Here is a 144,179-nt window from a genome sequence, read left to right as displayed (position 1 = left end):
TCACTCTCGGCCTCCAAAGCTGTACGGAAAGCTTGCAGGGAACAAAAGCTCCTGAGAGCAAACCCGAGCACATTACTTAGCCCGGACCGGGCAAGGGCGGGGCAATTCCGACTCCGGCAAAGACATTTGGGAACCACGGCAACAGGCCCCTCCCCCAGAAGATCAGCGAGAACAGCCAGCCAAGACCAGGTTTACCGATCAATGAGAACGGCAGAACTCCAGCGCTGGGGGAATACTGCACATAGAATTCATGGCTTTTTTCCCCCTGATTCTTTAGTCTTTCAAAGTTAATTTTTTAATTTTAATTTTTTTCTTTTTCTATTTTTTTAGTTGAATTTTTCTTCTTTCCTTTTTCAACCAACATCTTATCAATTCCTTTTTTAATCTTTTTTAATTTTCATTTTTACAGTCATATTCTAGCTCTTCATTTTATTTAACTTTCTTTTTTGTATATATATGTTTTTGTTTCTTTAAAATTTTGGGATACAGTTTCTTCTAACAGACCAAAATATACCCTAAATCTAGTGTATGATGTTGTCCTAGTATCCCGCCTGATCACATTCTCTGAGTTTTTTTTTTAATTTTTTTTCATTCTTTTTTCAACCAAATTCTTATCTTACCAATTCCTTTTTTAAAATCTTTTTAAATTTTCATCTTTACAGTCATATTCCATCCTTTCATTGTATTTACCCTTATTTTTGTATATATATGTTTTTCTTTCTCTTTTTTTTAAAGATTTTATTTATTTATTTGACACAGAGAGAGAGAGAGAGAAACACAAGTAGGGGGAGTGTGAGAGGGAGAAGCAGGCTTCCCGCGGAGCAGGGTGCCGGATGTGGGGCTTGATCCCTGGACCCTGGGATCATGACCTGAGCTGAAGGCAGACGCTTAACAACTGAACCACCCAGGCGCCCCAAGTTTTTCTTTCATTAAGATTTGGGTGGCAATTTCTTCTAACAGACCAAAATACACCCAAAATCTAGTGTGTGGCTCTGTTCTATTCACCAGCCTGATCATATTCTTTTTATTTACCCTTTCTTTCCCCCCCAGTTTTGGGTCTCTTCTGATTTGTTTAGTGTATTTTTTCTGGGGTCGTTGTTACCCTTTCAGCATTTTGTTCTCTCATTCATCTATTCTCCTATGGACAAAATGATGATGGAAAAACTCACCTCAAAAAAAAGAACAAGAGGCAGTACTGACTGCCAGGGACCTAATCAATACAGACATTAGTAAGATGTCAGAACTAGAGTTAAGAATGACGATTATAAAGATACTAGCTGGGCTTGAAAAAAGCATAGAAGATACTAGAGAATCCCTTTCTAGAGAAATAAAAGAACTAAAATCTAACCAAGTTGAAATAAAAAAGGCTATGAATGAGGTGCAATAAAAAATGGAGGCTGTAACTGCTCGGATAAATGAGGCAAAAGAGAGATTTAGTGATAGAGAAGACGAAATGATGGAGAATAAAGAAGATGAGAAAAAGAGAGATAAACAACTACTGGATCACGAGGGGAGAATTCGAGAGATAAGTGATACCATAAGATGAAACAATATTAGAATAATTGGGATCCCAGAAGAAGAAGAAAGAGAGAGAGGGGCAGAGGTATATTGGAGCAAATTATAGTGGAGAATTTCCCTAATTTGGGAAAAGAAACAGGCATCAAAATCCAGGAGGCACAGAGAACCCCTCTCAAAATCAATAAAAATAGGGTCAACACCTCGACATCTAATAGTAAAACTTAGGAGTCTCAGAGACAAAGAGAAAATCCTGAAAGCAGCTCGGGAGAAGAGATATGTAAGCTGCAATGGTAGAAACATTAGATTGGCAACAGACCTATCCACAGAGACCTGGCAGGCCAGAAAGGACTGGCATGATATATTCAGAGCACTAAACAAGAAAAATATGCAGCCAAGAATACTATATCCAGCTAGGCTGTCATTGAAAATAGAAGGAGAGATTAAAAGCTTCCAGGACAAACAAAAACTAAAAGAATTTGCGAACACTAAATCAGCCCTGCAAGAAATATTGAAAGGGGTCCTCTAAGCAAAGAAAGAGCCTAAAAGTAACACAGACCAGAAAGGAACACAGACAATATACAGTAACAGTTACCTTACAGGCAGTACAATGGCACTAAATTCATATCTTTCAATAGTTACCCTGAATGTAAATGGGCTAAATTCCCCAATCAAAAGACACAGGCCATCGGATTGGATAAAAAAGCAAGACCCATTTATACTCATTTTAGACCCAAAAACACCTCCAGATTGAACGTGAGGGGGTGGAAAACCATTTACCATGCTAATGGACATCAAAAGAAAGCTGGGGTGGCAACCCTTATATCAGACAAATTAGATTTTAAACCAAAGACTATAATAAGAGATGAGGAAGGCCACTACATCATAGTTAAAGGGTCTATCCAACAAGAAGATCTAACAATTTTAAATATCTATGCTCCTAACATGGGAGCAGCCAATTATATAAGCCAATTAATAACAAAATCAAAGAAACACATTGACATTCATACAATAATAGTAGGGGACTTTAACACCCCCCTCACTGAAATGGACAGATCATCTAAGCAAAAGTCAACAAGGAAATAAAGGCTTTAAATGACACAGTGGACCAGATGGGCTTCACAGATATATTCGGAACATTCCACCCCAAAGCAACAGAATACACATTCTTCTCTAGTGCACATGGAACATTCTCCAGAATAGATCACATCCTGGGTCACAAATCAGGTCTCAACTGGTACCAAAAGATTGGGATCAGTCCCTACATATTTTCGGACCACAATGCTTTGAAACTAGAACTCAACCACAAGAGGAAAGTTGGAAAGAACTCAAATACATGCAGGCTAAAGAGCATCCTACTAAAGAATGAATGGGCCAACCAGGAAATTAAAGAAGAATTAAAAAAATTCATGGAAACCAATGAAAATGAAAACACAACTGTTCAAAATTTTGGGATGCAACAAAGGTGGTCCTAAGAGGAAAGTATATAGCAATAGAAGCCTTTCTCAAGAAACAAGAAAGGTCTCAAATACACAACCTAACCCTACACCTAAAGGAGCTGGAGAAAGAACAGCAAATAAAGCCTAAACCCAGCAGGAGAAGAGAAATAAAAGATCAGAGCAGAAATCAATGAAATAGAAACCAAAAGAACAGTAGAACAGACCAACGAAACTAGGAGCCAACTAATTCTTTCTTTGAAAGAATTAATATGATTGATAAACACCTGGCCAGACTTATCAAAAAGAAAAAAGAACCCAAATAAATAAAATGATGAATGAAAGAGGAGAGATCACAACCAACACCAAAGAAATACAAACAATTATAAGAACATATTATGAGCAACTCTATGCCAGCAAATCAGATAATCTGGAAGAAATGGATGCATTCCTAGAGACGTATAAACTACCAAAACTGAACCAGGAAGAAATAGAAAACCTGAACAGACCCATAACCACTAAGGAAATTCAGGCAGTAATCAAAAATCTCCCAACAAACAAGAGCCCAGGGCCAGATGGCTTCCCAGGGGAATTCTACCAAACATTTAAAGAAGAATTAATACCTATTCTTCTGAAACTGTTCCAAAAAATAGAAATGGAAGGAAAATTTCCAAACTCATTTTAAGAGGCCAGCATTACCTTGATACCAAAACCAGACAAAGACCCCATCAAAAAGGAGAACTACAGGCCAATATCCCTGATGAACATGGATGCAAAAATTCTCACCAAAATACTAGCCAATAGGATCCAACAGTACATTAAAAGGATTATTCACCATGACCAAGTGGGATTTATTCCTGGGCTGCAAGGTGGGTTCAACATCTGCAAATCAATGTGATACAGTACATTAATAAAAGAAAGAACAAGAACCATATGAGCCTCTCAATAGATGCAGAAAAAGCATTTGACAAAGTACAGCATCCTTTCTTGATTAAAACTCTTCACAGTGTAGGGCTAGAGGGTACAAACCTCAATATAATAAAAGCCATCTATGAAAAACCCACAGCGAATATCATACTCAATGGGGAAAAACTGAGAGCTTTCCCCCTAAGGTCAGGAACATGGCAGGGTTGTCCACTATCACCACTGCTATTCAACATAGTACTAGAAGTCCTAGCCTCAGCAATCAGACAATGAAAAGAAATAAAAGTCATCCGAATTGGCAAAGAAGAAATGAAACTCTCACTCTTTGCAGATGATATGATACGTTATGTGGAAAACCCAAAAGACTCCACCCCAAAACTGCTAGAACTCATACAAGAATTCAGTAAAGTGGCAGGATATAAAATCAATGCAGAGAAATCAGTTGGATTTCTATACATCAACAACAAGACAGAAGAAAGAGAAATTGAGGAGTCGATCCCATTTACAATTGCACCCAAAACCATAAGATACCTAGGAATAAATCTAACCAAAGAGGCAAAGGATCTGTTTTCAGAAAACTATAGAATACTCATGAAAGAAATTGAGGAAGACACAAGAAATGGAAAAACGTTCCATGCTCATGGATTGGAAGAAAAAGTATTGTGAAAATGTCTATGCTACCTAGAGCAATCTACACATTTAATGCAATCCCTATCAAAATACCATCAACTTTCTTCAAAGAAATGGAAAAAATAATCCTAAAATTTGTATGGAACCAGAAAAAACCCCGAATAGCCAGAGGAATGTTGAAAAAGAAAAGCAAAGCTGGTGGCATCACAATTCTGGACTTCAAGCTCTATTACAAAGCTGTAATCATCAAGACAGTATTATACTGGCACAAAAACAGACACATAGATCAATGGAACAGAATAGAGAGCCCAGAAATGGACCCTCAACTCTATGGTCAACTAATCTTCGACAAAGCAGGAAAGAATGTCCAATGGAAAAAAGACAGTCTCTTCAACAAATCGTGTTGGGAAAATTGGACAACCACATGCAGAAGAATGAAACTGGACCATTTCCTTATACCACACACAAAAATAGACTCAAAATGGATGAAAGACCTAAATGTGAGACAGGAATCCATCAAAATCGTTGAAGAGAACACAGGCAGCAACCTCTTCGACCTCAGCCGCAGCAACTTCTTCCCAGAAACATCGCCAAAGGCAAGGGAAGCAAGGGCAAAAATGAATTATTGGGACTTCATCAAGATAAAAAGCTTTTGCACAGCAAAAGAAACAGTCAACAAAACCAAAAGACAACTGAAAAAATGGGAGAAGATATTTGCAAAGGACATATCAGATAAAGGGTTAGTATCCAAAATCTATAAAGAATTTATCAAACTGAACACCCAAGGAACGAATAATCCAATCAAGAAGTGTGCAGAAGACATGAACAGACATTTCTGCAAAGAAGACATCCAAATGGCCAACAGGCACATGAAAAAGTGCTCAACATCACTTGGCATCAGGGAAATACAAATCAAAACCTCAATGAGATACCACCTCACACCAGTCAGAATGGCTAAAATTGACAAGTCAGGAAACGACAGATGTTGGCGAGGATGCAGAGAAAGGGGAATCCTCCTACACTGTTGGTGGGAATGCAAGCTGGTGCAACCACTCTGGAAAACAGTATGGAGGTTCCTCAAAAAGTTGAAAATAGAGCTACCTTACGACCCAGCAATTGCACTACTGGGTATTTACCCCAAAGATACAAATGTAGTGATCCGAAGGGGCACGTGCACCCCAATGTTTATAGCAGCAATGTCCACAATAGCCAAACTATGGAAAGAGCGTACATGTCCATCAACAGATGAATGGATAAAGAAGATGTGAGATACACACACACACACACACACACACACACACAATGGCACATTATGCAGCCATCAAAAAAACCCAAAAACGAAATCTTGCCATTTGCAACGATGTGGATGGAACTAGAGGGTATTATGCTAAGCGAAATAAGTCAATCAGAGAAAGACAAGTGTCATATGATCTCACTGATATGAGGAATTTGAGAAACAAGACAGAAGATCATAGGGGAAGGGAGGGAAAAATGAAACAAGACGAAACCAGAGAGGGAGGCAAACCATAACAGACTCTTAATCTCAGGAAACAAACTGAGGGTTGCTGGAGTGGAGGGGGTGGGAGGGACGAGGTGGCTGGGTGATGGGCATTGGGGAAGGTATGTACTATGGTGAGCGCTGTGAATTGTGTAAGACTGATGAATCACAGACCTGTATCCCTGAAACAAATAATACATTATATGTTAACTTAAAAAAATTTAAAAAAGAGAAAAAAAAAGCCATTGCGAGAACATGCTCTGCTATCTTCCAGGTCAACGTTTTTGCCATGTAGTAATAGCAAGAAATAGGACAGGCAAGCCACAAAGATTGATGGAAAATGGCTCATCTACGCTATTAGAGACCATACCAGTGGATAAACAATAGGCAGATATCACGTCTGAGCTGGTTTAGAGCTAAAAAGCTCAATGAATTCTATTCTATTCACACTCAAATCTTTCAGGGTATAATTTAAATCACTGTCCTTTGTATAAATTATTTCCATTTCTACCTACACCTTCCCTCCTGTAGTTTTTTTCCCCCCAGTTTTTTTTTTATTGTGGTAAATATGCATAACATGAAATCTACCATCTTATCCATTTTTAAGTGTACCATTCAGTGGTGGTAAATGTGCAACCATCTCCACCATCCACGTCCGGCACTCTTTCACCTTGTAAAACTGAAACTCTATTAATCCAATTAACCAATAACTCTCCATTTCCCCCTCCCCCAGCCCTGGCAACCACCATTCTCCTTTCTGTCTTGATGATTTGGACTACTCTAAACACCCCATATAAGTGGAATCATACAGTGTTTGTCTTTTTGTGATTGGCTTAATCCACTCAACATAATGTCCTCAAGGTCTCCATTGATGGACACTTACGGTTTCTTCCACATTTTAGCTATTGTGAATAATGCTGCTATGAGCGTGGGTGCATAAATATCTCTTCAAGATCCTGCTTTCAGTTTTGGAGGGTATATATCCAGAAGTAGAATTGTGGGATCATATGGTAATTCTATTTTTAATTTTTTGAGGAACTGCCATACTGCTTTCCATAGTGGTATACCAGTTTACATTTCTACTAATAGTGCACAAAGCAATCTACATCCTCACCAACACTTGTTATTTTCTGCCTTTTGTAAATATGTATATATCTGTGTGTGTGTGTGTGTGTGCGTGTGTGTGTGTGTGTACCCAGTAGCCATCCTAATGGGTATGAGGTGGTATCTCATTGTAGTTTCAATTTGTTTTCCCCAAATGATTAGTGATATTGAACATCTTTTCATGTGGTTATAGGCCATTTGTATATCTTTTTTTTTAAATTTTATTAATTTATTTGACAGAGAGAGAGACAGTGAAAGAGGGAACACAGGCAGGGGGAGTGGGAGAGGGAGAAGCAGGCTTCCTGCGGGGCAGGGAGCCTGATGTGGGGCTTGATCCCAGGACCCCGGGATCATGACCTGAGCCAAAGGCAGACACTTAATGACTGAGCCACCCAGGCATCCCAGGCCATTTGTATATCTTTGGGAAAATGTCTATTCAAGTCCTATCCCCATTTTTTGAGTCAGATTGTTTTCTTTCTTTGTTGTTGGATTTTAGGAGTTCTCTATATATTTTGGATATTAATCCCTTATCAGACATATGATTTACAAATATTTTCTCCTACTCAGTGGGTTGTGTTTTTGCTCTGTCAATAGTGTCTTTGATGCGGGGCGCCTGGGTGGCTCAGTCATTAAAGCGTCTGCCTTTGGCTCAGGTCATGATCCCAGGGTCCTGGGATAGAGCCCTGCATCGGGCTCCCTGCTCGGCGGGAAGCCTGCTTCTCCCTCTCCCACTCCCCCTGCTTGTGTTCCTGCTCTCGCTATCTCTCTCTCTGTCAAATAAATAAATATTTAAAAAAAAATTTTTTTTAAAGTGTCTGATGCATACAAGTTTTTAATTTTTATGAAGTCCAATTTGTCTATTTTTTCTTTTATTGCCTGTGCTTTTGATGTCATATGTAAGAAATCATCACCAGATCCAATGTCATGAAGCTTTTGCCTTATGTTTTCTTCTAAGAGTTTTATAATTTTAGGTTTTACATTTAGGTCTTTGATCTATTTTGAATTAATTTTTGCATATGGTGTCAGGTAAGAGTCCAACTTCATTCTTTTGCATGTGGATATCGAGTTTTCCCAGCATCATATGTTGAAAAGATTGTCCTTTCCCCAGTGAATGGTCTTGGCATCCTCGCCATTTGACTGTATATACAAGGGTTCATTTCTGGGCTCTCCATTCCATTCCATTGGTCTATATGTCTGTCTTTATGCTGGTACCAGACTGTTTTGATCACTATAGCTTTGTAGTAAGTTTTCAAATTAGGAAATGTGCATCCTCCAGCTTGTTCTTGTTTTTCAGGATTGTTTTGGTTATTTAGGGTTCCTTAAAAGTCCATGTGAATTTTAGGATGGGCTTAATTTATTTCTGTGAAAAACATCATTGGGATATTCATAAGGAATGAATTGAGTCGGGGTGCCTGGGTGGCTCAGTCAGTTAAGTGTCTGCCTTTGGCTCAGGTCATGATCTCAGGGTCCTGAGATAGAGCCCCATATCAGGCTCCCTGCTCAGCGGGGAGCCTGCTTCTCCCTCTCCTCCCTGCTCTTGCTCTCTCTTGCTATCTCTGTCTCTCTCTTTCTCAAATAAATAAATCTTTTTTTTTTTTTTTTAAAGGATTCAATTGAATCAGTAGGTTGCTTTGGGTATTATTGATATCTTTTTTTTTTTTTTTAGATTTTAAAAATATATTTGGCAGACAGAGAGAGAAAGTGTGCACACAAGCAGGGGGGAGCAGCAGGCAGAGGGAGAGGGAGAAGTAGACTCCCTGATGAGCAGAGAGCCTGATATGGACTCGATCCCAGGACCCTGGGATCATGACCTGAGCCGAAGGCAGACGTCCAACCGACTGAGCCACTCAGGCCCCTGGGTATTATTGATATCTTAACAATATTAAGTCTTCCAATCCATGAACATGGGGTATTTCCATTTATTTATGTCTTCTTTAATTCCTTTCATCGGTGTTTTGTAGCTGTCATTGTACAAGACTTTTACCTACTTGGATAATTCCTAAGGATTTTCATCTTTTTGATGCTATTGTAAATGAAATCGTTTTCATAATTTCTTTTTCAGATTGTCCATTATGAGTGTATAGAAAATCTACCTACTTTAGTGTGCTGACTTTGTATCCTGCTATTTTGTGAAATTTATTAGTTCTAACAGGTTCTTTTGTGGGGAATCTTTGGGGGTTTCTACATATAAATCATATCACCTGCAAACAGATAATTTTAATTCTTCCTTTCTAATTTGGATGTCTTACTTCTTTTTCATGCTTAATTGCTCTGGCTAGAATTGCTGATCCTATGTTGAATAGAAGTGGTAACAGTGGGCACCCTTGCCTTGTTCCTGATCTTGGAGGAAAAGCTTTCAGTCTTTTACCATTGAATATGATGTTTGCTTTGGATTTTTCTTTTCTTTTTTTTTCAGATTTTATTTATTTATTTGTCAGAGAAAGAGTGAGCACAAGCAGGGATGCGGCAGACAGAGGGAGAAGCAGGCTCCCTGCTGAGCAAAGAGCCCAATGCGGGACTTGATCCCAGGGTCCTGAGATCATAACCTGAGCCAAAGGCAGACGATTAACCGACTGAGCCACCCAGGCATCCCAATGCTGTGTATTTTTCATATGGCTTTTATTATGTTGTGGCAGTTTCCTTCTATTCCTAGTTTGTTGCATGTTTTTATTTTGAATTTTGCCAAATGGAAATAATCATGTTTTTTTTTCATGCTCTTTCATTCTGTTAATGTGGTATATATTGATCTAGTTTTGTGTGTTGAACCATCTAGCATTCTAGGAATAAATCCCACTTGTTCATGATGTATAATTCTTTTAATATGCTGCTAAATTTGGTTTGCTAGCTACTTTTGAGGATTTTTTTAAATCACTGTTCATCAATGTTCATAAGTTTTCTTTTCTTGTAGTGTTTTTGTCTGGCTTTGGTATCAGGGTAATGCTGGCCTCATAGAATGAGTTGGGAGGAGTTTCTTCCTCTTCAATATTTTGGAAAAGTTTGAAAAGGATTGATTTAGTTCTTCTTTAAATGCCTGGTAGAATTCACCTATGAAGCCATCACATTCAGGGCTTTTCTTTATGAGGATATTTTTGATTACTGATTTAATCTCCTTACTAGTTATAGGTCTATTCGGATTTTGTTTCTTCATGATTTAGTCTTGGTAGATTTTGTGCTTCTGGGAATTTTACATTTCATCTACATTATCAAATTTGTTGGCACATAGTTGTTCATACTACTCTGTTACAGTCCTCTTTATTTCCGTAGAATTGGTAGTGATATCCTCATTTTAATTTCTGATATGATCTTCTCCCTTTTTGTCTTAGTACATCTAGCTAAAGGTTTGTCAGTTTTGTTGATCTTTTTAATGAACCAACTTTTGGTTTCATTGATTTCCTCTATTGTTTTTCTATTCTCTATTTCATATATCTCTGCTCTAATCTTTATTTCCTTCCTTCTGCTAGCTTTGGATTTAGTTTGTTCCTCTTTTTCTACTTCCTTAAGTTGTCAAGTTGGGTTGTTGATTTGAGATCTTTCTTTTTTTTTTATATATAAGTGTTTTTGGTTCTAGATTTCCCCCATGGCACTGCTTTTTCTGTGTACCATATGTTGTGGTGTTCTGTTTTTGTTTTCGTTTATCCCTATGTATTTTCTAATTTCTCTTGTGACATCTCCTTTGGTCCATTTGTTTAAGAGTGTGTTAATTTCCACAGATTTGTGAGTTTTTATGTTTTTCTTTTGTTATTGATTTCTTTTTTTTAAAAAAAGACTTTATTTATTCATTTGAGAGAGAGAGAGAGATAGAGAGAGCTACAGAGCACAAGCAGGGGGAGTGGCAGAGGGAGAAGCACACTCTCTGCTGAGCTGGGAGCCCGATGTGGAACTCAGTCCCAGGATGCTGGGATCATGACCTGAGCTGTAGGCAGAAGCTTAATCATCTGAGCTACCCAGGCGCCCCTTGTTATTGATTTCTAACTTCATCTCATTGTGGTCAGAGAAGATACTTAAAAAAATACCTATCTTTTAAAATCTTTTGAGACTTAATTCATCACCTAACACATGGTCTATCCTAGACCATGTGCACTTGAGAAGAATGTGTATGTTATGGTTGTTGAGTAAAGTGTTCTGTATATGTGTGTTAGATCTAGTTGGTCTATCATAATGGTTACGTCCTCTGTCTCCTTACTTACCTTTTGTCTGGTCGTTCTATCCATTACAAGAGTGTGGTACTAAAGTCACCAACTGTTATGGTAGAACTCTCTATTTCTCAATTCAATTCTGTCCTTTTTTGCTTCATGTATTTTAATGGTTTGTCATTAGGTGTGTAAATGCTCATAATTGTTTTATCTTCTTGCTGTATTGGACCTTTTATAATATACAATGTCCTTCTTTGTCTCTTGTAAAATTTTTAAATTTAAGATCTATTTTGTCTATTATTGGAATACCCACTCCTTTCTTTTGGTTACTATTTCCAAGGAATATCTTTTCCCATTCTTTCACTTTTAATCTATTTGTGTCTTTGGATCTAAAGTGTGTCTCTTACAGAGAGCATATAGTTAGATCATGTGTTTTATCCAGTCTGCCAATCTCCATCTTTTGATTGGAGAGTTGAATCCATTTACATTTAAGGTAATTACTGATCAGGTGGGATTTACTTTTGTCATTTTGCTCTTTGTGTTCTATAAGCCTTATAGTTTTATATGTCCTTCATTTCCCATTACTATCTTCTTTTGTGTTCAGTTGATTTTTTTGTAGTGAAATGTTTAAATTCCTTTCTGATTTCCTTTTGTGTATATTCTATAACTATTTTCTTTGTGGTTACCATGGGTATTGCATTTAACATCCTCAAGTTGTAACACTAGTTTGAGTTTATACCATCTTAACTTCAATAACATACAAAATCTCTGCCCCTTTACAGCTCTATCCGCACCCCTTTTGGTTACTGATGTCACAAAATTACACCCTTATACACTGTGTACCTGAAAACAAAAACTAGTAATTCTTTTTTTTTTAAGATTTATTTATTTATTTGAGAGACAGAGAGTGCAAGAAAGAGAGCACGAGCAGGGGAGGAGCAGAGGGAGAGGTATAGCAAGGCTCTCTGCTGAGCAGGGAGCCCGTTGCAGGGCTCAATATCAGAACCCTAGGATCATGACCTGAGCTGAAGGCAGATGCTTAACTGACTGAGCCACCCAGGTACCCCAAAACTAGTAATTCTTTTAAATTCATTGGTCTCTTAAAATTATGTAAAAAATAAAATGTGGAATTACAAACCATTGTTAACAATACTAGCTTTTATAATTTCCCATTATTTACCTTTATTGAGATCTTTATTTCTTTATACAGCTTTAAGCTACTGTCTAGTGTCCTTTCATTTCACCCTGCAAAACTCCCTTGTCCAGTGGTAATAAACTCCCTCATCTTTTGTTTATCTGGGAATGCTTTAATTTCTTCTGCACAAAATTTTGAAGGAATATTTTGCTGGACATAGGATTCTTGGCTGACAGGTTTTTTTGTTTGTTTTTTTGTTTTGTTTTGTTTATTTTAGCACTTTGAATATGTTGGCCCACTGCATTCTGGCCTCCAAAGTTTCTGATGAGAAATCTGTTCATTACTTTATCAATAAGCCCTTGTGTATGATGAGTCACCTCTCTTTTTGCTTTCAAGATTCTCTTTGTCTTTTGAAGTTTGGTTATGTATCTAGATATGGGTCTCTTGGAGTTTCTCTTACTAGGAATTTGTTGGACTTAGACGTTTACATTCATGTCTTTCATCAAATTTGGGACGTTTTCAGCCATTTTTTCTTCAAATATTGTTCCCATCTCTTTCTTTCTCTCTTCTCCTTCTGAGACTCCCATGAAGTGTATGTTGCTCTGCTTGATGGTTTCCCATAGGTCCTTACAACTCTGTTCATTTTTCTCTAATCTTTTTTCCTTCTATTCCTCAGACTCAATAATTTCCATTATCTTATCTTCAAGTTCACCAATTCTTTCTTCTGACTGCTCAGATCTGATTTTGAATCCCTCTAGTGAATTTTCCTTTCAGTTACTGTACTTCTTAGCCCCATAACTTCTTTTTAGTTTTTTTTTAAGTTTTCTCTTTATTGATATTTCCATTTTGTTCATACATTGTTTTCTTGACTTTCTCCACATTTTCCTTTAGTTCTTTAAGTATTTTTAAGACAAGTGCTTTCAAGTCTTAGTCTAATAGATCTGCCATCAGGTCTTTTTCAGGACAATTGCTGTTGTCGTTTCTTTTTTCTTTTGAATGAGCCATTCTTTCTGTTCCTTTATCTGCCTTCAGATTTTTGTTGAACACTGTATATTTGAATCTAATAATGTGGTAACTCTGGAAATCAGATTCTCCCCATTCCCAGGGTTTGCTGTTTTTTGTAATTGTTCTGTTGTTGTTGTAGGCTGTTTTTATGCCAAGGATAAGCTTGATGTATAAACTTAAGGTTTTCTCAGGGCTTTTCTAAGCCTGTACCTTTCACGGGAATGTGTGGTTACTTTCTAATTTTTCCTGTACATGCAGTTATTTATTTAATGTCTTAATCTTTTTTTTTAAGATTTTATTTATTTATTTATTTATTTATTTATTTATTTATTTATTTGACACAGAGAGACAGCTAGAGAGGGAACACAAGCAGGAGGAGCGGGAGAGGGAGAAGCAGGCTCCTGGCTGAGCAGGGAGCCCGATGCGGGGCTCAATCCCAGGACCCTGGTATCATGACTTGAGCTGAAAGCAGACGCTTAACAACTGAGCCACCCAGGTGCCCCTAATGTCCTAATCTTTAATGTATGACTTCCAAAAGGGGGAGAAAGAAAAATGAAGAAAAAAGGGGTACTAGCCCTTTAAATCCTTGGAAGTCACTTTTGCCAGAGGGGGAGGGACTTGCAACAATGGGACTGAGGTGCAACAACAATGGCTGTTCACCTTTTTGTCTGCACCTCTGTGATCAGAACCAGCAATCAGCAATCAGAGCAAAGGTCCCCAGTATTTGGAGGACAGGGTCTTCTTTGCTTGCTCCTTCAAGCTGCCTGCAAGTTGCTCCAGGTGATCCACTGCCTGCCCTAAGGCTGGGTATGGGGGATGGTAGCTGCCACTGTGCTAAGAGCTGAAATTTACTGAAATTAATTGCAATTTATCATCCACACCTTCCCCTGGAAGTTACAAGCCTTCAATAGGCCACAGAGTTCCAAAATAGTTATATCAGACAGATTCTGCCAGTGCAATTTTTGTCTAGGTGGGGAGAGAGATTCCTGGTGCTTCCTATTCCACCATCTCCCCAAATCCTCCCTAAACTCTTGCTGTTTTGAGGTCACCAGAATGTTGAGACTTGTCCATCTTGTTGGTAGTCATGGTCGTCTAATTCTATTAAGTCAATACATACAGTTTCTACTAAGATCACATCATATAAAACATTGCCAATCTCATATAACCATGACTAGAACTTCTTCCCAGGTATATCTCCCCCATATTGTTAAGTAGGGAACTCTCCTTAAGACAACAAACTTTCTTCTTTGTCAGTATTACTATCAGATTGCTGATCAGAGAATTAAAGATTATCCTGATTCTTGTAGGAATGGATGCTTGTCTGTTTGTGTATGGGTTTAAGAATTTCACTGTGTTGTCCAGAGTATCCAAGTCAGCTTCTGTGTGGTCAATTTTAGGCTGACTTCTTAGGAGTCAGAGACTGTGTTTTTGGTTCCCTTCATATGCATGCATCATTGAATACCAATCATAAATATTTGTTAATTTATTTTTAAAGTGGAAAATTTCCAAATATTTACAAAAGAAGAAAGGATGGTATAGTGAGCTCGTGTGTACCCATCACTCACTTTCAACACTTAACAATTTATAATCAGTCTTATTTCATTTGTACTCCTACCCACTGCCTATTCCAAGATTATTTTGAAGCAAATACCAGGCATTATATAGTTTTTATTGTAAACATTTTAGTGTACCTATCTAAAAGATATAACCAAAAGATTATTACCAATTTATCAATATTATCAAATATACAATTAATGTTCAAACTTTCCCAAATGTCTCATAAATATATTTTACAGTTTGTTCAAATTAGAATCCAAATAAGACCCATATGTTACAATTGGTTGTTATGTCTCTTAAATCTCTTTTAAGTTGTAGGTTTCTGCTCAATATTTTTGTTTTTTTTCCCTATAACAAAATCTGTTGTTGTTGTTGTTGTTGTTGTTGTTGTTGTTAAAGAAACCTGGACATTGGTCCTTTTCCCAAAAGATTTTGCTGATTGCATCCCTACATTATCATTTAACATATTCCTCTCTTGTATTTCTTATAAATTGGTAGTTAGCCCTTCAGGTTTGGTTGATACGGGATAGGTTTCTGGGCAAAAATAGTTCATAGGTGGTGGTGTATACTTCTGTCAGGAGGCACACAATGTCTAATTGTCTTTTTTAAAAACTATAATTAGAGGCGCCTGGGTGGCTCAGTTGGTGAAGCATCTGCCTTCTGCTTAGGTCAAAATCTCAGGGTCCTGGGATCAAGCCCTGCATTGGGCTCTGCACTCTGTGGGAAGTCTGCTTGGGGTTCTTTCCCTCTGTCCCTCCCCCTGCTCATACTCATATTCTCTCTCTAGAATAAATAAACAAATCTTTAAAAAAAATATTGTTCTATTTCTGTGAAAAATACCATTGGAATTTTGATAGAATTGCATTGAATTTGTAGATTGCTTTGGATAGTATGAACTTTTTTTTTTTAAAGATTTTATTTATGTATTTGACAGAGAGAGAAACAGTGAGAGAGGGAACACAAGCGGGGGAGTGGGAGAGGGAGAAGCAGGCTCCTCGCTGAGCAGGGAACCTGATGCGGGGCTCGATCCCAGGACCCTAGGATCATGACTGAGCCGAAGACAGATGCTTAACGACTGAGCCATCCAGGTGCCCCTAGTACGAACATTTTAACAATATTAGTTCTTCCAATACATGAGGATGGAATATTTTTCCATTTATTTGTGTCTTTTTCAATTTCTTTCAACAATGTCTTATAGTTTTCAGTGTACATGTCTTTCACCTCCTTAGTTAAATCTATTCTTATGTATTTTATTCTTTTTCATGCAATTGTAAATGGGATTGTTTTCTTAATTTCTTTTCTGATAGTTTGTTATTGTGTCTTTTTGTGATGTTAACAGATGATATACTAGTATCCCTTAATGGTGATATCCTAATTCTATAATTCCTCCTCCCTTAAATGGCTGTAATACTTCTATAAAATGAAATGTCTTGTATCAAGGATTTGGATATCCCAAAGAGCAGTTGGGTATAGGAAAGACATGATAAATACTTAATTTGTTCTTTTTATTTAACAATTTTCAAAATAACAAGTTGTTATTTTGTAGATGCTGTAGGAACAAATGCTGTAGAAACAGATGCTATAGAAACAGCATTTTGGGAGGGTGAAAAAATGAGTTTGCTCTTTTTTTTTTTTTTTTTTAAGATTTTACTCATTTATCTGAGAGAGAGAGAGAAAGAACAAGCAGTGGGGAGGGGCAGAGGGAGAGAGAGAGAGAAGCAGACCCCTCACTGAGCAGGAAGCCCAAGGCGGGACTCAATCCCAGGACTCCAGGATCATGACCTGAACTGAAGGCAGATGCCCAACTGACTGAGCCACCTTTTAGAATTTTTAATTCACCGATTTAAACATATTTTATGTGTTTGGCCAGTAAAAGCCTCAAAGCAATATATAGATTCAATGCAATTCCTATCAAAATTTCAATGACCCTTTTGCAGAAATGGAAAAGCTGATTCTAAAATTTATATGGAATCACAAAGGCCCCTGAATAGCCAAACACAATCCTAAAAAATAAGAATAAAGTTGGAGGGCTCAGGGTTCTCCATTTTAAAACTTACTGCAAAGCTATAGTAATTAAGATTGGTACACAGATCAGTAGAATAGAATTGAGGGTTCAGAAAGAAACGCAAACATTTATGGTCAATTGATTTTCACCAAGAGTGCCAAGACCACTCAATAGGGAAAGAACAGTCTCATTACCAAATAGTATGGAGACAATATGGACATATTCACATGCAAAAGAATGAAGTCAGAGCCCTATCTTACAACATATACAACAATGAACTCGAAATGGATTAAAGGCCTAAATGTAAGACCTGAAACTATAAGATTCTTAGAAGAAAACATTGGGGTAAATCTTCATGACCTTGGATTAGGCAATAGTTTCTTAAATGTAATACCAAAAGCTCAAATAACAAAGGAAAAAATAAAGTGTACTTCATCAAAATTAAAAATCTTTGTGCTTTCAAGGATCTGTTGAGAAAGTGAAAAGACAACCTACAGTATAGGAGAAAATACTTGCAAATTGTGTATCTGAGAAGGGTCTAGTATCCTAAATTCCTACAACTCAACAACAAAAAGACAAATAACCCAATTAAAAATAGTCTAAGGACTTGAATAGGTATTTCTCTGAAAAGATATAAAAATGACCAGTAAGCACACGAAAAGATGCTCAACATCATTAGCCCTTAGAGAAATGCACATCAAAGCTAGAATGATGTACCACCTCATATTTACTAAGAGGGTAATAACAACAACAATAATAAAACATAACAAATGTTGGTGAGCATAGGAAGGAATTGGAACTTTGTGCATTACTGGTGGGAATATAAAATGGTGCCACTGCTATAGAAAATAGTTTGGCAGCTCCTTCACAAATTCAACATAGAATTACCATCGACCCAACAAATCTACTCCTAGGTATAAACTCAAAAGGAACGAAAACAGGTACTCAAAAGAAAAACCTGCACATGAATGTTCATAGTAGCACTATTCATAATAACCAAAAGCTGGAAATAACTGAAATGTCTATCAACTGATGAATGGATTAACAAAGGTGGTATATCCATATAATGGAATATTATTCAGCCATAAGCAGGAATGATCCATGGTACAATATGGATGAATCTTGAAAACATTATGCTAAGTGAAAGAAGCTAGAGTCAAAAGACCACACATTTTATGATTCCATTGCAGAATAGGCAAATCCCTAGAGGTAGAAAGTAGATTAAGGGGCGCCTGGCTGGCTCAGTCAGAACACATGACTCTCTTGATCTTGGGGTTGTGGGTTCAAGTCCCATGTATGGTATGGAGTTTACTTAAACTAAAAAATTAAAATTAAAATAAAAGAAAGTAGATTAAGTGGTAGCCAAGGGCTGTGGAGGGGGACACATGGGACAGGGCTTCTTTTTGGGGGGTGAGATAAAATATTTTAAAATTAGATAGCAATGATGGTTGTACAACTTTGAGAATATAGTAAAAAATTGAAGTGTACACTTTAAAATGGTGAATTTTATGATATATGAATTATAAATTCATAAAGCTGTTATTAAAACAAGATAGTAAGAGCATATTATAAATAATTTTTGCCAATATATTTGACAATTTAGATTAAATGGGCAAATTCTTTGAGTCACCAAAATTGAGTACTAAAAAAAATAAAATAAAATAAATTGAGTACTCTCAAGAAGAAATAAATAACCTGAATTACAGAGAATGTTTATGTAATTTAATAGTAGTTGTACTTAATAAATAGCCTATTAAAAATTGAATTTGTAGTTAAGAACCTTCCCACAATGAAAACTTCAGGCCTAAATATCTTCACTGATGAATTCTACCATGAAGAAATAAATAATGCCAATTCTATAGAAACTCTTCCAAAAATTAAAGACAAGAGAATACATCCCAAATCCTTTTATAATGTCTACAATACTCTGATACTAAAGCCAGACACAGATATTATAAGAAAAGAAACTCTCAGGCCAATATCCTTCATATACATAAATGCAAAAATTCTTAACATCATTTTAGCAAATCAATATATAGAATGATAATAATACATCATTACCAAGTGAGGTTTATCCGAGGATGCAATTAATGTTGATTTAACATTCAAAAATCAATCATGATATTAACAGACTAAAAAAGGAAAAGAAATCTTCATGATTTGGGGGGCAGTATTGTTTTCCCATAGATCCATAGAATAATCCTTCAAACTGAATTTGGAAGCACACATACGCTTTGGTTTCTATATCTCTAGGTTTATTTTCTAAGTAAAAAAAAAAAAAATCATTGAAATGTTTTAGATGAAGTTTGCTATTTGAAATGTTTATTCTTCTAATTATTTTTATCATTTCATCAAGACACAGATATAGGAGTCAATAACTGACTTCCAAATCTTGTGTAAAACCCAAATTCAGTAAAATGAACAATGTGTTAAATACACTTGGGAAAATTATTTTAAAATATATTTTGTGATTTATTTATATTTAATCCCTCATCTAATTAAATGTTATTAGCTTATGCATTTTCAGTTTTATTTTCCTTAGAGTAGGAAGCACCCCTTTTAACAACTCAAAGTACTATCTCCTCCTGTCTTCCTATTTCTCATCATTATTATGTACAGGAATCTAAATTCCTATTTTTGACTATCTTTTTCTTCACCATCGAACTATGTCTGTTTTAGTTCTCTATTTAAAATATACTTATAACTTGCAAGCACCTAGGTGTTTTCCAGGTAATGAGCTAGATAGAAATATAACAATGCTCAAAGGCAGATATTTAACCTTTTGTTAAATTTTCCCTTTTTGTACTTTTAAGAAATTAGAGAAAAATGTGGCTATCCCAAAGAGGTATACAGTAAATGGAATTTATTGCCCAAATCTATGTTAGTAAGCCTTAAATATTTAGTATGCTAACACAAACTACTGTTTTTCCTTTCTGCTGTTTTCTAACATTTAATTCTTTTGTTAGCAGTTTAGGTTACCAGGAGAATGGACACAGAAAGAACTAATTTAAATTGTTCAATTTTTCTAATCTTTAGCAACCTTGGATAAACATATAATAAAAAGGGAAGTTCAAAGCAATACCTAAAAAAAAAAAAGCAATATCTAAAATTAGAAATTTGAAATGCTTACCTGTCTATCTATACCCTGAATCTTGCAATGAAATAAGCAAAAGTTGACCATATGGTTTTTAAGTCATCAATAGAGTGATTACAATCATAGATTTTGGAATTAAATAGAAATGGGTTCAAAAATAGCTCTGCCCCTGACCAACTGTGTGATAGTGGATAAGTAATTTAAATTGGTAAACCTTAGTTTCTTCAGCCATAAAAAGGAGTATTACTGTGAGGTGCAAATGAAATAAAATAATTACCATCAATGTCATTGTTGTTCTTGTTATTTTTTTCTGAGAGCAGAGTCAGTCTCATTTACCATTGCATTCCCGGGCACCTAGGTGGTCTGCTCACATTTTTTTTTTAATTGAACAGAATTGCAAATGATTTAGTCATCATCGGATTTCATGGAGAACCGGTAGGACATGAGACTAATCCAATCTGCTTTCATTGAAGTAGCCTATGTCGTGTTCTCCCAGAATTTGCCAGTATCACTGACTCTTTGCAGTATTCCCCACTGAACAGCATAAGGAAATAAGGCTCTTCAAAAGCCTGCCTGTGAGTCAAGAAAGTGCAATGTATTGCCTTTCTTAGCTAAAGTGATTCATCTGATCAAGGTTACAGGAACTAAAATTTCCTAAGAGAAGAGCAAGAGTGACCCATAGTCACTGGTAGGAATTATAATGTAAATTCATTCCAAGTCCTTAAGAACTCCGTATGGCAGACTATTTGAAGACAGCTTTCTACTCAGAGCAATGAAATAATGCTTCTCAAGGACACCGATTCAGTCGAAGTGGGTGAAGACAGAGGAACACTCCTGAGCACTGAGCTCTAGGAGAGAGGCCAGGAAAACAGAGGCCTCTCTTGTTCCATCCTTGAGAGCTAGATAGGTACGGAGGTTGAGAAGGCCTGTGATGTACTGCGAAAAAACTGCGTGAATGTCTCTGGTACCCAGTGCATCCAACCGTTTACTCGTGTAAGGGGAATTGGCTCAATTATGGAAAGAGAGTATGAGGCTGCCCAGAGAAACAAAGGGTTGTCCTAGCCCATCTTCTTTCATGAACCTCTGTATTCTAAAATGAATTTGAGCCCATAACCCAAATTTGTCTGTGGCCAGGCTGCTAGTAGAGAATACCAATCAGGCTGTGTGGTCAGAGGCTAAGCAAAGGTAACAGAAAGGGAAAAGTAATCCTGAAAAGTGGAGTTACTGACCTATAAGGAATCATATCAATGAGCGTCCTGCTGGTTTCTGTGGCCATGCTGATCTTGTTTGCAAATGCAGTGAAGCCAAGAATCTGTAGGGGTTAAAAAAAATGCATGTGATCATCTAAAAATTATGAACTGCTTCCAGGAGCAGAGGTGCTTATAGCCTTGGCAAGACAGGGAATGAAATATGTGGCAGTCTCTACGCATGAAAGTGGGAGAGAGAGGCAGGGCCAGTTCAGTGGAGTAAGAAAGGCGGAAATTTTCTCTGACTCTTGGCTCCCTAAGCTCTTTTTATTTTCAAGATTTATTTATTTATTTGAAAGGGAGAGAGAGCACGTCAGGGGAAGGGGCAGAGGGAGAGAGAGATTCTCAAGCAGATTCCCCACTGAGTGTGGAGCCTGACTGGGGGCTCGATCCCAGGAGATGGTGACCTGAGCAGAAACCAAGAGTAGGAAGCTTAACTGACTGAACCACCCAGATGCCCCTCCCTAAGCTCTTTTTAGCATTGTAGCCAGAATGAAAAGCAATTTCAGCCTTGGTCTCTGATATAACAACGGGAACAAATTGATGTCTTCACCAACTTGGAACATCTAGACCAAATATAAACATGTTGTAAAAGTTTTTAGATCTAGGGACACTGTACCAATATAAATAAGGCTTTGGGGGATTGTTGAGATATACTGAGAATCATATATATTTTAAAGATTTTATTCATTTATTTGTCAGAGAGAGAGAACAAGCAGCAGGCAGAGGGAGAAGCAGGCTCCCCGCTGAGCAGGGAGCCTGACGCAGGACTCGATCCCAGGACCCTGAGCCGAAGGCAGATGCTCAACAGACTGAGCCACCCAGGCATCCCATGACTTGCTTTTTTTATCTCCCTTTATTTACTCCTAAAATAGCAAGTCTCCTTTCCATTTCAACTAGTGGCAAAGTAGACAACCTAACAGCCTTTACACCTTATAGAGACCTCACATCAAAGCAAATTAAGCCAGAGACAAAAGAACTCGATACCCAGGTCATAGATAGCTGCTTTACCCCATTCTCCCTACTAGCACATAAATCTTTTCCCAGCCTCTGCTGAGAGTTCAGACACTGAGCAGAATAGCAATTTGTTTACCTATGATGCTGTGATCTGATGAAGACCCCTGGGAACCTTACAGGTCAGAAGGGAAAGGAAAATCTGGATCATAGCTTGAGTCAGAGAAAAGTTTTATTCTTTATATAGTTAAGGGACAAGAAGTGTGGAAACTGGCCAAGGATCTCTTTTTATTTCCAATATAAAGGTGATGCTTGCTAATAAAGGAACATGGAGAAAATACGAAAAATTAAAAAGCAGAAGCAAATCACCCAAAGACAACTATTTTGATGCTTGTTTGATGTTTGCTATACAACTTAAATAAACCCATACACAAATACACACTCATATATATATATATAAATTATGAACATATAATATGTATACTTTCTTAGAGCCATAGGATTCTTGAATTGTCAGTATATTCTATCTGGATCCCAGATATTGCCTTGAAACTTTCCCTTACTATTTGACACTAGTGTGTTAAGGACAGATTGGTGGGTGTGTGCAGTTTTCTCCAGCACGTCTAAACAGTAAATGTCTTGGTGGGTGCAGTGAGAAGCTTTTTACACCCTAGGGCATAGCAGCTTTCATCCTCCCTCTCCCATTTGCCTCACTGCCAGGGAAAACATGCAGGTCTTTTCCCAGTTCTAGACGACATCTCTAATCCTTGCTACTTGGCGGACAGTGATCCTGATCACCTGACTTGCTTGACATGTGTATAAGTAATGTATTGCAGGCTTTGATAACCTTTGAGTATAAAGTAGTTCACAAAAAAGTGTAATGCCTAAACTGCAACAATTCTAAGTCTTCACTGACTTTTATTGCTGGATCTCAGTTTCCTCCCCCACTTCACTCCATGGTGCATCCTAATTATTTATAGCACTCCCCAAAAGGAATGTCTTAACTATGGCTCCCAAACCAATCTGTCAGCCATAGTCAACTCAGAGAATCCTCTATAATCTTACTTCTCGCCTTTCCCCATCACTCTGGTTAATGTTCATTGCATTTGAGGTTGCTTGAGGGAATATCACTATGATCCCTGCTGCTGATGTCTCTTAAAAGAGGGCTGATTTGGGTCGCCTGGGTGGCTCAGTCATTAAGCGACTGCCTTCGGCTCAGGTCATGGTCCCAGGGTCCTGGGATCGAGCCCCGCATCGGGCTCCCTGCTCTGTGGGAAGCCTGCTTCTCCCTCTCTCACTCCCCCTGCTGTGTTCCCTCTCTCACTGTGTCTCTCTTGGTCAAATAAATAAATAAAATCTTAAAAAAAAAAAAAAAGAGGGCTGATTTGCCACAACGTGGATGGACCTGGAGGGCAATATGCTAAGTGACAAAGCCAGACAGAGAAAGACAAATACTATATGGTATCACTTACATATAGAATCTAAAAGCAAAAACAAAACAGTCAGACTCACAGAAACAGAGAGTAGAAAAGGGTTGCCAGGAGCTAGGGGCTGGGGGAAATGGGGAAAGGTTGATAAAAATGTACAAACATTCACATTTAAGATGAATAAGGTCTGAAGATCTAATGTAATGCATGGTGACTATAGCAGATAACATTGCATTGTATAATTGAAATTTGCTAAGAATAGAACTTAAATGTTCTCTCTCTTTCTCTATCTCTCTCTCTCTCTCTCACACACACACACACACACAAGATAAATATGTGAGGTGATGGAAGTGTTAATTAACTAGATGGGCAAATCCTTTCACAATGTATATGCATGTGAAATCACCATGATGTACACTTTATATCAATTACACCTCAATAAAGCTGAAATTAAAAGAGAGAACACCAATATCTGCATCACATATGCCATCTGCTGGTGACTCCAAAGCCTCAGCTTCTTAAGGTGTCAAAGCTGAGCTGGGTTCCGTGAAAAGGAGAGGTTGGCCCTGATTCCACTCCCCAAACTCCATCTGCACGTTGTCCCTTGGGCTCTAGGGCACCATTATTTATGTACAGGATTTGGGAAGTCTTTGATAAAACTAGTCTTTTCAGTTTCTGGCCTTTATGAATTAATAGCTTTTCAACTACTCCAAGGAAGAAAGAATACACACCTCCACGAGAAGTAGACAACAGTTGTAAGATAGAGCTTGTTCTCAATTTCCAAAGCAATTCCCATACTCTTTTAATCATGCAGAGTATAGCCCTGGATTATTTAGTATAGAATAGATTATGCTGTGGCAACATACAAATCATGAGACCTTAGTGTTATTTTTTTGCCCACACATAGTCTATTGTGGGTCAGTGTCTCTCTGGGGCAACTTCTTTGCAAACAGTGCCTCGGAGATCCAGGCTAATTCCACCTGGGGACCCTATTATTTCAACATGCAGCCCTATGATTACCACAGCAGGGAGAGAAAGAACGTGGGGACTCACACGCTTTCTATAAGAGAAAGCTTTGGCCCCAAAATCACTGGCCCTGACTAACTACAGGGCAGCTGGGAAATATAGGGCAACATGTGGACATTTGGTGAACTTTAAGCATCTCTGCAACAGAACACTTCTTAAGGGGAAATTCATTCTTGTGGACACCCAAGGGTTCACCAATCCTAATATGAGAAATGCTGACTTTAAAAGCCTGAGCTTTATTTATGAAAATATCTTTATCATTGTAAAAATGTTAATCATAACTGCAAAAGATAAGTTTTATTAGTAGATTTTTCTTAAAGAAAGAAGAAATGTTATCATTAGATAGTGGTGAGCCACAGCTCTGCCGCTTACTAATGACATGGATTAGGCAATCCATTTAAGATCTCATCTCCCTCAATTTCTCTACTGTAGCATAGTGAGAATGAAAGGAGGCTGAATAACAGTATGATGGCAACACTATTAAAGTAGAAACAGGGGCACCAGCCTGGCTTACTCGGTAGAGCATGCGACTTTTGATCTCAGGGTTGTGAGTTCAAACCCCACATTAAGGGTAGAGATTACTTAAAAATAAAATCTTAAAAAAAAAATAAAATAGGAACAACATTCTACATAGAAGAAGACGGAAATTCACCGAGCATAGGCCTGTCAATATATATTTGAAGGAAGAAAACAGTGAATAACTGAAAACCCAAAATTATCAATTGTAATTGACTTTGGGAGGTGTAGAAATTTCTTTTCTTCCATTTTTTTTCTTATGTTTTTCAAAGTTGCTAGAATGAGGGGTCCCTGGGTGGCTCAGTCGGTTAAGTGTCTGCCTTCAGTACAGGTCATGATCCCAGGGTCCTAGGATCGAGCCCCGCATTGGGCTCCCTGATCATCAGGGAGTCTGCTTCTCCCTCTTCCTCTGCCCCTACCTCTGCCTGTTCTCTCTCTCTCTCAAAAAAAAAAAAAAAAAAAAAAAAGCTAGAATGAACCTGGGTTATTTCCATAAGAGAAAAAAACCCTATTTCTGAAATAGTATGAAAGAGGCAATAGAGAAATTTACTTTAAAAATAAGCATGTTTTACAAATATAGGCTAGTATTTAAAATTAAATGTATTCCACTTTGTCACAATTCAACATGTTTTTTAAAAATCATTATTTTTATAGTCTCCTCTAATCCTTTCCCTTTCTAGTTTGCTTGCTTTTTAATTTTTTTTTTTTTATAAAGTAGGTCTTTTAAATGATCTAAACCATGAATTTGGAGCATCAAAATACCTACCAGAAAAATTTCCATGGGAAACTCGATCGGGTACCGATTGAAAGAAATTCTGATACATTTGTTGATTCTCAGCACAACAACAGCAGTTAGAAATAGTAGGATGCTGGTAGAATTAGCTTTTGGGAGAGTTACACAGTAGTTAACTATGTTCTGAAAGAAAACAAAATTACAAAGGCTTAGAAGGGGGTATGATAATTGCCTTTATCTAGAAAATGACACTCTCTCTAGATTAGTTCAAAAAGAAATCCCTAGGCAGTGTCTCTGGGCACAAATGTCTTTATGAGCATTACTAGCACAGTGAGGGCAAATGGGAGGATATATATATTTTTTTAAGTTGAAAAAGAGATATTAAAAGATAATAATGCCTGATAAGGAGAGAATTCACTTTACATGTTTCAGTGTAATGGAAAGGACCCAGGAGTTTTGTTTATCAGCCTATTCTTTACTAATTTTTCTAGACCATTGATGATCTTTAGCATGGCTCCTATGCCATTCTTGCATTAAGGGACTACGTGGCATTTTATATTCTTTAGATGTTTTAGGATACAGGTCTGCTATGAGGCATGTAATAGGAAGAATTATGATATGTTACAGTATTTTAAAAACCTAATTTTAATGAAAATCATGTTTGTTTAAAGGACTGGGCAAAATGGTTAGTGCAACTGAGAACGTGATCCCACCGGCATCTGCAATTAATTAAGACTGTGAATCTAGAAGAGATGAAATTATTTCTAAGACCTTGTTGACCCAGCCGCCTATGCAGGCGTCTCTCCACTCGGGTCCACTTCCTTTTGGAGGCAAGGGGAGGGGCACCTGTATCTCGGGGTGAGGGTAGAAATTACTCACATAGAAGAAGGAGATGGGACCAGCGTGGAAACTAATCATAATCCCGAAGATGCAAGTCAGTTGGGACAGAATAATGTGTAAAGCCGCGGCAGCCAGGTAGGCGCTGATTGCAGCCTCCGGAAGGTACGTGGCCACGAAGCCAAAACCTAACAAGCCCATTGATAGCTGCAGGAGGTTCAGATGGAAAAGAAAACCAGAGTGAGACACAATGTCACCAAACCAACAAAGGCATCAATTAGGCGCTCTCCGGGAGGTTTCCAACAAAAAAGTTCAGTTAAGCCCCTTGGGTACCTCTTCCGTCTCTCTTTTTCTCAGCGACTGAAATTGACGAGCTACGTCCCGGGTGTTAACTCCGGAGCTCTCCGCACCGGCGCTAGACCACACTTCCTTCTGGCTTCAGGAGCACTTAAGCTTAAGTTCTTGCCCTAGAATCTATTGACCTTATTAATGTGAGGTTAACAGTGACCAAGTGGTGATCAGAACAAGCTTTTGCCTTTTTAAGGGCCCTTTTGTTAAAAGCTTTGATAGCCCTTTTCAGGAGATGTTAATATCCCTGCGAGGAATGCGGCTTTTCACAAAGGAAAAGACAAGTTAAAAAAACCGCCGGGTTCCAGCTCAAACTCCTCGGCCTTTGACTTTTATCTTTACTAAGAATGGTTAAACTGAATTTATGTCTTCAGGATTATATATATAATAGATAATATGTATATATTATATAACATATATAAGACGTAAATTCAGTTTCTATAAATCCAGTATACATAATAAACATAATTTATATATTATATATGCATAGTACATGTAAAATACTATATTACATTTAATACATAATTTATATATTTATGTTACATAAATAAATGTAATTATATATGTTATATAATTATAATTTATATAATTTATCTGATTATATATTCATATATAATTACATATAATAATTCTATATTTATATATAATTACATATACCACAAATTATACATTAAATATAAGGTTACAATATAGTATTTTATATGTACACATGCATATATAATATTTAAGTTATATATGTATATTATATATATGTATTTTTAAATATACAAAGGATCTAAAAGGGTAGACCCCAAACTATTAATAGAAGATACTTTTGGGGAATGGGATTAAAGTTGGGGCAATATTGGGGTGCCTGGGTGGCTCAGTCAGTTAAACATCTGCCTTCAGCTCAGGTCCTGATCCCAGGATTCTGGGATCAAGCCCAACAGGAGGCTTCCTGCTCAGCGGGGAGTCTACCTCTCCCTCTCCATCTGCCTCTCCCTCTCCATCTGCCTTTCCCCCCAGCTCATGCTCTCTTTCGCTCTCAAATAAATAAATAAATAAAATGTTTTAAAAAGGTTGGGGCAATATTTTAAGATTTATGCACTTTTTTTTATTAGAGACTCTTGCAATATACATATCCATCTATTCGCCCCTCCCCCCCCAAGTAGGCTCTATCTCCAATGTGGGGATTGAACTCAAGACCCTGAGGTCAAGAGTCACATGCTCTACTGACTGAGCCAGCCAGGTGCCCTCCATCTTTTATAATAAAAAGCAATTAGAAAATTATGGATAGAGGGTGAACCCCATTCCCCTTAAGAAAGTAGGTTAAGAAAACTTGCACAGCCTAATGAAGAAGATGGGGAAAGATAAGTCTTGAAGCCTACTATTGTTAGCTGCACCTTCCACTGCACTAGAAGCTCTCAGAAAACAAACTTGGAAGAGTAAATCTTTGAGGTTTAAAAGCTTTTGTTTCCAAGCTTTCAGTCAGTTGAGCCCTGTCTCTCTACAATCTCTGGTCATTACTGTCCATAATGTTCTGTTACTCTAATCGCGCCAGTCAGCTTCCTGTCTTTTGTGTGACTGGCTGATTTCTATTTCTGTGCTTATGCATGAATCCCTCTTTTTTTTGCTATTTCTGCCAATCCATGTCCATCATCTCTTTCAAGAGCTCAATAAAATTCCTCTTCAGGAGATGTGCTGAAAAGAGCATGATTCCTAGGGATGAAGAACTTGGCTTCAATCCTGGTTCTGCCACTCACTGGCTGTGTGAGCTTGAACAAGTTAACTCAACTCTCTGAGACTGTTTCCTCATCTATAAAAAGTGAATAATACTCAACATGCAGTGTTTTGTATGGATTACATTGTATAATACATGTAAAACACTTAAATCTGAGAATAGTGACAGATGCACATACATTATCACTCATTCTTCATGCCATCTCTTTCCTTCCACCTTGTAAGGGCAAATATCTATAACCATAAAACTCTTTCTTGCTCAATTGTAATGTGGCATCAGAATCTGTGTTAATCTAATTTTCTAGGCAGCCAATGTCAATCCATCAGAGTTGGCCTATGACATGAAACCTATTGGCCATTCTTATAGAAAGCAAGTACTAAATGTTCAGTGAATGAAGAAAAGTCTCAATACACGGTTGTTTCCTTCACAGACAACTCCAACCAACTAAAGGTTATTCCTGTACTTCACATTGTTTTGACACTGAACACTTCACTTTTATTAATATTAATTTGCACTTTAAAATTATCTAAAGCGCAGATTCTGGAGGTAGACAACCCTGAGCCTAATTCCCAGTTTGGGATCTTACTGGCTGTGTCACCTCGGGCAATTCACTTAACCTCTCTATACCTTTTTTCCCTTAAAATATGGATCATAGTAATACCTACCCTCATACAAGGAGTTGCAAGGATCAAACGAGATGGATACATGTAAAGTGTTTTTGAACAGTGACTAACACATAGCAATAAATGTTATCTATTATTTTCTAGTACAGACTTTTTAAAATCTAAACTTTTTATTTTAGATAACTGTAAATTGATACGCAGTTGTGAGAAACAATACAGAGAAATCCGGTGTACTCTACTCAGTTCCCCCCAATGGTAACATCTTACAAAACTATAGTTGACCCTTGAATACCACAGGGGTTAGGGGCACCCCCCCCACAGTTGAAAATCCATGTATAACTTTTTTTTTTTAAGATTTTATTTATCTGAGAGAGGGAAAGTACGAGCAGGGGGAGGGGCAGAGGGAGAGGGAGAAGCAGACTGCTGGGCTGAGCAGGGAGTCTGATGCAGGGCTTGATCCCAGGACCCTGGCATCATACTTGAGCCAAAGGCAGACGCTTAACTGACTGAGCCCCCCAGGTGCCCTCCCCCCATGTATAACTTTTGATTCCCCCAAAACTTAACTCCTATTAGCCTACTGTTGACTGGAAGCCTTACCAATAAGATAAAGAGATGATTAACATATATTTGGTATATGTGTTACATACTATATTATTACAGTAACATAGGATAGAGAAAAGAAAATGTTATCAAGAAAATCATAAGGAAGAGAAAATACATTTACAATACTGTACTGTATTTATTTTTAAAAATCTGCATATAAGTGGGCCTGTGAAGTTCAAACTCATGTTGTTCAGGGGTCCATGGTAATTGTTTTAAATATTTCTTCTACATACATTTTGAACCACATCACAGTGTTATAATTTCATTTCAACCATCAAACATAATTTAGAAGGCACAAGAGGACAAGGAAAATCTATTATATTTATCCATATTTGTACTCTTTCCTTTGTTCTTTCTTCCTTCCTGATGTTCCAAGATTCTTTCTTTTATCATTTCCTATTCAGAGAACTTCCATTCACCATTCTTTTAGGGTAGGTCTGCTGGTAGCAAATTCTTTTAGTTTTCGTTCATTTGAGAATGTCTTGATTAACCTTTGATTCTTGAAGGATATTTTCACTGGGTATATGATTTTGGATTGACAGTTCTTTGCTTTTAGCAAACAGAAAATATTGTGCAACTTCCTTCTGGATTCTATGGTTTCTGATAAGAAATCTGTTGTCAGGGGCGCCTGGGTGGCTCAGTTGTTAAGCGTCTGCCTTCGGCTCAGGTCATGATCCCAGGGTCCTGGGATCGAGCCCTGCATTGGGCTCCCCACTCTGCGGGAAGCCTGCTTCTCCCTCTCCCACTCCCCCTGCTTGTGTTCCCTCTCTTGCTGTGTGTCTCTCTGTCAAATAAATAAATAAAATCTTAAAAAAAAAAGAAATCTGCTGTCATTTGAGTCGCTCACCTCCCTCACCTCATAGGTAAAGTGTTTCTCTTACTGCTTTCAAGATTTTTTTCATTGTCTTTAGTTTCCAGAAGATTGGCTCTGATTTGTCTTAGGGTGGATTTCTATGGATTTATCTTGTTTGAAATTTTCTCAGCCTCTCGAATCCATAGGATTATATCTTTTGCCAATTTGGGGAGTTTTCAGCTGTTATTTCTTCAAGTAATTCAGCCCCATCTTTTTTCTCCTCTCTTTCTGGGGACTCTTATGATATGAATATTAGATATTGTGTTATCACCCTACTTGTCCCTGAGGCTCTGTTCATTATTTTTTCGTCTGTTTTCTCTCTGTTGTTCTGATTGGGCAATTTCCATTGTTCTTTCTTTGAGTTCATTCATTCTTTCCTGCCTCCTCTATTCTGCTATTGAGCCCATCCTTTGAATTTTTAATTTTGGTTATTGTACTCTTCAGTTTGAAAATTTCCATTTGCTTCTTCATATTTTCTGTTTACTTGCTGAGACTTTCTATTTTCTCACTTGTTTCAAGCATGTTCATTGTTGCTTGCTGAAGCATGTTTAGGATGGCTGCTTTAAAATCTTTGCCAGATAATTCTAACATCTCTGTCATCTCAGTGTTGGCATCTTTTTATTGTCTTTTTTCATTCAAGTTGAGATTTTTCTGGTTCTTGATAAGACAAGGAATTTTAAGTTCAATGGTAGACAGTTTGGGCACTATGCTACAAGACACTGGATCTTATTTAAACCTTCTGTTGTAGCTCACTTATTTTGACAAAGTGATGGCAGGGGAGGGGGCAGGTGCCATCTCGTTACTGCCTGTAGATGCACAAGTCCAGCTTCTCCCCTAAGTTTCTGCCGACAGCTGTGGCAGTAAGGACTCTTCATTATTGCTGGGCAGAGGTGGGAGTTCTGGCTACCCACTAGCCCTCTGCTGATATTATCCTGGCTGGAAGAGACAGGAATGCCTTACTTCTTCCCACTTGGCCTCCACTGACACTACAACAGAGGGGGTTGTCTTCTTCACTAGGCCATCTCTGACACCACCCCAGCGAGGAGTAGGAAGGGGGTCTCATTACTGCACAGTGGGAATGAAAGTCTTGACTCCCTACTTGGCCTTCTCTGACAACATCCCAGTTGGAGGGTGGGTGGGCACTTCATTACAGGTGGGTAAGGGTGAAAGTCTAGGGTCTTCAGTTGGCTTTTGTTGGCATGAGCGCATTGATACCACAGTTTTGTTTTGTTTTTCCTTGGTGTTTGTCTGGAGTATAGTAGTTATTATGTAAAAGTTTTCAACCTTGCTAGCCTTTTTTGGTGCTGTGGCTATAAAGAACAGACTTCTGTTAGGGCTGTGTGTGTGTGTGCACGCACAGGTATTAGCATTTTGGGTTTCTGGCTTCTTCAGCACCAAGTTTGAAATATAAGAGGAAAAAGAAAACCCTGGAAACTCACCACTACGTTGTTCCTTGGATTCGGAGGTTCTGAGCCAGTTTGCCTTCTTCTTTCCACTTTTCAGAGTCTCTTATGTTTGTGTTATATATAGCGTTCCAAGGTTTTTAGTTGTACTTAACAGGAGGAATAGGGAAAAGTACATCTATTTAATCTTCCTGGAAATGGAATGTCTCCTCCTTTATTAGATGAAAAATAAACTGAGGCTCAAAGGAAGGGAGAGAACATGCCCAGGGTTATGTAGATAATTCATAGGTTGCTGACTTATTGCTTCTTATTTTGTCTTTTCCTACAAGATTGAATTTTAAACCACAGGAATATCATCTTTTTTTATTTTTGGTCTCTATCAAAGTACCAAATTCATATTTCTGTATCCAGTTGTTATAACATATTGATGCTTACTATGTGACAGGCTCTGCGCTGAGGGCTTTACATGTATTTTCTCACTTAGTCCTCATAAGTACCCTGCAAAATAAATGTTATTATTCCCATTTTGTACACAAGGAAACTGAGGCCCATAAAGGTAAGGTGATTTAAGTAAGTCATATAACTGGTATCAGGGCTGGACTTTGTAGGCTTTCAGTAAAACCTTACCTTATAAAAGACGGTCCCAGGAGAGATCAGCAAAAATTAGCTAGAGAGTAGATTGGTTGCAAAAAAAGAGAAATAAAGCTAGCACATGTGACTTTAGTTCAATGGGTGAAGCTTTAGATGGTAGACTCTGAGAGAAAATCAAAGACACACCAAAAGTAAGTTTTGATATTTTAATATGTCATTGATACTATTGTCCTTCGGCCGTGCTCCTGGAATTTTAGGAAAAGGATTCCAGGTCTGACTCTAATGCTTACTTAACCCAAAATATAGTATGTGAGCCTATGAGTGCTAATCTTGTTGAAAGAATATAGAGAGGTTTTTTTTTTTTTAAACATGAGATCATGAATAGAACTCTAGATCATAGTCCCTAGGACCCTTCTTTAGTTTTAGAGAAGGGACTGATGAGAATGTTCAGTGTCTCATCCTAAATCAATGGTGAATGATTTCTGAGGAGGGGAGAAGTTTTGTCACTAAGGAGAGCCTATCCACACAACCTGTAAGTTTTCCAAAAATAAACCACAAAAGTTCCAGATATATAACAACAGATAACAGGAGCAACAAAAGGAAGGGGTTCATTTGTAGCTCCTTTATTTATTTATTTCTTCTTCAGGGGTTCAGAGACTCAGATCCTACCTGAATAATCCCAGTCAGAAAAGTTGTGGATGCCACCACACTCAAGGATCTGTTATAGTCCGCAAGGAAGGAGGGCTTAGAAAAGTCATCCCTGATGAAAGTTCCCAGAATCAGGTGGCCATTGTTGAATGGGTACAACCTCAGGACATTGATCATCAGAGCACTCATAAGGAAGAAGGAACCTATGAAAGAAAGTGTTGAGGCAGAAAGTGCAGTTTTAAATCCAGGTAACCTGACATATTTGACAAAAGCAAGGCATGGTCTGGTGTTGTTTTGTCTTTGATCTGAAGAACTTTTCTTTTTTGAAGGTGGCCATTGGAGAAGTAAGAAAGAGCAAAGAAAAGAACTCTGGCTCCACATGCCATGACCAACTCCCAGAATTTAGATCTTGGTGGTCCAGGTATTAACCTCTTTACAATATGGGCATATGGAGTGGGATTCAAAGAGAAATTGGCTGGAAATGCCTATCAGGCTCAGCCACTGTACCTGCTCTTAGAGATGGTAAATGAGATTGTGGGGAGTGGATCAGAAAATAAAGCTAATCAATAATAATAAGAAAAATAACAACTATCACTTATGAAGTATTTACTAGGTACAAAATGACACTGAGCTAAACCTATTTCAAACATGATTTCATTCAGTCCTCCAGTCCACATAGTCACATATAGGAGCAAAGGCGAATCTTACCTTTAAATTGCCTAACAGAAACAAAACTCTAGTAGCCTTATTATCAGTATTTGGAAATGATTGCAATATGCCCCAGGAACTTGGAAATATGGGAATAAAATTGTTTGCTCAGTCTCCAAATGTAAAATCAACACATAATGGATTTTAGTAAAGACATGTGATATTGTCCTTAAAAAAAAGGCAGGATTAGCACTCCGCATCTAGAATAATGGGATGGTAACCAGACTGAATATACAAACCTATCTGGAGAAAAAGTGTGTCCGTCAAAATGATCAATGTTGGTTGGGTGGTCAGTTGTTCAGTGGGGAAGCCAAGAAAAAGGCACTTTACTAAGTAGATGTTGGCAATGTCCTTCCAAGATTATTGCGCATTTTGTGGTTTGATTTCTATGCTGGTTTACTTAAGTGAAGAAAATGTGCTGCTTATATGACCTTCAACTAGTTTGGTCCCTGTAACAGTTATTTCTAATTATAAATTAGTAGATGGACTTTGACTCAGGGAAGGAAGGTGCTTATCCTATGGATTTGAGTGCTTTGATTACTGTGACAGCATTTTCTCATTGTAAATTAATAAGCTAACATGGTTGTTATAAAGTAGGCCCATGGACTTGGGTTATTACAGGTCCAGCTGAAAGATAGATCCACTCTAGGAATATTGGCAAACTTGCCTCTGGATCTTCTGGGTTGAGGGCAGTCAGATTTCAGTGTGTGGAAATTTCACCAAGGGTAGTACCTCTGCTGTCTAATTGCTTTGGGAAACAGCTGGCTGGCCAACTTGTCTGGCAGTGACATTAATAATGGCTCAATCTCGAAACTCTTAGCGCTCACCCTATGGATAGAATGTCCATCTTTTGCCTCCTTTTTTTCTACCTTAAACATAGCTTTAATTGGGGTTCTTAGCCAATAAGGGAATGATTGAGGCAGAAAGTCCATCCACCACCTGTGGTTCCAGTGCCGAACTCACCAATGGACATTTGATGACATGATCCAAAAATGACATAAATTACTGAAGAACAGAAAGCTGCATAACAGACATTGAGAGGAGGAATCAGTTGCCTTGCCAGCAAACTAAACGTTAGGGCTGAAAAACAAGATAGTTTAAGTAAGGAAAGGTAGGCTGGCTTTTCATCTTTAATAAAAACTGTAAAGAATATTTACAATAAAAATGATCCACGTGTCTCACTGACTGAGTGTGGTAACAACATCTCTTGACATATAGCCCTTCACTAGTCCCTTTTATTACCTCCTTTGATACCTAGCTTCTCCTCCCACTTTACCATGTGCTTTTACACCTCAGTTCTAAATCACAGGCTCAAATACCTCTCACTTCAAGGTCTTCATGCTAATCGTGGAAAACAGATGCCACGACAATAAGACCTCTGCTTCCAACAGCTCAGAAGCAGCCCCATTTCACCCCTAGTCTAGTAGCAGAAGGCCCTGGGGAATCCTCTAGGACTGGAAATAAAGCTGGAGAGCAAGGCAAGAACCATGCTTAATTGGCTTGATTCCACGTTGGCATGTGTTTCCTCTCTTCCATATGCCAATTATTTAGGTCTCTTTCTTCAACAACTCCTTCAATACTTACTTTCTTTTCCAAGAACACCATGAGAATTTGGAAATTTTGAAGCAAATGGATTAACATGCATGGTGTCATCCTTTGATGTCTCAAGCTCACAGCTCCTGCCCTGAGGGCCTATCTTTTTTTTTTTTTTTTTTAAGAGAGAGAGCGAGAGAGCACACATGCACATGTGCAGGGGTGGGGGAGGGTTGGCGGTGGGGCAGAGGGAGAGGGAGAGAGAGACTCTTGAGGAGGCTCCACACCCAGCATGGAGCCTCATGCGTGGCTCAATCTCATGGTCCTGAGATCACGACCTGAGCCAAAATCAAGAGTCCGATGATCAACCGACTGAGCCACCCAGGCACCCCTGAGGGCCTATTTTCAATTTACATCTTACCGTGTGCTCTTCTGAATTCAGTTACAAGTTCAGTGAGTCAATTTAGTGTCTTAGACAAGCAAGGCTTTGTGTGTGTGTGTGTGTGTGTGTGTGTGTGTGTGTATAGAAGTTCAAACACATACAAAAATAGAGTATAATGAGCTCCCATATACCTATCACCTGCTTCAACATTGGTCAACTCATGGTCAATCTTGTTTCATCTATTCCCTCACTCCTTTCCCACTTCATATTATTTTTAAGCAAATCCAAGACATGAAATTATTTCATATATTGATATTTCAGTATATATCTTTAAAAGAAGACCCTCTTTTTTTATCTTTAAAGTAACCTCTAAGCCCAGTGTGGGGCTCAAACTCATGACCCCGAGATCAAGAGTCTCACGCTCTACCAACTGAGCCAGCTAGGTGCCCCAAAAGAAGACCCTCTTCTATTTTATTTATTTATTTTTAAAAAGATTTTATTTATTTATTTGAGAGAGAGAGCATAAGTAGGGGCAGAGGCAGAGGGAGAGAAAGAGGGAGAAGCAGACTTCCCACTGAGTAGGGACCCCGATGTGGGACTCTATCCCAGGACTCCAGGATCATGACCTGAGCTGAAGGCAGACTCTTAACCAGCTGAGCCCCCCAGGCACCCCAGAAGACCCTCTTTTAATTTAACTACAATACCATCATTATACCTAAGAAATTAATAATGGTTCTTTATCAAATAGCCAGTAAATGTTCAAATTTCCCCACTTATTTCATAAATGGTTGTGGTAGAGGGCCCCTAAGATGATCTGCAATGGCTAATTGGTATTCATGCCTCTGTGTGATCCCCACCTCTTAAGTGTGGGATGGACCTAGTAACTTGCATCTAATAAACAGACTACAACAAAAATAATAGGATGTCACTTTTGAGAGCAGGTTGCAAGAAGATTATGGCTTCTGTCTTGGTTGCTCTCTGACTCACTGTCTCTTTCATCCAGGTCACCACCTGCCAGAGTTGGCTTCGAGAGTGTGTGACCTATGCAATTAAATAGGGCTTAGAAGGCTCCACACTTGGCTTAATGCTCTACTCTGACCATTTTGAAATTCTGAATAATTTTTGAACTAGGGGTTCTCCACATAGCTGATCCCATCAGCTGCCATGTTAGGAGGACACTCAAGTGCTCTTGGAGAGGCCCACAAGGTGAGAAACCCAGCCTGCCAGCAAACACATGAGTTAGCCTGAAGGCTGATCTGCCCCAGTAGAACCTTGAGATGACTGACAGCTTGATTACAACCACACGAGAAACCTTCAGCCAAAGATTTGCTGGGTTTTGGGGTGATCTTTAAAAAAACATTTGCTATTATATGTTGTACTATCTTTTACAATCTTTGTATTAGGACTCAAATGAGGTTCTCACATTGGTTGATAGGTCTCTTAAATCTTTGTAATTTATAGTTTCTCCTTCCACATTTTTTTTTCCTAAGCAAGGCTCTAATGATTGCACAAACAAAAAACCAACCCCCCCAAAAAAACACCCCCCCAACACACAGAGAAAAATTGCTCAAATTAGCTTAAGCAAAACAGGAAATTTACTAAAAGAGCACAAAGGGCAGTTAGGCCACATCAGAGACTGGAACCAGAACTAAAAAACCATCAGGATCTAAGGCAGCGATCTCCCTATTTTCTTTGTCTCCAGGCTTGCACAGTCTCCTGTCTTTGTTTCCAGTTTGGGGCTACTGTGAACAACATTGTCATGAATATTCTTGTACATGCCTCTTGGTGCATCAATGTACAAGTTCCTTGGGATTCTATATCCTGAAGCATAACTGCTGGGGCATTTGCCAGAAAATGCCAACTTGTTTTCCAAATGGTTATACAATTTACACTCCCACCAGCATTGTGTGACAGTTCCCATCATCTGCATCTGTATTAGCACATGATACTGTCAGATTTCAATTTTTAGTGTGTATGAGTTAGTGTCTTACTCATTTAAACTTCACTTTTCACTTCACTGATTGTCAATAATGTTGATCAGTCTCATTGAGTTGTTTCCTTACAGATTTGTAGGAATATATATATTATAGATTTAAATCCTTTGTTGGATATATGTATTACAAATATCTCTTCCATTCTGTGGTTTGCTTTCCAGTCCTCATGTGTCTTTACATGAACAAGACTTTTACTTAATTCAATTTATTAGTCTTTTCCTTTTAGGCAGTCTAGTGCTTCTCATGTCTTGTTTGAGAAATCATTTTCTACTTCAAGATCATGAAAATATTCTCCTACATAAACCTAAAAAATCTTTGTTTTACCTTTCACATTTAGGTCTTTAATCTACCAGGAATAGATTTTTGTTTATGGCATGAGGAAGAGGTCTAAAAATTGTTATTTGTTCTTGTTGTTATTGTTGTTTTTAGTAGGTTCCACGCCCAGCATGGAGCCCAATGTGGGGCTTGAACTCATGACCCTGAGATCAAGATCTGAGCTGAAATCAAGAGCTGGACACTTAACTGACTGAGCCAACCAGGTGCCCCTAAAAATTGTTTTTTTCATGTAAGTATCCAGTTGTTTCATATCATTCATTAAAAAGTTTGTTTCTATAGTGACACATCTGATATAAACTATGCAACATATATTTGTGTGACTCTTTTCTGTTCGATTAGTCTATCTCTGCAATACCACACTGTCTTGCTATTTTGTAGTAATTAGTTTAGTAATAGTTTTGATAAGTTAGTCAAAAATGCCTATTTTTATTGTGAAATATAACATACCTATAGAAAGTGCATTAAAATAGATGTTGATGGGGTGCCTGGGTGGTTAAATTGGTTGAGTGACTGACTCTGGTTTTCAACTCAAGTCATGATCTCAGGGTGTGGGATCAAGCCCTGAGTTGGGCTCTGTGCTCAGTGAAGAGTCTGCTTGGGATTCTTTCCCTCTGCCCCTCCCTCGACTCATGCACTCTCTCACGTGCACTCTCTCTCTCAAATAAATAAATAAATCTTTTAAAAAATAGATGTCGAGCTGAATAAATACTTATAAAACAAACACCTTTGTTACCACCACCCAGGTCTTTGATTACAATTCTACCTATCCCCACAAAGGTATTCATTATTCTGACTTTTGTGATAATAATTTCTTTGCTTTTCTTTATAGTTTTACCCATAGTGTACATATTTCTAAACAATACAGTTTAGTTAAGTTTGAATTTTATATTAATGGAGTTACACTGTATGCAATTTTTATTTCTGCTTCTTTTGCTCGATGTCATGTATATAAGAGTACTCCATGTTGTGGTGAGTTGCTTGAGATTGCTCATGTTCCTTCCATGTATTCCAATATATGCATATATGAAGGTTTATTTATTCTGTCTACTTTTGGTGGACATTATCTTAAATATTATAACTTTATATGAAGTCTTGATAATTGGAGGAGCAGGTCTTCCCGTGCTGTTCTTTCAAAAGAATATGGCCATTCTTGTTTTTTTGCATTTACACATTCATTTTAGAATCTGCTTATAGTGTTCTATTAAAAAAATCCTGTTGGGATTTACATTAAAAAAATAATGAATCTATAAAGTTTATTTTGAGAGCACTGAGATCTCTAAATATTGAGTCTTCTAACCCCTGAACATGTTTTTTTCAATTAATTTCAAATAATTTAACTATTTAATATTACTCAGTAAAGTATAATTTCTCTAAAAAGGCCTTACATATCTTTTCTTAGTTTCATTACAACTTATTTCATATTTATTATGCTTTGGTAAATGGTATCTTTTTAAAAATTTCACTTTCTGTTTCCTTCAATTACATAAGAATATACTTGATTTTTATATATGATCTTGTATTGAGCAAACTTGATAAAATCTTATTAATTCTATTAATTTATTTGTAGATTATTTTCTTCATTAAAAAATCATCATCTGGATGCCTGAGTGGCTCAGTCGGTTAAGCGTCTGCCTTCGGCTCGGGTCATGATCCTGGGGTCCTGGGATTGAGTCCTGCATTGGGCTCCTTGCTCAGCGGGGAGCCTGCTTCTCCCTCTGCCTGCCACTCCCCCTGCTTGTGCTCTCTCTCTCTGACAAATAAATAAATAAAATCTTTTAAAAAAATCGTCAACTATAAATAATGAAGTTTAATTTCTTCCTTTACAATCCTTATATCTTATATTTCTTTTTCTTGCTTTAATATACTGCCTATGAATTCAAGTATAATGTTGAATAGCCCCTTTTTACTCTTTTTTAAAAATATATCTTATTGATTTATTTTTTAAATAGGCTCTATGCCCAGTGTGGGGCTTGACCTCGACCCTGAGATTAAGAGCATGCTCCACCAACTGAACAAGCCAGGTGTCCCAGCCCTTATTTATTCTTGATAAGCAACATATAGCACAAAGAGAAAGTCTTTTGAAATGTAGGGTTTCTTTTTTTTTTTTTTTTTAAGATTTATTTATTTATTTTAGAGAGAGAGTAAACAGGGGGGAGGGGCAGAGGGAGAGGGAGAGAGAATCCTCAAGCAGACTGCCTGCTGAGTGCAGAGCCTGATGCAGGGCTCAATCCCAGGACCCTGAGATCATGACCTGAGCCTAAACCAAGAGCTGGCTGCCCACTGTCTGAGACACCCAGCTGCCCTGAAATATAGGATTTCAAATAACTTACCAAGTTATACAGGGAAGTAAGAAAATTACTTGGTACGAATCTGAGAACTAAGTGGTCTAATCTTGGTTAAGCTTAGGCTGTGGAGAAATAGAGGGAAACGAAGTTTCCAAACTTTCCACTACCTTAAAAAATTTTTAAGTTTTGAAATAATTTTAGACTTAAAGAAAAGTTACAAAAATAATAGTTCCCATATAACCCTTACTTAGCTTCTCCTAATGTTAACATTTTATGTATTCATAGCATAATTATCAGAATCAGGAAATTAACATTATAAATTAACTAAAGACTTTTCCCACTAATTTCCTTTTCCTGTCCCAGGACTCTATCTAGAATCCCACATTCCATTTAGTTGTTATTTCTCCTTAGCCCTGCAATCTATAATAGTTCCTCAGTCTTTACGTGACTTGGACACTTTGAAAGAGTATTAACAGATCAGTTATTTTGTCAAATGCCCCTCATTTTGGGATAGTCTTAGGTTTCTGCATGATTGTACTAAGGTTACACGGTCTTAGTGAGAATACTACAGACATGATGTCATGTCTTTCCTAGTGCGTCATATCACAGGATTCATAAATCTCTGTATGTCTTACTGCTGGTGAGGACATAGCATCAATCACTTGGTTCAGGTTGTTTCTCCCAAGTTCTCTACTGCAGAGTAGTGAACCAGTTAGCAAATATTTGAGGAAGATTCTTCAAAACTATGCAAATCTCCTTACATAGTTTGCAAACTTTCACCCACTAATTTTAACATCTGTTAATGGATTTTATCTATGACAATTATTACTGTGGTGTTTCCCTAATGGTGATTTTCTATCTTCTTTATGTTTATAAATTGGAGTTCTACTGTAAGGAAGATCTAGAACTTTTTAAATAAGTTCTTCACCATGTAGTATTTTTGTTTCATTTGAAGGAAATTATTAAGTTGTCAGGTACTACCTATTCAAATGTAAATAAAACTTTTGAATTATTTACACTACAAATTATTTCATTATTCACACTACTTAAAATAATACACAATCCCTTAGTCAGTTAGCAAGAGTTGCTCAGATTCATTCATTCATGTAGTTATGGGATTATCATTATTCACCAAAGATCTTGAGTACCTACTATGTGCTAGATACTATGCTGGATGCTAGGTAAACTTATAAATCCTAATGCAATTCTTCTTTTGGTATGAAATTACACTGATGATTTGGTAATTTAGCAGTGGTATGTCCTCAATTTTGACCATAAATGAAGGACCTTTCATAAGTGGGAGTCAGTAGTGGACTCACCGTTAAAACGTCAGTGCCAAGAGTTCAGGTCTTTCATTGTAGCCCTCTAGAGACCTTCTGATACTTTTCTGGAAGTGAATGTACTGATACAAATGGAACATTTTGGTTTATAGCTGCCACATGCAAATTTTAAAAGGTACTCCTTTATTTTGGGAAAGCAAGGCTGGTTCAATATTTTAAAATCAATTAATGTAATCTACCATATTAACAGTTTAAAGAGAAAAATCACATGGTCATATCAATAATGCAGAAAAAGCATTTGACAAAATACAACATCCATTCCTGATAAAAATTCTCAGCAAGCTAGAATAGATGGAAAGTTCCTCTACCTAATAAAGGGCATCTACAAAAATTCTACAGTGAACATCATACTTAATGGTGAAAGATTCAGTGCTTTCCCTCCTAAGATCAGGAACATGGCAAAATGTCTATTCTTACCACTCTTTTTTTTATAATGAGTTTGGAAGTCTTAGCCAGCACAATAAGCAAGAAAACATCATAAAACAGGGACACAACTGTCCCTATTTACTGGTGACATGATTATCAATGTAGTAAATCCCAAGGAATCTACAAAAGATTCTTAGAACTAATAAGTGAGTTACAGGGTACAAGGTGAACACACAAATCAATTGTATTTCTATATGTAAACAATGAACAATTGGAAACCAAAACCGTTTTTAATTACTACAAACAATATCTTCTCTCAAATGAAATGCTTAGGTATAATTCTAACAAAACACGTGCAGGATCTGTATGCTGAAAACTACAAATGCTAATAAAGGAAATCAAAGAAGACCAAAGTAAATGGAGAGACATACTGTGATCATGGATTGGAAATGCAACATAATAAAGATATCAATTATCTCCAAAGTGATCTATGGACTTAATGCAACAGCTACCAATATCTCAGTAGGATTTTTTTAAAAAAAGATTTTATTTATTTATTTGTCAGAGAGAGAAAGAAAGAGCACAAGCAGGGGGAGTGGCAGGCAGAGGGAGAAGCAGGCTCCTTGCTGAGCAAGGAACCCAATATGGGACTTGATCCCAGGACCCTGGGATCATAACCTGAGCCAAAGGCAGATGCTTAACCGACTGAACCACCCAGGTGTCCCTCAGTGGGATTTTATTTTTGTAGATATAAACAAGCTGATGCTAAAATTTATATAGAAGAATAGCTAAAACAATTTTGAAAAAGAACAAAAATGGAGGGATCACACTACCAAATTTTAAGACTCATTATAAAGATACAATAATCAAGACATGATATTAGTAAAGGGATAGACAAGTGGATCAATGGAACAGAATAGAGAGTCCAGAAATAGACCCACAAAAATACGGCTGTTTGATCTTTGACAACAGTGCAAAAACAATTCAATGAGTGATAGCCTTCTTTAAAAATGAATGTTGAATATGCAACTAAAAATAAACCTTGAACTAAACTTCACACTTTATGTAAAGATTAACTCAAAATGGATCATAGTTCTAAATGTAAAACATAAAGTTATAAGACTTTTAGAAGAAAACATAAAAGAAAATCTTTGTGACCTGGGGGTTAGGTGAAAGTTCTTATATATGATAGGAAAAGCACAATCCATAAAAGGAAAGAAAATGGATAAATTGGACTTCATCAAAACTAAAACCTTTTGTTCTGTCAAGCACACTATCAAGAGAATGAAAAGATAAGCTACAGACTGAGAGAAAATATTTGCAAACCACATATCTGACAAAGGACTTGTATCCAGAATATATAAAGAAGTCTCAAAAATTAACAATAAGAAAATAAAAATTTTTTTCCACTTAAAAAATGGGCAAAGGAGTTGAACAGGCACTTCACTACAGAGGATATGAGGGTAGGGGTGCCTGGGTGGTACAGTTGGTTGAGCATCCGACTCTTGGTTTCAGCTCAGGTCATGATCTCAGGGTCATGAGATTGAGCCCCACGTGGGGCTCTGTGCTCAGTGCAGAATCTGTTTGAGATTCTCTCTCCCTCTCCCTCTGCCCCTCCAGCTAATGCTCTTTCTCTCTCTCTCAAATAATAAATATATAAAAATCTTTTTAAAAAGGATACGAGGACAGCAAACATGAACATGAAAAGATGTTCAACCTCATTAGCCATAGGGAAATACAAATGAAAACCATAATGAGACATCACTACATACCTCTTAGAATGGCTACAATAAAAGATAATAAAAACTGGCCTTCATCAAAATGAAGAATTTTGCTCTGTAAATACTCTGTTAAAAGGATGAAAAGACAGGCTACGGATTGGGAGAAAATATTTACAAAACACAAAAGACAAAGGACTAATATCTAAAATATATAAATAACTCTTGAATCTGAACAGTGAAAATGCAAATAATCCAATTAGAACATGAGCAAAAGACAAGAAGAGCCATTTCATTAAAATATACAGGTGGGGAATTAGCATAGGGAAAGATCTTAAACATCATTAGGCATTAGGGAAATGCAAACTGAAACCACAATGAGGTCTCAGACACCCCTACTAGAATGGCCAAAAAAAAAAAAAAAAAGTAGTGACAACACCAAATGCTAGTGAAGATGCAGAGCAACTGGATCACTCATAGATTGTTGGTGGGAATATAAAATGATACAACCATTCTAGAAAAAAGCCTGGCAGTTTCTTAAAAATCTAAAGATACAACTATTCTAAAATCCCACAATTGTGCTCCTGGACATTTATCCCAGAGAAATGAAGACTATGTTCATTAACCTATGTACAAATGTTCATAGCAGCTATATTTGTAATAGCCAAAACCCAGAAACAATCCAGATATACTTTAAGCGTGCACGTTTAAATAAACTATGGTGCATTTATACCGTGGAATACTACTCAGTAATAAAAAGGAAGAAAACTACTGATACATACAAAAACCTAGAGGAATCTCCGGAGAATTAAGAAGAGTGAAAAAAAGGCAATCTCAAAGAATTACAAACTGTATGACTCTATTTCTTTAACTTTCTTGAAATGATAACATTCTAGACATGAAGAAGAGATTAGTGGTTGCCAGGGTTAAGGAGGGGATGGCGGCAAGGGGCAAGTGGGGGTAACTATAAAAGGGCAATGTGAGGGATCCTTGTAGTGGTAGAAATGTTCTGTATCTTGACTCTATCAATGTTAATATCCTGGTTGTGAGATTGAACTATAGTTTTGTAAGGTGTTACCACTGGGGAAATGGGGAAAGGATACAAGGAATATCTCTGTAGTTTCTTACAAATGCATGTGAATCTATATTTTTTAAAAGATTTATTTATTTATTTGAGAGAGAGAGAGAGAGCACAAGTGGGAAGGAAAGGAGGGAGAGGGAGAGAGAGAATCTCAAGCAGACTCCACGCTGAACATGGAGCCCACATGAGGCTCAATCTCATGACCCTGAGATCATGACCTGAGCTGAAACGAAGTCGGACACTCAACCAACTGTGTCACCCAGGCACCCTTGAGAATCTATAATTATCTCAAAATAGGAAGTTTAATTTAAAAATACAGACAACATCAAGTGAAGGGCGTGGAGGAACTAGAATTTTCTACATTGCTGGTAGGAATGAACAATGGTAGGTACAGCCGCTCTGGAAAACAGTTTGGCAGTTTCTTATGATGTTACACACACAGCTACCATATGACCAACAATACCACTCCTGGGTATTTACCTTAGAGAAATGAAAACTATGTTTTCCGAAAAACCTGTACCTGAACGTTCATAGCAATTTTGTTTGTGACAACCGAAAACTAGACATGATCTACCAACAAGTGAATGGGTAAACCAGCTGTGGTAGAGCCATGCAAGGAACAATTACTCAGCCATGAAAAGGAACAAGCTTTCCATGCATATTACAATTGCCATTAATTTCAAAGACATCATGCTGAATTGAAGAAGCCAGCCTTCGAGAGTTACAGACTGTCTGAGTCCATTTAGATCATATTCTCAAAAAGACAAAACTGTGGTGATAGAGAACAGATCAGTGGTTGTCAGGGGAGGATGGGACTAAAAGGAATGGCATAAGAGTGTTTTGGGGCCGTTAGAACTGTTTTGTATCTTCATTGTGTTGGTGGTTACATAAATTCATACATGGGTTTAAATTTATAGACTTAAACACCAAAAGGATGGGGCGCCTGGGTGGCTCAGTCGTTGGGCGTCTGCCTTCGGCTCAGGTCATGATCCCAGGGTCCTGGGGTCGAGCCCTGCATCAGGCTCCCTGCTCGGCGAGAGCCCTGCTTCTCCCTCTCCCACTCCCCCTGCTTGTGTTCCCTCTCTTGCTGTCTCTCTCTCTCTGTCAAATCAATAAATAAAATCTTAAAAACACAAAAAACAGAAAACAAACAAAAAAAAAACCAAAAGGAAAAAAAAGTCAATTTTACTCCAAGATAATTAATTATTTAAAAAGGGATCCCTTTTCTCCAACTAACAGCCTTGTGCCAGAGTTGGATGTTAGCTACCAATTGCCCTTTGCTTGGCCTCTTTCGTGCTTTGTATGACCTATACAATCACAGGTTTCAAACCTGTCTGACTGGTCCCAGAAGAATAAAGGAATAGTGTTTAAATACTGTGTAGGGAATTGCAAACTACTATGAGTAAAGGATTAATAAAATCTTTTCTCTTTGTCTGTGGATAAATTTGATATTGGGTTAACTTTCTAGCTGTTTCTTTGGAAACCTGGTAAAGGTGAAATGTCATCTGTTACCAGCCAACATTGGTTATGGCAAAAATGAGCCTGATTAGTCTACTATATCTGGACCAAGATGATCGGTGAATGAAGGATAAATATCCAGTGGGAATTGTTAGCTTTGAGCTTCTCTGAGCACAATAACTCTTGTAACTGGGCATGCCATTTGTGGGACCCTGGAAGCAACAGTTACGAGAATTACAAGAGATGTTGGTTCCTATTCGGGAAATGCGGCTTCTAAAGCCCATAAAACTCCTGTGCCTCTGTGTGATCTTGTTGTCTTCTATCTGAACTGCCACTTGGGAGACCAAAGAGTGGCCCCTGGACCGCTTTGTGTGTAACTTACTGAAGAGATGCTAGCATGCTATGTTTCCTATCTTTTACCTTCCTAAGGAAAACCAATGCCAACTGAGGTCTATTGTAGTTGTGTGAGTATGAAATGACTAATTAAGCAAAAAAACCCCACAACCATTGAATGGGCATTGCAAATACTCTTGAAAGTATTCTATCTAAACTAACTGAGTTTTTTTTTTAAAGATTTATTTGAGAGAGCGAGTGAGTACTGGGTGGGGGAGGGGCAGAAGAGAGGGAAAATCTCAAGCTGACTCCCTGCTGAGGGCAGAACCTGACATGAGGCTCGATCCCACAACCCTGAGATCACGACCTGAGCTGAAACCAAGAGTCGGACGTTTAACCGACTGAGCCACCCAGGCACCCCAAAACTAACTGAATCTTTAGGAACCACCCTGGAAGAGTTAGAAATCTGGCAGGTAAGGGAACAGATGGTAGTAATGTGAATGGAATTCACCTATTTTTTCTATTCATCTAACACAGGTAATTGTTTACTCTGGGTGAGCAGACAAGGTCTAATAGGTTGTGGGTGAAAAGGCTTTGAATCTTCCTTACCTTGGGGAATTTGCACAAGGCCAACAGTTATACCAGCAAGTAAGTCTCCAAGAAGCCAATCCTTGAACCGATACAAACACATCCACTCCAGGAAAGGAAAAATCGTTAGTATGCATCTTAGGAACTTGTGCCATGAGCAGCTGTGAGGAAGAAGAACAGAGACTTGATAAGATTTTCCAAAGAAAAAGCCCACATAGCCAAGAAAAGACCCAGTGCATAATTGTTCCCATACAGCAGAATTTCTTGTCTGCACTACTGACATTTTGACATAGTGGACTAGATAATTCTATGTTGTGGTGGGTGTGTCCTGTGTACTGTAGGATGGTTAGCAGCATCCTTGGCCTTTACCCACCGGATGCCAATAGCATTCCCTCCCCTGGTTGTGACACCCCAAAATGTCTCCAAACATTGCCAAATGTTCTGTGGGGGACAAAATCACCTCTGGTTGAGAACCAAATGCCATATATATATATATGACAAGGACTAAGCCTTATAGTCTAGCATACAAACAGGATGTTTGGAAAGAATTAAACCTACCAATTTTCCAGTAGAAAAATGGACTGTTACTGCTTTCTCTTGATAAGGATAGTGTTTTGCGATGTGATATTGGTGGGAGGCAGGGGCCATTAACACATCCACATCATTCCCATATACCAATTTTCTTTACTGAACATTAACTCTATGTGGCTTTGATCTGTAGTATGTAGAAATTTATAGAAAAGGTAGGTAATGGAATCCTGGGTTTTAGGAGTTAGCCATATAAAGAAAAAGCAATAAAATAAAGCTTTTTTTAATCCTTTAACCTAGTGGACATCAATCAGAACAAATTTTATTATCCAGGGGACATTTGGCAAAGTCTGGAGACATTTTTGGTTGTCACAACTGAGGGAGAGGGTGCTATTGGTATCTGGTGGGTAGAGGCCAGGGACGTTGCCACACATCCTATATAGTGCATAGGACAGCCCGCTCACCATAGGTCCAAAATGTTAATGATGCTGAGATTGAGAAAACCTATATTAACCTTTAAATCATCTAAAACAGCAGAACCATTGTTAATCAATCAGTCAATTGGTTAATCAATCAACCAGTAAAACTAATTTGGTTTTAAATTGCTTTTCGTTATTTACATCTTAGTATGGGCTGAAAGCAAAAAGTATGAAGGTTTTTCATGTATGAGCTATAGTTGGATAACTGCGATTTGACTATAGCAACAAATAGAACTTTAGTGTATGCAAAGCTAAAATGTGTGCTCACAAAGAATTTCACATGCTTGACTCTCACAACTATGAGCATTACTATCCTAAGGTAACTGAGGCCAAATAAGTGTAAGTGATTTTTCCAAGCCCCAGAGCTAGGGCTACAAACCAGGGCTTCTGATTCCTACTTCAGTGTTCTTGCCAATCTATTACCACCATAGTTCATATCGACAGCTATTAAATTCTGTTTGGGAGCCAGGACAAAGACCATTGGTTTGGAAGGAACTTCACATTGCTATTTTTATGAGAGTCCCAGGATGTTAGGCAAGGATACCCACTGCACTCTCTCCAATTATGGCCCCCAAAGGAGAGGACAGAGCATGTCATGGGGACAATTTGTTCCTTCATCTGGTCCTGTCTCTCCTTCTCTCCATGTGCCACTGGGCAGAAGACAAGCCACCCAAGGCAGAGTCATCAAAGCTCTTTAGCATGGAAAAAAAAATACAGTGGACATGGAATGATGAGGATCTAGAACTGAAAGAAAAGCAAGGAAGGAGCTAGAGGGATAGGAATTGAAGCCAGTGGGGGAACAGTATAAGCATTTCGACACGAATCTGGATTTTACTCAAGGCATCTTTTTTTTTTTTTTAAGATTTTATTTATTTATTTGTCAGAGAGAAACAGAGCACAAGCAGGGAGAGAGACAGGCAGAGGGAGAAGCAGGCTCCCCGCTGAGCAAGGAGCCCGATGTGGGACTCGATCCCAGGACCCTGGGACCATGACCTGAGCCGAAGGCAGACGCTTAACCGACTGAGCCACCCAGGTGTCCTACTCAAGGCATCTTAAAAGTGAGGAATGTAAGAGTCGATGTGAAAGCACAGGGCACATTTTGACAGGAAAGGGAGTATTTGTAGTTGCTAATGGAAAGGGAGAAGATGAGGAAAGAGACGAGGTTTTCTGTAGAAAAGAAGAGGTGGTCGTGGTGCCTGGGTGGCTCAGTTGGTTGAATGTTGACTCTTGATTTCAGCTCCGGTCATGATTTCATGGGTCGTGAGATCAAGCCCCATGTCAGGCTCTGTGTTCAGAGAGGAGTCTGCTTGAAGATTCTCTCCTTCTGCCCCTCCTTCCACTTGCTTTCTTTTTCTCTCTCTCAAATAAATAAATAAATCTAAAAAAAAGAAGAGGTGGAGTTCAAAGATTTTTTTTTTAACTAAAAACCCCCACCTATATAGTGTTTTTTATTTGCTAGGTGCCTTACAAATACTCTTTACATCCTCACAACCAAGTAGATGCTGGTATCATCCCCATCTTTACAGATGGGGAAACTGTGGCAAAGTAGGGTTAAATAGCTTACCTAAGGTCACGCAGTTGGGAAGCAGCAGAACTGGGATTCAAATCCAGGCAATCTGGCTTCTGAGCCTTGCTCTTAACCACAGAGTTATGCAACCTTTCATGTTAAAAATCCAAAAGTGGATACAACTGTTTCAGAAATAAGGAATAAGAATGGCTAGAAGAGCCCGTGGGACGCAGAATTGATCAGATTTAAGTGTCTAAGGATAGGACAGGTTGGGGGGGTAGGCTGAAATTTCTTTGGTAGTACCTTCTTATGATGAAGTAAAAGTCAGGAAAAGACTCTCCTTTTGTAGAGACAAAGTCAATGGGACCCTAAATCCCCTCTTTGACATATGACCTCTGACCCATCTGGAGTAGAGAAAATGAGAATAGTGATGTAGGACTGGAGAGAGTCTCCAAGACCATAACTTTACAAAAGGCAGGATATGGACAAAGGAGAATGCCTCAGAGAAGGAAGGTCCACAATAGGGCTGTGTGGAGGACTTCTATCTTATTACCCAACACAGGCCAACCATGGTGATAAATCAAGGGATGAGAGAGACTGATAAATCCCAAGTGTGAGTGAGAACAACTTGAATACTTAGGGTTGATATAATGATGTAGGTTACAAAGGTCCTTAACCTGAGGCCTATGGACACGCCCCCCCCCCCCATGGGTCTGTAGATAGAATTTGTAGGTATGTGAACTTAGGAAAAATTATACCTTTATTTTCACTACCTCCTAACTGAAATTTAGCACTTCTGTCAATTATGAATATTGACAACAAACCACTGTAGGATCGGCAGAACCTGACTTTGTTACCAATAGAAATCACAATATTTTCATATTACATTTTTTAAAATTGCTGCAGAGATCTTAAGATATTATTTATGTTCATCACTACCTTGAAATTATGGTAGTTATTAGATCCACATTATTAAATAACATAATTGTGGCATTTTAAAGTATTTTGATAACTATATTTCAACCTAACTGGTTTCCCTTATAATCCTGTATTTTATGCATTAAAAGAATATTTTGGACAAGACCATTCAATGGGGAAAGAACTGTCTCTTCAACAAATGGTTCTGGGAAGATGGGATCTCCACATGGAAAGAATTAAGTCAGACCCTAACTTTATACCATATACAAAATTAACTCAAAATGGATCAAGAATCTAAATTTAAGAGCTAAAACTATAAAACTCGTATAAGAAAACATAGAGGAAAATCTTCATAATCTTGATTTTCACAATAGTTTCTCAAAGATGACGCCAAAATCACAGGCAACAAAACAAAAAAATGGATAAACCAGATCTCATGAAAATTAAAAACTGTTGTGTACCAAATGACACTATCAACCCACAGAAAAGACGATCCACAGAATGGGAGAAAATATTTGCAAATCACATATCTGATAAGGGTTTAATATCCAGGATATATAGAGAACTACTACAACTCAACAATAAAAAGACAACCTAATTTTAAAAAGGGCAAAGGAGGTAAATAGACATTTCTTCAAAGAAGGTATAAACAACCAGTAAGCACATGAGGAGATCTCAACGTATTTAGTTATTAGGGAAATGCAAAAAACCAAACCAAACCAAACTCCACAATGACATACCGCTTCACGCCTAATAGGATAGCTATAATTAAAAAAAAAAAAAAAAAAGGAAAGGAAAATAACACAAGTTGAAGAGGATGCAGAGCAAAAACACTTGCACATTGCTAGTGAGAATGTACAGTGGTGTAGCTTGTATGAAAAAGTTTGGTAGTTCTTCAAAAAATTAAACATAGAGTCACCATAAGATCCAACAATTTCTACTTTCAGTTATTTACCTGGAAGAGTTGAAGACATGTTCTCTAACAGATACTCCTATGCCAATATTCATGGCAGCATTATTCACAATAGCCAAAAGTGAAAACAACCCAAGGGTGCACCAACAGATGAATGGATAAGCAAAATATGTTATTTACATACAATGGGATATCATCTTCCATAAAATGAAAGGAAGTACTGATCCATGCTACAACATAGTTCAAGTTTGAAAACATGATGCTAAGTGAAATCAACCAGATAGGAAAGATAAAAATTACATGATTACACTTAAACGAAATATCTAGAACAGGCATAGAGACAGCATGTAGAGGAGAGGTTACCAGGGGCGAGGAGGAGGGGAAAATGGGGAATTTATTGCTTAATGAGTACAGAGTTTCTGTTTGGGGTGATGAAAAAGTTTTGAAAACAGTGGTGATTGTTGCAGAACATCATGAAATGTCATTAATGCTGCTGATTTGTACATTTAAGACTGGTTAAAACAGCCACTTTTCTGTTATATGTATTTTACCATAATTTTTTTAAAGTAAAAAAAAAAAATTATTCTGAAAAGATGTCCGTAAGCTTTACCAGCCTGCTAAAAGGCTCATAGCACAAAAACAGGTTAAGGGCCTCTGAACTGTAGGATCCACATAGTCCTGGCAGCTCTCCGAGGCAGTGAGTTCTACATTGTACGATTGTACAACTACAAATACTGCATAGGCACCAAGGGATATGAGGTTAGAAGGATCTTCTTCTGCTACCACTAGTTAGTCCACCATCGCTGCTTTTGTTGTTGTTGTTAAGAGACTGGTAATAGTAGTTAATCAAACAATGTATTTATTAAATATCATCCTTAGATGCTGTCGGGGACATCCAAGGACTTTGTGCCCAAGAAATTTATAATCAACAGGGTGCGACAGGACAAACCATACGCAAACAACTGAAGAAAAAACACACAGCAACCTAAGGGTCCCGATGACAGGAATTCAGAGGAGGAAGACAGAACCAGGCGCCAAAGGAGTAAAGTAGAATTTTGGTGCTGCCAGCCGGAAGGCAGCTGAATGACCCCCCCACACCCACCGGCACTGGACGTGGTGTCTGAAGGTGGTGATGTCGATGTCCAAGTTCCCAGAGGAAATACTCTTCCTTCTGTGTTCCTGTTCAAAGATCTCCTCATTGTATATATCTCGCTTGACATCATACGTAAAAGAATTTTGCCTGTGTTTATAGCCAGAACCCTGGGTGATCCTCTCTGGTTGCAACATTCCTGGTTGAGTGGGAAGAGATCAAAGAAAAAACAATTTTAAAAAATCTAGATTCTTGGCACATTTTTATGGAAATAAAATTTCCATATAATGGTATCTTATATTTGCATAACACATTGCTGTCTTTTTTTTTTTAAGATTTTATTTATTTATCTTTTTGTGTGAGAGAGAGAGAGCACAAGCAGAGGGAGTGACAGGCAGAGGGACAAGCAGCCTCCCCGCTGAGCAAGAGCCCGGTGCGGGACTCGATCCTAGGACCCTGGGATCATGACCTGAGCTGAAGGCAGACGCTTAACCGACTGCGCCACCCAGGTGTCCCAACACACTCCTGTCTTAAAAAACTTTCTCTTATATAATTTTATACTCAAAGCCACCCTATAAAAAATGCAAGGTGTGTATTAGTCTCATTTTCGAAATGGGGAAACCTAAAAGTTTCAACAGCCTTGGCTGTTTAATAATTAGAGTCAGGACTAGAACCCAAGTGTCTTGCTAGGAAACCTAGTTTTCTTTATGTTCAATTACGTTGCCATGTTGCGGGGCAAATGATTAAGAGGTAAAAGTCAGTATAACCATCAATTTTCACTGGAAACACTGAAGATGAAGTGGTCGATACAGTATCTTCTTCCCTTTATCCTTTCCTTCTCTTCATAGCACTTGTTAGGACCTGATTCAATATTTGTCTATTGTCTGTTTCCCACACTAAAATGTAAGCCCATGAGGCAGGACTTTGTTCATGGCTGTATCCCCAGGTGCCAGAATATTACCTGAAAGTACCCAGTTAGTAGCACCATGGTGCAGCAGAAAAAACTTTGCACAGGCTGTCAGGAGACTGGGGTTCCAGCCCTGGCAGTTGTTCTAACTAGCTATATGATTAGGGGCAAGTGTCTGAGTGTCAGTTTCCTTCAGTTTTATGCATAAAATAACATGGCTGGAACACATGGTCTCTAAGGGTTACATTAAGCTTTAAAAATCTATATCATCCTGCTCTTTCAGGAAAATGAGAAGGGGGAGTTATTGAGGATGGCTATAGATCCATTTCTGGGAGAAAGGATAATCATTTTTGATCATCTATGTTTTTTTTTTTTTAAGATTTTATTTATTTATTTTAGTGAGAGCGTGGAAGAGTGTGGGCAGGGGGATGGGCAGAGGGAGAGAGAGAAGGAATCCCAAGCTGACTCCTTGCTGAGAGTGAGCCTGATGCGGGGCTCGATCTCACGACCCTGAGATCATGACCCGAGCAGAAATCGGGAGTCAGATGCTTAACCGACTGAGCCACCCAGGCGCCCCTCAAGTAGTCCTTTTATGGGTGAGACTAAAAACAAGTTTAATGCATCAGCAACTTTCTTTTCCTTCAAAATGATCATGTATCATCATCATCATCATCATCACCAGTATTTAGAGAGCACTTACTATATACCAAGCATTGCACTTGATTTTTTTCATGAGTTATTTCACATAATTTCCATGACAATCCTAGTACTGCTATTATCCTCATTTCATGGGTGATAAAACCAATCAATTACTTTACACATTTTGAAAAGTTAACTAACTGGGCCATAGACATAGATTGTATTTTTACCCTCAAAGCACTGGGTAGCAGTCGTGTGTTGTATAACACCTACGTGTATAACACTAAAGATCACAAATTCAATGAAGTGAGAAGATTGGGGAATATAGAAGAGGATGGGAGAAGTATTTTACAATGTATCACTTAAGAGAATTAGTAATTTGTGTTTTTCACAGAAAAAACAGAACTGTACATTAAAACTGGTAATATTTTTCCTTTTCTTCCTCCACCCAGAGGAATATTCATCCAGTCTTCCTCACTTTTCCCAAGTTATCTTTTTTTTTTAAAGATTTTATTTATTTATTTGACAGAGAGAGACACAGCGAGAGAGGGAACACAAGCAGGGGGAGTGGGAGAGGGAGAAGCAGGCTTCCCGCTGAGCAGGGAGCCCGATGTGGGGCTCGATCCCAGGACCCTGGGATCATGACCTGAGCCAAAGGCAGATGCTTAACCACTGAGCCACCCAGGCGCCCCTTCCCATGTAATCTTACAATAAGCTTCCATTGCTAGAACATATCTGTTCCTGGCAACTGAGAGAGCCTAATTAACCTGCCAATTATACTGAGATTATAAAAACTGCCATCCTGGGTTGGATCCAGGGTTTCGAATCCAGCATTTTCTTTCTGAAAGTGGCACCAAGGCAGGGTTGCCATGAAGCAGGCAACATACAGACATCAAGGCACGAGGGAACAGTGGGACTGATGGAGGCAGCAACAGCCCTTTGGCTTCAGCAATGGTGGGCACGGGGCATGTGGGGCCCAGCTAGGCCAGGTCTGATCTTTCTCAAGATGAGCAACAGTTGCAGATTTTTATCTGAAGTCTTCTGACTTTGAAATGTTGTCAATTACTTTGTACATTTTTTTTTTTTAAAGATTTCATTTATTTATTTGACAGAGAGAGAGACAGCGAGAGCAGGAACACAAGCAGGGGGAGTGGGAGAGGGAGAAGCAGGCCTCCTGCCGAACAGGGAGCCCGATGTGGGACTCGATCCCAGGACCCTGGGATCATGACCTGAGCCGAAGGCAGACGCTTAATGCCTGAGCCACCCAGGCGCCCCATTTTTTTTTTTTTTTTTTTAATACAGCACATTTCTAACAAAACCCCTCTGCAGGCCAGATTCAGCCTGTGGACCATCAGTGTGTGAGCTCTGTACCAAGAACCTTGTTGTCGAAGACGCAAAATACCCTCGTCTTCTCCCATCACAAATTATAGTTTATCCCCCAAGAATTTCTCTCTCTTTCCAAGCTAAAGTATTTGTACTTTCTGTTGTCACACCCTTTGGAGGTACTGAATCCCATTAGTTCACTTACAGAAAGTAAGATTTCATTTTATTGTCTTCAATCTACATCATTTGTATTTCGAGAGGTAGCTCCCATCTACTAGACTAAGTGTGTCTGCTTTTATTTTCACAATTTTATAAATTTCTACCATATGTACTCTTGGCTTTCATTTGTTTCTGACTTAAGAATTCACGTGCTATTTCATCTGTGGTCAGTTAATCTAGTGTTCCACAAACATTTGCTGAATGCTAGGTGCTATGGGGATACAAAAGAACAAAGACTCTATAGTCTAGTAGAATAAAAATTCCAAAATATAGTGCTGTAGGAGTTGAAAGACAGGTATTAACATTTATTGCTGCCCTGCCATATGCCAGGTTCTTCACACCCATCATCTCAAGAGAGGTACTATTTTCCTCATGATGATTATACCCATTTTACTGATGAGTTCAGTGAGTTTCTCAGTCATACAAGGCTTAAACAGCACAGCCAGAACATGAACCCCATCTTTCTGATTCCAAAATACATGCCACATCCTAATACCATGTGATCTCCTACAGAGCGGGATTATTAATTCCAACCTAGGGGGATGAGAAAGGCCTCCTGGGGGAGATATGAGCTCTGCTCTGTCTAAACTGGGGGCAGGGAGGAGAATAAGGTATTGCAGGAAGAGAACAAGATAAAATTACAGAGATAATATAAAGCGAGTAATTTAATAAGTCTGAATAAATGGGTGCCTGGGTGGCTCAGTCGGTTGAGTGTCTGACTCTTGATTTCTGCTTAGGTCATGATCTCGGGGGTGTGAGATCGAGCCCTGCTTTGGGCTCTGTGCTCAGCAGGGAGTCTGCTTTAGTTTCTCTCCCTCTCCCTTTGCGCCTCCCCCTCTGCCCCTTGCCCTGTTCATGCACACTCTCTCTCTCTAAAATAAATAAAATAAAACAAATCTTTAAAAAAAAAATAGATTTGAGTAAAGTCAGTGTCAAGCCCAAAAAAGTAGGTTGAGGCCTATTCCTGGAGGATCTTGAATAGCTGGGTTGAACTTGGACTTTTTAGCTATTTAAAGTGTTTAAAACAGCATTTCTCACAGAATTAGAACAAACAATTCTAAAATTTCTATGGAACAACAAAAGACCCCGAAGAGCCACAGCAATCTTGAAAAAGAAAAACAAAACTGGAGATATCACAATTCCAAACTTCAAGTTATACTACAAAGCAATAGTAATTAAAACAGTATGGTACTGGCATAAAAATAGACACATAGATCAGTGGAATGGAATAGAATAGAAAGCCCAGAAATAAACCCACAATTTTATGGTCAATTAATCTTTGACAAAGGAGGAATGAATATACAGTGGGGAATAGACAGTTTTTTCAACAAATGGTGTTGGGAAAACTGGACAGCTGCATGCAAAAGAATGAAACTGGATCACTTTCTTATACCATACATAAAAATAAACTCAAAATGGAATAAAGACCTAAGTGTGAGACCCAAAACCATAAAAATTCTTGAAGAGAGCACAGGCAGTAGTTTCTCTGACATTGGCCAAGGCAACATTTTTTCTAGATATGTCCCCTGAGGCAAGGGAAATAAAAGAAAAAATAAATTATTGGGACTAAATAAAAAATTTCTGGACAGTGAAGGAAACAATCAATAAAACAAAAGGCAACCTACAGAATGGGAGAATATATTTGCAAATGACATATCTAATAAAGGGTTAGTATCCAAAATCTATAAAGAACAGATACAACTCAATACCCCAAAGATAAATAATCCAATTAAAAACAGGCAGAAGACATGAACAGACATTTCTCCAAAGAAAACATCTAGATGACCAACAGACATATGAGAAGATGTTCATCATCACTCATCATCAGGGAAATGAAAATCAAAACTTTAATGAGCTATCACCTCACACCTGTCAGAATGGCTACAATTAAAAACACAAGAAACAAGTGTTGGCAAGGATGTGGGAAAAAAAAGGAACCTTCTTGTGTTGTTGGTGGGAATGCAAACTGGTGCAGCTGCTGTGGAAAACAGTATGGAGGTTCCTCAAAAAATAAAAAAAATAGAACTACTCTACAATCCAGTAATCGCACTATTGGGTATTTACCCCCAAAATACAACACTAATTCAAAGGGATACGTGCACCCCTATGTTTATTGCAGCATTATTTACAGTAACCAAACTATGGAAGCAGCCCAAGTATCCATCAATAGATGAATGGATGAAGATGTAGTATATATATACACAATGGAATATTATTCAGCCATAAAAAAGAATGAAATCTTACCATTTGCAACAACATGGATAGAGCTAGAGAGTATAATGCTAAGTGAAGTAAGTCAGAGAAAGACAAACACCATATGATTTCACTCATATGTGGAATTTTACAAAACAAACGAGCAAAGGAAGAGAGAGACAATCAAGAAAATTCTACTATGGAGAATAAACGAATGGTTACTAGAGGGGAGGTGGGGGGACGGGTGAAATAGAAGATGGGGGATTAAAGAGTACACTTATCATGATGAAAAAAAATAAAGTGCTTGAGCAGGACTAGTAATATGCACAGGGAGGTTCTTTGCAAGGATGAATGGTGGCAGCGGTATGGTCTAGAGGAATACTGTCCAGTATGGTAACCACTGGCTACCTGTGGCTATTTAAATGTAATTAAAATAAAATAAAACAAAGAAAAATCAGTTCCTCAGTTGCACTAGCTACATTTCAAGTGCTCAACAGCCACATGCAGCAGAGGTCACCCTACTGAACAGTGCGGGTATAAAACATTTCCATCATCACAGAAAGTTCTGTTGGACAGGAGAGACTGAGGCAAAAAGTCCAAGTGGAGACCATTATTATTACTGTAGTTTAGGGCAAAAGTAATCAAGTCATAACTCGTAGGAGGGACCACAGTGAGGATGGCTAGTAGGACAGCAGGAAACCTGTCTTACAGGGCTTATCACATGACTGGCAAAAGGCATTGGGGTAAAACACATGATTTCCTTATTGGTTTTTGTTGTTGTTGTCTGGAGTATGTCATCTCTGGAGTTTATCCAGCTTCATTATGTCTTTGTGGATTTCTTAGAAACCCTAGTGGTTCATTTTCATGCACTAGCAGGACACTTGTGACAAAGTATGATGACAAGATGCTCCTATTTACTAGAGGCAGATGCAGTTTGATGTGGAGAAAGTGGTGCATTTCAGAAAAAAGTTATCAAACTACACTGATGGGATAATATACCTTTCAGCTGAGACGCAGTGCGAGGCGGGTGGGGGTCTCTGTTACTGATTCTGAAGGCATCAGTGTGATGAGCCTCTGTACACAGTGTGATCAACAACATGCTAAGCTCTACCCATAATCTTGAAGGTAAGTGTCCACTTAGAAAACAATTCCCTGGGGTGCCTGGGTGACTCAGTCGGTTAAGCCTCTGACTCTTGATTGTCCCAGCGCTGGGCTTGTGCTGGGTGTGGAGCCTGCTTGAGATTCTCTCTCTGCCCCTACATCCCCCTTGTGCATGCTCGATCTCTTAAAAAAAAAAAAGAAAAAGAACGAAAAAGAAAAAAAAAAGAAGACAATTCCCTGTTGCTTCCTGACATCAGACAAAAGATTTAGGTGGGTTGACCATGGGTCCAAAGTTCTTAACATTTCATTTTCTTATTCTAAAATGTGATTCTGGGCATCGGGCTTCCCTACTAACTAACAAATTATTTTAATCTATGCAGCCCACACTTGGTTCCCACACAAATAGCGTCAGCATCATCTGAGAACGTGTTAGAAATGCAAATTCTCAGGCCCTACCTAGCAAGACTTAATTATCAGAAACTCTAAGGATGGGCAGCAGTTGGTTTAAGAAACCCTCCAGGTGTCAAGTATGGGGACCACTGTACATAGTCAAGTATGGGGACCACTGTAAATGCAGCCAATTATCTTTACTTGGTCAGTCTTTCTGTGCTAACTTTGGGGGCATTGTTAAAAACAGACACTTTTGACATAGCCCCTGCATCCCACATACTACCCCTGTCTATCCGGCCATCCATTGATTCATTTACATAATGTGTTGAAAGTATTTTAAAAAGCCAAGAATAAAAAATTTAAATAAAACCCAATTTTCTGACTACTGACCTGATAGAGATGAAATCCTGAACCTTAGTTTAGTTGCAAGAATATCTTTCCCCTCATAGCCTCATCTTTCCTGTATTCTCTACAATCATGGTAAGGTAAAATTCACTTCCAAAATTTCAAATAAGCATTTGTAATTCCATCAGACACAGCAGCCCTTTGCCCGTTACTACCTCATTTTTATAGGGAATGTATTTGAAATATACCAAAGGCACAAGCGAGGTGCATTGCTTTTAATATCCTTCAGTCACGCTGTCTGGTGGCTGGGGATGAATAGTAAGTCGACAGCCCTCAAGGAGCTGACCATCGGACACATAAAAAAACTACCTTTAGGGCGCCTGGGTGGCTCAGTTGGTTAAGCGATTGCCTTCGGCTCAGGTCATGATCCTGGAGTTCCTGGATTGAGTCCCATTTCGGGCTCCCTGCTCAGGAGTATGTCATCTCTGGAGTTTGTCCAGCTTCATTATGTCTTTGTGGATTTCTCCCTCTGACCCTTCTCCTTCTGACCCTCCCCCCTCTCATGTGCTCTCTCTTTCTCTCTCTCTCAAATAAATAAATAAAATCTTAAAAAAAAAAAAAACTACCTTTAATGCGACTTGGTGAGACTATTACCAGTGGGGTGTGTTGGAGAGAAACTCGCTGTCGGGGTGGGGATGTTGGAATAGCCTTCAAAGGGGGGTCACTGATATATTAACAAGAGTCAAGAGAAAGGGGCCAAAACAGGTGGGAGTGGGGGCTCAGTCCGAAGGAACAAATGAACAGAGCAGTGAGGTCTGAAAGCAGAAAGCGCGCCTGGGCACAGAGGGTGGGGTGGTAGGGAGAGGCCTCGGGCTGCAGACAACTCAGACTAACGAGCCTGCAAGAATTCGGTTGCAAATCGCACGCATTGCCTCCAGTCCTTGCGTTGCGGTTCCGCGGCCTTTCATAAGTAGAGACGGCGCCTCTGAGAGAGAAGCCCTCGGGGACTACCGGCATTCATTCATTTCACAAACACTGACCGAGGGCCCCGCGACGCGTCTGGCCCTGCGGGTGACGGACGCAGCCCCCGCCCCGGGACTTCGAAGGGTAACGAGGAGCTGGTGCCCCGCACCCGGATGCCCGCGTCCCGCTCAAACCTGCGGCCCCCGGCCCCCGGCGGCTCCACCTGGTTCCCTGCGGGGGCGCGAGTGCGGGCGCTGGGGTCGGACGCTGCTCCGGCCCGGCTGGCGGCGCTGTAGACGCGGACGCCGGCGGTTCCCGAGCCGTTGAGGCCGAACCCGCGGGCGTTGTGGCGGGCGGGGGACCGGAGTTCGGGCGAGGAACGGCAGCAGGGGCAGCAGCGGTGGGGAGCCTGGAGGTGGGGGGACCCAGGCCGGGGAAGCCCCTTAACCTGTGCCATCTGGGCCTCCACTTGCTTTGGGGTTTGACTGCTCTTGACTGGGGGCCTTCTTGATGCCCGGCCTCGTGCCCCGCACTTCACACACAGTAATTCACTTAAGTCACCCTATGACCTTGTCAGGTCAGAAGACGCAGGAGGAAACTGGAGGCTAGAAGGTCACTCAGGTCTCCAGCCTTAGCTCTCTTCCCCGCAAGACTGGCTCCTCCCACTGAAGGACAGTCTCCTGCCCAGGTCTCTTGCTGGGCTCCCCCCAACGCCCCGCCCTTTAACCTTCTGAAGTTGACTCAGTCCCTGTCACTGTCTCTAACTACGCCCTGTAGTCCTGCTTGGCCCAGTTGCAGTTTTACACTTGCTCGATTACTGTATTAATGTCTAACACATTCACTTTACCTATTCCTTCCTTTTTGTAGATTGTATCCCATAAGGCAGGATTTTTATCTCTCATTAATTGCTATATTATCAGTGCCTAAACAATATGGTGGGTATAGTAAGTGCTCAATAAATCGTAAACCCCATGTAGGCAGCAACTGTGTTTTTTGAAACGACTTTAATCAGAAGTGCCTGGCCCTGACTAGGCATTCAATACATACTTGAATGAGTGACTGAATGTGCTGCTTACTTCATTTTTGCCCTTTCAGTCACTCTCACCTCACTATCCCAATTTTTTGGATAATTATATGAATTCCTTAGGATTCCTACTTCCGAGTTTCCTCCCTTGTATCCATCCACTCATCACCTTGATTCCCCACTCCCACCCGCCATTTCTTCACAGTCACATTTTTGCTCTCACTTTCTCCTTCAACCTTCATTACTTCTTGGAAAGTTCCCTAACCCGCAGGTGGGCTTGGAACATTTTCAAGCAGCATGTCTTCATCGGGGAGAGAATTCAGGCTAAGCCATACTGAATCCCCCAAGAAAAGCTTTCCATGAATCACCCATGATTCCGGTTTTTGTTTTTCCTTGAGGAGAACTGAGGATCCTGCACCACCTCCTAAATTGAGATCATGGTCATTATTCATAATTTGTCCAATAAATATTTATTGGGTACCTATTATGTTCCAGGCACTTGCTAGATGCTGGGACAAGATAGGCAAAATCCAAGGGATGCGTAACACCAAAGAGAATAATCATGGTAAGTGTTGAGAAGTGTCCTGGCTTGGACCCAGTTACTTCTAAGAGATTGTGACAAGCTTTAACAAAGGAATACATTGGTAACAGTGGGGGTAGGTATGGGGTTATAATATCTTGCCCATTCACACTTTATTATCTTGTTCGGCTTTACAAATGACCCTATTAGGTGGGAATGTAAGGCAGGAATTATTTTTGCAGAAACTAGAACGAGGGTCTAAGAAAGGTCAATTGACTTGCCTAATGTGACACTGCCAGAGGACCACTCTCTGCCTTGCTCTCCTTAATATGAGAGGCATGAATCAAATGCCTAAAATCGTCTTCACTGGAAGCTTTGGAGCAGGATTCAGTTTCAAACCCTCAGAGTAATGTTTTCAAAAATCCTTGTCAAAGGGAGATACCGGTACTTTCCTGAATCAGAACTACCTGGGGCATATTGTAAAAATGCGCATTCTTCGTGCCTATCCCGGACCTACCCACTTAGACGCCCTGTGGGTCCTGGGACTTTGCATTTTTAAACACCCAAAGTGATTCTTCTGCACATAAAAGTTTAAGAACCGCTAGGAGAGTTTGGATGGAAAACCTCAGGCTCAATGCAGAGCTAATATTTACTTTTGGGATAGAGTTCGTCACAATCCGAAGATTAAGCCGTATGTCCTTGAGCAGATGGAATACAACAGCTTTCTGGCCAGAACCTTCCTTTTTTAAATGTAAGTATATCTTGGAAATTGGGGGTTCCGCTGAGCAGATGCTCGGCTGCTGGTGACTACGGGCAGTTCAAAGAACTTTTGGCTCTTTTCCCGACACTTTATTAGTCACTGTCGCTTTCCACCGTGGAGCCAGGCATTTGCCCCGCCGACCACGGAGGGGCGCACGCGGCATACGTTGCCACCTTATCCCTTCCTTCCCGGGTCCGCCTTCGCGCCCTTAAGAACAGTCCCTGAGAGTTCCTGCCTCTGGTCTCCAGCTGTTGCTCTTTTCTCGCGAGAAGTGCTCCTCCCATCCTCTCCCGTCTTCAACCCCCTCCCATGGGCAGGTTCCATATTGGGTAAAATCTCGGCTCGCGGAGAGTCCCGGGAGCTGTTCCCGCGAGAGTACGGCAAGAGGCTCCTGTTCGCTGGCTCTGGAACGGCGACCACTGGAACCTCAGTGGGCGCTGCAGCTGGAGTCGTAGTCCCTCGGCGCAGCCCGGAGTCGGCCTGGTCGGGGAGAGGGTGCAGGGAGAGCGTGGTGGGCGCAGCCTTGAGCCCCGTAGCGTGCCCTTGCCCTTAGCCGGGCTCGCCCCCGTCGCTGAGGCGCGTCCAGCAGCTGCGGCTGACAGGGGCCGCGCGCGCGGGAGTCGGCGGGGTCGCGTCTGCCGCACCTGCGCCGACTGCCAGCTGCGGGTCCCCGCCGGACCGGGCGGGCGACGAGGGCCGGGGAGCGGGTGCGGGCTCAGGCGGGGCCCCTCAGGGCCACCTCCTAGCCCCGCGGCCGCGGCTGGAAGATGTCTCAGGAGAGGCCCACGTTCTACCGGCAGGAGCTGAACAAGACAATCTGGGAGGTGCCCGAGCGTTACCAGAATCTGTCCCCGGTGGGCTCCGGTGCCTATGGCTCCGTGTGGTGAGTGTCACCGGGCTTGGGTCTGCGGTGGGCTGAGTGGCCCTTAATGCCCTAGAGCCAGGCCTGCCCCCACAGCTCAGCGATGCACCAAGCGGCAGGAATTTTCCTTGGGGGAGGGCATCGCTGCCCCTTCGACCCATGTCCTGCACTCCCTGTACCCCTTGCACCCCTCACTCTGCACCCCGAGGTAGGGTGGTCAGCTGTGTGCAGGATGCAGGTCCACGGTGGCCTGTGATGCCGGGGCTCGGCCCTGGCTCGCACCCTGCGCGAGCTCTTCTTGGGGGTTGCTGCTCCGGGGGCTGGCACGGAGGCGGGGGTGTCTCTTCGCGGGTCTCCCTGCCAGCATCGAGCAGAAAGATCCTCTCCGGTGGTGCGCCCACTTTGGGCGCCGAAGCCTGCCCTCAAAGCAGACAAGCCCGGGGAGCTGCAGGGAGAAGCAGAAGGGCAAAGCTCGACCAGGAGACTGCGGTTGTCCGAACAAAACTGACGACGAAGGGCGTCTGTCCGGGCTTTTTTGCAAACCTCTTTCGAAATCTCGTTTTGAGAAGCATTCGTTTTGAATTCGCACTTGCATTAGCAGAGACCCATAGAACCTAAAATACCGACTTTATCTCGGCCAGCATAGTGCCAGCTTGAGTGGTGTGTTTCCGATTCGGCTGAAAGCGTATTTCCTTTTCGCAGAGTGGGGGTGGGTGGTAGTGCCTGCAAGAACACTGCAGCTTGAGAAACTGGCGGCCTCACTGATTAGTCACATACCACTGCTCATTTAAGTATTGTTTGGCAAAACAATTTTCTCATTTGGAGCGAGTGAGATTCAGATCCGTTGGACGCGCTCAAGATCAAAAAGTTATTAACCATGCTGTGAGGTATTGTAAATATTTTTTAATTGCAATACATCTTGTGAATATTGCGTTTTTAAAGTCCCTTAAAGAGTTTGCAGGGAACCTACATTTGTAGACTGAGGTACGCGGTGGTTTTCGTAAAGATGTGGAGTATATAGCGAAGGAAGAGACCCTTCTCACCTTTAACTCTCACTGTGTGTTTTAAATTAAATTGATACCAAAAAAATTCTGGATCTGAAATATTTCACTAATATAGGTATTACACAGTGTATTTTAGATTTACTGTAGCTTGAGAGCTGCTGATTTGAAACTAATTCATGTATTCATGTGCATGCATCGTTTGAAAAGGGCTCTATAAAATTATTTTTTGTTTTGGAACAAATTCCAGACTTTTGGATGTGTTAATCTTTATAATTCCTGTGTTTCTGAAAGTCACATCATGAATTTCCTGTTTGGTAGAATCTTCTGGGTAATTGAGATTGTGCAATTGTGTCAAGCAACAGATCATATTGCATTTTCTAGTTCAAGCTGCGTGAGTTAATGTTGCTGATGGCCCCATGCTTGACATCTTTTCCCCGTTTTCATAATATGGCAGTTTACATTTTAAGGGAATTTGCAACATTTTATTATATATATGTATATATGTGCGTGTGATTGATTTGCAAATTTTCAAAGATTTATTTGGATCATTGTTCCTTTAATAGCTTACTCTTTTACCTCTATTTTTCATTCTTCAGTTGACATTAATTTTTGTAGTACCAAGTTTTTGTTTCCAGTGATGTTTAAACTTTAATGAAATGGTACAGCAGAATAGCTCAACTATGGGGAGTTTAGTGAACTTGAAAAGAACTGCTTGCAAGGTTTTCCTACTGTTAGTATGGATAACTCTGCACTGGAACTGAAGATTCAGATTTACATTGAAGTGTCATAAAAATGACCTTTACATTTCTTTAGTACTATACTTTTCTGGCTTACAGAAGCCAGCAGTATCTGACACTTGGAAGTAATTTTGCTAAACAGATTTTTAAAAGTAGGTAATATGTTCACATTGTATAGAATTCAAAAGGCTCAAGGATATTAATGAAAGGTATCCTTTCCTTTCTTGTTCTCCAACCTTGCTATTCCTTTCCTCAGAGACAACCATTGTTAAGTTTTGTATGTGTCCTTACAGGATGGCAGAGTTTGTTCCCCCGCCTTTTTTTAGTAGTAGTTTTGCTAAGGGATTTAAATTGTAACCTTTGGTATATTGGTGGAGAAAACTACATCTGATATTATGTGACAATTGACTGTAAACAAATGTAACTGATTTTGGATTGAAAATATCAGAATTTAGATCTACAAGTAAGTGGTATCTCATTCAGAATTATTTGAAGTTGTTCTTTCAATTAGCAGTTTTTTTGGGTGTTGCAGAAAACTTTTATTTATTTATTTATTTTTAAAATTTCTCTTAGTATCCATTCTGGAGCCCGTGTTATTTTTCACTACCATCATCCTTTGAGAACAGATTTGATTTTAGGGAATAACACAATCAAACTGAATTCAAATAATTTAGAGACTTTGTACTCAAGTCTGGTGAAAAAGATTAGGCATTCAGGTTGGTCATACTGTTTTAGGTCAAATAGGAGTTGTAACTATAAAGTAATGACCGAATTTCTTGTGTGACTTGTAGAACTGGATCTGAAGTCTGTTCCAAAAAAGAATCTCTGAAAGTATTTTAAGGAATACAACCTCACTGAAATAGGTGTCAGTTTCCTAATTTGATTGTTCCAAAGTGTGATATACTTTGATGTATGACTTAAAAATTTTTTATATTAAGCCTTTTCGTTATTTTAATTTGTGCTAAGTATATGGTAAAAAAGCAAGTAGCAGCCTGTATGATAACCAACTGTGAATCCAAGATCAAGGAATCAGACTAGAAATTGAGAATTGATAAGGTTTTATAAATATGCTTTTCCTTTGTAAGGGCTAAAGGGAACTAAATAAGTCTTGCAGTTTCAAGGAACTTTGTGCATTGTCTGTGAGGGGAAATGAAGCAAAATTGTTTAAGAATACTTTGTTGCAAAGCATTGATTTTTTTTTTGGTTTGGGGACAGAAGGGGGGACTCTTTGTGGTGATTTTAAGGAAATATAAACAGGAACTTAAATGCCTTTCCTCTGGGTATGGTTTTTCCAGACCCTTGCTGTTGATTAGAGGAGGTGGGGCCCTGGTAGCCATAAAAGAGGTGAGAGTTGAGAATTACTCTTAAGTCATAGTCATTTGTTTATTCAACAATATTGAGTACCGACTATGGACTAGATAACGGGCTAGGTTTCATGAGCTAGAGCGCGGAGCAAGACAGAGTGAGATAATCCATTCCCTCGTTGAGCTTATAGCCTAATGCGAATAATAACTATATTTTATGGATTGCTTACTGTGTTCTAGGCATTTTGCTGTGTAGTTTATATTTATCATCCGTATATAAAGCATATACAAGATTTTTAGTGAAAGGATGGCAAAATTTACTAAGAAATCAAATCCAGCTTCCTAAAAGCTTTGTGGAATAAGACTGTATATACATAAATATAATATAAATAAACAAAGGTAAGTTTTAGTGTTAATAGCCATTCACTGTTTTAAATCTTTTCTTTTTTTTCTTTTAGGATGAGCCAGGGCACAGATAAATGAAAATACATCATTGTTGACTATGCAAAGATGACTTTCTTGACTCCTGATCAGTAAGAGGGCTTGCCCTTTATTTTTCCAGTGGCAATGATAGACCCGTACTGATCTTTCTTCCCATTTGCTTTTCTTTGTAATCAAAAGCAAGGTGATTGGCTGCATGTCACCAGTACCAACAAATAAATATTTAAAGATAATGGCAAATATTTATATTATATATGAAGACTTTTAAAAAAGAATTCAGTCAAATTTGTTATAAAGTTATATTTTATTTATCAAATCCCATTTTTTTACTGATGCTTTTCTACTGGCTCACATTTAAAAATAAGGGTATTCTGAACCTCTGGCTTTTCAGTTCTGCCAGTTTAATTTCTTGATACTGAAGAGTACCCTGTTTTTGATTTCTCTCTAACTCAGCTTTAGAGATGATCTGTGTGTTGACTTTGCCTTTCATGGGCAACAGTACAGATGGCGCTGAGCCCCTGAAGCTTTGGATTCAAAGGTAGAAGAATTCACTGGGCTAGATCACTCTCATTTTAGTATAAATTGGCATTTTTATGGCATTTTACACTATAAAGTATTTTCATTGGAAGCATCATCATTCAGTCTTCACTGGTTCTCTGTTACTAACCCAGTTATGTAGATGAAGAACTGTACTCATTCACTGAAGGAATGGCTTACTTGTCAGTGGTGCTTTGGATTTGGTTCTGGGGTTTCAACACTTTAGAAGGCTTTACATATAGGCTGCTGAGTTTGTGTGATGGTACCTTCTTTTGTACTGTTTGTACTTATCCTTTTTGTGAAGAAAGGGGTTGCTGGGTCACGTGCAGTAGAGCTGTGACTGTACAGAACCAATCCCACCAGTGTCATTGCCTAGCTTATCTGAGGGGTAGTGACTTAACTTGTTAAAGGTTAAAGTCACACCTCTTCCTCAGAATTGATAGACCAAAAAATGAACTCATTGTCCAGATCAAATTTTTCCCCCAAGTAATTATTAGGCAGTGCAAATAATTTAATTCCTGAATTTATGAATCCTGTTGGTTTGAAATTCTTCAGTGTGCATTTTGTAAAGTTGGGACTATCTGTACATGTTTGTGTTATGTAAGTATAGGATATTAATAGAAAAAACTGCCTCTCCAGGCCTTTGAAAATACATTAGATTTTGGCTCTTTACTGTGAAATTTGGTATTGATTTGTTCCTATCCAAGAGGTATCATTACTGTAATACTCAATAAAAACTTCATTGTAAAGTGGGTTTCCCTGACTTAGGGAACCTAGGGATTTTATCTCACAGTCATCATGTACTTGGAAGTCATGCACATATGTCTTCAGGACAAAAACAACAACAACAACAACAACAAACTCTTTAACTTGAAATGTTTTTGTGTAAATAAAGTGTTCAGTGTAGGAAGTTTGACTTTGCATAGGGTTTCCGTAAATTAAGTGCATGTGTGTTAAAGATTTATAAAATGAACCAGTTTTCCAGCATTTCAGCCTGTTAAGAATTTATTCCAGGAAAGAGGAAAATGGTCTGTAAATTCTGCACTTTTGACAAATAGGTCCTGGATTCTGACATCTTGGCTCCTAGGCTGAAGGTCAGGGGAGAAAGAGTACAGAAAAGAGAGCAGTCTAGGATGGCCCTCAAGTTCTGGTTTTGGACAAACGGCTATCTGAACTTTGGAGTATTGTAGGATTGTGGAAGCAAAGGGAGGGAATGATGGGTTCATGCTAATGTCCTTGAGGACAGGACTGTGTGTTATACTGATACTTGGAGCACCTACTATGTCTGAGTCATTCTTCAGGTGTTGGAGACGGAGTATGAACAGACAAAAATATCTGCCCGTAAGAAACTATATTCTAAGGGGGATGAAAGTAGAAATAGATAATAAGTAAAATTTATAGTATGTCAGGTGGTTGGTGCTATGGGGGAAATGAAGCAAGGAAAGGAGAGGGAATACTGGGATGGCTGTGTTGCCCTTTTAAGCAGGGTAGTCACGGTAGGCCTCAATGATGAAGTGACAGCTGAACAAAGACCTGCAGGAGGTGATGTAGAACACGGGTTGGACTTGGGTGGGGAGGGAAGAACATTCCAGGCTGAGGGATCAGGAGGTGCAAAGGCCTCTTTCTCCAGAATAGCTAGGAAACCAGTCTGGCTAGCACTGACTGATCCAGGGGCCAAAAGTAGTAGAAGAGGGTGGAGGGGCTGCAGATGTGCAGGGATCATGAAGGGTCTTGCTTGCCTTTATAAGAACTGTGCCTTTTACTCTGCACAAGAGGGGAGGCCGTGGACAGTTATGACCAGAGGAGAGACATGATCTAATTTATGTTTTAACAGATCACTCTGCTCTGGGGTCTCTGTTTTTTCATTTCTATTCCCTACCCATTAGAGGTGCTAATTGTAGTTTAGGGTAGAATGGGGGAGTCTAATGAATTGGTGCACAACCCCAACCCATGTGCACAACTCTCATTCCAGAGTGCCAGAGCCGGAACTTCTGTTGGGCCCTAGAAATTCAGGGTATTCCAGTCCAGCTCTTTAAATAACATGGGCTTACTTCACTTTTTCAGGTTTCTGTTGCCAAAAGGAAGGGAGCAAAGAGATTAGCTCTAGACTTCTGCTGACAAAAGAAGATTAGCCTGCTGGCAGGTTGACTGTTTTCTAACTTCTTTGGGCTTCTAGGTTTTTTCTTATGATTGGGTCATATTTTAAAAGACATTTTTACCTTCAACATTTAAGATCTCATTTATTTTCTGTTTTATTTAGCCCTATATCTGCTTTACATTCCTCTGCCTTCCCCCATTATAGTAATTTTAATAGAGGTCTGATTATTGTTGCCTGTTACTAATGTTTTGGCTGTGAGGCCCCCAGGACTTCTCTGTTAACTTGAATAAGTCTTACAGTTGAACAATTCTACACATACATGACCCTATAAAAACCCATAGGGTTTATTGTCTTCCCTGCCTTTATAGATACACAGGCTTCTCGTTCATGGAAGCTCTCCCCCTTTTACTGCTCTATCATCTAGTTGGGGAAAATAAGTGTTCCTAAACACAGATTCCCATGGCAACATAACAAAAAGGTAATAGAAGAAATGTTTATTTTGTCTAGCTGCTGTCTGAGTAACTTTAGACCCTGAACACGTTGGCTCCTGTTACTTTGAATGATGTTGTTACAGATTTCCTTGTTTCCCTCAAAACCTCTAGGGCTTGGTGGTATTGTCACTGTGCCTGTGACATGAAGGAAGGTATGTGAGTATGTGTGTCTTACTGTCAGTCTACCCACAAGTATGCATTGGTTGCTTTTCCAAGCTTATGGTCCCAAACGGAGGCATCACAACACAACCATGCCAAAAAAAAAAAAAAAAAAGGCAAAAAGCACACCAGTTGTCCCCTTTGTTTTCTTAAATTCATTAATTCAGTATTGTCTGTGTTAAGCACTGTACTAGATGTTATGTTTATAAAAATAAAAAAAACAAAAGAAAAAAAGCAGGAAGGGTGACTGCTTTCGAAAATATCAGTCTAGAAGGGACATGTTACGTTGTTTCCTCAGAGATCGCTTTGGAAGTAGCTTTTCTTTTCTGCATTCTTTCACTTAAGTTGACATTTCAAATCTACCTTTATGTTTCTAATGCTTCCTTTGAAATTTTCTTTTAGATTCTTTTGTCTCTCTTGACTCTAGTGACATACTGGTCACTTTTTATATCTAGGGCAGCTCTATGCAAGGATATGTGTTAGAAATCTGTGTCAGAGAAGCCTTTCCATCTGATGATTCAGATCTAGAAAGTGATGACATAAGCATGTGCCCACAACAGGTCAGAACTTCTTCTTTTGATCTGCCCAGGGCTCATGGAGGCTATGTGTTAGGGGAAGCAGGGGACTGTGAGGGTAAGGGTCCTTTAGATCCTTAACCCAGCCCTATACTTCCACTGGGGGTGGTGTCTCTGCTGTGACAGTCTTCTTCACCTACAAATTAAGTGCCCTTAATGATGACCTTAGTCTGTCCTGTGACATTCAGCTTGAAGTGTCTGGTTTATGCAAGTGTATATTGAATTCTTTCTTGTATTTCCTCATCCTTGTAGGAGATAAAACTTTATTTCCAGAAATAATTGCTTTATTCTTAATATCCCCAAGAGATATTTCTTTTTTTTCCCTCTTCTGTCAAATCCATCTAGGGCTTTAGCTAGCTTTGAGCCTTCTTGAACTTAGGCTTTTGCATAATAAGTTTCTATTTATGTTTTCTTCTCCAGGCTACCAAATGCTGGGAAAATCTTAGTTATTTTCCTCAGTTCCCTAATTTTCATATTAAACTGAAGTGAAATATTGATGTTGGCATCTTATGTTGATAAACTTCTAGTAATTTTCTCATTTGACATTATAAGTTTGTCTTGCTTCATTTTTTTGTCCCTAGTTTAGTGTCCTAGGTGCCTTATGCTTTGAATGACCTGCTTTGAAATTAGCAATCTCAATAAGTTAAATGATATCAATGCTAAAGGGAGCAAAAGGGGGAAAATAGCAAGTTAAGAAAACAGTAAGTATTATGAACATCTATCAAGCTGTGTTTACATTTCCAAATATAACCTAGGGTTACTCAGCTTACTGACATTTTGGGTGGGATAATTTTTTTGTTGTGGGGGGCTGGCTATCTTGTGCATTGTAGGATATTTAGCAGCATCCTTGTACCCTGCTTGCTAGATGCCAGTAGCAATCCCGAGTTGTGACAACCAGAAATGTCTCTAGACATTGCCATATGTCCCCTGGGGACAAAATCACCCTTGTTGAGAACTACTTATATAATCCTATATATTTGGGTTGATTGGCCCTGAGGAAAAACTAGATAGGATAACTTGAACCTTGCACTAGCAGAAGGATAGAAAAACTATACTTTCTGTGCATATTCTTTTTCTTCTTCTTTTTTTTTTTTAAGATTTTATTTATTTTAAAGAGAGCAGACAGCACGAGTGGGAGGGGCAGAGGGAGAGAGAGAGTCTCAAGCAGACTCCACGCTGAACACGGAGCCTGATGCAGGGCTTGATCCCAGGATCCTGAAATCATTACCTGAGCCAAAACCAAGAATCAGACGCTTAACCAACTGTGCCACCCAGGCGCCCTGTGTGCATATTCTTTTTTAGTTCATCATATGATACAGTCTCAACATGGCTTCGTTTGTACATTGTGTGTCCAAATTTGTGCTTCTAAACCTTATCTCAAGAATATCTAACCCTTTGGTTTTCAAGTCTATTGAGATGTAATGTTTCATGCTTTTCCTTGATTATTTTTCTTAACATTGTTTGAGGATGATCTCAGATGTAGCACCAACTATCCTAGGAATAGACTGATGTTACAAACTTGTATGATTCAGCTTTAGAGATGTGGAGGTGTGATATTTGAAGAAAGCTTTCATTAGCACTGATGAATGACAGTGGTCATGAAAATTACAATCAGGGAACGAGGCAATTGCCTGAAGATTTCTGTAACTTTCTGTAATTCTATTAAGGCAACATGATTTTGAAAGTTTGAAATGTGTGTGTATATGTATTTGCTTATGCGTTAGATTTACTGTAGTGAAGAAAATCTGTTGGTTATCCATCAGTGTTAAATGCGCATCAGTGTTAAAAGAAATAGACATAAGGGGCACTTTGGTGGCTCATTTGGTTAAGTGTCCAGCTCTTGATCTCAGCTCAGGTCTTGATCTCAGGGTTGTGAGTTCAAGCCCTGTACTGGGATCCATGCTGAGCATGGAGCCTACTAAAACAAACAAAGAAATAGACATAAAATATAAGTGAACTGTATATATAAAAAGGTATTGATGTATAGAGAAGTGGGGGCATTGTGGGCTATAGTAGTTAGACTGGTTTCATGGAAGAAAAGGATTTGAAGGTTATTTTGAAAGGTGGGTAGTATTTGGAGAAGAGGAAAGGGAACATTTTTTTAGGGAACAGGAGAAAACACAACTAAGAGAATTAGTTATGAGACGGACTGGCCTGACAGCAAGAATATCTCAGGTAGCTTGAACCCAGTTGCGGTTCTCTTTCTGATTGTGCTTCAGAATCAGTGTGGAGTTTTTAAATACAGATGCTTGGATCCTACCCCCAGAAATGAAGAAGTAGGTCTGGAGTAGGGCTAAGGCATTGTATTTTTCTAGGCCATGGAAAGCTGTTAAAGTTTCTTGAGTTGTGAAGTATTGAGGAAAAGTGTTTTAAAACTCCGACTGGAGTGCAAATGGATTAGAGGAAGCAAATGTATTGCTTTTAAAAGTCTTCAGTGATTTGTTTATGTGAGCGTCTGTTTATTCTGACTCTCCAATGAGATTTCTCTGTTCCTTGAGGTCAAGAACTATCTGCTTTGGTATGTATTTATTAATCTTGAATTATGTTCCAGGCACTGGGCTAGATTCTGAGGATACACAGATCACTTATAGCTTCTGCTCTCCCTCAGAGTTTGGATTTGGAAACAAATAATAAAGGGGTTTGTTTTTTTTTTTAGTTCAATGTCTAAATTATTGGCTACATTATGTTGCTGATTGTAGTCTTAGAGCCTATCTAATAATTGCTGAATAATGTACATTTTAACTTGTAGAAACTATATGTTAGTTATCCACAGCATTGATAACAACTGATCAAGGATTTGGTCCCTCAATTATATTTTAACTTCCCTATTTTACTGTTATTTCAGAGGTTTACTCAGCCTCAAATTTGAGAGTAAGAGATCTAAAGATATATATTGAGAATCTATGATGTGATAAACCCCATGCTGGAAGCTGGTCATGAAACTATTTTATAATAGCATGTTATTTCAACTTAGAACTTTTAAAACTATCTGCCTTTTATAGTTCATAAAGTACTTTCACATAATTATCTTATTTGAGCCTCAAAACAGCATTGTGAGATAAGCAGAGCTGATGACACCCCCATTTTGTTTATTTGGAGACAGGCTTTTAGAAGCTTTGCCCCAGATCACCTGCTAGGAGGTGCCAGAACCAAAACTAGAACTCAAATCTTTTGACGACTAGTTATTTTTCTCTGTATCAGACTGCATATGTTTATGCTTAATAGAATTTTTTGAGATTAGGTCATCAAAATACTGCAGAGACCATTCACTAGGAAGCAAAAGTAGCTTTGTTAAATGAAATTCCAGTGATTTTTCTAGAGGACTAAAAAGATTCTTAAGTAGTATTCCCAAAAGTAAGTGAGATATCTTGAAAATTCCAGTTTGTTTAAAAAAACGATACAAAACCATATTGCTAAGTGTAATGATGTAAAAATATGACCATAAGTTATTTGATACTTCTCCTTTAAAGAGGTGGAGCTAATAATCCTCACCTTCAGTGAAGGTGGTACTGACTCACTTCTCTAATATATGGAATGTGGTAGTAATGATGGAGTGTGATTCTGAGGGTAGGTCATGAAAGATATGTGGCCCCTATCTTGCTTTTTCTCTGAATGTTTCTCTGAAATCAGTTGCTCTAAGGCAGTTTTTCAACCTAAGCACTATTGACATTTTGGACCAGATAATTCTTTGTTGTGAAGGATGTTTAGCAGTAACCCTGGCCTCTACCCACTAGATGCCGGTACCACCACCACCCCCAACACACACTCCAGGTGTAACAGCCAAAAATGACTCAGACATTGTGAGATACCCCCTGCGGGGTGGAGCTGCCCTCTGTTGAGGGACAGCCAACAGCTCTGTTGAGAAGACACCGAAGCAGCCTTACAGAGAAGCCCACATTACGAAGAACTGGGGCCTGCCAAAGCCATGTGAGGCGGCCATCCTGGAAGTGGATCTTCCAGCCTCGGTCAGGCCTTCAGATGACTGTAGCGAAGGCCAGTACCTGGACTGCACCCTCCTGAGAGACTGTGAGCCAGAACCACTCAACTATCCTGCTCCCCAATTCCTGACTCACAGAAACTGAGATAATAAATCTTGTTGAAGCCACCAAACGTGGGGGTAATTTATTATTTAGTAATACACTAAGTGTTACTGTAAAATATATGTGTATGTCGTATAAGATGGAGAGTGACAGACTGAGCAAACCAATAATTGTGAAGACACACTAATGCCTGTTATATGCATCTGTAGTCATGTTTGTAGCATGTTTATAGGGTGCTTTTCTGGATATGAAGCCTATAAACACTATTACTGTAAAAGGCTTTTAATTGGAGCAGCAGGCAGAGTTGATTGATGGTAATCATAAATAGTTACAGTGTAATATAGGATTAGTTTATTTCATATTTGCTTGAAAGGAGTTAAAAACTAGTTAATGATGACTTCAAAAACATTTGTCACTGAAATTTTCAAACAAAAGTAGAGAAGATAAAACCTATGGTAACAACATTCTAATGAGGCTTGGGAAAATAATTCCACATGTAATAAAATAATCCACATGTAATATTCTTGTAATCAATATGAGGTAACTATTGCTCTTGACGCAGATGTATCAACTGCATTTGCAGTCAGAGAACTATGTTAACTGACACCACTGTGGCTTTTAAAGCTTCAGTGAAGAAATATCTTAAAATCATTCTTTTTTTCAAATGGACTTTTACAGCGAATGAAGATTAATTGAATTTCACATTTTAATCACAAATTGGTTTGGATTTTTAGATTGCATGCCTAAGTGAATTTCCGCATTGTTTGAGTTTTAGTTTTCATTAGGCTAATAAAAATTAAAGCAATTGTGAAAAACATTTTTGCTCCAGTAGCTTAGAAGTTTTGCAGCAGGAATTAGACCAATCAGGGATGGCAGGTATCTAGCACATGTGTTGCTATGCTCTGAGTTCCAGCCACATAGCTAGCGTCCCTAATAAATCCTGTCACAAATACACTTTCCTATCTGAATGAGATTTTCATGAAAATACTCAATTTGCATAAAAGTTACTGAACTATTAAGTTATGTAAGGCAAAGTATGTGGTCAATTAAATGACTCTTTTCCATTCAGTCTACTAATCTATTGATAGAGTGTTTAATATGTCACTTGTGTTTTGAGCCTCTTTGAGAGGAATATTTAAAAACTGAAAAGTTGGGGATTGGTTGCATTGTACACATTTGTAACAGTTGTATTAATGACATCTGATGTTCTTCCCATTAAATATGAAAGTGTTATTATAAGAAACTAAATTCCACTTATAAAAAATACTATATATAGTTGCACATAGTCAAATCATTTTGTGATTCTTTAAAAAAAGTGTTATTATATAAACATTAAAACAAGGTATTTGAGAGTTAGTGAAGATATTAAACGAAAGCTAACAATGTTTCAAATATGATGAGTTTTTAAAGTCAGTTTTAAGTCCCTTGCTGCTCTGAAGAATATTTTTTGTTTCCTAAATCAAAACTCGAGTTCTAGTTTTTGCATAAATTTACCTTATTTTCATGACATTATTTCCAAAATGGAGGGGTAGAGCATAAAAATAAAAAAACTAGTGATACTTGTACATTTATCTGAATTTAGGAGGAAGAAAAAGTAGGTTTCTGTAGTAGAGGGAGATGTGTGCCGAAAAATATTTCTAGTATGATATTTATTGAAATTTGTATCAGGTGTTATAGGTAAAGAGAAAGTTCCAAGTTAGTAGTATAAATTACTTATTTAGAAGGCACATTTTAAAGGCTCTTAGCAGTTAACCTGAATTCAATTGGAAAAAGGCCTCAAATTGTATGATCTGGAGAAGAGATGTCATGTTTTTGCAATTATTTCCCTCACCTTAGATATTTTAATTAATTTGATGCATTCAAGAGAATTTGTTAATTCAGTGTAACTACAAATTTTAATATGTTTAAATTTTTCCATTAATTTCCAAAAATAAACAAAATTGTGTTTGTCGTTTTAACCATTATTGAGGGTTCATTTTTTCTCATTAACATCATTCCAGGGATTAGAGAAGTCATCTGTGACCATTGAAAGAAATTGTAAAACCGCTTCTGATCCTCACAAATTACTCAGAGACTTGTCAGATGATTGCTCATTCTTCGTTCTGTTGGGGAAAACCCAAATTGTTTTTTGAGGAAAAACCTCGTACTGTCATTTGTCCTCCCATGCTCTGTTAATGTGAGCACTTGTCCTGGGTAGGCAGCAACCTCGCCTTTCTTAAGAGGTGGTCTCTCTTACTCTACCCAGCGACTCACCTGACTTTTAAAGCATATTGATTTGCCTCTGCCTTGCTGCATAGAAAATCTGCAGGCCAGGTGCCAGCCCTGGAGCAGAAACAGAGTCTCTGTTGCTCTATACCTATCAAAAGCTCAACTGATGGAAGTCATCTTTGGAGGATTGTCTGAGGAACATGGAGCTTACCTTTTTTTCTCAACACACTTAGGATTTCCTCTTAGATTAAGCCCGTCAGAGAACAGCAGCATGCCATGCTATTATGTACTCTCTTCCCCACCGTTGCTAATAATGAACTGTATTTTGGCTTTATGAAACAGTCTCCACTGATATAGATACTCTAAGAAAAGAACCATCTGAAACCCACTATTATATCTGTGTAAGAATGTTGATTAGGACATTTTTACCACATTATACAGTGTCTCCTTCATGAACATACACAGCAGGAACTCTTCTCTGGTTTTATTACAGGAATAATTATGCCTGTCTTCAGTTCTCCTGAGTACCTAGTTTGTTTTTATTATATGGTTCCTGTGACTCATGTCTTAACTGGTTGTGTTCTCTTGTTGTTTGATGGCTTTAGTGGGCTCAGAGCCCACTAAAAAAACCCACTCTAATGGGTATTTAGAAAGGACCTCATAATAATCATTTGTATGTTAACCTCACCCATACAGAATTTCTTATTTTCCTGTAATCACTGTTATTTCAAGTTATGTATGTATAGTTCCAGACTGCTTTAAACCTATTGTGGAATAAAGTGGGATAAATAAATTTAGAAGTTAAACAGAATTATACTAGGATATATTAAGAATCTAATAAGCCAGGTGCACCAGGGTGGCTCAATTGGTTAAGCATGTTCCTTCGGCTCAGGTCATGATCCCAGGGTCCTGGGATCGAGCCCTAGATTGGGCTCCCTGCTCAGTGGAGAGTCTACTTCTCCCCCTACTCTGCTGCTTCCCTTGCTTATACTCTCTCTGTCAAATAAATAAATAAAATCTTAAAAAAAAAATCCAATACGCCAGTTTTTTGGGGGGGAGAGAGGAGGCAAGTTTGAATGGGTAACAAAACATTCAGTTTTATTGAATATTGTGTCCTAGGCACTGGATTCACATCAGTAGATGAGTGAGCATGACATCCTATATTATAATCACTGCTTTTAATGAATTTTATATTTTTTCCTTTAATTTTTTCTTTACCATATCAGTGATTTTATAAAATGTGAGTTAATTTTATTAACTTTGGCTTCATGTGAATTTATAATGGGAGGAAAACCTTATTAAACAATGTATCCTGAATTTTAGTTTGGGGAATCTTACCATTGTAAAGATAATTCCATTTTATGATGTTGTTCATGAAAACAAGGTTTTATTTGTAGCTATAATTTTTAAAATGTGATTAAGAGGCCCAACTGGTAATACTAGTAAGTGAATCATTGTAATAAAGGTAAAGTGAATAGCTGGTCCTGGGGTTGCCCTTATTCTGGACAGCTTGGCATTCTAGAAAAAGAATGCACATTGAAATTAGACCAATCTGGGTTTGAATCCCACTGCATGTGAGTTATATGCCCTTGGATGAGTTGTTAATGTTTTTGACCATTAGTTTCTTATTTTGGAAAGTCAATATAATTATCTCAAAAGGTTATTATGAGGATTAAATTAAACATTTCCCAAAAGATGTACAACATAACCAGGTATCCAGTAAATTTGAATTTCTTCTCCTTTGATTTGATTGGTTTTATCAGGTGATTTAAAAAATTATTAGTAATTTTTGCTTTTGGTAGTCACAGTGTTCGATTTAGGATGAAATTTCTCCTCTTTCCAAATACTGCTTTGATTAGGGATAGTAACAGGAGGCTAGGTCAGAGCAGTTAAATGCTTAAAGAAGTGGGTTGAGGATGGATAGTATATTCCTTGCTTCAGCAGCTTTGCTATAGGAATCATTAACTGATAAGCAGAAAGCAGGTTCTCTGAACAATTCCTGCTTACCCTCTTTTGTGAGTAAAATGTTTTAAAAAGTGAGAGTGTATGTCCTTTGAAGTAAAAATTATTTGTTCTAAGGAAATCATGCAATTATTGAAGAAGCAGTGTGAATTAAGATGTCCATTGTAATAGTATTTATTGTATTTGTGTGTGTGAATGAATGGAATGGCCATAATGCCCATCAATAAAGAGAATAGTTGAGTAGATTGTGGTGCAGATATTTAATGAAATTACTATAAATGTTTAGTAAAGTGGAAAATGCTTATGCCTTAGGGATAGAGGATACAAATTTATGTACTATGAGTATAGCTATGTGTAAGTATCATTTGAAGGAAATATGTTAATCATGTCTTTATGAAAGAGAGTACCTATTTTTTTTAAGGTAACAATAATACAGATGACTTATGCTTCTAATTTTACTAATAACCTTATATTAAAAGATACAAGCTCATTAAAAAAATCAGGATAGAAAAATATAAGCAAAAATGTTAAAATTCTGAATATATTAGACATCTCTTCTCTGTGTATATTTATATATACATGTATGGGTATGCATTTTTTCCCCACAGATAGGATCATTCTTTACTTCTTTTTTTTTTTTTATCAACATATAATGTATTATTTGTTTCAGGGGTACAGCTCTGTGATTCATTAGTCTTACACAATTCACAGTGCTCACCATAGTACATACCCTCCCCAATGTCCACCACCCAGCCACCCCATCCCTCCCACCCCCCTCTATCATTCTTTACTTCTGAAATTTGTTCTCTTTCCCATCAGTAATATAAAATGTGTACATATTAGTACTATATGGAGATCCTTGTTAATGGCTGCAGTATATATGGGAGAAAATACCATAAACTAAATTCTCCCCTATTGGACATTAAGGTCATTTCTGGTTTAGTTTCTATGAACAAGCTGCAATAAACACATATATTGGGAATCCAATTTATATATTTTTATCTGTAAACTTTTAAACCCAATTATATATTTTGAACCCAACTTTTAAAAAAGTAGTCAACTGTATATAGTTACACTATATTATTGGGCATTGTTTGCTTTCATGTATATTTTCATCATTCCAGTTAGATGGTAGGTTCTGTGACATCAGGTACAATGTTTAGTGTTTCTTTTGTATTCACAAAGCATCTCATCAAGGAGATATTTCAGTAAATGTGCTCAGGAAGTGATATTTTGGTATTTGTAAGATACCACATCATTGCCTCCTCCCGTATTCTAGATTCACAGGGAGTAGTAGAACTCTAGGGATTGAAAAACTTCCCCTAAATAAAGTAATGCATATAGAGTTATTTCTTATGAAATACTTTTCATTAAAACTATCCCGAGTTCAGTGTAAAATTACAGGAAAAACTTTTTCCATATGAAATGCAATTAATTGTAGTAGGAAGCTTTTTAGAAAAGCAGAGTTCATACAATTAGAATATATTTAAAATGGGCCGAACTTCTTGCAAAGTTGAACTTGATTATCCATTAAGAGTTCTATTCAGAGATCCATTGAGGATCCATTCAGTGGTATCCATTAAGAGTTGATGCTTGAAAACACACCACTTGAATCTGAATCTCAGCTCTGTGATTTTCTTTCTATACTGTGGGCACCATTACTTCTTTGTGCCTCAGTCTTCTCACCTATAAAATGGAAATCATAATAATGTCTTTTTATAAAGTTGTGATAAAGATGCTCATTCATGTAAAGATCTAAAAACAGTGCCTTGCAATAGTAAGCACTCAGTGATTATAGGTTTTTAACATTAATATGAGTTTCTTGTTGGATGCTATTGATTTTATTTTATTTTTTTAAAGATTTTATTTTTAAATAATCTCTTCACCCGATGTGGGACTTGAACTTATAACCCCGAGATCAAGAGCCACATGCTCCACGGACTGAGCCAGCTGGGCACCCCTGGATGCTATTGAATTTATAAAAATTGAGAGCCACATTATAAAGTTGAAGTTTTTTCTTTCATGTTTCAGATACCTACATCACAAAATATTCTTATACTTTTGTTAAGCATTTTTTGAGAATGTGCACGTGCCAGGCATTAATGCTACGTCCTGTGTAATATAGTGGTGAATAAAACAGAAGACACTAACTGCCCTCAAGGTGCTTATGATGAGTGGAAAGGCAGACATTATTAATGTCCAATATTTAAGCTTTACTATGGGTCAGGCCCTTTTGCTAAAACTACTACAAAAGTTATCCCATTTAATCTTAACAAGCATTCTCCTTATTAGATACATATCTTATCCTCATTTTATGTATGAGGCTGAGAGAATTTAATTAACTTTGTCAAGATTATACCGCTGCTAAGTGGCAGAACTGAAATGAAACCAGATAGTCTAATACCAAAGCCCCAGCCTTTATTTAACCACTCTGCTGGGTGGTAAATAAACATATAGTAATAAATTGCGATTATTGGGGTAGGGTACTGATTAACCCTAGCCTGCCTTTCGCTAAATAGATATAGGAGTCAGAGATAAAAATATGTACTTTATTACTCTACAACTGGCATGGAGAATGGCTTGGACAGGCAGTTCAAATGGGCTTCTTATTTTTTCCCCACTGAATTGAACTTGCACATTCAGTCATGGGCAGGTCAGCTAGAAACCTGATGACATTCCTTGCTCCAGGAGGTCCCAAAGGGCTTACCAGCAGAGGAGAGGGGAACATGCTAAGCCTGCAGGTGGACAGGCAAACTGAGGTGGAGAGTTGAGGATAGGTCACATGGCAGTGATCATTTTCTGTCTCAGTAGAGCCATTGAGGGGTTAAGAGAAGAGTATACATTTACTTGGTACTTCCAAGAGGGAAGAAGTTATTATTTTATGGGTTTGTAGGAACAGGAGTGGGAGAGAGGAGTACACCCCCTCTGTTTATGTAGGATAAGGAAGGAAACAAGGAGGGTGTTGTGACAGAGAATAACTGAGACCTGTTGATAATCTCGAGGAGGATGGCAATTTAAGCCAGTGCTGGAAGGATAAGGATTCAACTGTGGGGTGGAGTAGAGATGGGAGAGAGGAGCAGCTCAGGAGCCAGAAACAGCCTGTTGAAGAATTTAAGGAACTAAAAGGAGCCAGCATGTTCAAAACATAGTGGCTGAGGGAAAGGAAGGAGTAGTACAGGAGCAAGATGGAGTGGTCATTGGTGGTCATATCACCTGAGCCTATAGGCTATGATAGGAAATTTGCATTTTATTTTATATGCCAAGGAAATTCCTTGAAGGATTTGAAGCAGTGGGTGTTGCCATCTAATTTATATTTTTAAAAGATTGAATTGGATGCTTGTAGAGAGTATATAAGGGAACAAAACAGGGGCAGGGAGACCAGTATAAGAAGGCAGGCTGGTGATGAGGATGTTGTGGACCAGTATGGTAGCAGTGAAATGAAGAGAAGTTGAATTAGAGATGTATTTTGGAGATGGAAATGACAAGACTTGCTGATTTGGTTGGGGGCCAGGAGGCTGGAGGAAATCAAGGATGATATTCAAATGTTTAGCTTGAGAAGTTGGCTGGAAAGTCCATTTATTGAGATATAGGAGACAGAGAGAGGAATAGTTCTAGGTGTTTTGCACTTGCTAAGTTTTAAGGTGCTTATGTGGTTTTCATGTGGAGATGTTAGGTAGGCAGTCAGGCTCAGAGAAGAGATTTCAGTGAGAGACATAGATTTGCAAGTTTTCTATATAAGATGGCATTTAATTTAAAGTCTTGGGTATAGATGAAATCATCTAGGAGAATGTGGGAGAGAGAAGAGGGCCCAGTGTCATGCCCTGAGGAACTAACAGAGAGTTCCAAGTAGAGGGACCACATGCAGTGGAGTCAGAGAGGGAGCTGCCATAGAGGTCACAGAAAACCGGTAGAATGTGCTGATATGGACTCCAGAATGGAGAGTGTTTAGAGAAAGGGGAAATGTTAACCATGTCAACTGGTAATCCAGGAAAGTGGCTGTTGGATTTGGTAACAGGTCATTAATGACCTGAGAAGAGCAGTTTCAGTGTAGGATTGAGGAAAGATGGGAGCTGAGGAAATGAGTCAAACCTTAAGATACATATGAATTACTTGGAGGTCTTGTTAAAATGTAGATTCTACTTTAAGGCCTGAGATTCTGCATTTCTAAAGAGCTCCCCCTTAGTGCCAATGCTGCTGGTCTGTGGAGGAGCAGAGGTATAGATTAGTGGTTCTCAGACTTCACCGTGTGTTAGAATTATGGGGCGGGTTTGATAATACAAATTACTGTACCCACTTCAGTTTCCAATTTAGTAGATCTGGGGTAGCACCTGAGAATTTGCATTTCTTATAAATCCCCAGGTGACACAAATACTGTTGGTCTAGGAACCACACTGTTGAGAACCACTGGAGAATTTTAGCTGTAGTGGAGAGCTTTCAAGGGAAATTTTTTGTTTGTTGAGGTTGGGCAATAACTTGAGCATATTTATGTTGATGAGAATGATCCAGAAGATAGGGAGAAACTCAGAAGGGAGAGAGAAAGGGAATGAAGGAGTGAAGTCCTTGAGGGGATAAGGGAGGTGGCTCCAGAGCATGTATTGAGGTCTCGGATTTTTGTAAGAAAGGGCATGTGTCCTTAGTTACAGCAAAAGAGGAAGCAGAGAAAATAGGTCCAAGTGCAGATGGGTTTGTAGATTTACCCATAGGCAGATGGAGCTTCCTTTTGCTGGTTGCTATTTTCTTGATGAAGGCAGGGGCAACTTTTAAGGAAGAGGGTGAATTGGAGGTTTGAGAAGAGAGACAGTGTCAGATGAGTAAGAAAATGCACTTCCTAGAAAAAGCTGGCAGTTTTGAGAGCCTTATTTGAGGTTAAGTTCAGAAATTAAGAATGAAACCAGTCTGTATGGTTGTACATTCTTTTTTCTTCAACCACAATTAGTTCTTGGATTCAGACAAGGAGAATTAAATAGTTGAGATCACCCAAAGTTAGACTTTATCCAGGTGAGTGTAGGAGACAAGAGGCAAAGACAGAGACACAAGGGAGCATGTAGTCTAAGCCAGGCAAGAAGGGAAATGAAGATGGGAGAGGGCTTGAAGGATAGAATCAACCAATGATGATGAGGTCAACAAATCGTTATAGTCAGGGTACAAGTATACTAGAAGTAAACTAAAAGGCATAGAAGGTTTGTGATGGAAAATGGGTGCTGGCATTCAAAATTGTGTAGGCGGGGCAGCTTTTGGTGTTGATAGAGGTCCAGGGCGTGACCCTGGAGGCTGGATGAGGTGGAGTTTCCTGTAGAGGTCAGGAAACTGAGAGGCCAGGATGTTGGATGTGTCCTCCACCTGGATATTGAAGTTGCCAAGAGTGATGACAGAAGCTGGGAGTGGGGAGAGACTTTGAGATAGGAACTAACTTTACAGTGAATAATGGAAAATTCCAGGTCAGTGGATTACAGCAGCAGAGAGGTAGTGATAGCTGTGAGCAGGGGCTTTTGTAAAACAAATGGAGAATCATAGTCTGGAAGTAGGAATGGTTGGTGAGGAGGACATCTGCCCCACCTGCTGGCCACGAGGTACCTGAGATACAAGAGAGAATTCCCTCTAAGGGCAGGGCTGTAAGAGAAGTAGTGTCTTCAAGGTAGAGCCTAGTTTCAATTAAAGAGTTAGAGGGAGGGCTCAGAAAGGGGGTTGAAGATTTATAGGAGTTAATACCAAATTGGGAGTTGAAGAGCGAGGATGTAGTCTAAGGATTTGGGAGGGAAAGGAGGGGAACTTCTGGAACAAGTACAGAGTCACATGGGAAAGAGTTTGGTCATGATAGATGATCTGGAGGTCTCGGATGCCCATTAGAGCCTGAGATAAACAGGAGGATGAGGCATGATTGGATTAGCCCAGTCTCTAAAAATAATTAAAATACACATCAAGTTTCTTGCTATAGTTGTCCTACATGATTTAGCCTCTGCCTGTACCTCATTCTTTTCTCCTCTCCCCTTGCTCAGTGTGTTCCACCTACACAGGCCATCTTTACGCCCTCCAGCATGCCATATTTTTTCTACCTCTGTTTCTTCTTTTCTGTTTGCACTTGCTCTTCTGAGAGACAGCATGGCAAAGTGGTTAATAGCATGAGCTGTGGATCCAGATTCCCTCCTCCTGCCACTTTCTAGCTTTGTGATCGTGGGCAAGTTTTTCAGCGTCTCTGTGCTTCCATTTCCTCATTTCTGAGTGGGGGAATGATAATAGCATTTCCTTCGTAGTGGTGTTGTGGATTAAAACTTATTTTAATTTTAAAAATTAACGTTAAGGGCCTAGAACAGTTACTGGTATGCAGTAAAAACTAAATAAATGTTAATAATACTATTTTTTCCTTCTGTTTGAAGCTCTTTTTCTGTATACCTTTACATGGTTGCTGCTTTCTCATCATTCAGTTGTCTCAGCTTGAACCTACTTGCTCAGACATCCTAGCTAAAGTAGCATCCCCCCCGGCTTTCTATCATTTGTCCCATTATTCTGTTTTATTTAGTCATAGCATTCATCACTATTTGAAATTATTGTATTACTCTGCTCATCCCCTCTCCCCTATCCCTTGGGGACAGGGATTTGTTGACTTGTCCTTCTTATATCTTAGCTTCTAAAGAGTGGCAGATACTTTGTAGGCACTCAAGAAATTTTTGTGCCAACTCATTGTCCTGAAATCATTCCAAGCCCTCCACTCTGATCAGGCAACATTTGGTGGCAAGGTGACAGTGAGGCCTAAGGCAGAAAAGACAGAATCCAGCTCTTCGTATATCAGTCTGTTGGCTCATGTAGATCAAGTGGCTGCTTGTTTTTGTGCTAATTGGGACACAGCTACATCCATTTTTAAATTTATTGTCTGGCTACCTTCTGGCTATAACCACAGAGTTGAGTAGTTGTGACAAAGACCCTAAGCCTCACAAAGCCAAAAATATTTATTCTCTGGCCCTTCGTGGAAAAAATTTTCTGATCCCTGATTTAGATGCATAGAAAAAAAAAATGAGAAGGAGACACCAAAAATAAAATGTTACTTTGGATAGTGGGATTATAGGTCGTTATAGTTTTTATCTTTATACTTTGTTTGTATTTTGTTATAAACCCATTAATTTGGAAATGAAATAGCCTTCCTTGTAAATACTACTTTTGAAGTATTTAGAGCACGTTCAATGATGAATTCTTTATTTCTTTATTTTTTTTTAAAGTGCTGCTTTTGACACAAAAACCGGGTTACGTGTGGCAGTGAAGAAGCTCTCCAGACCATTTCAGTCCATTATTCATGCCAAAAGGACCTACAGAGAACTGCGGTTACTTAAACATATGAAACATGAAAATGTAAGTTATTCATGCAAGAAGAATAAATTTTGGATTTTGCATTCTTTACTGGATTTACTTAAGGCTGTAGTGTCCGAATATGGGAGTCCAAGGCTATTTTGTGTTATTATGGGTTCTTTCAGTGGGGAAGTTTGAGGCAGCATGCCTTAGATTCACTGAATGTCTTATTGAGGTGACTATTAATTTATAGATAATTTAATATTATAATTTTCCTTTTTAATCTTTTTTAAGACAGCTTTTCCAGATTCAGGTATTTTAATAAATGTGACAAAGACATTGTTTAAGTTAAATATAACTTTTTCTTTTCTGTCAATTTGGAAATTTGAGAGCAATGCCATCCTGCAAAGGAGTGCTTCAAAATCCTAATACAGTAAATAAAAGGATGCAATTGGACTATTAGCCGAAAGTGAAAAAACAATTAATGGAGGACACTTATTTTCCTAAATTTCAAAATCAAGTTAAAAAGAATTTATGTGATTGCCGTATGAAAGGAACTGTAAAATTTGTAGCATTGTGGAAACAATGGCCATAGAGATTTTAGAGTCATTTGACCCTATCGATTGTTACTGTGTAGAAAAAAATTCAGAATGTCTAAATTTATTATTTGGCTATTCAGACCTTTTCTGTTTTAATAATGGAACTTAAAAAAATTTTCTTAAATTGCAGATCAGTGATACTTTATTAATATACACTTGTTTCACAGGGTACAAATTTCTTCTAAATTGGGAGCATTGAGACTGGAATTTGGAATTGGATAACCCATGCTGTTCTAATCACAGCTATAGCTTATTTATTTTCATGGTTTATTTTAATTGCATACTATTGAGCAAATTCCGTTTTCCCCAGGTAACCTCTATTCCTAGGTATAATTTTTATGAGCATCCATGTACAAAGCTGAGTTTTTAAAAAGTTCAGTGCAGTGCTACAACCTTCCTAATCAGTGACATGTTTACACGAAGTTGAGATATATGGAAAAAGCTACTAGGAGAAGCTTTATTCCAAGGTCTGCATACAATCAAGGTGGCCTGGCAGCTTAACTGATGCATTTACATTTGGTTTTTAGCACAGTTGAGTGTGTATGCTGTTTTTCATTACACATTAATAAATGTGACAAAGACATTATCGTAGCTCTTTAAATAAATAAAACTTTGAAAATGGAATGCAAGCGAAACACTTATAGAACCCCAAAGCACTTTCAGGAGGCCCTGGGATCCCACTGATGTTGCCAGTGCTCATTTCTGAACATCTGGTTTAGATTACCAGCACTATACTTTATTGTTCTGCTTCTCTTCATAGACCATTTAAGCCAATGTTTAGGGCAAAGATTATTTTGGGTTATCTGACTCCATGCCTTAGCTTTTCTAGTAATCATAAGAAACAAGCTTATTTAGTTTATTTTGCTTTAATTTTCTGTGATGAGATGCTTCAAAATGTGTCTTATATGGTATTAGGCTGGTTACATTTGGGTCACTCTGTATTTGTAGAAATGAAGAGGCCACAGTGATGGGATATGATTGTTCTAATTTAGGAAGGGCTACAAGAATCTTTAAAAAAAAAAAGAAAAGGGGCTGATGGGATGCCTGGGTGGCACAGTTAAGTGTCTGACTTTTGGTTTTGGCTCAGGTCGTTATCTTGGGGTCCTGGGATTGAGCCCTGTGTTGGGCTCCGTGCTCAGCGGGGAGTCTGCTTGGGACTGTCTCTCCCCCTCTCTCTGACCCTCCTCATTGCGTTCTCTCTCTCTCTTTCTAAAATGAATGGATAAATCTTTTTTTAAAAAAGGGGAGCTGATAGTATTAGGAACACAGGATTTTAATTTACATAAGTTGTTTCATATGCAGCTTGCTTAATAGCATTTGGCCTTTTCATGTTAACATGTTCAGGTTTTAGCAATATCGATGTAGAGGGTCATCTGTACTTAAATATTGATAATTTGGTTTTGAACAAAAGAAGGCATATGGCTGAATGTTTTATAGTTCTCTATTCTGTTAGGGGCTAATAGACTTTGACTCAATATAGGAAAATTCCTGAATATCAGCCTATTCCACAAACACCTGTTAGGAGCTCAAATTGTAAAAGTAGTTTTACCCAGGGAAGAGCCAAGACCTCCAAATAAGTTTAATCGAGGATTTTAAGAGGCGTTCCTTTCCTTCATATTCCTCTTTCTTTTTCAAAAATGACTCTTTTGGGGGTGCCTGGGTGGCTCAGTCCGTTAAGTGTCTACCTTCAGCTCAGGTCATGATCCCAGGGTCCTGGGATCGAGCCCGCATCAGGCTCCTCGCTCAGCGGGGAGCCTGCTTCTCCCTCTCCCTCCCCCCACTCGTGCGTGCGCATGCACTCTCTCTCTCTCTCTCTCTCTCTCAAATAAATAAAATCGAAAAAAAAATGACTCTTTTGGGGGGTGCCTGGCTGGCCTAGTCAGTAGATCTTGGGACTCTTGATCTCAGGGTTGTGAGTTTGAGCCCCACGTTGGGTGTAGAGATTACTTAAAAATAAAATCTTTTGAATGAATGACTCTTTTGGGGCACTGTACAATTTTTAACTAGCCACTAGGACTTCAAAAACAGCAGCAGCTTAAAACTCTTGACAATATTAAGTATTGGTAACAAATATAATTTCTAGGTGCCGAGTGCACATGTGATCTTTTACACAAAAATGCCTGACTCAGAATCAGTGGTTCATCTTAAGTTATTTCTTTTATTAGTGATAATGAATGACAGACACATACTTACCAGATTAGTAATAGGAGCTAGGGGTATGTCCTCTGTGCCTGTAAGAGTTCCTCGATGAACAGAGTTAGCTGGTGCATTCCTGATTGAACTTGTGACCTTGATCTCATTAAAACCTGCTCTCAGGAAAGATGAAAGGGAAGCAGCCTGCCTGCTGCATCTTTTTGCTTTCTGGATAGGTGCTACAAAGATTGCCTGGACTTAGGGCTTGGAGATCTGTACATTTTGAAATTTAAAAATATTCAAGGAATCCTTTCATAAATTTTATTTGGGAGCCTTAGATTTAACACTACCATGGTAGACCAAGTCATTGTTTTGGTGCACTTGTGTTAAATACATTAGATACTGTCTTTGGTGCCTGAGTTAAAGTAGATTTTTTTCTTGAGTATGTGCCGATTTAGTAAAAATGTGTTACTTCTGTCTGTCAGCTTTTGGACCGTTGTAGGACAATCATCAGAGACATTTGCTGATTATTTCTATTATAAATGTCTTTTCTAAATAATTGATTCCTGGGTTACTTTTGGGTGTCTGAAAGTATATAATGGCAAAAGGAATAAAGAAATAGGCTAAAGTATAACTTGAATTAAAAGGAAATTTCCATTTAAGAAATGAGAAATGAATAGATTATGGAATATTCCTAAAAGTTCTCCAGACCTATTCTAATGCTGGGAAACTTTTATTTTACAGTATTTTCCTTTTGATGAATACTCCATAAATACAATTAATGGAGAAGGGATATTTGTAAAAGCCAACAAAAAATTAAAAATACTTTGATGTAACATGGGCAGTTTTAATCTCATAAAATGTGCCTTTTTTAGGAAATTAAAATTTGATAGGCTGTTTACTAACATGCTTGCTCTATTATTTTCCACATTAGTTTATTGTGCTTCTGGCAGTCATGCTTCTTAATCATTTGAATAATTTAGCTTAGCTTTGTATCTCAAATTTTGTACTGGAAGCGGCTGCTTCAAATAGTTTGTTTCTGTGCTTTGTATTTTGTAATTCTTTATAAAACTTAAGGATTGTTATCACCACTTATTTTGGTAATCAACAGAGGGTCAGGCCTTTGGGCTAGGCACCTTCAGTTACATTGTTGACTTAATCTTCCCCACAATGCGATAAAAATAAGCATCCCCTTCTCTTCTGTATGAGGAAGTGAAGCTTGGAGAAGATACCTTTCTTTCATTTATTTAACAAAATATTAATTGAAGTACTGTGTGCCAGGCACTATTCCAAGTGCTGGGATTATTGGATTGAAGGAGACATGAATTCATGGAACTAAGAAATCGCAAACTGACTGTGAAGTTCAGACTTACAGCTCTTGGATTCTAAAATGCTTGTGTTTTCAAATTGAAGTTGGAGCTGTTATTTGAAAATGTTTTGGACTTATTTTGTTTTACTTTATTTTGTCTTTGAGGTAACTCTTGCATGAAAAATCCTATGTAAATTGATCTCTAGTGATTCACTTTAATCTGAGGAATTTCACAATCACCATTGAAATAATGTAAATTGTTTTAAACTTTTTCTGTTGTATTGGGGAGATGAGGCATCTCACATAACAAGAATCAATGTTTAGAAAATATTGGAACAGTTGAATAAAATTGGCTTCTAGATCTCAGTTACCTAAAGTACAAGTGGGGATGGGGAGAGTAATCAAAAGACCAGAGGTCTAAGCCAGGAGTATATCAAACTCAAGGAAGACAATTATGGTGAAGGTAAAATAAAATGATTTGACTTAGATTTAAAGCACAACTCAGAGCTGTCGTAAGGTCAGGGATCCACTGTTGCTGAGAATGTAAGCTGACTTCACCTTTATGTAGGACAATTTGACAATATTAAGATCCTTAAATATATTGGTGTCCTTAATGCTATAATTCTGTTTCTTGAAATTTATTTTCTGGAAGGAAATACAAGATGTGCAAAATATATTTACATACACATGTACATATGCATATGCACACACGTGTGCACACACACTTGCAGTGTTCCTTAAATGTCCAAAGATAGGAAATTGGTTAAATTATGGTATATACAAATGGTAGAGCATGAAAAATATTTGAAGATACAGTCATTATGTAGTAAGTGACAAGGCAGGATATAAAACTATGCAGAGTATAATCCCAACTTTAATTTACATACATCAGAAACATCAAAGGAAATATCTCAGAATGTTAATGATAGTTATAATAGGTAGTGCAATTATAAGTAATTTTTATTTTCTTGTATACAGTTGTCTGGGTAATGATCTTATGGATAACTGTACCTTTCCTTTGGAATAAGATGCAAAGTCTTGAAAAGCTATTCTCCTTGACTTCCAAGGTCTTTTTGTTGTTGTTGTTGTTGGCTTATTTCCCATTTGGGTTCAGGCTGTATAATTGAAATTGCTTTTAAAAGTCTGATAGTTAGATGAGTGGAGTAACATTCCAATTAAGAATGTTCTTTTTTATGATAATGTTTTGAGCATTGGTATATTTTACTTTCAGGGCTGTTCATTTAACTTGCTAGGTTAGAACAGTGTGCTAATGCGGCCCAGTCATGGGCCAGTGTTCATGAAGGCCATTTAGCTTTTGTTTGTTTCGTTTCCAGATATTCTTAACTCTGGTTTAAGGAGTAACTGGTGGTGGTTGGGGAATGGTGGTGGTATATATGGATTAGTCAGTATGACTCCATGACCAGAAAAACTGCTCAAAGACCATGGATTACTAAGTATTAAGTAGTTTTTGCTTTATCCTTGTATAAGGATGGCCTTTTTCCCCCCCATTTTTAAATAGTCTGATCTAAATACTTGATGATGATTAAGAAAAGTATCTGAATATTAAGAATATTATAAGAATAACACCAAGAATATACTAAGAGAATATTTTGGGGCTCAAAAATGTCAGTCCTTTCTAAAGGAAAAAAAAAAAGTCAGTCTTGAAGACTACATGTGGAAAATTTTCATGGGATAATAATAGTTTAAAGAAGAAAAATGATACTATAGTAATAGCTGTTGAAGTGTGACTTTTTCTGCTTGTTCATCATTAGACTGTTAGTGCATGTGTAAGTCAAGAGCCCTAAATCTTTTTGCTTCCTGATAAACTAATGGCTATATGTGAGCAAATTCTAGAGAAATGATGTTTTTAATGGTAAAATATGTTATTCTGGGAAGTGATGCTAATAAGTAAAAGTCAAAAGCATAATTTGGGTGAAAAAATAAGTTTCAGTTAAGTGTATGAGATAATGGGATTTGAAATCAGTTCTTATTAAAATGTTTAAGACCTGATGGGTATTATAGTTCTATATTTATTTACTGCTTGATTTTTCTGTTTTCTTATAGGTGATTGGTCTGTTGGATGTTTTTACACCTGCAAGGTCTCTGGAGGAATTCAATGATGTGTGAGTGAATCTTTTGCACTTGCCTTCCTCAGCTGGCTGATGAAGATTAGCAGCCCACTTTTATTCCTGCACAATTTAGCAGTATACAGATTCAAAAGATTCTTATTCCTACCATCCAACTCCCCTAGGGGCAGGGGATGGATACAGAGATGTGTATCATGTATAAATCTGCGTGGGAGGGGTCGGCGCCCAAACCGCTGCATTGCTCAAGACTCAACTGTATATTAGTATTTTCATCATTCCAGGCACATTGTGAAGATTCAGTGGTGAGTCCTTGCAGGAGTTCCATGGAAAAGAGCATAGCGAGTTTTGATTATGATTTTTGTTCTCAAATGGCCTGTCCCAGTTTTAAAGGGACACCTTTACACTTTACATCATTACATTCACATCAAGAAATGTAACCAGGCCATGGTTCCATATAAGTTCTTCTCTCTCTTTTGTCCAACTTGTGTGTGGAAATGGTACTAGACCTGCATGCTCTTCCTTGAAGTATTGGATTTCTGTCCTGAGACAAGGAGTGGGCCTCAGATATTGAGAAAGCTGCTGCATAGTGCTAGTTCTCCCAGTGCTAGCCTGAGATTATCAGGAACCAGTAGTGGGGGTTTGGGAAAATGAAACTGGAGAAAAAGCTGCTGTGAGAATATTTATTTAGTAGGTCACCATTGTGGGCAACTGGGCTGAAAACTACCAGGATCTTTTAGGAAGCAATTTGAATGCACCTGAGATGGAGAGCATTTATCCCCTTGGCCCCTGACCCTGTTGGCAAGGGTTTGCTCCAGGGGGCATTAATGCCCTCACATGCTCAGATTGCACATGTGTGAGGATAAGATCGATACCAGCAAGTGTTCTTGTGCATATAGGAGCTTTCTACTGTAGCTTTCCCAGTATCTGAAGTAGCCCACCTCCCTCCCATCCCCAATTCACAGTTATACTCTACCATAGAGAAAAGGAACACCTTAAATTCAGAGTTATACATTTTGTCCTCTTGAAATTTTGGCGTTCCTACCTGGAAAGGATGACTGTTGTGAAAATCAAAACAGAATTGCAGATCATGGCTGCTTCTTTCTTAACCTCTACTCCCCGTTGTCCCCAGTGCTGAACTTAACCATTTTCTCCCTACCCTTATCTTGTGTTCAGTTTCTCCGACCTTTATTTATCTTAGGCTGAGTGCAAGCACCATTTGCCCATTTCCCAAAGAACAAGCAGGGGGATATGTTTGAGCTTGTGTGTTCTGTCTAATGAAAGGGAGAAAGAAAAAAATGAAAAACAAATGTAGAACATGAAATGTAAAAAGAAGCAGGAAAGGTAGCAAAAATTTTTTCACACCATGTGAACTTAGTTGGAAGATGATATGGCTAAGAATAGAAGATGAAAGTGAAGAATCTGGTCCAGGTACGAGAATTTCCACCCACATTAACCTTGATCCTGCTAATGAAAATTTAAGAAACAAGCAAAGGGTGGGTGCCTGGCTGGCTCAGTTGTTTAAGCGTCTGCCTTCGGCTCAGGTTGTGATCCCACGGGTCCTGGAATTGAGCCCCATGTCAGGCTCCTTGCTCAGCTGGGAGTACTTCTCCCTCTGCCCCTCCCCCATGCTCATGCTCTCTCACTCTCTCAAATAAATAAAGTCTTAAAAAAAGAAAAAAGAAACAAACAAAGGGAAAGTAGGCAATAACTAAGAACCTGCAGCCCTGCTTGGCACTGGAATGTGGAGGCTTCCAAAGATTATTTGATGCTACCCAGGCAAGGGCTCGGGTGTTGCAAATTGTTGAGCCCTGCTGTAGGCTATACTTGGAAAAGAATATTGCAGAATGATATTTTTTTCCTTTAAAATTAATTTATCTTTTAAGACAATATTTTTAGAACATCTTTAACTTTATAACAAAATTTAGAGGGAGGTATACAGATTTTCCAAATATGCCTCTGCCTCAACACATGCATAACTTCCCGCATTGTCAACATCACTCACCATAATGGTACTTTTTTTTTTTAAACCAAGGATGAACCCGTCGTGACACATCATAGTTTACCTTAGGGTTCACTCTTGGTGCTGTAAATCTATGAATTTGGACAAATGCATAACGACATATTAACATTTAATATTATACAGTGTATTTTCACTGCCCTAAGAATGGTGGGTTTTGATATTCTGCCTAGATGTGGAAGAAAGCTGAAGTAATGTGTTTGTGAATTACTCTGGAAAACATCTGAATCAGGTCTGAGCTATACCCTAAAACTTTAAGTATCATGGGGATGGATTTATTATTTAACAAAGGATTTGGTGATTTGCTAACCTGGGAAAATGCTGTATTTTGGCTTAATCAGGCATTATGGAACTGGATTATGAACTGTTTTTTTCCAGGTGAAAAGGTCTTATTTAAGGCTAGTGTCTATTTGAAAGGTGAAAGTTTGTCCATTGTTGTGCCTTTGGCTCCTTTATCCATTTGAAGGCCACTGACTACAAGCATACCCACTGAACTAAAGTTGCATTTATTTCTTCATTCATTCAACAAATACTGTCACTGCTGAGTAGGAATCTGTTCTCTCTACTTGACTTTAGCTGGGTTCTAGCCATTTGTCTGTTTATTTATTTCCAGCTTTATTAAGATATAATTGACATAGAACATTGTGTAAGTTGGGTTCTGATTATTTATAAACAAGAACTGAGTTCATCCCTTGGGAGCAAATCTCAGTACCACTTGTTGAATGCTTGCTGAGTGGAGTGTTAGAAAAAGTCTTCAAATAATGGGAAACACTAATCTTTCCCCTTGCGAAATCAAAATCTTACTAGGGGAAGGAAGTAAACTCAAGAACACTTTTGTAACCAAGTTACTTGGCTGTATGACCTGGACAAGTCACTTTGCCTCTCTGGGCCCCAGTGGTTCTCTAATCGAACCTAGTAGGCAAATGATGAAAATTGGGGTAGTGGACTTCTGAAGTGTTTTTTTTTTTTTTTTAAGATTTTATATTTATTTTAGAGAGGGAGAGAGACAAGCACTCGAGCAGGGAGAGGGGCAGAGGGAGAGGGAGAATCTCAAGCAGACTCTGCATTGAGTGCAGAGCCTGGAGCCTGGTGGGGGCTCGATCCCATGGCCCCAAGATCATGACCTGAGCCAAAATCAAGAGTCAGACACTCAAGACCCACCAAGCCACCCAGGCACCCCTGAAGTGTTTTTAATACTAGAGAATCTCTGAAAATAGAATGGTAAACCTAAGGTTGCCTTAGGAAAATGTTTCATTGTTTATTTTTCTATGATGTTTGTATCACTGAAAAAAATTAGCACTTGTCCAGGACTATGGTTATTTCAGTGTTTTCCAAAGTCATTTCAGAATTTGCATAAGAGGCCGAACATCTTCACCTACAATTGCAAGGTTTGCAAATTTAAATACCTTCAGGGTTAGACAAATAACATAAATGAGGCTCAGTATTATACAACTGGAAGTGGTAGGATTTGTGGTAAAACAGAGTACTTATACTTCCTAAAAGCACTCAAATTGACATTAAAACAAAACAAGCAAACAAACAAAAAACCCACTATTCTGGCCAAATCAAACACGCTGAAGGCTGGCGTGGCTCTACAGGCGGCCAGTTTTAGAGCAGGCTACAATTTGAACATTAACTTTTTGTGCTGATTAATAAAATATCTAGTTACTTTTCATATTTACACTAAATTATGTGTTATGTGTATTTGTACCTTTGTGTTTCAGTTAGCACTTTTCATTTATCATACAATTCAGATTTTCACTGAATGTTTAACTTCTTGGTTAATAGGCATTCTGCATACTTCATTTGTAAGACTGTACTTTTGAGAAAGGAACAATAGGTAGTGAGTTTGATCATTAGGAGTAACGTACAGTTACTGACTCTAACAGATACTGTTTGGAAAATGGGGAATTAAAAGATGAGCATATCAAGTTCTTGACTGCCGTGTGATGTGGTTGCCCAGATGGCAAGATTTTGCAGAGATATAGCTAGACCTTTTAAATGATTGGAAATCATCTGGACATTTCTTTTGGCTTCTTAATCGCAGTATTTGGCAGGAGGTGGCATATATATGCATATGCATGCTGCAAATACTTAGTTACCAATAAAAGTCCAAAAATTTTAAATGGCTAGTCTTAGAACCTAACTGCTAGAGTCAGCTGCATCTTTGTGCTACAGTATTGCCTGTTCTTGGTTATAGAGGCTCTCTAACCAAGCTTAGGAGGCAGTAAAGAGTTTTTGGACTTAGTGGGAACTATTTCCTCAAATTTCAGGAAAACTGAATTGTCATGGTAAGTGGAAGGCAGTCTGTCCCTACTATGTACCACTTTTCCCACTTTTTTTTACAGCTTCACATTGCAAGTTTCTCATACCTGAGTTCCTTACCTCTCCTTAGTTCTTGAAGAGGGAAATGGAAGTGGGGTTGTAGATTCTTCTGTGATCTAGCAGAAGACCTTACAACAAGGGTCGGTCAGCAGCCATTGTTTTAGTGAAAACCAGTGGGCAGATTATAGCCTAGTTTAGAGTTACATTTGATAAAAATGATGGTTTAACCAATAAGTGTAGCCTTTTATGTCAATATAAAAGCTGCTGGGTATACCGAATACATAAAGGGAGTTTCTGGATTTACATTTAACCTGATTTCATTCAATACTTGAATACCCAACCTATACTAGGCACAGGACTAGTCTCTGGGGAATGTAACAGTAAATAAGATAAACATGAGCCCATTAACATAACAATAAAAAATTTAAAACTAAAAAAAAAAAAAAAAAAAAAAAGATAAACATGAGCCCTGATGATAGAGTTGAGACTCCTAATGGGAGAGAAGAAAATTTTTTTTTTTAATTTAATTTTTAATTTTAATTTTTTAAAAGATTTTATTTATTTATTTGACAGAGAGAGAGAGAGAGAGCACAAGCAGGGGGAGCGGCAGGCAGAGGGAGAAGCAGGCTCCCTGCTGAGCAAGGAGCCCGATGCGGGACTTGATCCCAGGACCCCGGGATCATGACCTGAGCTGAAGGCAGACGCTTAACCGACTGAACCACCCAGGCATCCTGAGAAGATAATTTTAAATAATCAAACAAAAGACAGTGTGATCAGTTCCGAAAGATCCTACATGATTTGTTCCTGTGCACTCTCTGACACCATCTGTATTTTTTCCACTCACTCTCTGCTTTCCAGCCACTCTGGCCTCTTTGTTCTTCCTTGAGTACAGACATCCACATTCGCAGTAGGACCTTTGCCCTGGTTCCTAACGTGGGCCTGAACACTCTCCCTGCATATCCACGTAACTGGCTCCTTCATTTCTTTCAGGACCCTCCTCAAAGGTCTCGTCACCAGGAGCTCTTTCCCCCTCACTACCGGAGCTGCAGTCTGCCTCACTGTCAGTGTCTGCTCCTTACTCCACTTTGTTCTTAGCAGATTTTACCATCCTGTGTTTGTTATTGTGTCTTTTCTCTCTCTGGCTTATATGCTCTAGTAGAGTAGGGAGTTTGTTTCCTTCCTTGTTGAATCTTTAGTACTTAGAGATTTCAGATGAGGAAACTGCACTTGAGAGAAATGAACTGAACTCTATAATACCACCTACGAAATTGCACACATCCCGGGTCTTTTGGCTCTAAATCTATTTCTGATCACATTTTTCTTGATCCAGGGCTATGATTATTATTTGAAAGTCTGCTAACCCTTCTTATTGGGTAAACACTGTGATCGGTTCTGTGTCAAAACTAAAGGCTTTCCGGGGGCACCTGGGTGGCTCAGTTGTTAAGCGTCTGCCTTCGGCTCAGGTCATGATCCCAGGGTCCTGGGATCGAGCCCCGCATCGGGCTCCCTGCTCTGCGGGAAGCCTGCTTCTCCCTCTCCCACTCGCCCTGCTTGTGTTCCCTCTCGCGCTGTGTTGTGTCTCTCTCTGTCAAATAAATAAATAAAATCTTAAAAAAACAACAACAACAAAAAACTAAAGGCCTTCCAGTTGCATGTGGTGCCTGTTATTAATGAGATGAAGCATAAATGTTTGTCTAAAACAACTAAACGACCAAGTCAAATTTGTAGTGTGGAAGTAACATACAGAATATGAGAGAAGCTTAGTGGAGGAAGAAGGTAATAACTGTATCTGAAGAAACAGATAAAAATGGATGGGGTATAGAGGTTGAAATTTATTCCAGACAGTCAAAGAAATAAAGAAAACATGTGAAGTGTACAGAAAAAGAGATTTGCATTGAATGGAGAATGTTAAAGGAGTAGATAGATAACCATTGGTTTTTCTTTTGTATTTGGATAAAAACTGTGTAAGTAAATTGATTGGTTGACTTTTGTGGCAGAGAAGAATTGTTTTCCTAATTTAGCAAAAAAACATTACTTAGAAATAATGCTTTCCTCCATCACTGTGAAAGAAGTACCCAGCCTCATTGTTTGGGCTTACAGACATACTTTCATTCTTTGAAAATAGGCTGAGCATCCAAGATAGGTGATATAAGAGAATCAGTGTGGGAGAAAGATGAAGGAGTTGAAGCTCCTTGTAGATGCCTACACTTGAAAACTGAATAGATTACACATCCTTTAAGAAAATATCATTGAGTTTTTGTCTGACGTGTCAATAAGATGCCCCCTTTTTCTCAAATGAGCTGATTTCAAAAGGTAAAGAAGCTTCAGGGTCTAGCTTAGGGTTTGGGTCCTTCAGTAAATCTTTCCCTCATTAACTCCTTCCTAAGTCTGGGTTGGGGCCCTCTCCTGTGTGTTCACTAGCACCTTGATGTTCCCTTTTATAGTTCTAATCATGCTCTATTATGATTTTACATTTATATATGCCTTCCTGTCGTCTTTTTCATCATTGCATCCCCAGTGCTCGGCAGTTAATATTTATTGGTGGAGTGATTGAAGAAACAACCTTGTGCTGTCCTGTTTATAACTGGTTGATGAACTAGTTTTCCTGTAGTCTGCTCAGTGCATTCTCTTTTGACTAGCTTTTTTTTTTTTTTTTATCCTGTAACAGGATATATAGGATATAACTAGACTCAATATTCTACCATGGAGTCTAGTTTGGTTGATGTGGGTAAGTAGAGGGCACCTCTCAGTAATCTTTGCTTCAAACGAGGAGAATAGTTTGTTGTGAAATAAGCTGGCTAAGCTGTCTACCTGGCTGCTAAATGGTGCTTTTACTCCTTACATTAGAAGCATCTGGTCTGTTGACCAGGTAAGATCTTTGGCATGAGTATTTCAATAAGATGTGTCTTGCTTGGTCTTACTAGTGATTCTATATGCGTTGTCCTGGCTCATTTGATTCTGTTCAGTAGTAATTGAGTGCTTACTATCTATCAGACACTGTTCTAGTTCTTTTAGATACTACAGGGAACAAAGAGAATTTTGTCCTCCTTGAGCATTGTACAGATAGATAATAATAAACAATGAGCATACAAAAAATTAGATAGTATATTAGCAGGCAATAATGCTGTGGACAAAAAAGGTAGAGTAGGGAAGGGAATCAGGAGTGTGAGGGTAGGGGGTGAGATGCAGTTTTAAATAGATGGCCAAGGGTAGGCCTCATTGAGAGGGTGAATTTTGAACCAAACGTTTGAAGGAGTAGAGGAATTAGAACCATGGATATCTGGGAGAAATGCATTCCAAGCAGAAGGAACAGCCAGTGCAAAAGTTTTGGGGTGGAAGACTCCATGCTGAATTGGAATTGCAGCAAGGGGCCTGTGTTCCTGAAGTACGGAGGCCAGTGTGGAGTTGAATGAGAACAGGGGAGAGAAGTAGATGATGAGGTCAGAGAGATAATGGGGACAGGGTACCGGATTATGTAAGGCTTTAGTGGCCATTGAAGGGATTTTTATCTTTATTCTAAATGAAAACAGAAGGCTTTTGAGGAGAGAAGTGACATGATCTGATTTTTATTTTTAAAGAATTACTCTGCTGCTGTGTGCAAATACACTGTAGCAAGTCCCAAGGATCATCTGGTGTATTTCGGAGGCTTGTGGTTACAAATTGTCAATCCCTGTGATTATTTTAAATACTTTGTTTAAGTATGGAAATGTTTTTTGCCTTTTGATAATTGCTTTATCAAATAGGGCTGACAGTAGTGAACATGCCAATCTATAGATAGAGAAGAGCGTTTTTTTCCTATATAGGTTTTTTTCTGGTCATATAATGCTTTAAAAAGAAAGGTAATAGGGGAGGACTCTAGACAACTGGGTGTTGTCCAAGAAGTGCTTAATAAATGAAGTTCTAGAATGGGCGCTGTCTAGAGTACTGAAAACCATTTATTGTAGAGTTCTGCCTTTTTGCTCGTAGATTTTACATGTGAATCACTTTGAGAAATGGTGGTTTGTGCTCCTTAAGTTTGATTAAATTTAAAGGAGACCATCTTCACAAGAAAAGTGAAAAATGAGATTTGTGTCAGGCCATGTTTTCAGCCTTTAAACTAATAAAGTCCTACTTACTTAATTCATTTTTATTTAAATATTTATTTATTTGAGAGAGAGGGGAGGGACAGAGGGAGGGGGTAGGAGAGAATCTCAAGCAGACTCCCTTCTATGCCGAGCATGGAGCCTGACGCGGGGCTCCATCTCACGACCCTGAGATCACGACCTAAGCCAAAACCAAGAGTCCAAGGCTTAACCGACTGTGCCACCCAGGTGCCCCTACTTAATTTATTTTTAAAGATGGATGTAGGGAAAGGAAAAGAGGGAGCCATTTCTCTCCACTGGCTGCAGCCTCTGTGCTCACAGCTCGTATTTGCCTGGAATCCAGAGGCCTCCTCGGCTAAGGATTCCATAATGCCGGATATTTTCATCCTGATGTTCTTTGCCATCATAAGCCTGGTCATTTTTTCCTACATTATCTCTCTGCTCTAGTGGCCTGCAGCTGCAGTGGGAAGCCCTCAGAACAGTTCAGGGGAGAGGAAGGATGAAACTGACAGGCCGAGCATCCTGCTTGGATCAGTGGATTTTTGCTTCTGGACATTATTTCGGCTCCTGATCTTCAGTCCAACAAGAGGCCTCTTAGCAGCAGCAGCAGCAGCAGCAGCAGTCCTACTGCCCAGCAGACTCTTCCAGAGCCTTCTGGATATGGTTAACCCCTGTCAAGCTTGGGACTTCTTGAGCTCAGAGGCAGAGGCACTCAGCTGGGACATCAGGAATTCGTGGGCATGGCTGGCAGATGCTGTGTGCATTTGAGCTGTAGATAGAGAGTGTTGAGGACACAGAGCTGAAATGTAGACTCATTAAAGTTACCATGGAAAACTGCTCAAATATTCATTTTGATAGCCTTTCTTTAGGTGTAAATGCAACTGCATATTATGGTAAAATGTGTTGTTTCCCCTCCCTCTCAAACACGGAGGGGGGGCGGGGGGGAGGGTCCCTCGTAAGTCCAAGAGTACATTGTCTGTCTTCATCTGTGGAGTAGTCACTTTATCACTGTCTTTACAGATTGCAGTTTGAGCTTGTGTGCTATCCCTTGTCTCACTCTCTAGCCAAAAGGAACTTGTCATTTGAATTTTTAAGATTTATCATTTTTTTTTTCCATCCATACCACTTGTGCCCCAGCTTCTCATTTAAAGAGAAAAATGGTTATATAGTCCTCATTCTTTGTGACTGGCAGAATTATAAATTATTGAAATAGGGTAGCTGTAACTCATCTTGTTATTTGGGAAAAATCTCTCTCTTACCCCAAAATAAATGTTTGTTTGTTTTTTTATATTGTCAAATGTTCCTTTTCTGGAAGGAAACCTTCAGTATATTTCTTTGTCCAATTAGGGTTGAAGAAACTAGGTATTTTAGAATCCTGACTAGACTTGGGCCCCAAATCTGTGGTACCTATTCCTTCAAAAAGTCCATCATAACTGTTCTACATTTGATTTTCCTTTCTAGCTTAAAAATAAACAAGGAGGAAAAAAAAAAATGGGAGAACTAGATAGCATTCCAGCACTTCTTAAGTCAAATTTCCATTAATTTATTTGAGGTGTTATGAACACTGACAATAATAGTTACGTCTTTACTAAAATGTAATTAAATTTGCTTTCTAGAGACAAATGCTGTAGAAATTATGTGGTCATCCGTGACTGCTCCTTTTGGAATTGACTTGTTTAAAATGTGCTCATCTACATTTTCTTCTCACTCCCTTTTTCACTATTTAAAAGTTCATACCACTTCCATAAACATTCAGTAACTTCGCATGATGCTTGCTTTTGTCCACTGTTGGAAGATTTATTTTTGGAAACCTTTCTGTATATGATGAGTTGGAATATGACAGTTGGTGGTTGTGCATTGGTCTTTGGGATTCATGGAAACGACATACAGTGATTAGGTTAGTTCCTGCAAGACACTTCTGCCATGAATAATGCTTTTCAGTTTACTTAATTGTAGCCTGGCAGCAATGCTTGATAGTTATTACTATTTAGACTGATTAATCTTATATACTTACATAATGTTTTGACAGTCTCACCCTCTGTCTGGAAATTTTAGTGATAAAATGGATGTGGTCTCTGATGGGGACAGTGGTGGAATATTCTAATTAAAAGCATGCTCTTTCGGGACACCTGAGTGGCTTAGTAGGTTAAGCGTCTGCCTTCAACTCAGGTCATGATCCCAGGGTCCTGGGATCGAGTCCTGCATCAGGCTCCTTGCTCAGCAGGAGCCGGCTTCTCCCTCTGCCTGCCGCTCCCCCTGCTTGTGTGGTTTCTCTCTCTCTCTCTGACAAATAAATTAATTAAATCTTAAAAAAAAAAAAAAGGCAAGCAGTGATCTTCTGGCTGTGTAGGATTTAAGTCACTGGTAACCATTTATTTTATTTATTTATTTATTTTTTCATTTTATTTTTTTAAAGATTTATTCATTTAGTTGAGAGAGAGAAATAGCAAGAGAACACGAGTTGGGGGGTGGGAAGAAAGGGAAAAGCAGGCTCCCCTCTGAGCAGGGAGCCCGACACAGCTTGATCCCAGGATCCCGGGATCATGACCTGAGCAGAAGACGCTTAACCTACTGAGCCACCCAGGCGCCCCTACTGGTAACCATTTAAACACAGTAGTTATACTTGAAATTACTATGGTTGCATTGGTAATACTGCTTAACATATTTGTGAACTAGCACAGACATATTAGTTAAAATTTTTAGGTTTTATTTCAAGACAAGTTAAGATAGATTCTAAGTGGAATCATCTAGAACAATGTTTTCTTTGTTTACCTTTTCTCTTTAAAATTATTTTTTAAAGTTGAGAGAATAATCCTTTTACTATCCAAAGTCATAAAAAGTAATTATTTGCAAAACACACTTATAAAATAAAAATTGGATTCTCTCTTCCTCAACCTGAGCCTTGCAATTTGTCATAATTGAAATTATGGATATGGCAACCATTATACTAGATCCTCTGGGAGAAGTCTAAATATTAACCAGTTTCAAAATATTTCAAAATATTAACCAGTTATTGGCAACATTTTCATATTTGTCAGATTATGTGTCAATGGAGTTGAAAACTTCGGTGACTGTGATTAATGGAATATTGCTAGGTTTTTGCCAGCTTTCTTCTTTCGTTAAAGGTTAACTTTGATAGTAAGTATTGAGAATTACTACGGAAATTATCTGGACATACTGCTTCTAGATTATTGTGATACTTATAAAACTTTTTTTGAAAAGATCATTCTCTTGACTTAAATTTGAAGTCACCTGGAAGAATTTGGAGGCAATATGTGCTGTGATTAAGATCATGCATGGTCTTGAGAGCAGACAGTTTTCATTTCAACCTGATATTACCACTCTTAACCTTGAGCAGGTTACATATCCTTGTTCTGTCTCTGTTTCCTCATCAATGAAATGGGAAAGCTAATGGGACTTAAAACCTTACAGAGTTGTCAGGAAGAGACCATGAGACGCAGGCATTATAAACAGTGCTTGGCACAGAATAAGCACTGACTGCATCTGGTTATGTTATGTTCAACTTGGAACATCTCTTACAAGAGAACTACCTTTATGAAACATTTCAGAAAGTCCAGTTTTTTCTTTAAGTTACATTTACAGTCTGCCCTTCCTCAAGGCAGTATAATTGTGCAAGCTTTAAAAATATGAAATGCTAAAATCTTAATTTTACATCTAGGCTAAGTTCTGTTGATCTTTGTGAAATTGGGAACTGGCTGTATCATCCCAACAGGGAAATTATGAAACAGAAAAAAATTTCAATTCCTCTTTGAGGAAAGAAAGTAATAACAAAGTGTGTGTGTGTGTCTATGTGAAGAGAGGTCATACACATATTTATTTATATAATACGTTAATAGTAGATTTAAATTTACCAGCCTGGTTTCTTTCCCTCCAAATTTATAAAAAATAAAAATAGAAACGAAATGAAATCAGCATTCTTCTTAGCTCAGTTGGTATACATTATTATTCAGCCTCAGAAATGAGTAGTGATTCTTACACAGTAGATAAAACCTAACCTGCTTTTTAAAAATTCAGCCTTTTTAGTACTGATCTGGTTTTTATGTTCCCATGGCTGTGTAATACAGTAATGAGTGGGTAAGGTATTGCATCTAGAATATCTATGGTGAACCTGTTGGACTTGAATGTAATTGTTTCCTAATCTGACCACATAGGATTAATAACCAGCACCACACCTGTAAGGAGAGGTTCTGGAATGCCCCATCTTGCTTATAGATAATGTTCCTCCTTCCTTTAAAGTAAATGAGGGAATATTGTCAGTGAACAATATCCTTTTGCCAGTGAATCTTGAAAAAGGAGAATTATAATTTGAAAATTTAAAAATAGTATTTTAGAATCTACAACTTTGTGTATAATGAGGTGAAAATAGAATGATAGGTTTAAAAATCCCAGATACTTTATTACAGCAGTGCATTTAGTAGCACTGTATATTTCTCATGGAACAACACTTTTTAAAAAACTGATACTAACACATACTTCATTCTGATTTTCATCTTTGCTCTTTTCTTTTCTCTTTAGATAACTAACATCAAGTAGGAACGAGTATAGAAATTTTTAGAAAAATAGATGGTAGGTCGTAAAGTTATAATAGGGGTGTTAAAAATGAGCCCCCCATGAGTAGTTATTAAGTTTTTAGCGATCACTGTGGTACTTAGTGGGTAGCTATTTTATTTTATTTTATTTTATTCATCATGATAACTGTACTCTTTAATCCCCATCACCTATTTCACCCATCACTCCACCCACCTCTTGTCTGGTTTGTATAGTTCAGTTTGTTCTCTATAGTTAAGAGTCTGTTTGTTGGTTTGTCTCTCTTTCTTTTTTCCCCCCTTTGTTCATTTGTTTTCTTATGTTCTGCATATGAGTGAGATCAAATATATTTGTCTTTGACTGACTTATTTCGCTTAGCATTATACTCTAGCTCCATCCATGTGGTTGCAAATGGCAAGATTTCTTTTTAATGGCTGAGTAATATTCCATTGTGTGTGTGTGTGTGTGTGTGTGTGTGTGTGTGTGTACACTACATCTTCATCCATTCATCTATCGATGGATACTTAGGCTGCTTCCATAGTTTGGCTATTGTAAATAATGCTACAGTAAACATGGAGGTGCATGTATCCCTTTGAATTAGTGTTTTTGTATTTTGGGGTAAATACCCAATAGTGCAATTACTGGATTGTAGAGTAGTTCTATTTTTAATTTTTTGAGGAACCTCCATACCATTTCCACAGCAGCTGCACCATTTTGCATTCCCACCAACAGTGTCAGAGGGTTCCTTTTGCTCCACATTCTTGCCAACATTGGTTGTTTCTTGTGTTTTTAATTGTAGCCATTCTGACAGGTGTGAGGTGATATTGTAGTTTTGATTTGCATTTCTCTGATGATGTTGAGGATCTTTTCATGTGTCTGTTGGCCATCTGTATGTCTTGTTTGGAGAAATGTCTGTTCATGTCTTCTGCCCATTTCTTAATTGGATTACTTGTTTTTTGGGTATTGAGTTGTATCAGTTTATATATTTTGGATACTAACCCTTTATCAGATTTGCAAATATCTTCTATTCAGTAGGTTACAATTTCGGAGTGGCCTTTTCGTAAAAACTTTTAGAAGTCTTATGAAGATAAGAGCTTTTATAGGGGTTCTGGATCATTATGTAACTCTCCATTAATTTCTAGGTATCTGGTCACCCATCTCATGGGAGCAGATCTGAACAACATTGTGAAATGTCAGAAGCTTACGGATGACCATGTTCAGTTCCTCATCTACCAGATTCTCCGAGGTCTCAAGGTATATTCTTCCTTCTCCATTCCAAGGCTTAAGAAAAGGAAGGAAAAAAAACAACAACAAACCTTTCCTATGGAAAATTTCAAACACTCACAAAATCACAAGGACAATCACAATGTAATGAACCCCTATGTTTACTCAGTGACCACAGTTACCAACATATGGCCAATCTTGTTTCTTTTGTATTTCCCAATCCCTGGATTATTTTAAGGCAAGTCCAGGCATAATGTCATTCCACCCATAGATATTTCAGTATGTATGTCCAAGAGCTCAGGACGTCATTCTTACATCTAAAGAGTAGTAATAATTTCTTGAGATAATCTAATACCTGGTCAGTGTCATGTTGAAAGTTTAAAAACCTCCTCAAGGAGCCCAATTTATTTGTGGGAGGGGCAGGTAAATAATGTTTTAAAATTAAGCCACCTTTGATATTTAGCAGCTTTGAGTCCTCATTGAGCTCCACAGCACCCACCAGAAAACGGGTTGAAAGCTCTGTTTAACTCATACCTCAACTCTATGAGTAGAGTTGATGGTATAGAAATCATAGTTATGATAAATGTACAGATTACTATTAATTACTTGTTCTCATTTCTAATCCCATTATTTAATACTCGCATTTCTTACTGGTTCATGAAAATATATTTAACTGTGTCATATGACTGTAAGAGGTTGGAGATAACTTTTTGATTAATTGACCTTTTTCTCTTTCACAGTATATACATTCAGCTGACATAATTCACAGGGTAATGTGATTTTGATTAAATTATTTGGGGAGGAGGGGGGTACTGAAGTGGAGAGGACCTGCATTCAGCCAAGATCCTAATCTAAACTTACTTTAGCCGTGGAACTATATTGATTGATTGTAACTTTGCTCTAGGTTTAAACTGATTAAAGAAAGAAGATGTATAGTTTTTAGTTATTTAAGGCTAATTAGGACTAGCTAGTGACTATAGATGGAGATCATTGATAGCTGGATAAAATCTTACCTTTATGTTTGGATCTTCATCATTACCTGTAGGGAGAAAACCTACCATGTATCACGAAGTTGATCCTGTCTTCTCTGTACTTTTGCTTCCTAGGACCTAAAACCTAGTAATCTAGCTGTGAATGAAGACTGTGAGCTAAAGGTGAGATGAACAGACACTGGTAATTGTTTGTTTCAACGTGTAATTATGTGTTTGACTAACCAGGCAGACTATATCCGAAAATTCATACTGTCCTTAGGAATATCAGATTTTGAAATTTGAACCGCCCCTCTGCTACCCCTAATCCTGGCTTCAGACAACCACTGATCTGCTTGCTGACACTATAGATTTATTTTTTCTGGAATTTCATATAAATGGAATCATACAGTCTCTTTGTGTGTATGTGTCTAACTTATGCTTCGTAAAATATTTTTGAAATCTATCTGTGTTTTATCAGTAGTTCATTCCTTTTTATTGCTGAGTAGTATTCATTTTATGAATATGCCAGAATTTGTTTATCCATCTCCCCTTGATAGACATTTGCTTCAATTCTAGTTTGGGGCTGTGTATAGCTGCTATGAATATTCATATTCAAGCCTTTGGGTGGATGTATGTTTCCATTGCTCTTGAATAAATCCCCAGGAGTAGCATTTTTTGTTTAGCTTTTTGTAATTTTATTTTTTAAAGTTCTTGCTGTGTTTATCATGTGTTCTAAGCATGGACTAGGAAGTATGTTTGTGAAAGTCCTATATTATTCTTCCTTTTTCTAAGGCACTAGAGTTTTTTTCCCCTCCTGCTTTATAAGTCTTAGGAGCTTGACTATCCAGTGCCTGATTTCTCTTTTCTCCCTTAGATCTTGGATTTTGGACTGGCCCGACATACAGATGATGAAATGACAGGCTATGTGGCCACCAGGTGGTACCGGGCTCCTGAGATCATGCTGAACTGGATGCATTACAACCAGACAGGTATTGCTTTTATTGGTTATTTGGCACCTTATTAGTCACCATGTTGGGTGTATTTGGGATTCTCAGAAGTGGAGATGATGGGAGTGGGAGGAAACATCTTTCTCCCCCCTCAGTGATCCTTTTAAAGTTGACAGGAAATATTTCAGTTGCTCAGATAGAGAAAGTGGGATATTTATACACAGCTTTCAAACTTTGTGATTTAGCAGTTGGGTTTTTATTTATTTAGATTTCCAACATATTCTGTGAGTACCTCTACCTGAAGACAATGGGTTCATAATTTTAACCGCTTAACATTACTTTGGAGAATCTACCATTTCTACCAATAAGAATCTCTACCCCTTTGTGAACAGCTTGTTTCTCTTGCCTTAACTATGTTTTGATGTCCCACCTATGTAGCCCTTTACTGGGGTCTTAATAAGCTTACTTCTGTAAAGAAGAGTATGATTGTTGAACCTCGAATGTATTATATATTAATTTGAGTATTTCACCTCTAGTTATAGTTTCATTTGTGGTCAAGTATGATGACAGTGACATTGTATGCCCTTTTCTCTTTAATTTTGCCAGTTGATATTTGGTCAGTGGGATGCATAATGGCCGAGCTGTTGACTGGAAGAACGTTGTTTCCTGGTACAGACCGTATCCTTTAAAAAGTTTTGGATTCTTGTTTCTTATCTGTATTTCAGTGTCCATGGAAGTATATTGCTTTTACCTAGCTCTAGGGAAGGCTCTCAGTTACTTGCTTAAATAGTTCAGATATGTGTTATGAGGTCTGCCCTCTGACTGAATATCTTGCCTTGTCAAGAAAGAGCCTTCAATTTATTTGTGTGAGTTGGAAAAATTCCTCATAAGCTGGAGAACTCTTTACATCTCTCACATATCATCTTTTTACAGTGAGTCCCTTATTATATTAATCTTCTCACAGCAGTTCTGCAACCTGAGCGTATTTCTGAGAAGCTCCAGATCTCAATGACTGGTTTAGTCTGCTTGTACAACACTTAATGAGCACAAGGTACCATTTACAAATCAGGGGTATCTTTAGCTTTTGTGTTTGGTTTACATGTTAAAAAGATTATATTTGGTCCCTATAATGATGTACCTGCCGACTATCTTTATATTTGTTGTTTAACAACAAATAATAAAAACAAGAAGTGATAAGGTCATCCTGACGTGTGCCTTTTTTTTTTTTTGCAGCGCAGTTTTGTTTTTAGCCTAGAGTGTAGCCAAACCTTAATTTACTTCCAGATTTATTATCTAGTTTATAGTTTATCATGGCCCTTTTATTTTAGGTCCTTTCTTGTCTGCTGCATGCCCATTTCATGGTTTAGAAATAATATCAGCAAAATGTCAGGTGCCTGGGTGGCTCAGTTGGTTAAGCGACTGCCTTCGGCTCAGGTCATGATCCTGGAGTCCCTGGATCAAGTCCCACATCGGGCTCCCTGCTCAGCAGGGAGTCTGCTTCTCCCTCTGACCCTAACCCCTCTCATGTGCTCTCTCTCATTCTCTCTCTCTCAAATAAATAAATAAAATCTTTAAAAAAAAAAAAAAAGAAAGAAATAATATCAGCAAAATGTGGTTTGTTGGAACTCCCATTACTTTTACTTGGGGAAAATGTTCAGGTGAGAAAGAATGTTGACTTATGTGTCTAGAATTAGGTTTGAAGATTTTTGTATAATTCATCTGACTAGCCTGGGAGTGGGTTTGGTTGAGCTTTAAAGATGCTGCAGTTATGCTATGAATGTGTTCTGTCATGCTTAGAGACCTAAAAGCTGTTTCAGCCTCTCACCTAAGCAAACTCATGGAGTTTATAAACCAGAACATCAGTTTACTTGCTTATAGTTTGGGACATACTTCTGTGGTGACTGTGATGTTCATGTTATCTATCCACATGTTCTAACTATCTTCTGCTAGAGGAAATGTACTTTCCTAATGAACTGAAAAACTTCTGCCCCTCAGGCAAAGCTGTTTATTTCCCTCTGAATATTTCTGCATTGATACAGAGCTCTGTCTCCCTATACTTATTGCTTCTCATGCCCAGATTCTTAGTTTAAATACTTAGTGTTTCTCCTTTGTCCTTTGCTTCATTCACCTTATGTCTATGTCTTAGAAATGTGGTATATACATTACAGTCCAGGCTAAGAGAATTAGGGAAAATTTGTAATTCCCCCTTTCTTCAGGTACATATCTCAGAGTCCCATCCTTTAGCCTGTCTTCCTGAGCATACTACTCTGCTGCATTGCTCTGTTCCCCTCTTCCCTCGTCTCCTTTATTATATCTGTTTCCGTCTGTCTCCAGTCAGCTGCAGACACTTATGCCTACGTAGATAACCAGAATGGTGGAGAGAGAGAGACAGCAGGGTGTACTAGTCAAGAGCACAGACTTCTGGAATCAGACTTCCTGGGTTTAGATCCTACCTCGTTTACTCTCAGCTGTGTGACTTTGAGCACATTTTCTAACTATCTCCCGGTTTCCTTAACCATAAAATGTTAATGGTATATACCTCGCAAGGTGGCTGTGAGAATTCAGTGAGATAGTATCTGGAACGTTCTTGGAGCCTGCCAGGAAATGTTAGCCATCATCTTCATTAGTGACTTTTGGGAAACAGTTTTTCCCTTCACTTTCCCACCCTGTTGTCTACCTATGAATCATTAAAGGTTAATTTTTGTTTGTTTTATTTAAATTTTGTGACGAGTAGTAAAGGATGGATCCCCTTGGCAGGCTACTGGTAGAAAGGTTTCAAAGCAGTTGTGCCCTATGGTTTTATCTCAGACAGCTGCCTACTCCCTGATGCCTTGACTCTTTTAGAATGCTAACTTTCACGTGCACCTGGGTGGCTCAGTCGGTTAAGCATCTGAGTCTTGATTTCAGCTCAGGTCATGATCTCAGGTTTGTGAGATCTAGCCCTGCATCGGGCTCTGTGCTGGGTGTGGAGCCTGTTTGAGATTCTCTCTTTCCCTCTCCCTCTGCCCACCGCCCCCCATCTCCCCGAGCTTACACACGCACACACTCTCTCGAAAAAAAAATAATAATAAAAAAATAAAAGAATGCTAACTTTCAACCTGGAAGAAGTCTTCCCTTGTTATGCTTACTTCTTTTCCTTCTATGAGCTTTAGAGAAAACCTAGCGTTTAGACCTTTTCCCATGGGCTTTTTTTTTTTAATACATGCAAATTCATTTCAAAATTCTTATTTTAGTAATACACCGTTTCTTTTCACTTGGCTCTTTTTGAGACAGATATTCTCCTGGGATCGTAAAAATCAAATTCAGAGGATTTGTATTTGTAATACATGTAACCCCCATCTTGTCAGTTGCCATCTGTTTGGATGTAGCTTTGGTGGCCTGACAAGGAAAGAGGAAAGTGTTTTCTATTATTTTTTTTTCTTGCCTGAAGTGTGCAATTGCTTATAGTCTAGCATAGTGGTTCTTAACTCTCATTTTTCATCAAAATACTTTAGGGAGCTTTTAAAAACTCCAAATGCCTGGGCACCAGAGACCCAACTTCAATTGGTGTGGGGTCAAAGCACAGGCTTTGGCATATTTTTTAAGTCCCCAGTTGATTCTAGTGTGTAGCAGGTGCTAAGCACAACTGGAATTTAACCCAGCTGACTTTTACTTTTAACCTTTTAGGCTGATCCTAAAAAAATTATTTAGTTAGGCAGTCTTTCCTCTTTTTTTTTTAAGATACCAATGAGATCAGAAAATTAAGAATTTAGACTTATCTACTTGGGGGCCTAGAAGGATGTTAGAAAACCTCTAATTGAACCCCCTGTTTTTAATAGATGTGAGGAAACCAAGATCCAGAAAACATAGGTCCAAAACTGTTATTTATGACTCAGGTCACAGTTTCTTTCCATCATTTTGTTACCTATTCCCCTGATTTCTAGAACTTCTCTTAAAACCTTTGGAGAATGTGCTGGCCCCACCATTCTTCCTTTGCCCAGAAAAGCATGCAGCTACTGCTTATTTATGATTTTTAAATGCAACTGAATGCCGAGGCAACCTCTAGAGCATGCTCTTTATTTGAGTGCAGTTTTCTCCCTGTTTTCCTCATTTATTAATCAACTTCCATTTAGAACTGGTGGCTTTAGCTTCTAGATAAGCGCTATCTAATAGAATTTTCTGTGGTGTTGCAAATATTTTATATTTGTGCTGCACACTGTGGTGGTTGGTAGCCACCAGCCACATGTGGCTATTGAGCACTTACAATGTGGCTAGTGAAGCTTAGGGAACTGATTAAAAATATCTCTGCAGTGAAATGTATTAACATAAAATTTGCCACTTTAACTTTTTCTTATTGTGGTAAAATATACCTAACACAAAATTTACCATTTCAACCATTTTTAAATATACAGTCCAGGGGCACTAATTACATTCACAAAGTTGTGCAGCCATCGCCACTATCTTATTTCCAAAACATTTTCATCACCTCAAAGCAAAACTCAGTACCTGTTGAATAATAACTCCCCCATTCTTCTTTCCCATAGCCTCTAGTTTCCTCTCTTCTGTTTCCTGAATTTGCTTATTCTAGATATTTCTTATAAGTGGAATCACACAATATTTGTTCTTTTGTTTCTTGATTATTTCCGTTAGCCATGTTTTCAAGGTTTATCTGTGTTGTAGCATGTTATCAGAACTTCATTCCTTTTTATGGCTGAATACTATTCCATTGTGTGTATATGCCACATTTTGTTTATGTACTCATCTGTTCATTGACACTTGGGTTATTTTCACCTTTGGCAATTATGATTAGTGCTACAATGAACATTGACATACAGTTATTTGAGTCTCTGCTTTCAATTCTTTGCAGTATATATCTAGGAGTGGAATTGTTGGGTCATGTGGTAATTCTGTGTTTAGCTTTTTGATGAGCCACCAAACTGTTTTCCACAGCAGTTGCACCATTTTTGCCCACCAATGATGTATGAGCAGTTTCTCCACATCTTCACCAACACTTGTTCCTTCCTCCTCCTCCCCCCGCCTTTTTTAATTATAGCCATCATTGCAGGTACAAAGTGGTACCTCTTCGTAATTTTAATTTGTATTTCCCTAATGACCAATAATGTTGAGCATCTGTCCCTGTGTTTATTGTCCATTTGTATATCTTCTGTGGAGGAATATCTGCTTAAGTCCATTACCCATCTTTTAATTGGGTGGTCTTTTTATTGTTGAGTTTAGTTCTTTATATATTCTGGATATTAAACCTTCATTAGATACATGATTTGCAAATATTTTCTCCCCTTCTGTGAGCTGTCTGTTCACTTTCTTGATAATGTCCTTTGATGTACTAAGGTTTTGATTTTTTGAAGTTCCAATTTATTTTTTCTTTTGTTGCTCATGTCATAACTAAGAATATATTACCAAATTCAAGGTTGTGAAGATTTACTATGTTTTCTACTAAGAATTGTATGGGTTTCTCTTATATTTAGGTCTTTGATCCATTTCGAGTTAAGTTTTGTGCATGATGTCAGGTTAGAGTTCCAGCTTTATTCTTTTGCATGTGGAAATCCAGTGGTCTCAGCACGATTTGTTGAAGAGACTATCCCCCACTGAATGGGCCTGGCACTTTTGTCAAAAGCTAATTCTATTCCGTTGGTCTATATATCTATCCTTATAGCATTTCCACATGTTGTTTTGATTCCTGAAACTTTATATGGTAAGTTTTGCATTCAGGAAGTGTGAATCCTTCAATTTTGTTCTCATTGTCAGGTGTTTTTGTTTTTGTTTTGGCTCTTCAGGGTCTTTTGTAATCCCATATGAATTTGAGAATGGACTTTTCCATTTCTGCAGAAAAGGCTATTGGACTTTTGCTAGAGATCGTGTTGAATTTTTAGGTCACTTTGGGTATTATTGACATCTTAACAATATAAAGTCTTCCTTTCCATGAACACCAGATGTCTTCCCATTTATTAGTTCTTAATTTCTTTCAGCAGTGTTTTATAATTTTCACTGGACCAATCTTTCACCTTCATGGTTAAATTTATTCCTAAGTATTTTATTCTTTTAGAATAAAAGATTGTAAATGAAATTGCTTTCTTTTTTCCTTTTGTTTTTTTATTTTTTACGCTTTTTTTTTTTAAAGATTTTATTTATTTATTTGAGAGAAAGAGAAAGAGAGCACAAGCGGGTGGAGGGGTGAAGGGGGAGGGAGAAACAGACTCCCTGCTAAGCAGGGAGCCCGACACGGGGCTCGATTCCAGGACCCTGGGATCATGACCTGAGCTGAAGGCAGATGCTTAACCAACTGAGCCACCGAGGCACCCCTGAAATTGCTTTCTTAATTTCTTTTTTTTTTTTAAGATTTTATTTATTCATTTGAGACGCAGATACAGAGAGAGAGAGAGCATGAGCAGGGGGAGAGGGAGAAGCAGGCTCCTCGCTGAGCCAGGAGTCCAGTGCGGGGCTTGATCTCAGGACCCTGGGATCATGACCTGAGCCGAAGGCAGACGCTCAACCATCTGAGCCACCCAGGCGCCCCTCTTAATTTCCTTTTCAGGTTGTTTATTATTGGTGTTTAGAAACACAGCTGATTCTTGTTGATTTTGTGCACTGCATCTTTACTCAAATTGTTTATTAGGTCTAGTAGGTTCTTGTAGATTCTCTGGTATTTTCTATACATAGGATTGGGTCATCTGCAAATAGAGATGGTTTTCCTTCTCCCTTTCCAGTTGTTCTGGCTGGAACTTCCAGTACAGTGTTGAATAGCAGTGGTGAAGTGGACATCCTTGTCTTCTTCTTATCTTAGAGGGAAAGTTTTCAGTTTGTCTCCACTGTCCATGATTTTAGCTGTGTACTTTTCATAAATGCTCTTTATTTGGTCAAGGAAGTATCACGTCAGAGAAGTTCCTTTATATTCATGGTTTTATGAGTGTTTTTAATCTGAATTTCAAATTTTATTAGATTTCATTTAGATGACATTTAAATTTAATTAATCACATGTGATTGGTATTACATTGGACAGTGCAGTTTTAGATCTCTGTTAAGTTTTGTTTCTATTCTACCTTTTTCTCACTTTTTTTGTGATTAGTCTCCTCCTTGAGAGATTCTTTTAGTACTGGTTGTTAATAATCCTTAGAGTTCCCCTAAAGGGAAGAAATACTAATTTTTGTCTTAAAGCTAATTATATATTGTTAGTTTAGAAACCATTTTCATTTATGACTATGTAGAACCCTTCTTCCATCTAGCTCAAAATAGTATTATTTATGTAAAGAATGAAGCCCTGCCTTATAAGCCCAGTTGACTAGATATAGCAAGTGGACACGGCTAGCAGAACTTCATATTTAGAAGAGAGTGAGCATAAAGAATGTCTCTTCGGGTCTAGTGGTAACTTATTTCTTATTTATTAATAAATGGGAAGACATCTGGTGTTCATGTATAGGAAGACTTTATATTATTAAGATGTCAGTAATACCCAAAGTGACCTAAAAATTCAACACAATCTCTAGCAAAATTCCAGTAGCCTTTTCTGCAGAAATGGAAAAGTCCATTCTCAGATTCATATGGGATTACAAAATTGGGTCTAGTGCTAACTTATTTCAAAGCTGGAAACTGATTTTGAGAAGTGTGACCACTTAGAAAATAGTTTTACTAACACTTAATAGTCTGTAGCCTAAAGGAGGAGAGAAAATGAGTTTCACAGCTCTGTTACCCACCAGATACTGTTTTCTCTTCCAGAGATCACAGCATTTGCTTGCTGTGGTTTTCCTTTCCTAGGTAATCACATGAATTTCCTAAATGTGTAAAACTTTTGTTCCTTCTTTCATTTTAATAGAAGTGGTACTCTTTAAGATATTAACTAGAGGATAATGGAGCTGATGGGTTATAATCTACTTGCCATTAGCTGCTGCCTTACTCCGTATGAATTTCCTTATATATTAAATTGGCTTCTTAATTCTGCTTTATTCATTTCTTCTTTTGATTTTTGCAAACATTTTATGAAATACTTACAAAAAGACAATAATATAATGAACACTGGTGTTCATAGCTCCCAGATCATGAGATAAAACATGCCAATAGAGCTAAAAACTTCTGGTGTACCCCTTCCTGTCACATCTACCCCTCACTTGCAGTCACTGGTTTCAAATATTCTCTCATTTTATTTTTCTTAATTAAAAAAGTTTTTTAAAAGTAAGCTCTACTCACAGCATGGGGCTCAAACTCACAATCCTGAGATCAAGAGTTGCATTCGCCACCAGCTGAGGAAGCCAGTGAGGTACCCTTGTTCTCTCTCATTTTAGAATTAATTAATTAATTAATCAATTAATTTTAGTGGGGGAGGGGCAGAAGGAGAGAGAGAATCTCAAGCAGACTCCCGCCGAGCACAGAGCCTGATGCAGGGCTTGATCTCAAGACCCTGAGATCATGACCTGAGCTGAAAGCAAGAGTCAGCGTTCAACCAACTGAACCACCCAGGCACCCCTGTTCTCTCTCATTTTTAAAAAAGCAGTTTCATTTTAGACACTAAAAGCAAGTGTCCTAATGTTGAAGAAGAAAAATGTTTCACTGGGTTATTTGCCTTTTCTTCTCCCAACTTGAAAATATAGAATTTTTTTTTCCCAGAAAAGGTTGGAATTTTCATGTGTGTCCACAAACCTAGAGTACCTTAAGAATTTTTGTGTGTGACAGTGAAAATGACTATTTTGACAGCCAAGAAGAGAAGAAAGTAGACTAAGTTTTCTTCTAGTCCATCCTGTCTCCAGGAGGATCTCCTACCTCCAAACTTTGATGTTCTGGCTTTGTCTGTATGGGTTTTGTCTAATTGAAAACTGCGGCTCACTTGTGGCAGTAGCTGCAGGGAGGTCCTGCCACTGGTCCTCTTCCTCATCTTCAACTCTCTGGCCTGTGGACGCTTTCTTGGAGTTGCCTAGAACACTTAGAAGTGAAGAGAATATTCCTCTCTTATTTTCCCCGTAATTACCCTAGTACCCTTAGGTTGATTTCCTTAACTGTTTGTTCTCCCTTTTACTTTTGTTACAGAGAACCTAGAGAGTAATCTTAGGCCTTGGTGGTTGTTTTAGAAAGGACCAGGAGATCTAGGATTTAAATTTTGACAATTTGATTGTGACCATAAAACACGTTTTTACCTAATAGTAAAGTTTCTTCTATCTAGGAAAAAAAAGTTAAACCAATTATGAAGGATGACTTGTGGAAATAACTAATTGTCATAATGTGGTAAATTTTGCTTTGCTCTGCTTATGTAGCTACTTGAAGCGCCTTCTGGCCTTAACTGCCTGGACAAATTGTAGTGGCCTTAGAGTAGCTGGTACTATTGGAAGACTGAGCTGTATTTCAGTGGATTTGCCAGCTCTTGGAGAACCTATGGTGATTTCTTCCAAAGTCTGCATGCTTTGACTTCCTTCATGCAAGTGCTTTTAGCTACTAAGTAGATTTTTATTTTGCATTGTGTGTTTACTAATCTCCTAAGTATTGGCTATCATGCTGTAGCAATTCTTTTTGTCCATAGCTCTTACACACTCATGGCACTATATTTGTACAGTCTCTTTGATGTAAACACCTCAGATGGAGTGTTCAAAAACTTTCTTAGGCCTGATATTAAATGAAACAACTTTTCGTAACTGTTTTTTATATTTAGACTTTCCACAGAATATGGTCATTATAGGTTTTTGAGGGCAAGGCAGAGCTGAGTTAAAAAACCTATTACAGCAAGTCTTTTCAAGCCAACCAGTATTTATCAAACTACTCTGTGGAAGGTGCTAGAGATAAAATAGCAGCTGTCCCTAAAAACAGAATGATCATACTCAGTGGAAAGTGAGTTATAGGAGTTACTGGGACAAATGTCTACTCTCTAATTATAAAATAAGACAGTGATAAAAATGCTATAATAGAGGTATAAATAAGTTATTGAGAAGAAGTAGAGATTATTTTGAACCTAAGATATCCAGAAAGACTTCATGGCAGAGTCCTTGTTTGAGTAGGACTTTGAAAAATAAATAAGAAAAGGCTTCGTAGGAGCGGGGAATGGAGTGTAATTCTGTTTATGACTTGGATAAATAAGAAGCTGGAAACTGAGCAGTGTCTAGAATATTTGGGGTGCATTGAAGCATTGAGTACATCAAGGAGTAATAGTTTGAAGCAGAGTCAGAAAAGAAGCTTGATGCCAAAGCAGGGAGGGCCTTGAGGGGCTGAGGAATTGGGACTTTATTCTTCAGACCTGTAATTGTTTCATACTGGCAGAAGCAGGAGAGAGACACGGGGTCCCCCAACTCATTGCTGTAGTGAGGACTGTGAGTGGTGGGGGTGGCATACTCTTCAGGTATGTTGAAGTGAAGTTAGGGCAGTAAAGAAACTCAGTCCAGAGTCTCTGTCATCCCTGGAGGGGGTGTAAAACTTGACTCTTCATTTCAGTAGTCAGGAGTCTCTTAAATGAGAGTACCAATCTCAACAGCTTTATTTCTAGAGACTAGTTTTAATGCATACATTGTAAAACTACATGTTTGAGAGTTGAAGTAGTCTAGTCGGTTTTCATTTGTGGTGTGGGATAGCTACCCACTTAAATTTGTTCCTGAAGAGTGTGAGGGGACTTAATACTTGTAAATGGAATCATTTTGAATGGGCAGAGGGGGTCCTGTACTAAATTCTACTGTTGTATAGTTAATTTGATTATTTTAGAGCAAGACAGTAATCATCCGCCCTCCCCGGTCTGTCCCCATTAATGCATGCTTTAGATTTTTTTTCTTGTCAGCACTTTGAACTAAGAGTCAGTATTGAAATTTTAACCTCCAGAACACATTGATTCTTGCCATTTGCAGATGGTAAAATTCTCTACTTCTCTACAAAAAAATAATTTCTGTGAGTGGACCTGTTTCTAATTTGTCCTTGTTTTCTTTTTTTTTTTAATTTTATTATGTTATGTTAATCACCATACATTACATCATTAGTTTTTGATGTAGTGTTCCATGATTCATTGTTTGCGTGTAACACCCAGTGCTCCATTCAGTACGTGCCCGCTTTAATATCCATCACCAGGCTAACCCATCCTCCCACCCCCCTCCCCTCTAGAACTCTCAGTTTGTTTCTCAGAGTCCGTAGTCTCTCATGGTTTCTATAGAACACAAGTTGTTCGGGTCTAGGATGGGGTTTGGCAAACTTTTTCTTAAAAACCCTATGGTTTCTATTGTAACTACTCAATTCTGCTGTGTGGGGTGAAAGCAGCACATGAACGAACGGGCATGGCTGTGTTCCCATAAAACTTTATTTTCAAAACAGGCAGCAGGCTGGGTTTGCTGACTCCCGTCTAGAATTTTCTTCCATTTAAGTCAATTTCATATCTGGGGGAAAAAAAAGAACAGGGCAAGATGCCAGTGATATTGCATAAGTAATTCCTGTAACTTAGGCAACTATGGTTTGCAGAGGCCATTAGTTTTAATTTACACCATATTACCTTTATATGTGTAATCATAAGCAGAAATCCTTTCTTCCATCCCCCTTTCCATCCTGCTCCACCTTCTCCTCAAGTGTTTTGAGAGTCTACCATGTAGCAGATGGCAGGCTAAGCGCTGGGGAGAGGTGGCACACACAGTCAGGGTGGCCTCTGCCCTCATGGAGCTACAGATCCGTAGAGGGGACAGAAAGCAAACAAAGTAACTCTAGATTGTGATAAGCACTTTGATGTTTGCAAGCATTGTGTGGAGGTAGAGAATACAGGGAAGAGGGGGCTTCCTTATTTAGAGTGTTGGGGGAGGCCTGTCTGAGGAAGTGAAGTTTAAGCTGAGACCTGAAGTTGAGAAGGACCTAATAGGCGAAAAACCTGACAGGATTTGTGACGGGCATCAGAAGACAGTCCTCCTCCCCTCCTTTTTCCCTGAATGTCAGTATAGACATGGAGATAAACTACTAACATTTTCATAGAGAATATTAAAAGCTATTTTATGTGATTTTTTTTTCTCCCTCCTTTTAACTTCCTTTTTAGGCAAGGCTAATGGCAGTAAGAACAAATGAAAAGTTTTTGGCTTCTGGTTAATACATGCACGTACATTCTGAGTGTGCATGGAAGAGCTGGCTACCAGAATAATGGTTTGGACGTTGTAGCCTATTGTTGAGAGCCTCTGGGATGTGTGAGGTTTGTCACTGCACTTGTGAGGTGGAAACCTCTCGTGTTCTGCTCCGTTATGGCGCGTCGGAAGAACATGCCATTGCAGTGGGGGAGTGGGGCCCTCTGCTGGCCGACTGGCACTCACCGCTCATCTCCGCCTGCTGCAGCCGCGCAGGGGGAGGATTTCTAGAGGGCTCGCTCAAGTGGTGAGGCTCTGGGGTAGTCGAAGCCTCCTGTCCTGTTACAAGCTCCTTAGTTAGCCTTCGGGGAATATTCACAGGTGGCCTTGGCTAGCCCTCGCTCTTATGCTCTGCTGCTTTTTTCTTGTCTGTAGCACTCTGCTTGCCAGTGCTCTTTGCTTAACTGACTACTGATGCTTTGGTGGAAGGTGAGGAGGTCGGTGTGGACTGAGTGAAGCTTTTGTGTTTTCACCTGCTGTCTTTGGCAGCTAAGTACCCAGTTAAAGTCACTTCGCTTTACTGATAAGTGATGTTGACAGATACACAAAATGAATATAAATCGGATATGTGTGTGGCAGCATTCTGAGTCTTTGTACAGGTGGAGCATGTTCTACTTGGAGTGACCATCCTGCAGAAGCCTTGATCTAGATGAATTCACCATTTTGGCCTGGTTTGGGGTTTTTAATTTTTGTTATTGGGGTATTTGTTTTGTTTTATTTGTTGTTTGTTTTTTATTTTTATTTTGTCCCAACATTTTCCTTTATAGTCCACCATTAGATATTGATCAGTTGAAGCTCATTTTAAGACTCGTTGGAACCCCAGGGGCTGATCTTTTGAAGAAAATCTCCTCAGAGTCTGTGAGTTGATGCTTTGATTGTAATTATCTGCCCTGTTGGGAGCCTCTGCCACTTGCCTTCCATCAATCTGTACTTTGCCCTGGGTATGTTTGTAAGCATGTGTGCCCTTTTGTGCTGACTTTCAGGATGAGGGATGTGTGTGTGTGTGTGTGTGTGTGTGTGTGTGTGTACATGCACTCATCTGCCCCCATGCATGAGTGTGTTTTGCTCTCTACTGGAGTATGTACTTAGATCATGAGAGCTTGTATTGGGCAGTAGTATCCCAGTAAATGATTTGAGATTCTAATTCATTCCAAGAGATTAAAGGAACATGTGTCTCTGTTATCAAGCCCTTACATCATCTTTCTCAGAAGTTTCACATATACTTGAGTTCTTTTTACTTTTCGGTTGTGTGTTCTCAGAGCATGAGCTTTACCACGTATTAGTCTAGCTTCACTACAAGAATGAAGTGTGCATTGTGTCCACGCTACTGCCCTTTTCCAGAAGTTACTGCTTTTTACTGTTTTAGAATAGACAACTCACACATCTTGTATAAGTTGTCTGTTCCCAACAGGGGCACCTCTCCACCCTGTCTCCAGACCAGTCCTGATACCTCACATCCACTGGAGTAGACTTGTAAATCCTTCCTCCCACAGCCTGCCTTTGTAATTACAAGTTGAATAACCTGAGAAAAAGCTTTGGAGCTAATGCTTTCCTGCCTCTAAGCAGGGATCTAGAGAGAAGCCATGGGAATGTGACTCTGGCTTACTTTGGCTCCAGTTTCCTGCTGTTGGTCATTTTCTGGGGCCAGAGACAAGAGAGAAATCATGAAAGCTCAGCCTTTCTCCCTTTTCCCCTCTGTCTGCTGCCAGGCAGTTGACTAAAAGGGAAAAAGAGCTGTGGAGCCAAGCTCCAGTTGTGCCTTCCTGAATTCTCCTCCCAGCATTCTGACTGAAGGGGTCCCTTTGCCCAGTTGGAAGGACTGCTGGGTGGCTTGAGGCAGGCTTGAGCAGGTGAGTTTGAATGGTTCATCATCTCCCTTATAAAATAAAGAATATTGTCATCTGGTATGTTTCTGGTACATTTCCATTAAAAGACCACAAAGCCCAGTGTATTCATGAATTTCCCCTCTGAGGGATGTAAGAAACTGTGCTGACTCTATTATTTTGTTTCATTTATTTATTTAAGATGAGAAGGAAAAGCACAGAAAGCTGTGACTTGCCTGAGTCATGCACTGAGTCACTTGGCAGAGCTGAGCATAGATCTCAGATGTTCTGATAACATGATCTCTAAACTTTAATCTCATGCGATTGTACACTACTTTGAAAGTCATTGTCAGCGTACTGACCACCATGTCAACTCAAAGGAGTATTTTCTTTTGCCTTATGAAATGTAGAAGCTGGATAGAGTGAATCAAAGAAGATAAGGAATGCTGCTTAGAGAGGATGGTGCTTTCTTGTTTTAAATGCATGTGCTTAGGAAGACTGGTAATACAGAAAACATGGAGGCAAGGGAGTGGGGGTGGGAGGAAGTTCAGTTTATTTACCAATAGTACTAATGAGACTAAGATAGTAAATTCATTCCCTGTCTGGATATGGCCACTAGCAGCTCCTTCTCAGTCCCTTCTCCCCCGCCCAGCCATCTGCCCTGTAGGTATGTGCTGTTAGTCACAAGAATTTCTAAAGAAAAAGCATGGGTAATATAGTATTTACTTACTATTAATCCATCATTTATTTTTAGGAAAGAAACAACATCAGTGCCCAACCTAATAATGAGATCTCTTTATCTTATGTGAAATAGGGCACGTCATACATTTAAACAGCTCTAGAGTTGGGCATAATAAAATGGACTACCAGAATATAGAACGTACTCCAATAATATTGTATCGAGTATAGGAATAAGAGAGGGTTTTTTTTTTTCCCCCTACCTGGTTATGGCAAGTGGATAAGGGTTTAAATGGTAGACAAGATTAATTTGATGTTAGTAATACTGTCTAAGTACCAGTTTATCTTAAAAAGCACATGATGTGTGTGGGACACATGGTGTGTAAATAACAAAGCCAGGTGAGTAAAATTGTTTAAGGATTTTAAAAATTGAAAGAAAAATTCATTAGCAAAGGAATGTAATAAAAGAAAGCCAATAGCTATTTTCATTACTCCTGAAAAGTAGTAAGGTAGTGATGCCATCATTTTTTTCTTTTCCCCAAAATTTTATTTAAATTCTAGTTAGTTAACATACAGATTCGATCATTTATGTAGAAATTCAATCAATAAATAGTAGGGCGTTGTAAGAAAATGCAATAATGGGCTGATTGAGAACAAGTTGGGATGTGCTGTGAGAAAGGGGATGATAAATAGGTCATGGCAGCTCAGGAGAGAGGACTGTTTTAGTTAGTGACCCAGTACCTATAGTAATCAGCGAAAGAACAGAAGAAATCATATTAAGAAAGCAAAAGCCCTTTCACTGACTCCCATTTTTCTCTAGAAATATATTCTTCCTAGCGTCCTGACAGGAAGGGGATATAATAACCTATTTGGCTAAAGGAGACAAAAATAGAAAATGCACAGGCCAAGTATCGTTCCCAAGAAAGAGGAGAGAGGTGGCAGAATTCTAAGATTTTAAAACCCAACTGGTATTCTGCTATTGCTGGTTTACTTAGTGAGCCCCTTTTGTTGTATTTCTTGGCATGCAAAGTACTATTGGTTATGTAATTTGTTTAAAGGTAAATCTAAACTTTGTTGAGAGAATGGTAAAAGGGCTTCATGCCACCTTTTGAATTTGCTGGCCTCTGTCTTTCGGCGTAAGGAGTGTGAAAGGCAGGATGGAGTGCATGGTCCTAGCTCTCTCCTACCGGCCAGCCTTCAACGTATATTTGTAGTCCTCTGACCATGAGGAAATTTGAGTTCAGAGGATGAGTAAATGTGAAAAATTACTGAAGGAAGCCACAGAGAAGTGTGATTGCCTGACCAGGGTGCTCATTGAAGATGCTGCTACAACCGAAGGAAGGAATTAATAGTTGAAGAAGAAAGGGAATATAGAAAGATTTTTATTGAATTGTGTTGATTTTAAAAATCCCGTCACTGCTCCTTTAATAGGAACACATGATAAACCAGTTCATACAACATTTTGGAGGAGGGGGAATTGTGTTAAAGTTGATGGGGCAGCAAGAAGAGAGAAGTTTGGAATACTGTTTCCATATGTGCTTGTACATATGGAAGACCTACTAGTTTCGTCCTTGTCAGATCATTGCAGAGCGTTTGCAGACTTCCTCCCAGCTGTTAATTAAGTGAAGTCAGCCTGTTCACCTGTTAGAGACTTGTGGAAGAAATCACTGTGGCATGCTCTAATACCATTAGCAGCCTATTTTGTCTTTGCCATTAGCTTCTAACTTTGCCCCATGTCTCCACTTTCTTCATCACCACTGTGTGTGTGTGGCATGTTTTATAAATGTACCACTACTAATGTCTTTGAAACTTGTTATTGCTTATCAGCTCACACACCCACCCATGTCTTACATTTGGAGGGGTGGTGCCTTGGAGAGTCACCAGAACCTGTGCCATGAAAATTTAACCTCTTCCTTGAATGGATATATTGAAAATTTTGTTTTGTCCAAAGCTGAATCAGAATTTTCTGAATCATCTCCATTTATTCCCCAAGCAAGCAGGTTTTGGCCATCAGTACTTGAAAACAGTTCTCTGGCTGGCATCCTGGATCAAGGGGCAGTCTCTTTCCAGGGAGCCTAAATATTTAATCTTAAAGATGATGCTAAAACTAAAGGAAAATGATTTTCCTTATCTGCATGGCCAGTTACTGGCTGCATGCCTAATAACCCCCATGCCATTCCGCAGAAGCGTGCTTTCACATGCAGCCTTGGGCTCTGGCCTGGGGGGGATGGAGTGGGTGGGGAGTGGGTTTTTTTGTTCGTTTGGGGGTGGCTTTTTTGGCCTTCTTAAGAACTTGAGTTGAAAGTTATTTTTTTGCACTGTATGTTTAACAATGCCCTTGACTAGGCATCTAAGATATTAACCAGCTTCAGCAGATTATGCGTCTGACGGGGACCCCCCCTGCTTATCTCATTAACAGGATGCCAAGCCATGAGGTGAGAACAAACAGACTGGATAGGGATATCCAATTCAGAAGGCCACATTCTCATTTTGTTGCCACTGTATAACCAACGCGGTTTTTAATGTCACTGAGTGCTTGCATGGGCCTTGAGGGCGACTTAAGGTGATGACCGCCTCTGTGCTATTGCAGGATGCTGACATTTGGGACAAAATGTCATCCGGTCCTCTGGATTGAGAATATAATTTATAGGCTTGTAATTAGAAAATGATAATACTTTTATATTTGGGTTTTATGAATTTAGTGCTCAAGAGGCTGTTGTGGTATGTTAGCATCTGATGACTGTGGGCTGGAAGTATATTGAACTGAGGGCCATTAGGATGCTTTCCTATTCATCAGTTTTTTATAATGACCAAAAGAGAATTCTTCAAGATAAAAAACAAGTCTATAAAATATCCAACACTAATAAATAACTATATTTAAAAGAAAATATACAAAGAATATGGAATAAATATGAACACTTATATAAGTTTAGGTTCTTACTACTTAATCTAACACTAGTTTTATAATCAGAGATGGTTGGGGCACTTCTTTCCAGGGTGCCTTAATCTTTTTGGGAGCCAGGTTGGCATCACAGAGGCCCTTCCCAGCAGTGTTGTTTCTATTTCAGCTATATTCAGGTAGTTTTTAAATTTACCTTTATTAATTTTATTAGAGGGATGACTGTTCTCTGCATGAGACAGGTCTCTCTTACCTATGTCTTCCCTTGATCCTTTTATCTACATGCTCGAGTAGGAAGGGATTACAGACATGTGGATATTCAATTCCGAGAACTTTCTTTTCAGATTGGAAAGATTCTCAACCAAAGCTGACCTCTCCTACTTGCTGCACATAGAGTGACTAAGAAGGTGAAGTTGCCCTAGTAATCAGAACTTTTTCTAGTCTTGTGTGTGCACACACACACACACACACACACACACACACACTTTTACTGTTGAGCTGAGCTGTATTAAAAGAGGAATTTTAAGGAAGTGGTTAAGGTAGATTCAAAGAAGTTTTATCTCAACTATTCAGATGGACTGATAGTGGGATTTATGTTTTGAAACAGGGAAGGTCATAGACACAGTTTAATACCTAATATCTGAAGGACACATTTATGAGTACATTTGTATTTACATGATTATTCTCAGGACCAGTTTTTGGGTTTGCCTTGGTAGAGCTATCAGTCCTTAAAAGTATTTGGCACCTAAGTGCCTTTGAGTAGAGTTCAGAAATTGTGAAGTTGAAACACCCTTAGGGAGTGAGAGCAAACTTTCTAAAGGCAACGGGGAAAGCAGCTAATGTTTGTTGAGTTCTCACTCTGCACCAAGTACTGTGCTAAGGAAGTATTGGTTTGTTATCTCAAATCCTCACTAGAGCTCTGAGGTAGGCGTTGTAAATCTCATTTTATAGAAGAGGAACTCAAGCGTTAAAGAGAATAAGTAACTTGCCCAAAGTGATAAAGTCAAGATTCAAACTCAAGCCTGTTCCACCATAGGGACCAAACTTAAAACAACTATACTAGTAATATAAATGTTGTTTGTGTCAGAATTTTGGTTTGAAGCTTTTTCATGAGCTTTATCTTATTTGAATATCACAATAACCGTATGACATACAGGCAAGCCAAATACTAATACCTAATACTAATATTTTGCAGATGAGGTCACTGATACGTTGGTTGAGACTTGCGTAAGAAGACATAGCTTCTAAGTGGTAGGGGAAATATTTCTGCATAGGCCACGTAATTTAAAATCCACTATTCTTCGTCACTCTTATTAAGTTGCTTTAGTATTTTTTAAAATGTGTTCAAGACTTTTAGAATAATATACTAAGCTTATGTTTACTTTCTTATTACCAAGATTACTTTGTTAGCAAGGTTTAACATTGATACCCTTTTTACAAACCAAGAGTACCTACTGAGATCAGCACCATCAGAAGACTGCTGATCCTAGACTTTCTTTAGGAGTACCAATCCCTATGCTAATTTTAGCTTTCTAGGAAGGCTGTCTCAGAAAGGGGAACTTCTTAGATACCTTGGCCTCATTTTTTTTTTTAATGATCCTTTTGATCCTTCGATTGGAAAGCTAATAAAAGGGAACTTTTAATTGCTTAGCATTCTCGTTCACTTGAAATGTAACTGTGAGAGATAGCCAGAATAAACAAAAGTGCTGATTATACATAAGGAAGTTAGGATGGCAGTAAGAGAGAAATCTTTTAATTGAATATCAAAGACAATCATAAACATTGCAACTAGCAGACTTTGTCAGTTAACACTTGTTCCTTGGCAGGACCGAACTCTCTGGGAGCAGTAACATTATTGAACAAAGCCATTTTGAAAACCTTTTATTTTTACAGGCAAGAAACTACATTCAGTCTTTGACCCAGATGCCGAAAATGAACTTTGCAAATGTATTTATTGGCGCCAATCCCTTGGGTAAGTTGATCATATCCTCACCTCATGAATACTGAATTGTTAATAACATAAATTGGGGAATTAAAGAAGAGTCTTTCCTTTTGATTAAATAGGGTACCATTAATTAAATCCTGGGAGGTGGTAAGTAATGCTATTTATTACCTACGTTTGTGTTGTCAGGTTTTTTAATCATGTGATATGCGTATATATTTATATGATCCTAGAATTTGGTGGAAGAAATCGGCTTGTACGGTGAAGAAAGGAGAGGAAGTAGTGGGGATGTTGGGAGAAAAGATCGAGGGGCACAGGAAGAAGGAGGTACAGAGGAAAGCCTATGACTTGACAACTGCTGCAGTTTTGTGGTGTCCCAAGCCAGGGCAGAAGCAACCGGAGCCGATGGGGGTTTAGAGGACCCCCCCAGGAGCTCCCTGCCGTGTGCCCTGCACTGCCGGTAGCTTCCCAGTGCCACAGGTCCTGCCGTCCTCGTGCACTTTTCCTTTCTCCTCTTCTTCTTCTGCCCCCCAGGGACTTAACCATTCTGTCTTCTTTGCGGGGCACATTTGCCACCTCAGACTTTAAGGAATGGCTCCATATTCCTTCCCGCCACCATCACTTCCGGGATCCCCGGCAGAGGGATGTGACAGTGGTAGATGCAGGACATGTACTGCCTTGGCTAAGAAGGGAGTTGATTTATTCCTTAAATTTGGGGGCTAATATGTGCTTTGGTTGGCCCCTAGAAGTGGCATTGCCTGAGACCCTTCTTCCCCGATTCGAGGATTGTGCAGTAGACCAGGCCATTTAACAGAAGACACGGAAAAATCAGACCAGGCCTCCCTATGAGAAAGGGAGGGAGTCCATGCTATGATAATAGTATAATCAAGCTTCTCACTTTCCTGAAGATTGTGTTATATTGGCATGTTCTAAAATCTCTCAGTGGGTCATCCCTCTGCTTGGTCCCAGCATCTGTGTTTCAGGTTTAGTTTTATCCTTTGAGAGCTGATAGTCATGATGCCCTCTTCAGATGTTGTGGTGAAAGCTAAGTGGTTTTCCCTTTTTACGTACTTCATCCATAGTGATCATTGAGAGTGATTTCAGTGTTACTGTGATAATTCTTACAAGAGCAGAGATGCTCACATTCTTCGAGATGTTGGGCAGTCCTGGGTGAGTCTGTTTCAGCCTTGGAGATTGTAAGTAGGCCAGATCTCAGCTGGGCCACTCTCACAGCCAAAAATGAGTCCACAAACTCATCAGGGGTATATACAGAATTTTATGCAGTTGGTTTAGGTTTGCATCTGCCCCTGTATGTATGCTCCCATTGGCTTTGTAGGATTTATTTGAACTGTATTATCTAGTTCAAGGATCTGTGACAAGCTCTGTTTGAGTTGTAAATACTCTAGGATGTTGGGAAATTATGCTGTATGCTGGTAGCTTTCTTGTCTGTCACTCTGTTCTGAATGTATTTTCATCATATCAGTTCATGTTTCAGACCTGGCCATGCTCACTGTTTGACTTCCTGTTAACCAACTCCAACAGATTTGTTAACTCATTTTTCTCGGGGGGTGGGGCATGTGTGTGTCCCAGCAGCTTATTTAGGTCATATCCATCCTTCTCTGGAGTCATGACATTTAAACATTCAAAAGAACTGGATACCACTTAGCAATACAGACTGCCAATGAGTTGAATGGAGGCTTTGGGCCATCTGGTGTTCAGCACTGCAGTTCTCAGAATTTAAACATGCCAACAGCTCACTGCCAAACAGTGATGTCATACAAAGAGTTTCTTCTTGCAGACAGAACATGGTCTTACTGACCACGAACTTGTGCCCAGCATAGTAACTGAGTAGGAACACACCAACGATGTAAATAATGACAGCTGTGTTTTGTCAGTCACGAACTTCATGTTTGACTATTATTCTCAAAACATGAATTAAGACTTGAATTGCCCTTTGACATAGTGTGTATATTTCTATCTGTCAAGATCTTAGAGGAATCTTTTCCTTACCCCTGATCTTATTCCTCATCAAGGTATTGGTTATTAGGACATAGTACTTTTCACCCTAGGAAACCCAATCAGATGCAGTGTGTGACCCTTAATTGGATCCTGGTTTGAACAAACCAGTTATAAAAGACAACTTTGGGATAATTGGAGAAATTTTAACATAAACTGGATCTTAGATGATATTTGAGAATTATTTAGTTGTCATACATAATGGTTTTGTGATTATATAGAAAGATGTCTTTATGCTGAAATATTTTGGGGTAAAGTGTCTATCATTTTATTTTAAAATGGTCCAGCAAAAAACACAGTTAGATAGATAGATAGAGAAATAAATAATGTTAATTGTTGGATATGGGTGGTGAGCATATGACTATTCACTGTACTATTGTTTTGTATATTGAAATTGTTCATAGCGAAAATTGTGTTTCTTTTATCCAAATACCATGTCTTGCCCACACACCATGTAAAACCCTCAATTTGTTCATTGTTGGAAGATCCTTTTGATGAATATTCATTGCTTTATGTTAGTAAATAAACAGCATAGGGAGACAAAAAAAAATTTAAAAACCACCCTGCTTACCTTTTCTAGGTTACTTTGGTTGTAGGCTTTCCTTTTGACACAGTTTGACTACATGGTAGCACCTTGATGTTCCACAAAAGCTTGTTCAGAGTCTCAGTTATTTTTTAAAATTCCTCTTTAGTAATGTATTCTTAATATAAAACACATCCACACACACACACACACACACAAAGAAGAAAAGGGATAATGTTTCCTAGAGCAGACACATGGGGGAAGAATTCTTTGTTCAGTATGAAGACTCAAAACCGTGTGTTTGCTTAATAAGGCCTAATTTTTTGCTAACTTGTTAAAAACTCTTTTTTTCCTTCCAATCTGTGGGACTGATAGCTGTCGACTTGCTGGAGAAGATGCTTGTATTGGACTCAGACAAGAGAATTACGGCAGCCCAAGCCCTCGCACATGCCTATTTTGCTCAGTACCATGATCCTGATGATGAACCAGTGGCTGATCCTTACGATCAGTCCTTTGAAAGCAGGGACCTCCTTATAGATGAATGGAAAAGTAAGTCATAAGAGCAGGATTAACATCTAGTGTGAGGACTTAGATTTAAAAATCTTCCTTAGGTGAGCCACTAACCAAAAGCTGTGGGGAAAATAGAATTTCTGGTTACAACCAACTTGTTAAAACTGGTAACTAGTGTCTCTGATGCATATGGGTATGTTCTTCTCATGGAAACTGTCTGTTGTAGATGAGGACACTCTTTGGACCTTTGAGGTACTTATGTCTGGTCTGATTTTACACACAGCCCCTTACATCTGTATAGAGCCTCGAGGTTCTCAGAATGTGCATTTATAACATCTGTCTGAGATAAGTAGGGAATAAGGTATTTTTATAGTTTTACAATCGATAGAACTCTAGAATTATAGTTTTACAATTGATAGTTTATTCTTGTCTCTTACCTTAGACCTAGTTAGGGACACAGCCAGAAGTGGAACCTATGTCTCCTTTATGTCCAATTTCAAATTCTTTCCATAAAACATACATTCAGAACTCTAGGTAGATCCCTAAAGCCAGAATTATCTGTTGCTGTAGTTGTAGAAGTGCTCTGTTATTCTTGAGCACCTTCTCCAGAGAGCTTTAAAAATGAGGCACTGCTGAATGAAACAAGTAAGTAAAAATAGTTTTTTTTGTGTATCCTTGAACTTCTGTGTAATCACATGTTCCATTAGGATATCACACCTAAGCAGTGAGGCGGTTATTTGAAGTAGTCCATCAGACCACTAGCCTGGACAGGAGGGAAGGACCTTGAGCTTAGAAGTTAGAGTACGTACCAGCGAAGAGCGTAGTCTGAACTCTCACATCCTACCTTTCTTTCCTGATTTTTAGGCCTGACCTATGATGAAGTCATCAGCTTTGTGCCACCACCCCTTGACCAAGAAGAGATGGAATCCTGAGCACCTGGTTTCTGTTTTGTTGATCCCACTTCACTGTGAGGGGAAGGCCTTTCCATGGGAACTCTCCACATATCATTCAAGTGCCTCTTGTTGCAGAGATTTCCTCCATGGTGGAAGGGGTGTGTGTACGTGTGTGCGCGCGCGTGTATGTGTGTATGTGTGTGCTTCTGTGCGTGTGCATGTGTCTGTCTTTGTGGGAGGGAAACTATGATCACAGTGACTTTACGTGGAGTCACAGAAGCTGCGGGGCAGCCCCTGCTTGCTCGTTGTGAGAGTCAGCCCAGGCAGGCAAGAGCTACCATCTTGTCAGGGTTTGTTACATGCAAAAGAAAAAACTTTAAACGGCCCAGATCCCAGTCATGCTTTTGCCATTTTGGCCTTTCCCACAGCCCTGCCTTGAGGTGGGGGGGTGTAGACCCACCTACATCCTGTAGTGGCACAGAGAGAGGGCGCGCACCTTCTGGCTGCTTCGGAAGCCGTCCCTCAGCGACGGGCGCAGCCAAAAAGGACCAACTGGCTTCTGTGCACTGGTCTGCGATTGATTTGCTTAGTATGATTCTCAGAACTCAGCAGGTATGTCCGAAACTGTAAATATGCTTGTGCCTTAAGAGGAGAGAAGAAAGTGTAGATAGTTGAGACAGCGCGGGAGATGGCGTGCTGAGCCAGGCAAGCAGTCAGGCCGTCGGCCGGCCGCTGGCGAACCGGAAGTAACCAGGGAGCCCTGGGCGCTGGCGTGTGTGCATGTGTGCACATGGGTGTGTGTGCTCCTCTCTCTCTCTCTCTCTCTCTCTCTGCTCGCCCCCCCCCCCACCTCCAGTGCAAAGGTTTCTTGCGTAGTAGCCCCAGCAGGCAGAAGCCGGTTCTTGCTGTCAGTGTACTTCCTGTGTGCTCTTTATTCCCAGCAGAGTGACGATGTGTTTTGCACGTCTTGCTATTTGAGCATGCACAGCTGCTTGTCTGTCCTCTTCGGGAGGCCCTGGTGCCAGGCAGGTTTGCCAGTGAAGACTCCTTGGGTAGTTCAGAGCCCACGGCGCCTCTGCTGATGCCACGGGCAGGTGACACCGTCCTCTCTCCAGCCCCAGTGCTATTTTGTGTCGAACACAATTGATACTCCAGGTGCTTTTGATGTGAAAACTATGAAGAAATGGAACAGATGGGTGTATAGCATTTTCATTCTTGCCATCTGGTTTTCGACAAACTATTTTTGGGGAGCCATCACGGGAAAGATCAGGGCTTTTCCCGGGAATATCTCAGACTTTGAAAAACAGTTGTTCTCTTCACTCCCAATAGCCAATGCTAAGAAATGCTGAAAATCAAAGTGAACAATAAAAGGTCATGAGGCCAGAAACTCCTTTTGCTATCTTTGTCTAAACATGGTTATTAAAAAAAGTAATGAGGTGTCTTTTCCACCCTTCTTTGGAAAAGGGTCTTCTTGGCAGCTTAACATTGACTTCTTGGTCTTGGTTTGGGGAGAGAGAAATTTTGTTTCAGAATTTTGTATATTGCAGGAATCCTTTGAGAATGTGATTCCTTTTGATGGGGAGAAAGGGCAAATTATTCTAATATTTTGTATTTTCAACTTTATAAAGATGAAATATCCTCAGGGGTGGAGAAGAGTTGTTTTCATAATTTTCTGAATTGCAAACGTCTCGTGCTACATAAGGGCCCATGTATTTAAACCTCTTGTGAAATAAGAAAGTGTAAAGCCACTTCCACTATTAGGTGTGTGACAAAATCTTGTATTTGGGACAAGGTGTATGCATTTCTCTATCACAGAGCAGTGGTACATGCGCTCCAGAGGGATGAGGTAGGACCCCTGAGTCAACTGGAGCAAGAAGGAAGGAGGCAGGCTGACGGTGATTGCGCCTCACCGGGGATTCGCCCCCTCTTTAAAGGAAAAGGAACGCAAAGGCCTCATCTCCTTTATATGCAGTTCCAATCCTCACGATCCACAGCAAGATGAATTTTATCAGCCATGTTTGGTTGTAAATGCTAGTGTGATTTCCTACAGAAATACTGCTCTGAATATTTTTTCATAAAGGTCTTTGCACATGTGATTGTATATGCATTAGGAGGCTGAATGTTCTGGGAGCCTGGACTCAGCTGGAGCCCGTGGAAGAGCTCCTTGGTTTCTGAGCATCATGCTCCCATCTCCTGATTTCTCTGAACAGAAAGCAAAAGAGAGAATGAGGGAAACTGCTATTTTATTTGTATTCATGAACTTGGCTGTAATCAGTTATGCCATATAGGATGTCATACAATACCACTGGTTAAAATAAAGCCTATTTTTCAAATTTAGTGAGTTTCTCAAATTTATTTTATTTTTACGTTGATTGTTTTTTATTTAGTGCACAATATGGCATTATATAGATGTTCTTTCAGTTGTGGCCTGGCATATGTTTCTGATAGATCTTAATATTTACTCCTAAAATTTAGAAAACACTAACAGATTGTACACTTTATGGTGAAGCAGATCTGAGTCTTTGATGTAAATGGGTAGAGCAAATAGCAAATAAGGTGTAACGCGGCAGGCAGAGTGTGACTACACTTGGGTGTCAGAGTGGCCTAGGACAGGGGTCAGCAGACCGTGGCCCACGAGCCGGATCCAGTCTACCATCTTTCTGTATAGCCCGCTAAAAATGGTTTTTACATTTTTAAATGGCAGAAATCAAAAGGACAGTATTTTTGTAGTGTGTGAAAAATAATGTAAAATTCAAATTTCAATGTCTATAAATCATAAAGTGTTATCGGAACACAACCACACGCTTGTTTACGTATTGTCTAGGGCCGCTTGTGTGCTACAGTGACAGCTGAATCGTTGCAGCAGAGACCGTATGGCTTACAAAATCGAAACTATTTACTCTCTGGCCCTTTACAGAAAAAGTTTGCCGACCCCTGGCCCGGGACTTCAGTTTCCTCATGTGTAAGATGAAGTTTGTTTAGATAGTTGCTTGGGTACTTTTCAGCTTTGACATTCTAACACTGTCTGTACAAAGTATATTTTTATTTGAAAATTGCCAGAGAGAAGATTATATGAATACATACATATGTACAATGTTTATAGACTCTGAAGCAAATGTGTTTTATGACTCTCTTATCTTACGGCCCTTGACAATATTCTTCAAAACTACTGAACTGCACCACAGAATTAAAGGGCCACAAGGTCTCATGGCTGTTTTCAGGGCCCGTGTTGGTGTGCTTCCTTTCTCAGTGGCCGAGGAATGCTAACAGCGTCCCAGGGTGGATTGTGAGGCCCCGCCTCTGAGGCTATCGAGAGTGTGCAGCTGGGCGTTTTGTCCTGTGGTGTCTGGGCCCAGGCTGGCAGCTGGGAATAATGGCAGAAGGCAAACTAAGCACAGACTCTTTCCTTCATCCTGTCCTCATTAGCTTCATAAGAGGGTAAAAGAAAAGGGACCCAGTTGTCACATGTGGTATATCAACCCCCGTAAGGATCAGACGGTTGTAGGAAATATTTCGCCTTCACATACCAGGCATGAATGCCGTGACCCAACCTTCCTCCGGGGCTTCTGAGTGCAGGCCCTGCTTATTAGCTCAAGGAGAACGGACACCAGAAAAAGCTCACCTAAAGTGAATCCACTTAAAATGGGGACCAGAATTGCATAGTATGTGGTGGGGATTGGAGGAGAGAGGAAGTCTGATTGGGACTGTCATGAAAACGGAACAAAATTATAAAAGCATATTCATAATTTCAGACACAGTTTTGTAATGAACAAAGAACAAATGAAGTGTTTCTCAAGTGACACCGCGTCTCAGACTGCAATATCCTTCCTGTTTTGATTTTTGTAGCATAATCATGGGGGAACTTATTGCAAAAATATTTGAGGTCTTCCTCAGTTTTCCTAAGGGCCTCATTCTTTTGATATTCACATTGTTCTTTTTTATAAGTGTCTATTGGTGATTACTTTATCACCTCTCCCTTTTTATTGTTGTCTGGTCTGAGTCTGCCAGATCCACATTTTTGAGATCTAAGCAGTTTTCTAGCATTATTTACCAAGTTTATCAAATCTACCATCTTTTCAAGATTTGCAGTTACTGCAATTTTAACCTGCACTGTATTTGTGTCATTGGTCATATGCTTATAATACAGTTAGAGACTAACAGAAGACTAGAATGGGTAGGATAGACACTCTGGGTTCAGATAACTTATGAAGCAAGGAGGGACTAATGTTATAAGTAGTCTATTCATTAGTGAATGTTTTTGTGTGACAACTTTCACTTTTCTGTACAATCTGATAGCTACGAGGACTTGCCCAACAAATATGCAAATGAAGACCTTTTTTTTTTACTTATAATACAGATACATTTTAATATACGTATACTTTAAACTTAGCATTTACACTTCTCAGGACTTAGAGGCATCACAAGTTCACAATGAAAAGGTAAAAGGCTTTTCAGGGTCTTGTTTTTTTGTTTTTGTTTTTAAGATTTTACTTATTTGAGAGAGAGCAAGCACGAACAGGGGGAGGAGCAGAGGGAGAGGGACGAGCAGACTCCGCACTGAGCCCAGAACCAGATGCAGGGCTCGATCCCACGACCCTGAGATCATGACCTGAGCCAAAATCAAGAGTTGGTTGCTTAACCAACTGAGCCACCCAGGCGCACTTTATAATAGCAAAATACTGGAAGTAACCCACATTTCTGTCATTGAGGACTTGACTAAATAACATGGTTATCTTACAGTGGAATACCATATATCCAGGCATGGATACATGTGCCAGATGTATTAGGAGGGAGAGAAAGTACATGGCAAAGTGTAGTATACCATCCTCTCTTTTTACTAATAGAAAGATATGGCTAGGAAGAACCTAAAGGAACACACACCAAACTCAGCAACCATCTCTGGGTAGTGGGATTATAGGAGGCTCTAACTTGGTACAGTTTCTGTTGTGTTTTGTCATAAAACAATGATTTCTTTTGTAATCAGAAAACTTTAAAAAAAATTTTTATAAAGATTTTTTTTTTTGTCTGCGTGAAATGGGGAACCATTCCCCAATTTCAGTTTTGCCAGGGTCAGAGCCCAACTTTCCAAGATAGAAAAACACTTGCTAGAAAGGAGTCGCACTCAGCTGTTGGGCCTCTGACAAGCAGAACACCACCACTCCTTTGTAGCAGGATTCTCCCCCAAGCTGGGAGGGCCTGGCAGTTTCTTCCCCAATAGAAGAGTGTATTTTATGGATCTGAAGCCGGATTTTTCAACTTTTGGCACTCTTGACATCTTGAGTTGGATTGTTACATGTGAAGGCCGACCTGTATGTTGTAGGTGGTTAAGCAGCAAGATGACAGTGGCGTACATACTCCCTTCACCCAGCTCTGACAGCCAAAGGCGTCTCCAGACATTGCCAAACGTCTCCTGGTGCAAAGTCACCCCTGGCTGAGAACCACTGATCTAAAGCTGAGACACCTCAGGGTGTCCCACTGGCTTGGTCAGTAGAGCAGGTGACTCTGTTAACTTGGGGTCATGAGTTCAAGCCCCACATTGGGCCTAGAGCTTACTTTTAAAAAAATGTGTTTTTGGGTTTTTTTTAATAATAAACCTGAGACACCTCTAGTCTTGCAGAATAATGAAGACTCTTTTCTTGAAAAAATAATTGAAGGTTAACACCTACTAACTTGTTCTCACTTAAAGACGTAGGAAAGGCCTTTTTGAGGACTGGAGTATATCTTTTTTGGAGAAAAGGAAGATGTTAGTTCAGAAGAAAGTATGCTTGATACTGGATTGAGGCTCTTACATTTTTCAAAAAAAAAGAAAAAGGAAGTGGGTGTCAAGTGAATAAAATTATTCTTTGTTTAGAAGCGTTTGGTCCATTGCCACAGCCAGAACATTTAGTAATTAAACTGGGGTATGACCGCACAATTTTCTTAGGCAGGTGATGGGTTACCATGGAAAGAATACTGGGTGGTTTTTTTTTGTTTTTTTTTTTTAAGATTTTATTTCTTTATTTGACAGAGAGAGACACAGCTAGAGAGGGAACACAAGCAGGGGGAGTGGGAGAGGGAGAAGCAGGCTCCCCACGGAGCAGGGAGCCCGATGCGGGGCTTGATCCCAGGACCCTGGGATCATGACCTGAGCCGAAGGCAGACGCTTAACGACTGAGCCACCCAGGCGCCCCAAGAATACTGGGTTTTGAAGCCATAAATCCTAGGTTCAAATCCTGACTCAAGTTTTTGTCGGGCATGTGACGCTGGGGTAGTTTTTAGCTGTCAAGTGATTGTAAAGATTAAATGAAATAACAAACCTCTATGTGCCCTGTATGTTGGGGACACTCGAGACACTGGTTAGTTTTGTATCTCACTTGAGCTGACCTTGGGTGTTGAGGCTCTTCTATCAGAGTGAGTGTGGGAGTGTCCTTCATATCGTGTGAACCTCTAAAACCATGTGGGAGGAGAGCTGTCAGGAGGAGATAGCCCAGGGCCTACCTCCAGTGCAGTTTCTGGAAAACTCCCATTATTGAGGCCAGAGGCTGTGGTCTGAGTATGCACAGCTCGAGGGACACTGTTGTACTGCAAACCTTCTTGATTCATTTGGTTTAGAGAATGTGCTTTACTAAGAAGTTAAGGGAGGAAATAACCTTAAATCCAGTTTTGCAGTGAAGAAAATCTATATCCACCACCACCTTTTGAATGTCATTGGGGGTGGGGGTGCAAAAAAAAAATGTAGCCTAGCCCCTTGACAAAGAACTCTGATAAAGTTCTCAACTCTATCGGATCCAACAGGCTTTTGCATAACTAACATTTCGAAACATCCACTTTAGGATCCTGAAGTGAAATTCGTAGATAACGTACATAGACACACACGATTTCAAAGGAGATGCAATGATCTAATGTAAATGAGGGATGAAGAAAAAAGATACATATCAATATGGAAATGCTCAAGCATAAGTACATAAAAGACATAATGGAGCAGTTAGATGCTTGCACCTAATCATAGAATCATCTTGAATGTGACCACTGCGTCACCTTGTCTTGGCAGCTCAAAAACCATGATGGACTGCCGTCAGTCATGTGACTTTCTGAAATTGGTGAACAACTCAGTAAAATTTCAAATGAAACAAGTGTAATCTTTTTTTATTTACTCAGTTGTGATCCTGGAAATTTTAAGTATATACACAAACAAAACAAAATAAAAACCAACCTGTGTTTTACACATAAAATCAAGTTACACTCTAGGCTCAGATAACAACAAATAGGTTTTTCCACCTACGTAAATGTCCAGCAGGATGTATTTTGTTATATGAAGCAATTCTTGTTGAGATTCTCACTCTGCATGATGCCTCCTGCATGCGACATACCAGAAAGCCCCGGTCATGGCGACGACCATACGTGACTCCATGACTTCCCAAGTTCACCCTCTGAGAACTGCTGACATAGACGGAAATGGCTCGGGGGCTGTGGAGTGAAACCTCCACATTGAAGGACAGATCGGATTTCCTCTTCTCCCCCCTCCGTCCCCTTTTTCCCTCCTTCCCTACCAAAAAGTAGTTATTTTATTGAACCCCTACTGTATGCTCTACAAGTCATGTCTCAGGTTCTCATCCAGAGTCACATAACAACTGAGCTGGAATCCACAGACCGTCCTGGAATCGACACTGGAGGACTCCTAGTTCCACAGAGTTTTACAGCATTGACATTAGACACGCCTCTCTTGGGTTTTTGAAAGAAAATCAAGAAAAAATGTATTCAGTCTGCCTAGTTCCCCTAAGGACTTGCTGGCTGTTTTGGACCAAAGAGGAGAGAAGTGAAAAGGACACCAGTGTCCACGGCAGCCACAGCTGGGCACGTGGTGCCTCCCCCCACTCAGTGCACGCTGGGGCCTCGCCCAGGTCCCAGCCCCCTCTCCCTGGCCTTCTTGCTCACCCGGGGTGGAGATGCACCCCCAGCCCTCAGGAGGGAAGTGGGGCTGAGGAGGGGCTGCAGCAGCTACCTTTGCCCCCTTTCAGTGCTTCTCACTCTCTAGGGCCGTGCTCTGCATGTCGAAAGCCACCATGGGCTTCAGCCTTCCCTCTTCTGTGCAGAACCCCCTGCCTTCTTCTCGCTCCTCCAGGCTACGGATCTCTATCACTCCCTCTCTGAACCTTCCCTGGCTGCCCCAAGCTTGGGTGGGGGGGTCCCTTCTGTGTGCTCTTGTTCTCGTCTGCGCTGATCGGTGGTGGCCCCATCTGTGCTTTGTCATCACTGTTTTGTCATTGCCTGGGGTTTGTATCACCTGCTCAAGAGAAAAAACACAAAGGTTAAGGACACAGACCCTGGAAACACTCTGCGTGGGTCCACGTCCTAGCCCTTCTAGCTCCCAGAGGTCCAACCTTGAGCAAATTATTTCATCTTTCTGAATATACCTCATAGGGTTGTTGTGGGGATTATATGAGCTGAGGCGTGTAAAGCCCTTGGCATACATTAAATGCTCAATAAATGTCCGTTCAGGACTGTATGTTCTCGAGGGCACAGACTGTCTTGTTCACAACTGTGTCCCAACACCTGGCCTGGTACCCGGCACACAGTGGGCAGCCAACCTTTAGTGACCGAGTCAGTGAATGACTGTCCTCTTTTAATCACTCGCACATCATCTTGTCCTCTGCTTCCTGTTTTTATAATCGACAATCTTTAAAAGCAAAGGCCATCTAAAGAAAGAACCCAAATATGGACCGACTATCTGCCCAAAGAATCGGTGCTATGTGGAAGTTTCCAGTTTAAGAAGAGACAAGCGTCAGGACAATTGGATTCTGATTCTCTTGGCTGCATCTTGCTGTGTCGTTTGAGTTGGATGCACAGCAATTTAATGACTTGGAACAAGAATCAAAAGATTATTGAAGGTGGCTGATGGCCATGATCCAGATCATTCCTACTGTTTCCCTATCCATCTGCCACTTTAAAATGAAAATATCAGGGAAAAAGAAGGGGAAATTGGAAGTCCTTATGATATCTTGCGCCCTCATTCAACCGTTCCACACACACCTGTTGGGTATCTTCTACGTGTCAGGTGTTGGGAACGTGGAGAAAAAAATAAAAGATTCCTACCTCTTGGAGTTGACATTCTTAATGGGGAAGATAGTCACAAACAATGACTGTACCATTTCCCCGGCACTCAGAGGACAGAACCTCTGAGTGCTCATTGCTGGGGGCCATTTCTGGGCCAGGGGTATCTTTGGTCCACCTCCCTGGCACCCAGCTGACAGACGGTGGGATTTTATCACGGGAGTCCTAGGCTTGGGTGTCCTTGACCTGATAAGCTGGCTTCCCTTGCAGGGCTGCAAATGTAGTCATCTGCTCCTGGTTGGGAGGTGTAAAGTCATCACCCGCGCCATTACCCAAGGACCCATTTCCCCTTGGCCATTGTTCAGGGATGACACAGCTGATGGTCAGGGCCCTGTCCCGAAAACTCACCCCCACGGCTCTGTCCAGTGACGGAGGCCGTGACTATCTGATAATGGCCGCTGACAAATGCTTGTGGTGAGGAGTGTTCCCATCCGGAGGCTGTTGTGCCACTGAGAAGCCGCACCCGCTCCCCAGCTAGAAACACCCCACCGCACCGAGCCTCTCCCCAGCCTCCACTCAGGTGCCTACTGCAGGTGTTCTGTGTTTTGTATTTTTTTTTAAGAATTTATTTGAGAGAGACAGAGACAGCATGAGCAGGGGTAGCGGCAGAGAGAGGGAGAAGCAGACTCCCCGCTGAGCAGGGAGCCCTATGCTGGGCTCGATCCCAGCACCCTGGGATCATGACCTGAGCCGAAGGCAGACGCTTAACGACTGAGCCACCCAGGCGCCCCCACTGCAGGTGTTTCTGTAACCCGCACCAAGCTTACTGGCGTCAAAGCACTGACCGCGTTACTTTTTCTAACTACTATTCTTCTTCCATGACACAAAACGTGTTTATTGTTGGAAAAATTTTTCAAGGTAGCTAGGTAACATCCATTATCCCACTCCCCAGGAATAATAGCTGTTGACAGGGTGGTTTAACCTCTAGATTTTCTAAATCTGTAAAAATACATAACTTCTATAAAAATGAATGCAGATTATTCCGTCTTTCTGTGTCAGTAAATGGTGTTGAGGCAACTGGATGGTGACTTTCCTCCTTTAGCCACGATCACTTCCAGATAAAGCAAAGATTTAAATGGAGAAGGACTTTTGAAGCATGTCACAAAACCCAGAAACCCAAAAGGAAAAGGCTAATGAATTGGACAACGCAGAGACTGTAAAACTTCCATACATTAGAAGCCGTCATAGCACCTTAAGACACCACGTTCTACTTCTAGATAATTATTCTGGAGAAACTTTCCCACTGGGCTCAAGGAAATCAACACAGGGGACTTTTCACTCAGCATTATTTGTAACAGCAGAAAAACACTGGGGGCTCCTGGCTGGCTCCATCGGTGATGCGTGCGACTCTCGATCTCAGGGTTGTGAGTTCGAGCTCCACGCCGGGGGCAGAGAACGCTTAAAAATAAAAAACCTTGAAAAGAAAAAAAAAAACTGGAGCAAATCTCAAAGTCCATCAATAGGAGGATAGGAAGATAGCTGAAGCTTATTCCTACAACAAAATCCTACCAAGCAGTGAGGACACATGACATAGAAGGACTTTGCCTTCCTCCCCCGCTCCCCAGTTCTGTTTGTGTCCCAGGGACAAGTGGCAATGTCTGGAGGCATTTTTGGTTGTCACAGCTTGGGGGCGAGGGGTGAGCATCTAGGGGGTAGAGGCCAGGGCAGCTGCTATGAAACACAGGACAGCCCCCGCCAAAGAATTATCAGGCCCCAAGTGTCGCCAGGGCTGAGGTTGAGAAGTCTCGAGCGAGCCTGAATCAACATAGGCAAGATCCCACAAGCAATCTTGAGTGAAAAAGGAAGTTGCAGACTGCTCCGGTTTGATATTTTTACAGATACATACATAGCACAAGTAAAAATCACATATGGGAATAATGCACACCCACTCTGCAAATCTGGAACAATCCATCCAGACGTTTTTTTTTTTTTTTTCCTTTTCCTTTCTTCTCACGATGCTGGAAAGATCTCTTTATTGATATGGATGACGAACAACAGTGATGAGGGTGTGCCCCATTGTCTGTTTTATGTTGACTAAATTCATAGCTATGGAATTCTCAGGATAAATGAGGTGCACATTTTCACCATTGTGATAACATATTGTTAAAACAGCTCTCCTAAAAGCTTATATCAATTTACATTCCCACCCGCAGGTGACAGTTGTCATTTCCTTTTTTGCTCTGCCTCCTTCACTAGGGTATGAGTTTCTTGAGTGACATTTGTCTGTGCATCTTTAATGTCTTGCTAGGTGCTTCATCCTAAAATTTGGTCGTATGGATTAAGGCTTTATGACACATTGCTAAGTAGGTTCAGA

The 144,179-nt window shown here is 39.2% G+C and overlaps 2 protein-coding genes across 3 annotated transcripts in view; one reads left to right on the top strand and one right to left on the bottom strand.

The window, feature by feature from the left end:
* Nucleotides 1-53,362, bottom strand: part of SLC26A8 (solute carrier family 26 member 8) — a 77,722-nt gene extending 24,360 nt beyond the window's left edge. The window contains exons 1-7 of the mRNA XM_036096911.2: nucleotides 53,135-53,362; nucleotides 47,709-47,848; nucleotides 35,237-35,353; nucleotides 33,587-33,768; nucleotides 26,819-26,983; nucleotides 25,973-26,122; nucleotides 21,266-21,348 (exon numbers count right to left, since the gene is read on the bottom strand). Of these exons, the coding sequence (XP_035952804.1) occupies nucleotides 21,266-21,348; nucleotides 25,973-26,122; nucleotides 26,819-26,983; nucleotides 33,587-33,768; nucleotides 35,237-35,353; nucleotides 47,709-47,848; nucleotides 53,135-53,319 (1,022 nt within the window). The 5' untranslated portion in view covers nucleotides 53,320-53,362. The remainder of the gene's footprint in view (nucleotides 1-21,265; nucleotides 21,349-25,972; nucleotides 26,123-26,818; nucleotides 26,984-33,586; nucleotides 33,769-35,236; nucleotides 35,354-47,708; nucleotides 47,849-53,134) is intronic.
* A 10,461-nt stretch (nucleotides 53,363-63,823) lies between these two features.
* Nucleotides 63,824-135,112, top strand: MAPK14 (mitogen-activated protein kinase 14). Of its 2 annotated transcripts, none has more exons than XM_036096954.2 (12): nucleotides 63,824-64,389; nucleotides 87,136-87,265; nucleotides 93,308-93,366; nucleotides 107,445-107,556; nucleotides 108,267-108,296; nucleotides 108,633-108,680; nucleotides 109,372-109,486; nucleotides 110,051-110,122; nucleotides 126,348-126,427; nucleotides 128,785-128,863; nucleotides 131,748-131,921; nucleotides 132,747-135,112. In XM_036096954.2, the coding sequence occupies exons 1-12, from the start codon at nucleotides 64,274-64,276 to the stop codon at nucleotides 132,812-132,814; spliced, it is 1,083 nt and encodes a 360-aa protein (XP_035952847.1). In that variant the 5' UTR covers nucleotides 63,824-64,273; the 3' UTR covers nucleotides 132,815-135,112. The 2 variants fall into 2 exon arrangements, with proteins under 2 accessions (XP_035952847.1, XP_035952836.1); XM_036096943.2 differs by lacking the exon at nucleotides 126,348-126,427 and adding an exon at nucleotides 122,270-122,349 and having other exon boundaries at nucleotides 63,825-64,389.
* Nucleotides 135,113-144,179: the final 9,067 nt, after the last annotated feature.

This window comes from Halichoerus grypus, chromosome 9 (assembly GCF_964656455.1).
Source record: "Halichoerus grypus chromosome 9, mHalGry1.hap1.1, whole genome shotgun sequence".
Taxonomy (NCBI): Eukaryota; Metazoa; Chordata; class Mammalia; order Carnivora; family Phocidae; genus Halichoerus; species Halichoerus grypus.
The sequence above is the reverse complement of the archived record's forward strand: the minus strand, read 5'-3'. Positions and strand labels throughout refer to the sequence as shown.

Excerpts from the sequence above, each read along its gene's own strand:
- MAPK14 (XM_036096954.2), top strand. The coding sequence starts at position 64,274 with ATGTCTCAGGAGAGGCCCACGTTCTACCGGCAGGAGCTGAACAAGACA. Across the intron at positions 107,557-108,266 it reads AGATTCTCCGAGGTCTCAAG|TATATACATTCAGCTGACAT; the intron begins GTATATTCTTCC and ends TCTCTTTCACAG. Across the intron at positions 126,428-128,784 it reads ACAGGATGCCAAGCCATGAG|GCAAGAAACTACATTCAGTC; the intron begins GTGAGAACAAAC and ends TTATTTTTACAG.